General features: G+C 47.9%; 2 protein-coding genes across 2 annotated transcripts; one reads left to right on the plus strand and one right to left on the minus strand.

Annotated features, from left to right (window-relative positions):
• Positions 1–5,177: 5,177 nt before the first annotated feature.
• Positions 5,178–62,490, minus strand: Trap1 (TNF receptor associated protein 1). Its single transcript, XM_077664729.1, has 7 exons — positions 62,075–62,490; positions 58,769–59,059; positions 41,646–42,032; positions 28,111–28,326; positions 15,078–15,341; positions 9,547–9,927; positions 5,178–5,885 (listed from the first exon to the last, which is right to left on the minus strand). The coding sequence occupies exons 1-7, from the start codon at positions 62,291–62,293 to the stop codon at positions 5,559–5,561; spliced, it is 2,085 nt and encodes a 694-aa protein (XP_077520855.1). The 5' UTR covers positions 62,294–62,490; the 3' UTR covers positions 5,178–5,558.
• A 604-nt stretch (positions 62,491–63,094) lies between these two features.
• On the plus strand, positions 63,095–111,571 carry LOC144132375 (G2/mitotic-specific cyclin-B2-like). The gene is made up of 8 exons (XM_077664730.1): positions 63,095–63,240; positions 78,841–79,002; positions 84,574–84,792; positions 95,142–95,303; positions 97,865–98,101; positions 102,164–102,303; positions 103,788–103,896; positions 111,060–111,571. The coding sequence occupies exons 1-8, from the start codon at positions 63,211–63,213 to the stop codon at positions 111,156–111,158; spliced, it is 1,158 nt and encodes a 385-aa protein (XP_077520856.1). The 5' UTR covers positions 63,095–63,210; the 3' UTR covers positions 111,159–111,571.
• Positions 111,572–118,742: the final 7,171 nt, after the last annotated feature.

The following is a 118,742-nucleotide window of genomic DNA, read 5'->3' on the forward strand; positions in this document are numbered from 1 at the left end:
CTTCTGCTATATATAGAACAGCAGCAGCGACCGACTCAGCGTACCACACGCGTGGGGTTCTGCTCAAGGAGATATATATAGAACAGCAGCAGCGACCGACTCAGCGTACCACACGCGTGGGGGGAGGTGCGTGCACTATTCCCGCCAAAAGGTGAGTCAACTTCAGAATCAGAAAAAATTTTAAAAAAAACGGCACAGTAACTGTCTCGGTGGGCTCATCAACAATGCTGTGAGAGAAGGAAGGTACGTTAAAGAAAAAAAACTGGTGGTGATTTAGCTCTGGTTAAACCAGGAGTGACGCGATAGCTACAGCTGGCCGAGTGGAACTTGCTCAGTTGAATTGCAGTCAGTCTTTCACCGCTCCATTTCGCTGGGCGTTCCTTCTTCATCTTCGTCCCAATTGAAACGGTGCACAGCTGTGGCACCTCGGTTTCTCCGCGCCACCAGCAGCAGCAGCTATGCTGCACCACGTGGCTGGTCACATGACCACCCACATGACGAACCACGTGATTTATTTATTTATTTATTTATTTTATTTAGGACATACTGCAGGCCCAGTGAAGGGCCCTGGCAGGAGGGGCACAATAAACACAATACAAAAAAGCACAAAACAAAAATCAATGAACGGCCTGTTCAATGGCATCAACGTCAACTGTTGATGATGGTGGTAACTGATTCCACTCGGTAATGGATCAGCCAGAGCATCATGCCGCCGGTAGCTGCTCCACACCACGTGACCAACCACATGATGGCGTGGCAACACAGCCACAGGTTGATGGCGCTGCCACGCTGAAGACTCAAAATGCTACAGTAATGTAGCTATCGCTATAAAGAGAAAGAGGTGCTGTAGTCTAGGGCTCCGGAATAAGTGTCATACCACATGACTGGAAAGTGCGCAAAGTCATTCTAGTTGCAAAAAAGGGCCCATCGTCTTCTCGTCATAATTAGCGACCCATATCCATCACTAGCATTTCTTCAAAGTTAACGGAGCATGTAATATACTCAGATTTTATGAAATTCCTAGTTTCAGTTAATTTTTTTCAGCCTGCTCAACATGGTTTTCTAAAAGGTTTATCGTGCGACACTCAATTGCATTGTTTGTTAATGACTTAAGCTCCAACCTCGACCTTAACATTCCAGTTGACGCCCTGATCCTTGATTTTGAAAAGGCCTTCGACAAAGTTTCTCATAAGCGGCTTTTTCTAAAATTTTCACGCCTAAATATTAATTGCTTTGTTTTGGAATGGATTCGGAACTTCCTTACTAACAGACAGCAGTTTGTTTTAGCTAATAAGAATACATCTTCTTATGTTTCTGTTCTGTCTCGGGTGCCCCAAGGCACCGTCCTGGGGCCCCTTCTCTTCCTTATTTATATTAATGACTTACCAGCTAACTTATGTTCTGACGTGCGCATGTTTGCAGATGACTGCGTTATTTACCGCCCAATAACCAAAAGTAGTGACATCCAACTCCTACAATCTGACATTGACTGCATAAGAACCTGGTGTAACAAATGGCTAATGTCTTTAAACGAGAAGAAAACATCTCTCCTATCCTTTCATCAACGTCACTGCCAACCTGCTTCAAACTACTCAATCTCCAATTCTGAAATCACTGAATGGAGTATAAATACTTGGGTGTTCATTTAACCTGCGATCTCAATGGGTCACATCACATAACGCAGATTATTAACGATGCTAATATGTTCTCGGTTATTTTTGCCAAACCTTTCGCCTAGCTCCTCCATCAGTAAAGTTGTTAGCTTATTTAACCTTCGTTCGTCCCAAACTGGAATATGCATGCGCGGTTTGGGACCCCTATCGAAGTAACCTTTCTAACTTACTGGAAGCAATACAAAACCGCGCAGCAAGATTCATCCACTCGGCCTATTCCTATCATGTAAGTGTCACTGAACTAAAACGTAATGCTCATCTTACAAACTTAACAGTCCGCCATACTACTGCAAGACTCTGCCTTTTTCATAAATTTTACTATCACCCCATGACCAAGTCTATTATCAGCCCTGCCCAACGTATCTCCAGCCGCACGAGCCACCAGAAGACCATTTACCCTCCCCCTACCCGGAGTAGTGCTCATCTGTCATCATTTTTTGTCCGCACTGCAAAGGACTGGAATGACTTGCCCAACGCCGTCATACTTCACTCCGACCCATCATCATCCAAACAATCCATTGAATCAACCATGTGCCCTGAATTCCACTCCTATATATATATATATATATATATATATATATATATATATATATATATATATATATATATATATATATATATATATATATTAGCAGACAAGGTAAAGGAAATGAGGGGCTCGTTTGACAAACATATTAAGGAAGCCAACAGTCACCGAAACCAAGGTGCATACGGGAATGTTTTTAATTTTTTTTTTAATTTGTAGGGCCAATCAATCGGTTTTAAAGAAAATTACTTATAAAGCAGCAGAAAAAACAAGCATGCCGCCGGTGGGATACGAACCCACGACCTCCGAATATCGCGTCCAGTGCTCTTACCAACTGAGCTACGGCGACGGCTGTCCAATCTGCTGCTTTCGTGGGTATTTATGTTTACTGGGTGTAAGCGAACCTTGAGAGTGTTCACCAGCGCCACCCTCGACCATAGCGGTGGACGTAGCACGTCCTGTAATACCGCGAGTGTGACGTAGAACGTCATCTAACGGCGAGGGCGGAAACTGTGCGAGAGCCCTCTTATGCTACCTATGGCAATAAGACTGCCAGAACCGAGACCCCCGTTAAGCTATTAGCAGACAAGGTAAAGGAAATGAGGGGCTCGTTTGACAAACATATTAAGGAAGCCAACAGTCACCGAAACCAAGGTGCATACGGGAATGTTAATTTTTTTTTAATTTGTAGGGCCAATCAATCGGTTTTAAAGAAAATTACTTATAAAGCAGCAGAAAAAACAACCATGCCGCCGGTGGGATCTGAACCCACGACCTCCGAATATCGCGTCCGGTGCTCTTACCAACTGAGCTACGGCGACGGCTGTCGAATCTGCTGCTTTCGTGGGTATTTATGTTTACTGGGTGTAAGCGAACCTTGAGAGTGTTCACCAGCGCCACCCTCGACCATAGCGGTGGACGTAGCACGTCCTGTAATACCGCGAGTGTGACGTAGAACGTCATCTAACGGCGAGGGCGGAAACTGTGCGAGAGCCCTCTTATGCTACCTATGGCAATAAGACTGCCAGAACCGAGACCCCCGTTAAGCTATTAGCAGACAAGGTAAAGGAAATGAGGGGCTCGTTTGACAAACATATTAAGGAAGCCAACAGTCACCGAAACCAAGGTGCATACGGGAATGTTTTTAATTTTTTTTTAATTTGTAGGGCCAATCAATCGGTTTTAAAGAAAATTACTTTCGAAGGTCGTGGGTTCGGATCCCACCGGCGGCATTGTTGTTTTTTCTGCTGCTTTATAAGTAATTTTCTTTAAAACCGATTGATTGGCCCTACAAATTAAAAAAAAAAAATTAAAAACATTCCCGTATGCACCTTGGTTTCGGTGACTGTTGGCTTCCTTAATATGTTTGTCGAACGAGCCCCTCATTTCCTTTACCTTGTCTGCTAATAGCTTAACGGGGGTCTCGGTTCTGGCAGTCTTATTGCCATAGGTAGCATAAGAGGGCTCTCGCACAGTTTCCGCCCTCGCCGTTAGATGACGTTCTACGTCACACTCGCGGTATTACAGGACGTGCTATGTCCACCGCTGTGGTCGAGGGTGGCGCTGGTGAACACACTCAAGGTTCGCTTACACCCAGTAAACATAAATACCCACGAAAGCAGCAGATTGGACAGCCGTCGCCGTAGCTCAGTTGGTAAGAGCACCGGACGCGATATTCGGAGGTTGTGGGTTCAGATCCCACCGGCGGCATGGTTGTTTTTTCTGCTGCTTTATAAGTAATTTTCTTTAAAACCGATTGATTGGCCCTACAAATTAAAAAAAAAATTAAAAACATTCCCGTATGCACCTTGGTTTCGGTGACTGTTGGCTTCCTTAATATATATATATATATATATACACACACACACACACCCACACACACACACACACACACACACACACATATATATGGGGCCATCACCCCCCCTCTTATCCTATCATCTAATTCCATCCCGCGTGCGCAGCACTGTGACGTTACAGCACTGCATCAGCCCCTTATATCATGGAGCACATTGGCACATTTTGGGCTTCGCCTCTATCGAAATGCGGCCGCTGTGGCTTGAGCCCGCTGCAGTGACCGAGTGGTTGGGGCGCTCGGCTAATGAGCCGGAGGACCTAGGTTCAATCCGGGCCGCGGCACCCACGAAAGGTGTGTGTGCCCTTTTCCCGCAAACATCTCAGACAGCGCACACATAACGTATCGTGATAATTACGCTGTGGCCGTGACTATGGGTAGAGGGTACACGTCTCAAGCAACCGAAGGCAAACATGGTGCATTGTGATTTCTGTAAACAAAGAAACACAAACAGCCACGACGACTTTGATAACATCGCCCTCCTTCCCATGAGTGTGGATGGCTTTGGAAGCGAATGGGTTAATGCAGCCGCCGTTGCTGTCGGGTGTTTCAGGAGTCCTATAAACATGGTTAAATGCACTGACACCTCCAGAATTAAGGTACCTTTGCTGGAAGTGTAACTAGATGTCTCTTGACACTGTGCAACTTAGAATGCATGTACAAATATCGTTAACTGTTCATAAAATAAAAAATAATTAATGAACTGTAACTAAACATACACAGTACCGGTGGACGTCATCACCAGCAACCTGTAACTATGTCCATTGTAGGAGAGACCTGTTCTAGTATCCTCCCATTAACTCTGACCAGAAGGCTCAGCTGGTCACAAAGAACACTCCTTTTGTAATAGGAATTGGCATATCCATTTTAAACCTGGATTCATGTCTGGTATTTGGTATTAGGGCACTCCTGTATTAGGGCACTCGCATTCCAATCTATTCTCACAGCTGTTTTTCTAAATACCAAAGCCCGCTATTGTATGGCCATTTCCTAGCCAAGGCAAGAATGTGTGAGATGCCAACTTCTGTGGGCAATTCCACAAAAGTAAAAATTAAAAAAACAGCCATGCCTGCACAGCCAAGGCAACCTACTATATCCACGCTCTGAACTGGTTACACTCAAATGGAGGAATCACAATGGCATGAACTTTATTACACTTAGCACCTTGGCCCCCTTTTCACAGGTGAAAGAAATTCAAAGAGAAAACACAGTCCCTAAAGGTGCTTGAAAAGAAAGTGTAAAATATTTGTTGCAATTACTGTACTGTTATGCAACATTTTTCATGTGTTATTGCATGGTGGGAGACAAAAACCATATACCATGTGAGTTTCCAACAGCAGCAATCTATCTTTTTTAAACTTGTACGCAATACTAATTACTCTAAGCCCCTTGCAACGATGATAAGTGAACACTTGTTACACTGGCCAGCCATGAGTACCACATTTCATCACCACTAAAACGAGTTCATCCACTTTCGCTTTCAAACCAGGCACGCTATGCCAGCTCAAAGTCTTTCTAGCAGGGCAGTGAGGAGGTCGTTGAGCTCCGAAGTGACCTTCCGGGGATCGTCCACAAGGCCTGCGGTGACCATGGCATTTCCGAAAATCTGCAGAGCAAGTTTCTTGGCGAGCTCGGGTTCTGATGAGCGAAGCCCAGAAAGCTTTGCAATGATGGGATGGTCGGGGTTGATTTCCAGTGTGGGCTCAAGCAGCCGATACCGTTCTTCTTCCGAGAAGCTCTGGAGCGACGTCTTCACAAAATGCCGCGCAGCCGCCATCTCCTCAACAGACACCAGGCAGGGGTGCTTCTGCAATCGCCGAGTCACTTTGACCTGCATGGCAATCAGCACAGATATGCATTGCGCCACAGCTGGCTGCAATTGAAAATCTAAAAATGCAGGATTGCAAAAAAAAGCATGATGAAAAAAACCCCAAGACTTATACAGCGCAAGCTGTATTGGCCTAGTTCACGCTGTCCTCATCCTGTCCGCGTGCCCTTGAGCATAGGAATGCACCAGCGTAGGAATGCTTGGAGTTAAACAACTACAGCATCATCATCAACAACCTGACTACGCCCACTGCAGGGCAAAGGCCTCTCTCTCCAGTTAACCCTGTCCTTTGTAAACTGCAGCCAACATATGTATCCCGGCAAACTTTTTAATCACATCCGCCCACCTAACCTCCTGCCACCCCTGCTAGGTTAGCCTTCTCTTGTAATCCACTCAGTTACCCTTAGGAACCAGCGGTTATCTTGCCTTTGCATTACATACCCTGCCCAAGCCCATTTCTTCCTCTTGATTTCAGCTGGGATGTCATTAACCCGTGTTTGTTCCCTGTTCCCCCACCCACTCTGCCCGCTTCCGGTGCACATGTGTACAAAGCTGTCGGCTCGAAGGCACGGCCACTCTACTGTGGTCTCCATCATTCGGCACAGGAAAATGTGGACAACTGAATTCGAACCAGAGGCCCCAACGCAGACAATGATGCAGAGTACACTTCCTTCAGCTGCAAATTAACGCAGATATTCACAGGCTCCTTTTTTTGCTTTTTGATATATTTTTTTGCTTGTTCGTTCAGGAGCAGTGCCAGTCATGCATGGAACCATCCATGGCACTGCCAGCTAGTGCTGATCGCTCGTCACACCCTGAGGGTAAGCAGCTTAATTTTTTACCCTGCTCCCCAGGGACTTCCGCAGAAATTTTTGCAGAAAAGACGGTGGGGGGGGGGGGGGGGGGGGGGGGGGGGGGAGAGAGACAGATTGTAGGCAACCACCAAAAAGGCACTATTTGTAGTCTAAACTATACAGATAAAAAAAATTAGAAACAGCAAATTAGTGCTGGGCTTAGAGACGACACACTGGATTTATTAATGAACTTGATAAGCAAAATGCAAAAAGTTATTTACAATTGCTTCGTGAACAAGAGTGGACAGTCTTGCTGCATGCGAGTTTGTATGTACATACCGTTCCATGCTGCACACACTGCACTAGTGTTGACGACAGCTTGGCTTCCTAGGTATTTACATTATTTACATTCGTCTGAAGCACTTAACACTCATTATTATGCACAGAAAACGAAGGAAAGCATACAATGTTTATTTAGTTATCATCACACCCACAGCGCCATTGTCTGGCATTACAGCTGGGGGGGAGGGGGGGGGGGGGAAGAAAAAGTACACAAATACCACTGCGTGCAGGTGGGTACAAAAAAAAGATAACATTGAGATAGAAAGAACACGGAATTATTATACATAAAAAAATAAAGAAAAAACTGTCACAGCATGGAACAAAATGAATCATTGGATGGTATGGACACTACTTCCTCGGACAGGTTGTTCCATTTCAATATTGTTTTGGGGAAAAATGACATTTTAAAAAGGTCAGTCCGGCACCTGTATTCTTTAAGTGAATGATCTATCTGTAAAGACACATAATCAGGGTTGACTATATATTTTGTTCTGTTTATTCCGGTTCATGAATGAAATATAGTATGAAACAATTTTAAACACAGAACTTTCCTACGCTGTTGAAGAGTGTCCCAACCCAAAGGTTTTTTAGCGCTCCTTACACTGAAATATTGCCCATAGTTATTAAAAACAAAATGAACGGCCAAATTCTGAAATCTTTCTAGCTTTTGAATGTCAAGCAAGGATTTCAAGTCCCAGACTGTGCAAGCGTATTGAAATATGCTTCTAACATTTGTATTATACAGCTGTTCTTTAGTCTTTAAAAGAAAGAGTTTTGCGTTACGTCGCAGGAAGCCCAAAACGCGGCAGGCTTTGGCAGTAACAAAATCCACGTGACGGCGCCAAGACATCGCACTGGTTAAATATACACCAAGGTATTTAAATTCCCAACACTGAAAGCAGTCTACTATTATTAATATTATAAGTGAAATTGTGGGGAAACTTCTTTTTAGTGAAACACATATGTACAGATTTTTGTAAATTAACATGCATTCCCCAATTCTCACACCACTGGGCTACTTTACACTCTTTTTGAGTAATAAAAATCATAATCATTTAATTAAAATATCCTATTTAGTTGGATAACCATGCTAAAAATTTGGTTTCAGTTTCATACAAAACAACTTTGGTATGCTAGCTTACTCCCACTGAAATGGCTGGCATAATAATGATACTGCTGACCTCTCTGACTTTCAATGCAACACAAGCTTAAAAGCTTTTTGAGGGCAGATTTCTGGGTCAGGTATAGGAGCTTGGGGTGATCGAAGTTTTGTAAGGGAACGGGGCATAGAGGGTCTACAAATAGGCGTGATGCCACAGAAGAGTGCTACATTCTCCCTATCAAGTGCAGCGGCTAAGCAATTTTTACCAAAACTCAACTAACTTCTCGCGATAGACAGAATAAATCCCTTTGAATTAAAAAAAAAAGAAAGACTTTTCTATCAGAATCGCTTGCTATTTTCAATAAGCAGCTCAGCCAGTCTTTCTTTCATTGCAGTGACATGACCGGCAAGGTCAGTCAAGTGTGAAATGTGTTGGGTCGCAATCGTGAAAGGCGTTTCGTACAATATGCGGGACTTGAGCATGCTGATTGAACCTGTGTAGCTTCTGTAGTGATAGCTACATTACGGCAGCATTTCAAGCCTTCAGCGTGGCTGCGCTGCCACGCTGCCATGTGGTTGGCCACGTGGTGCGGAGGAGCTGCCGGCGACGCGGCGCTGTGGCTGATCACGTGGCTCAACACATGGTTGGTCACGTGACCAGCCACGTGGTGCAGAGCAGCTGTTGCTGCCGGCAGCGTGGCGGCGAAACCAAGCTGCCACAGCTGTGCACATGCGCCGTGTCAAGCGGGACGAAGATGAAGAAGGAATGCCCAGTGAAACGGTTTGGTTTGGTTTACGGGTGTTTAACATCCCAAAGCGACTCAGGCTATGAGAGACGCTGTAGTGAAGGGCTCCGGAAATTTCAACCGCCTGAGGTTCTTTGACGTGAACTGACATCGCACAGTACACGGGCCTTTAGAATTTCGCCTCCATCGAAATTCGACCACCGCGGCCAGGATCGAACCTGTGTCTTTCGGGCCGGCAGCCGAGCGCCGTAACTACTGAGCCACCGCGGCGGCTCCCAGTGAAACGGAGCGGCGAAAGACTGACTTTGCAATTCAACTGAGCAAGTTCCACTCGGCCAGCTATAGTTATCACGTCACTCCAGGTTTAACCAGAGCTAAACCACAGCCAATTTTTTTTTTGCTAGTGCATACAAAAAGAAATGTATATATACATTATCCGAAATTCTGGGAGTGGGGGGAGTGGAACCGGAACTACGCAGCCGGACCATTTTTGAACCTAGTGAGAGGGACCTTCCAATCACTGTCACATCTACTGCTGCAGGCACTTTAAAGGGACGCAATGTTACCAGTTGTAGTCCGTGGAATGGCTGGTGATTACAACTACGACTATGGCAACAGCAGCGAACAGCACAGCGAATATGTGCCACCTCTACAAAGAAACCAAGCTTGTCCCAACCCACCTTGTGCACCATGGGTCCCAGCTCCGCCTTGAGCCATTCGGCCAAGCCGCGCACCTCCTCGGGCTCCTCGTGGGCCTCCTCGGCGTCTCTGCGCATCTCCTTCTCAACGGAGGTGATGCTCTTGCGGCCGAACTGGCGCAGCTGTGCCAGCACCAGCTCGTCATACGGCTCCAGGCAGAAGAGCACCTCCACGTCCCGCGAACGCACCGCCTCGAAGTACGGGGACGCCTCGGCCAGCTGCCGGCTGGGCGCAGCCAGGTAGTAGATGTCACGCTGGCCCTCCTTCATGCGGCTACAGTACTCGGTCAGGGTCACAGTGTTGCCAACTGGCTGCTGGGACGACTGGAAGCGCAGCAGCTGCGCAATCTCCTCCTTCTCGGCCTGCAACCGGATGCCCCATTGAGATTGCACTGACGGCCATGATGCTGTACTTGTGCATGCTTGTTATACATTGTGTTAGATTGCGCCACAATTCATTATCAGTGTTATGATGCATCATCGCAAAGAAGGTAGAGATTGTTCTTTATCGTGCATCATACTGAGTACACATACGTTCTCAGCATCATCGATGCCTAGTGAACCAACATCGACATGATACAACACATGGATCTACCAGGACATGCAAAGCACGCATGTTGTGTGTGCTTGAACACTGACACCTATAAGGCGTGCCCTTGGACTCTGCCCTAAGGGTGGGCTGATCGAATGTCATGGTGCTACACACATCACGAAAAGACAAAAGGAAATCAATGCGATCATGACAGTCTCAGCTGGCTTTTTACTGATGCAAACACTGCAATTTTAAAGCATACCATATTTCACATCCTCTTCCATATGAGTCCTGCTCGTGTTCCAGCAATCTCTTATTGATACAATGTTCGGTTTAGCCCACACAATCTTCCGCAAGTCAATGTCTACTGATAAACAACAGCGGCCTTGTTAGGAAAACACTGGAGGACTCCAATGCTGCGCTTATGAGTTGATGCAATAGCGTGCCCCGTTTGGTGTGACATCTGATGATGATGTGACTCTTTAGGTTCTGTTCTTTGACTAGTCATCATCTGCTTTCCATTCTGAGCAGTTTGACACTTCTGAATGCACTTTTGATTTTTTTCTTCAATTGTTTCAAATAATCAATAAATTAAAACACTCTAAATTTTCTTAATTAGCATCATCAAGAATTGCCTTGTAAATTGTAAATTGGGTGTTGGGGAAAGAAAATGGCACAGTATCTGCCTCACATCTCGGTGGACACCTGAACCGCGCCGTAAGGGAAGGGATAAAGGAGGGACTGAGAGAAGAAAGAAAGAAAGAGGTGCCGTAGTGGAGGGCACAATAATTTTGACTGCCTGGGGATCTTTACGGTGCACTGACATCGGACAGCACAGGGGCGCCTTTGCGTTTCGCCTCCATCAAAATGTGGCCGCCGCGGTTGGGTTCGAACATGGGTACTCCGGATCAGTAGTTGAGTGCCCTAACCAATGAACCACCATGGCGGGTCATTGGCCTTTCATTCTGAACATTCTGACACCTTTGAGCCCCCTTTTTCCAATTTTTCATTTCTTTAATTAATAAATTAATTACAATGATTTCATTAACTTGCCATCACCTATCATGCAGCAATCAATAATCAATCACTAGAACCACAAATTACAGTGATATGACTTTTTTTACGCAGCCCCCGATTATTTCCCACATGCAGTACTGACTACCGCTACTCTGACGGCTTTTCGACCGAACAAGCTGTATATGCTATCGCACAATATAGTGTTTCCTGTACTTAACCTATCATAAACTCACAGGAGCCAAACCTGCCTCTTATTTATAATGATGGTGACACCTCAGAAAGTCCCATTATAAATGAAAGATGAAAAGATGAAAAATATAGTGAATCCCTGGTAATTTGAACTCACTCATCTTGAAATATCAGTTTATAGAATGTTTTTCACAATGCACAATACAGTCCAGTTAGCACCTTATTCAGCCAGGGTAGTGTTTGGGATAGTTGTATGCGCATTATAGGGTCGTAGAAGCGCTCAGAAGACGAAGACATAAAAATCGCAGAGTGTGTCCGTCTTTGTGTGCCTGTCTTTAGAGCATTTTTACGATCCTATAACAACGTCTTACTGCCACTTATCACGAAATGTTTTCGTGATCAACTTTGAATATATCTAAACTTCTGGCCTCTGAAAACTTGAAGAAATGGTGATCAGCTAGTGGTCTGCGGAGTCTGCAGGTAACACCACACACTGTGCCAGAAGCCAACAATAAAGTCTGAGCTAGCACACCACAAATCACACCAACACGATTCTGTTCGACTTCTAGGCATGCCAACAGCCAACATGTGCCGTGTTGGAACCCCTGAGGCAATGATGCAAGGCCGGACAGACTGAGGGAGAGAACATTTGTTAAGGAGTGGATGCCTGTGAGCTCCCTACCCCAACACCATTTAACAGGCAGCCATGCTGTCCCTGCCACAGAGGATATGGCAGCCAGCACACCCGACATTTCATTTCCGACACAATTGCAAGCTTCAAGCTCATGCACTCTTCTCTGTCGGCTATGTTTCTGGTACAGCTCAGCCACTGGACAAGCTCTTTCAGTACTAGTTCTATAGTCTATACATAAGCAGCTGGTTTGCCAAGACTGAAGGCTAAGATTTGGATGCACTATTAGTGCGCCGAAATTGTTGGCGCTTTGCCTATTTCAAAATTCCAATCACCTTGAAATTTTTTACCATTTTTATGACCGACTCAAAAAAGGTTGAGTGTACAAGGAGACGAGCAAAGTATCAAAAGACCACTTCCTAGCAAAAGTGGAAGTTTATTACCTTCCTACCACGTGCATGTGCTGACTGCGGGAGAGCTGGAGGGCTCAAGCCATCTGCCCCCCACAAATTGAGCGATGGGGTCAGGAGGCAGCAGGTCTTCTTTCACATGGTTTAGGAAAAATCGACTAAAGAACTACAGCTGCCTAAAAGCTGGAAGAACAGCACATCTTAAACTGCTGCAGGTAGTACACACATTTGTCTCCCACCAACAAAGGAGAAAGATGACAATACTAAGAATTTTAGTCCACTTCACAGTACAGGCAACAGGGAATCCAACTGGCAACAGGAGCTTTCCGAACGCCTCCTGTTTCAAGTCTCCATGCAGAATCAAATAAATGGCCACCTGATAAGCACAGGTTTTTCTTTGGTGCACAGTCTTTCCTAAAACTCCAAACCCTCTCCGAACACTGAAATCATGTCTTGAACCAAGCCACCAACTATGAACACACCTTTAAAATTCAATTCAGAGATAAACTACGTGAAGAAACACATTCTTGATTGTGCGGTGGCCTTTATATAAAATGAAGGTCAGTGAAAATAAGCCAGCTTTCTTCGCACTGTCAAAGCCCTGAGCCCATCCCCTCCGATAAATCGGCATTCAATTCTCTGCGTTGCTGCTTGTTTACTACAGTCTTTCATAACATTTGGCTCCGGTTTTTGTCTTTTTGTTTGTACCGAGTCTCCAAATTCATTTACATTTTTGAAAGATGAGTTTATAATTTGTCTTTAAAATTTGAATTGTTTGCTTGTTTAAATATTTGCACTGCCCAGTGTTTTCTAGACATGAAGAGTTTAAAATCCCTTTTTAATTTTTGACCAGTTAGCTTATCGTGCAAATGTTTGTATTATCCAATCGTTTTTACAAATTAAGAGTTTGTAATGAGTTTATCATATTTGAATTGTTAGCTTGCTGCGGAAATGTTTGCGTTACCCAGTGTTTTATCTCACTTCGTCTTAGGAAGTTATGAATGTCTACGAAGAGTTTACGTATTTTTTCAGTTTTGCTTTTTCATTTATTTATCTTACAGACCACAAGGCCATCCCTTATTTGCTCGACTAGAGACAGATAAAACTGATGTTTACATATATAGCCTCTCCGCCTGCATATATCTCTTGCCAAGGACTTTAAGTGGGGGAGAAAGAGGAACGAATGAAAAAGAGAAAGGGTGCTAATTTGGGCCCAAGCCTCCGCACCCCAGCAGACTGAGAACTCACCATCTATGCTACCACATCACGCAACATGCAGCTATGTACATAAGAATGTGCTTCACCAAAGCCCACTAAAATTCATCACCATCAGCAGCCTAAGTATACCGTAAAAACCCACGTATATTACAAGGTTTTCCCGTAATTTTAGCATGTCAAACTTCCACCTCACATTATATGCGGATCCGAACAATTCTTGGCCACCATCCGCAGTTCCAGTTTCGTTATTGTCGAGTGCCATCCCGCTTCGAGCGAAAGGAGGCGCTATTTAGCGGTGGCGTAGGTCGGTAGTTTCGATTTCGACACATGGTCACTACGCTGATCTGACCTCGTGACACCCAGCACTATCGCGCCTCCCATGGTATCGGGAGCACAAAAGCAGTCCTTGGCTGTTTTAAAAGAAAAGTAATCGTAGCTGCCGAAAGCATCGGTACCGCATCAAGCACTGCTGCATGGTCTGGATGAGGTAGGGAGAGCCTGCGGTTACTTCCGCCGGACACTAGCTTCTCTAGCCACGCTGTGCAGTTGGACGGTGCATGCTTGGGCTAGCATTCCTGAGGAGCTCACCGGTTGTAATTTCAAGAAATACGGGATATAAAACGCGCTCGTCAGTAGCGAAGACGTGTTTTTGTAGAAAGATATCTGACAAGGGCTTTTCTCGAGACGATTCACCCAGCAACATCAACATTAAAGCACCGACTACACACTTCCAAAGCATGCGCGCCTGCACATGCTCGCGGAGCGGGACATGAATAGGCGCAAGCGCGGTGCCCAATATGTATCTTCCAGATATCTGGCACCCTCGCTACACGCGTGTCGTATCTGGCGCGCCGGCGTACATAAATAATCAGAGTATGTTTGGCTTTCGCGACTTCTGGAACGTTCTCAAGCTGACTGCCTTACTCGCACTATACGCGGATGAAAACTTTTTTCTGTTTTTGCTATCCCCAAATTACACCTCGTATTATACACAGGTCTGTATTACTATACGCGGTTTTTACGGTACGTCTACCGGAGGACAAAGGCCTCTCCTCAACAACAATGCCAGCAAAATCAGACAGTTTTGGCAAATCAGGTTCTCTCCTCCTACCCTCTCTCACGCCACTCCCCCCCCTTCGCAAGCCTTCATGCCTCCTCCCCACATGCAGCAAGCGGGAGAGGGCTACCACATCAATAGCAACACACCTCAAGCAATGGACACACAAATTTTTGTCCTTTCTTCACAAAGTTCCGGTTTTTAGAGGAGTACTTCTGTGGGCCATTGCTCACCGTTTCTGCTGCCACACTGTAAGGAGTGAACAAACAGAAGTTCCAAAGAAGCTCCACCGTGGAGTGAACAATATGGTTGTGGTTTAAATAAAAAAGGCACTGAGCACATACAGACTGAGTGCATTGGGTTGGTCTTGCATTCCTCTGCTCATGACTGCGAAGGTTAGGCTGACTAGTGCTGCCAGCCCGTGGCTATAGCGCCTACTACATAAGCAGCAACGCTTACCTGCTCGTGAGCGGCCAAGATGCCCTCCTTGAGGAAGACGCCATAGTCTTGGTAGAAGCGACCGTAGCTTTCGGGCTCCCGCTCGGCACTGCGTGCCAGATGCCGGATGAGCCGACTCACAATGACCGTGCGGATCTTGCGAATGAGCGCGCTGTCCTGCAGCAGCTCGCGGCTCAGGTTGAGCGGGATGTCTTCACTCTCAACCACACCTTTGACAAAGCGCAACCACTTGGGCAGGATCTCTGCCCGGGGCTTGATCAGCACCTGGACACAGCAGCAGGTGAACACGAGTGCACTGTTAGAGTTGTGCTGCAGCAAAGATGTCTGCTACAACACAGAGTTGCAGGCAGTGCCATGGCAGGGCGTTAACACTTTCCTGCCCATGAGAAAAGTAGTGGTTTTTGGGTGGCATAGGAAATATTTTTGTTCCTTTAACAAACATGCTTCATACTCCAGTAAATAGTACCATTGTTGCAAGGAAGAAATTCTCTTTTCATTGGTATTAGTCTCAATGAACATGTTTATTGGAAAAAATATAGACAAAAAAATTTACACAAAAATTTTCAACACTGGGCAAAATATACAAAAACATCTACATTTCTTCATACACACAAAATATAAAAATTTTCAGTATATACATTTTGTTCAGGAGAGATCTGTGCAACGTTTCACAAAATTGCAGCTTTCTATGTACAGAACTTATTGAGGCGCAAAAAAAAAATTAGGTATGGTGTGTATCATGCCAACGGGCAAAAGAGTTTCTCGATGTAGTGAAACACAAATTGGTAGCACAGGTCTCGCAGAAGACATTTGTTTTTTGTTCAAGACGTTGACACCCTGCAGATAAGAAATCTGACCTTCAGCACACGGAGGATATCTACAGATCAGCGTGCAAGCACAGCAAAACGATTCACAATTTCACCAGCGCTGCGACTAGGAACAAGAACAGAGAAGGAAGACAAGGACAAGCGCTACTAACAACTGAAAGTTTATTTGAAAAAAACACAGATTATATGCACACAACTGACAACCCAAAGCGCCTGCGCTTCCCCCACCTGGCACGCAAAAGAGAGTTAAAAATCTAGATACAAAATTTCACACTCATGTAAGTTTACAGATGGTGTGCTAACGCACGTGTCGATGTTCTTGTGAATGTGATAGGCTTCACACAACTCCCTAGTTAACTGATCTGGATGACTGAATTTAATCTTAGCCCTGTTAAGCAGAGGAAAGCATGCTTTTTTGTTAGACACACCGGGTTTGTTTAGAAGACAATCTCTGTAATGAAGGGACAGATTTGATGAAGGAGCACCATTCAAAGAGGTTCTATGCTGACGTAAGCGTGTATTTATGCATTTACCGGTTTGCCCAATGTAACTCTTGCCGCATTTAAAAGGTATGTCATAAACCACTCCCTCAGCACATGGCACAAAGGTTGACTCATGATCCACCTGGCATGCATTTTTTCTTTTGCCTCTTATTTGCTTCTGTTCCCGGGCTCTTTTGTCAACAATAGCACAAACCTTGCCTAGTTTATTAGGGACCGAAAAGAGCACATTTACCCCATATCTAGTGCCAACCTGCTTAAGCCTATGGGATAACTGATGAATGTAGGGTATTACCGCATACTTCGTTCTGTCATTGCCGGAATTTTCCTGTGCTTCATGTCTACCAAACGACTTCATCTTCTTCAGGATCTTGTTGCTAGCAAGCGCCATCACATCTTTGGGGAAGCCCGCTGACCTTAGCCTTTGAACTTGCTTATCGAAACTGCTGCCTAAAGTATGAATACATGACTTAGTAAGTGCAGATCCTAAACAAGACACTGCTATGCCACATTTAACTATTTTCGAGTGCCCAGACTGATAATTTAGCAAGGGCTTTTCCGACCGCTGTAGGAAGGACCAACAAACATGATTCACCTTTTTCTCCAATCTAATATCCAAGAATTGCAGCTGATTATCTTCCGGTAATTCAAAGGTAAATTTCAGACCAAACCCGCAGTTTTCAAAAGTCTTTAAAATGTCATCCACATGTGCCTTGAAGTCATGGGATTCAACAAAAACAAGATAATCGTCTACATACCGGAAGATTTGTTTTACACGGTTGTCTAAGTTAACTTTAATGCTCCTATCTGCATAGGAAAGAAAGATATTACTAAGTACCGGAGCCACTTTTGAGCCAATGCACACTCCTGTTTTTTGAACATATAGCCTGCCTTCCCAATCAACAAATGTGGATTTGAGATAAAATGACACAAGCTCCAAAAACGAGCCCACAGAAACGCCACACTTTGAAATGAATGCTTCTTCATCATTATCCTCTACTATACATTTCTTAACACACTGGAGGAGCCTATCATGTGGCAATGAATAGAATAAATCCTGCACATCAATACTAAACATATCACACCCACCAGGATTATTTAGTTTCAGATATTGCACAACCGCCTCGGAATTAGATACAAGAAACGGGTCTTCTACTGTCAGTGAACACAATTTACTTTGCAAAAAACTTGAAACGGCATGTTGCCAAGTTCCCCGTTCAGTAACAATGCAACGGAAGGGGATGTCAGTTTTATGAGTTTTGGCAGCAAAAAACACTTCTAAAAAGTTGCCTTTCGCCTTCTTAATGGATGCTTGCAGGCCAACTAAATTCATATCACCTACCAGCCTTAACGCCTCGCTTTTTTGTTTAAGGGCACTGGAACGCACAGGCTTAAAGTTTTTGGCAACTGAATTCCTAGCCTTCTCACGGAAAAGTTTCTCTGGCAGCGTAACGAAATAACCTTCTTTATCCGAGACAACCACGCGAAGTTTTTCGGACGTCAAGAAATCGGTCAAGTGCGCAAAGTCCCACCTTTTGGCCGGCCCTCCGCCACTCTTCTTGAGGGCCTCAACACATTCCACAACGCACCTAGGCTGCTCCTCTTTCCGTGCTTGGCGCGCGATTGACCTTCCAAGAGCCAACTTTTCTTCTTTTCCCAAAGAAGGCTGGACACCGAATTTTGGACCCAACTTTAGAATCTTCTGGAACTTCTCTGGCACCGGCTGATCACCCAGGACCAAGAGCTTTCCTTCGGAGCACGGAGACGCTGTACTGGAGGGAAACCACGGGCGGGCGGTGTACCAAAGGAACTCGGTATGTTTTTTCGCTTGTTCGCACCACTCATGGAAGTGCCGCACACGATTTTTGTCCTTCCCACACACCACCCAAAGGCAATCCTTGTAGTATCGATGTTGACGCCACCACTCTGAAGATGCAATCCGGCAAATCCTGCGGCTGTGCCCTTTAGATGGGAGGAGGCCACCGCACATAACTTGGACCTCAACTGGGCAAAGAGCACGTCTGGCATGCCACGAAGCTACCCTTGCTTTGAAGGCACAAACTGCAATTAGGGAAGCCAGGGCTGCCTGGTTGTCAAAAGGAGCGGGATTAGGACATAGAAAAGAGCTCAATGTACTAGAAATGAACTGTAGCAAAATGGTGGTTTGAGCTAGTTGGTACATATTCACAATTTCACCAGCGCTGCGACTAGGAACAAGAACAGAGAAGGAAGACAAGGACAAGCGCTACTAACAACTGAAAGTTTATTTGAAAAAAACACAGATTATATGCACACAACTGACAACCCAAAGCGCCTGCGCTTCCCCCACCTGGCACGCAAAAGAGAGTTAAAAATCTAGATACAAAATTTCACACTCATGTAAGTTTACAGATGGTGTGCTAACGCACGTGTCGATGTTCTTGTGAATGTGATAGGCTTCACACAACTCCCTAGTTAACTGATCTGGATGACTGAATTTAATCTTAGCCCTGTTAAGCAGAGGAAAGCATGCTTTTTTGTTAGACACACCGGGTTTGTTTAGAAGACAATCTCTGTAATGAAGGGACAGATTTGATGAAGGAGCACCATTCAAAGAGGTTCTATGCTGACGTAAGCGTGTATTTATGCATTTACCGGTTTGCCCAATGTAACTCTTGCCGCATTTAAAAGGTATGTCATAAACCACTCCCTCTGCACATGGCACAAAGGTTGACTCATGATCCACCTGGCATGCATTTTTTCTTTTGCCTCTTATTTGCTTCTGTTCCCGGGCTCTTTTGTCAACAATAGCACAAACCTTGCCTAGTTTATTAGGGACCGAAAAGAGCACATTTACCCCATATCTAGTGCCAACCTGCTTAAGCCTATGGGATAACTGATGAATGTAGGGTATTACCGCATACTTCGTTCTGTCATTGCCGGAATTTTCCTGTGCTTCATGTCTACCAAACGACTTCATCTTCTTCAGGATCTTGTTGCTAGCAAGCGCCATCACATCTTTGGGGAAGCCCGCTGACCTTAGCCTTAGCCTGGGCTTCCCCAAAGATGTGATGGCGCTTGCTAGCAACAAGATCCTGAAGAAGATGAAGTCGTTTGGTAGACATGAAGCACAGGAAAATTCCGGCAATGACAGAACGAAGTATGCGGTAATACCCTACATTCATCAGTTATCCCATAGGCTTAAGCAGGTTGGCACTAGATATGGGGTAAATGTGCTCTTTTCGGTCCCTAATAAACTAGGCAAGGTTTGTGCTATTGTTGACAAAAGAGCCCGGGAACAGAAGCAAATAAGAGGCAAAAGAAAAAATGCATGCCAGGTGGATCATGAGTCAACCTTTGTGCCATGTGCAGAGGGAGTGGTTTATGACATACCTTTTAAATGCGGCAAGAGTTACATTGGGCAAACCGGTAAATGCATAAATACACGCTTACGTCAGCATAGAACCTCTTTGAATGGTGCTCCTTCATCAAATCTGTCCCTTCATTACAGAGATTGTCTTCTAAACAAACCCGGTGTGTCTAACAAAAAAGCATGCTTTCCTCTGCTTAACAGGGCTAAGATTAAATTCAGTCATCCAGATCAGTTAACTAGGGAGTTGTGTGAAGCCTATCACATTCACAAGAACATCGACACGTGCGTTAGCACACCATCTGTAAACTTACATGAGTGTGAAATTTTGTATCTAGATTTTTAACTCTCTTTTGCGTGCCAGGTGGGGGAAGCGCAGGCGCTTTGGGTTGTCAGTTGTGTGCATATAATCTGTGTTTTTTTCAAATAAACTTTCAGTTGTTAGTAGCGCTTGTCCTTGTCTTCCTTCTCTGTTCTTGTTCCTAGTCGCAGCGCTGGTGAAATTGTGAATATGTACCAACTAGCTCAAACCACCATTTTGCTACAGCAAAACGATTCGGAGAAAGCGAAAGTCACCGATGGATGGCTGTTGACGTTCCGGGCTGGATCGACGCACTTTCACTTTCCGTGCTAAAATCTGACGAACCGAAGTTGTCCTCTGAGTCGCTGCTGCTATCCGTCAAAAACGTCTCTCGCAAATGTATCTGGATCAATGGAAGCGCGACGTTCGCACGGAGCAGAGGAGCGTGATGTCGACACCATCATGGACATGAGAGAGGATCACCCAACTTCGAGCATCGTTTAAAACCACCACACAGCGAAAACGCGAAACAACAAACCGAAACTGAAAGAACAATTGTCATATTGCTTACTAGATGACGCTGGCTGTCCACAAACGCTCGGAAAGCGCGTAAATACGGACTTGCAACCATCGATGGCGGGGTATCAATGGGAATAGGTGTGGGCAGGAAAGTGTTAATGTATGTTGCAGTTGCTAGAATACATACTGGAGGGCACTAGGTGCAGGATGGAATGGAAAAGAACGAACAGGATGGATGGGAAGTCGGATAGAGGCTGTCGGCCTAGGAGCCACTTGTGAAGTTGTGTGCTGTGTCAGCGACAAAGCGTGACAACACAAACCCCCCAATCATGGCACTGGCACCACTCGGGAAACAGCCCCACTGAGTTGAAAGAATCACTGACTCCAGTCATGCTAGGCATGCACGAAAGAGTTAACATGCACCTTTTAACAAGTTGCAGTTTTTGGGTGCTTAAAGTGATACTGCATTAAATTTTAGGCGATCTAATTGTGTACTGGAATGAGAGCTGGCATTCATAAGTCAACTGAAACCACATCGGCTTATGCATGATGCCAGGAGAAAGGATTTTTCCTCTTAATTTCTACTTAAACTGGTGCACCTGTCGGCAGCGCCCCAAACCGCTGCTCCTTGGAAGCTCCCTGCCTCCGTACCCCGCCGGTCGGCCATATCAGCATCATGGCGTGTGCCTGCAGCAGCTGCGTGGACTCTAGGCGCAACGCAAGGGATGCGCTGCAAGTGCCATCACTTGTGTCCGGAGTCCATACAGCTCGAATTTTATCCACGCGGCTGCCAGGCCAGCGAAGGGTGGGCATTGTAACAGTAGCATGGCGAGGGAAGGGACACGCCATGTCATGCCTTTCTAAAAGATGCTAAGCTCTGAAGAATGAATCTGTGTGGTGCAGCTAGCCTTCGTAACAAACCTTCTAGGTCCGAATTTTTATCGCGGCAATTTAACTGACAGAGACTGCAACATAAATCTTTCTCTGAAGAGACAGTTCGGAAAGATTTTCACTGGTTCCAGTTTTCTCGCTTATTCAAATAACCTCCCATGAAAAATCACCTCGGAAGCTACGCGAGACAGAAATACACATTATAAACCCTCTCGTCTCCCGTAGTCTGAATTTTCAGTACGTTCACCAAACGAACCTCCTTGAATGGGTACAAAAATAAATATATCATGTAATAGTGTTTTCATGCGAGCATGCGGAAATAAAGAAAAATTGAGCACAAAGGTTGTTCACTCATGGCCGAGACCATCAGAAAGTAACAACGTTGAAACTTTACTAACAGGCCAACGCCACAAGACTCGTGCGCCAAATCTTCTTCATTTGAGTTACGCATGCAAGTCTGGCAGCGTAGTTACAATGCTCGAGTCACAAAAACTATGTGCTGCATACTTTTTTGCTACACAGATGCAATTAAGTTGGTTGCTTTTATATGTTGAGCACTTACTCTGCTGTTCACGTTGCTTACGTGATGTATAAATCTCATCGCAAACCTTCCCTTAGCCCCATCCCAGTGCTGCGGCTGCTCTTTTTGTGTGGCTGCAGCAATGAATGAAAGTGATGCCTTGATTTACCTTCGGCAAAGGAAATATTTTAACACCTAATGCAGAAAAACTTGTCCGGCACATATCAAATTAGATTATAACATGACAGCTACCACTGCGAGGCGCACGCCTGGGCAATATGTCATCCTCCAGGCTCATTTTACTCATCGTCACTTGATGAGGCATCGGGGTCGTAGCAGTCTCTTCTCTAGTCCATGGTCATTTCAAAATCTGAAGGATATAATCGTTACTTCCACTGCCACTTTCGAGGCTATAACTTTCAATCTGTTTCACATTTCCATGCCACCAACTCTGAGCTTCCAGGCGTGACAGCTGAACCGATGCCAGCACGGTGCGGCATTGACAGATTTGACAGAAAGTCGCAATTTAATGCAGCATCCCTTTAACAACAACCCAGCAATACTCACCACATAAAGAGTCAGCACTGCTAAATTTGCATCCTTAGAACTACCATATATATACTAGTTTAGGGGCCGCACATTTTTTCTGTGGTTTTGACGGGGTGTGGCCCTTACACGGAAGCGGCATTTTTCCACAAAATTCTTCGAACTACAGCGAAACCCCAATTATGAGTTCCTTTTTTATGCTGCGACATGCATTTCTATGACGAACCAGCACAATCCCAGTGAATCCTTCAATACATAATGCATTGAAAGTATGGATGATAGGACATGCGCCCGACGACTGGCACGAATTAACCACAAAAAGTAAAACAGGTTGCTAGAACAGTTTACTGGCAAACGATGAGTGATTTTAAGTTAAGATCAAGATCCTCCATAGATCTGGTGCTTGATTGACCGACAGTGCGGAGCGGTGCGCTGCGCATGCGACCCGCGGCCGTCAATGTGAGGTGGTGTTCGCCTGGCCTGCTTTTCCGTGCGTTTCATTGTCGAAGGCCTTCCAAAAATCAATTATAAGTTCATTTTAATGTGAGGTTATTGCGTGATAGTCAACTGGTAACAACGGTAGACCTTTTATATTAAACCGTGACTAGATTCAGAGCACTTTCGCTGCGACTTCGATACGAAGCACGCTAGGCCTAGCCACACCGGGCGCACAACATGCTGCTACTGTGCCCGAGCCTGGCAGGTGGCGCGTCTCCACAAAGAAACATGGCACTAGCATGGGTGCACCCCGTTCTAGGTTCTAGTTTTTTGAGCAGGGTAATGTTTTGTTCTTTCTGGTGTGGCCACCGAGCACACAAGACGAGTTAGCAGCGCTGCAGCACCGCATGTTTGTGGTTACAGGCAGAGTCAAGCTCGCGGGATGACTTGTGCGTGGTCATGCAGGCACTTTCGTCTATCAGCTCCCAGCGTGAGGTACCACACAGGCAAAATTATGTACACATGAAGCAATTCTCATCAACCCGCACTCATACCCGACCCCTCAATGCCCGGCATGCCCAGCCAGAGGCACAGCCGAACACCTTTTGTGGCGCTGCCCTGCTTTTGACGTGGTGCGGGAGCGAGTACTTCAGTCCCTGGGCGGGCACCGACCTGGCACCTTGCAGGAATGGGTTGATCCACCATTACACATCGGATCATCGGACGCACTCCGGCTCTGGCGGGCATTTCTCCTATACTTCAAGGAAGAAGAAGGGCCTGGCCGTTTCTTCGCAGAGCCGACCACAGGACCACCCCACTTCGAAGAAGTGGAGACCGGCCCTCCTCCCCCTCCCCCACCTCCACCCCCATGAAGCCCCTCATTTCTGCCGCAAGGCTAGGCCTATTTTATGCAGAAATAAAGACGTATAAAAAAAAGCAATTCTTTTGGCTGACTTTCTTTTTTTTTCAAATTACAGGCTGCCAATTTGGGGGCGTGGCGCATGCAGGGGGGGCGTCAATACTACAGTATGCAGAAGCATTTCAAATGGCTTTGAAACAAACATTATTCAACTGAACTGCCACGCTTGTGCTGCCACACAGAATTTCTCAACGGAATTCAGGTTTAAAGGGACACTGAGGAGAAATTGAAGTTGGCTTGTATCGATAGAATACCAGCTCCTGATCACAAAAACGCCGCTCTTACTGAAAACAAAGCTCTTGTAAGGTAGAAAATAACAAGAACCAAAATACAGGTATCGCCACCACAGGCCAATCTTGCAAGTACAAGCGTGGTGACGCCATAGGACAAGAGACGCCACCTTGGAGGAATTTTCCATCCTACATGGGTTCGCGAATCTCTGAGGCTGACAAATGTTGGTTGCGCAGATCAATATTGAAGTAAGTTTTGTTTTAAAACCAATAGTGCACTTTTATCACACAAGGAAGGCAGGCAAAAGACAACCTGAATGTTGGAAGCAAAGAAAACGGATGCTTGTCGGCGCCACAGGCGGCCAGGAGAGTTTCGATTTGTTATGGCGCTTCGCGTCTATGTGCTTTGCGTGCCCCGTGGTTTTGTTTTTGACGCGCCTCGATTTACAAGAGCCGAACAGCAGAAAACTCCAAGTGCCGCTTCAAGTGCTAGTTAACCTTTGAAGGAGCCTGTTAAGGCTTGCCAGATGATCACTACGGTCGATGAAAAGCTATGATGGCACGATGGTCGGTGATCATACAAGGCAGCAATTGTGTATTTGCCCGCTTGCCCGGCGAAACATTCCCGGCTGTGCCAGTCAACTTCAAACTACTGAACGGAAATCGCTTATTAGGGACGGGGGACAAGGTACAAGGCAGTTCAGAAAAATTGCTGATGGCCTAGCTCTGTTAGGCCAGGATATACCTAGCGAAAGCGCGGAGATTTCGCATCAGAAGAGTGCATTCACTAGATGCGCCTTTATTGACGGCTGTAACTTGAGCCGTCGCGGCGGAGTGGTAGCGTGTCCGCCTGGAACGCCGAAGGCCCTGGTTCGATTCCGAACATCGGCGCAGGACTTCTTTTCTTTTATTCAGTGAGTGGGCAGGAGGTTTCAATGGCTCCCATGGATGCCGCTGCCGAATACGTTCGTTAGTGGTTAAGCGCAGGCTCTGTTAAGGCGCGTTTATGCTGCGGTGAGGCGCGCGCGCGCTGCACGGCGAAGTTACGTTGATCAAAGCGAGACCCTCTATACTCCAACTGCGCGTGACCGCCGATGCGTTCGGCGGCTTCGGCGCACTCTGACCGCACTGGCGGGGAGACTTGGAGCATGTCTCTCTTTCGCGCCGAGTGCGCCAGCCGCCGCCAGCCCAGCCAGACTGATTTGGCTCCGCGGCGAGGTGCGCGTTGTATTCAATAGCTGCGGCAGTTGGCCGAAGCTGTTCTTTTCGAGCTCAGCTAATTTAATCCATTCACAGCACATATCTGAAGGTACATGCAAGTGGGCGAGAGAGCCAGATCCAGTGGACCCGTTGGATCTAGCGGAAGCCGTTGAAGCGTCGAGCGCCGGCTTTAATTTCAAGCCGCCGACTTTAAACGCGATCGCCCTTGAGCACCCATTTTTTTTTGTGGCAAAAAATAAATAACTTGGCCCTTGCAACCGTGGGAGACCTCGACGCCGCCTGCTGCGCTGTGCAACCGCGCCGTTCAAGGAATCACAATCCGTTGGCCCCAAAGCCCCGGCCAACCTCCGATGGGCGCAAGGCGCCGACCTTGTCCTGGTGCCTCGCGACTCCCCGCACTGGGGTTATGATATTTAGTTTGCAACGGCTGCTCTCTGAGGAAGGGGGAAACCACCTGCCGGCGCCTAACCTAACCGTGCTCCTTCAAAAACATCGCACGCTCTGTGGGGCTGAGGTGGCTGAAATGCAGGCCAGAGCTTTTGCGAGAACTACGTCGTCGGGTTCGGGAACGGGATCCATCGTAACGCTGGCAAGACGCCGGTGCAAACGTAAACGAAGCAACAGTAGCGACCCCTGATAGATGCCTTCAACGTGCGGCGGCGGTAGCTTTCATGTCGGCAGCTGCTAGACCGCACCGCTAGCCGTCAGAAATCACGGAGTCTCCGTTTACGTCACGTTTCACGTCACTCCATTCTGTGGCGTCATAAGAGTTCTCCGTGTCGTCATAAGAGTTCTCAAGTTTGAATCAGAGCGGCGGGAAAAAATTTTCCAACTTCGAATCCAAATTTCTTTGAAATAAATGCATCTTTCGCTCCCGGACAAGCGGCAACAAAGCCATGAAATGCCGAACTATCAGATATTGCTCACAAAAAAAATTTGATAGGGTTCTCCTCAGTGTCCCTTTAAGGGGAGACACTGATCTTCAAGCAAATTTTGTAAATATTTAACTTACAGGGATTAAATTTCCTTGTACACTATTTTGGCATCCTAAAAACAAATATGCAATTGATTTTTCTCTATTCCTCACGGTTTTCAAGATTTTAATTATTTTATAGCCAGCTACTGTGCCCATGCTTGTTGCAATTTCCACATCAAAGCCTGCCAAAAATTTTATGTCTATACAGTGATTTGATTGGCTGAGCTCACTTTGGAGCAGCTTTTGGAGCAGCCAAAAGTGCCTTTGGCACAGAAAAGTGAGCATTTGGCACAGATATATACCATATTTTCCGGTATATAAGTCGCACTTGCTGGTGAGTAGGATGACCTCGACTTCTTACCGTTGTTTGTTGCTAGCTGGAGTTATTAGACAGTTTTAGCTGTGCGTACGCAAGTGCTAGCGTACCCAAAGAGCTACGGCGCTGCGTGCGTTACGCTGTCCGCTCCGAAGTATAGTTTTAGCTAACCGTGCCGTAGCGTCCCTCAGGCGCACGTGGCGCCATCTAGTGACAAGAAGTCAAACCACATCAACGCTCGGTTGAAGAAAATTTCATCCGTGATTACTGATAACTACTGTGAGTGCATTGGGAGCCTTTTTTGTTCAAAAGAAGAAAAACTATGCAAACCGAAGAAAATGCAAGATCTGGCTAAAAGTTAGAAAACTGCTTCGCCAGGTGTCGTTGCTACGAGGAAAACACACTGGATATAATTAGGCCTAGGAGCTTGAAGATCGCCAAATTATCTGAAAAACAGGGGCTAGTTATCGCTTATACCACTACGTGTGGGCAAGATTAGGCGAAATAAAAGCGAACCGCTACCATTTGAGCGAGCTATTGCGTCGAAGAATGCAGCGGCGACATGTATTTATTCCGAAGCGGGCGAGCAGGGCGCCGCCATCTTGTCAAAGTTAGCGTACGCAAGCCACGCAAGCGCCGCAACGCAAACTCCGCTGGCTACCGTACGCAAGGCTACCGTACGCAAGACGCAAGGCTTGCGCTTGCGTTCTGCGCATGCGCACTACCGTCCCCGCAAACTCCTCGCGTACGCTAACTCTTTGCGTACGCACAGCTAAAACTGTCTATTGTTATTGCAGCAACAAATGCCTTGTCTGTGCCAGCCAGAGTGTCGTTCCTTTCTTATCCCTCAGAAGAAGGCCCGGCGCATTTATTTCCCCCAATAAAACCTCATAGTTTTTACAGTGTCGGCCATTACCATGATGTGTCGGCTGTCAGTGAGATGTTGGGCTGGTTTATGCCGACTGTATTGATGTTGTCTGCACTTCACCTCTGCCGTTACATGACTACCAATGTGCTGCACTGGCATACAGATGATGGAAGTGTATTGGGGAGGGTAGGCAAGAGAGATGAAGATGGAATGTCCTTTGAGCCACATCAATAAAAGCTGCACTGGCGAGCAGAGCAGAAAGACCTTTGATAGCCGACCCTAATCTCTACTCAGACGAAGAACTTTGAGGATATTGTCATGAGTGTGCCGACAGGTTCATGCTTTAATGGCAGGAAGAGCCCGATATATGTGGCCATGACACAAATCTGCAGCATCAGTGAGCAAACAATCCTGATATGCTATCGCGTGAAACTGCCAAGAAGAGCGACCACAAAAAACAACATAGAGTGTTGTTGCTAGCGCCTGTAACACATGCTCATTGCTGCATGTGTGCTATGTATGACAAGGATGAGATTCAGAGGCGAGCACTGCTGATAGAGCGTTGTGCCCGGCCCTCATGTCCAACCTAAGGTAGAGGGAGCCACTACTGACCTTGCGTGAGTAGAGGGACACGCCGGAGCCGTCACGGCCCATGTCGAAGAGGCCAGGCTTTCCCTCGGGCACATACAGCAGGCAACGGATGGATAGGGGCACGTCCGTGCAGAAGTGCACTGTGAAGCGAGGCACATCAAATGCCCCCGACAGGTACCGGTAGAACTCATCGTGCTGCGCCTGCGTCACGTCCCGGGGCTCCAGAAGCCACAGCGCCTGCGAAGTGGGGAGGGTTCACAGTCACAGTACAGAATTTGCCTTTTTTCGCAAGATGTGGCGCCCTCTTGGGACCGCGTAAAAATTTGTCAGCTACACATAAAACAGGTTGAAAACTGACACACAGGAATGCCACAGGTGCGATTTGGTTTCACAAGGCACCAATTATGCACGCAAAGTGGCAGGCGTGTGCTTCCAGCGCTGGCGGCCGCCAACTGAGCCTGCCTCCAACACGAACTATGCATGCGTGGTGGACGCTGGTGGTTTGTTTCCAACCAGCGGAGTGTGGAAGAGGGCCACAGAGGAGGGGCACATGCACAACAGCCGCGTGAAGAAAGCCAATAACCTAGCCAATACAAATGCTCAAAGTAACGCCTTCACGCAACAGCCTCAGCACATACTTGCCTCTATCCTGAGTGCCTTTGATAGGCCACAACACTAGGAAATTTTTTTTTGTGATAGCACTGCACTTCAGCAACGCCAGCTGCCAACAATTTTGCAACCTATGATAGGATTTGAAGACAGAAATAATGAATTGCATTGCATTTTGCACAGCTTTCAGTACTGCTGAAACACGCCATTTTAACTCAAGTCCGTAGCTGCCAACAGAGGACAGAGCATATATGGATGAAACTTGACAGGCATGACAGAAAAAATTTGCCCCAGTCCAGCCATTTCAAGTTCTGGAGAAATTTTTGGAGCACCTTTGTATCAGAACAACAATTCTGGAGAACTCGGGAGCAGCCCGAATGGAATAAAGGTGTCACCCAGAAGAGTTTGTTACTAATGAGATCAGGTTCAGCCATGTGTAGTTAAGGAAGAAAAATAAACAGAAGAAAGGTGCTCACAAAAAAGTGACAAAACAATTTATTAATGCTGGCACTGACTTGCACACAAGTTCAGCCAAACATGTTTGACTAGAAGTCCAAAGTACACATTCACTTGAACCATTCTTTTTTTCATATTGGCACTATCTCAACGCTTCTTGGAATTTTTTACAAATTCATCAAGCTCGCAAAGTGAATCAGCAAGGCTGAAATTCCCTTGTTCCAACAATGCTTGACCTCGCTGGACCTGCTCCAAGTTTTTGTTCAACCCAAAAGATATGACTTCAGCCCGCTTCAGGGTTGACTGACATGATGCAACCTTTTGATGCAACTGACATGATGCGCAAACATGGAGGAAGGAAAACTCAGGAGAGGCCCTTGCTATCTAAGCTGCACGCCAAAAAGTGTGCCGAAAATCACGCACTTTCACAAGGACCACTGGGCACTGCGTCGTCTGCTGCAATGCCTGCTGGGGAGCAGGGGGGAGCCAGCTTCAAAAAAAGTGACTTAGCCGCCTTTCCCGAGTTCTTTTCTTCCTGCATGTGTGCGAATGCTGCTAAATTCTATCACAAACCAGCCCAGCAACACCTTGGGTAGCCAACTGCGGAGGTGTTTTAGTAGGTGGCCAACTGAAAGCCTGAATGGTTCCAAAAATAGTTGTTTTCCTGTGACCGCGTCTTCTTTCTGGTGCAGCTAAGGTGCACACGAGGTCACAATACGCGCCTCGCCGCGGAGCCGAACCGGTCTGGCCGGGCCGGCGGCGGCTGGCGCACTCGGTGCGAAATAGAGACGTGCTCCAAGTCTCCACAGTCAGAGTACGCCAAAGCCGCCGACCTCATCGGCGGTCAAGCGCAGTTGGAGTATAGAGGGTCTCGCTTTGGCCGACATGACGTCGCCGTGCAGCGCGCGCGCGCGCGTTACGCCGGAGTATAAATGCGCCTTAACAGAGCCTACGCTTAACCACTAACCAACGTATTCGGTGGCGGCATCTATGGGAATCGAACCAGGGCCTTTGGCATTTGAGGCGAAGACGCTACCACTCTGCCACGACGGCTCAAGCTTTAACCATGAATAAAGGTGCATCTAGTGAAGGCACTCTTCCGATGCAGAAGTCTCCGCGTTTTCGCTACGCATATCCTGGCCTAACAGAGCTAGGCCATCAGCAATTTTTGGAGCAGAATGGTGCAGCAAAATGTATATGTACCAGAATGGTGCAAATGGAGCAGCTGGAGCATCACTGATTCTACCATGGCTCTTTCACATTTACATGTAAACCTTGCCATTTTACACTCGAAAGGTATATTTCTTATGCACTATATGCTCATGCTTAATTCTCTGTCCTGACTAATACCCCTGCCACACGGCAAATTTAATGTCATTTCCATCGAATGACATTAGTTCAAAACGACATTAGTTTGCTGCCACACGAGAAAATATAATGACATTCGATGAAAACGACATTAGGTATCGAATGAGTTTGGGGAACTCATTCGCCAGCAAACTCCGAGCTAATGTGTTCCCTCGACACCAGAGACTTGGTGAGAATATGCACCGAACATAAATTTCAAACGCGACACAAGCATTATAATATTTCAATGCCCGTATAATTCTGTGGTCGTTCATTTATTTATATAATAATAACGAATAGCACCAGAAAAAATAAAACTGTCACTCTCGCTACCAGCTAACCGGAATGGACGAGCAGGCATGTTTTTTGGCTTTTTTGTGTAGCGTGGCCCAAAGCCAGCCGTAGCCAGCCCATGAGCCAGCGGCAGGCGCGTGCGTTGTGTTGCCGGAGTCTGGAGTGCTGGCTGTGTCAATTGCTGCGGTAGTTGTGTGCTCGGAGTTGTTTGTTATTTATTCTTGCTGGATCCGCGATGGCCGAGGGCGGAGCAAAAAACCGAGCGCATTACGCTGCCGCGAATCCATTGCACAAAGCGACGTAGTGACGTCCGCCATTTGTCTGCCGCCGCTGGCTGAACTTTGGCTTGGCTTGGGCTCCTGGTGGATAGCAGTGATCAACGCGTTATTGAAACGAGGATTAAAATTTTGAAATCGGTTTCCATTCGCAAAACAATACTTTTCGAAACATATTGAAGCATAGATCGAAATGTTTTTATGCTGCACTTTTTCTTCATCGCAATCGCCATCATTTGCAAATGGCATTACTTTTGGCCGTGTAGCAGCATGCAGAATAAATGACATTAAGTCGAACAAATGTCATTCGATGGGAATGACATTAGATTTGCCGTGTGGCAGGGGTATAAGTCCCTCTGTGCCAGAACCCTAGAACACAAGAGGAAACGTTGGTTTACAACTACAGTTTGGACTACCAGATAGCAGAAGTCATCAGGGTAGCAACATCACAGGAATGGACGGCAAAGTGAAAGCGACGTGAAGAACATACTGGCAGTTTTCTTTGCTCCTCCACGACATCACATAAAGATTAGCAATAAACTGCAGGCCTTTGCCATTTGAGGTACATCATGAGAAAAAAACAGTGGAAATGTAGCAGCTGGGAGTTCCATCAAGAAAATACTGCTGCTCATTCATCTTATCTCGCATTATTTTGCTGCAGAATTGGGATAGCCGAAATCTGGTAGCACGCCACAGCTGTTATATGAATCTATGCAATTCTGGCTATTTCACAAGCTGAAACAACTGCTGTGCAGAGATCTGAGCCAAAAGATAGACCAGAGACGCAGCAGTTGGTTACTACAATTAAACCTTGATTTAATGATGCCGGTAAAATACTCAGTTTACTTCGTAATACTCGAATTTCACTACACTGAAATTCGCCTCCTAGAATGCTAAGAATCTACCAAAAACGCACTGCAGATAACTGGCAAGAAAAACTTTTATTTACGATCAAAGTGGTCCTCCTGCCCTTTCTTTTCCAGCAGCAACAGCATTACGTGCATCTTGCTTATGTTGCGAGCTGACGAGCCGCCTCAGCAACGTGCCTTGCGGGTGACAGGAACAATGTACTCGTCTTGAGTTTTGATTTTGCTGTCATCATAATCCTCTTGTAAGTGCCCTGAGCACACCACCAACATGTCGACGTGCTCAGGCGCTGCCACCACTGCGAGCTCGTGGCCATCGGTGGCAGCCTCACGGCAGGCCCCACCATCTGCCTCTCTCCCTCCCCTTACACTCCTTTCTTTCTCCATGTCGGCGAGAGCAAAAAGTGTCCTCCAATCGCAAGTGAGTGAAATGAAATCAGGCCTACTCCGCTCCTCGTTTTGTCCACTATAAGCGCGAGTGTGTCTGTACATACGCGCATCGTCTCAGTGAGAAGCGAGGTTGTCACGTTTGAAGCGCGTGAAGGGCTCCACAGCTGACAAGTGTGCCAATGGCACTGACCTTTCCAGTCCTCTTGCAAAGCTTTGGGATCTGTAAATGCAATAGAGCACAGTTTTTGGGCGAGATAAAGTGCGCCGCTGGCTGGCCTGGCAGGGGCTGCCAAGGCTACGCAGACGCTTATGCCAGCCTTGCCCGTACTACTTCTGACGGCGCGGCCGGCGGCATGCTCGACACTATGATCATCGTCGTAATTGCATCTGCCTATGCGTCCTGTATGTGAAAGCCAGGCGGCGCCTACGTTACATATGCGCTCCACTGAACCACTCGCACCCACTATACAATTTTTCCTCGTTTGTTTCCAGCCAGCAATGAAATTTTGTTATATTGAAGCTAAAAATACATGGTGTTCTATGGACGTGAAGTTATAAAAACTAGAATACTTTGTTACATCGAGGATTTCATTGCGTTTAAGTTCATTACATCGAGGTTTAACTGTATTCCAAGAGAAGACTGCAGCATGTTTTGAGGGCAGGGACAAACACCGGGATATGTGTGCAAGTTCCCAAGGAGCATACCTTCAAGGGAAGTAAGGCACCACCACCCCAGGCTATCAAGCTGTGATAATGAGAAAGGCTGTATGCAATCCAGGCAGGCCCTGTCAAGATAATGCAGAATTCAATGGGTTCTTTCAATTTTTATTATAATAAACTAAGCCAGGATCTTATGCTGAATTTTCAATACAGTTAAATCTGGATATAACGAAGTTGAAAATAGTCCGGGATTTTTCGTTACATCCAGTTTTTGCAAGAAGACCCGAAAAGACAATGCAGAACGGAAACCAAAATAAGAAATGAATGTAGGTGAAATCACCTTCAAAATGTTTACAGAAAAACCCATTACTTGAAGTCATAAACACCGAAAAACGTTCCACGATCGCGCTGATAGCGCGACTGCCGCAGCTGCCGCCGCCACATCCGCCACGGCGGCCGCAGCTTGCGCAACGCAGCTACGAGTGGGGCTGGGAGAGTGAGAGAGGGGGGGCATGGTCGAGCCAGAGGAGAGTGAGGAGAGCGCGCGGTCACGCCGTGCCGCCACCGTAGACCCGTCACGGAGGCACATGCTTCTTCACGTATGTTCCCTCTCTGTCTGCCCTCCACTGTTGCCCCAGGAAACGGACACTTCGCCTTGCATCGCTGGTGCTCTCAACCATCCCTGCTCCCGACACGCGAGAGTTATCGGCACCAGAATCACGCGAGCAATGTACGACGCGGCAGCAATGGCCGCGCACTGCTCGTGCCATTTCATTTTTGTTATGCCCTATCATTTTTCGTTGCTTTTGGGCATGAACTGCTGTAGTGCCACGTGGTACGGCGTTCCAAAAGCAAAAGCAAGGGAGATGGGCTAGCGCTGGAGCACAGCGCGATGAGTCATCTGTGGTCGCTAGTTGCAATCATTGGAGTTCCTCTCATGTCACTTCATGCTTTATCGTCGTGAAACTTTTCTCCCAAATTTTGTAATTCAGCACAGGCTAACAGATGGTCGGCTTAGCGAGTCTGTTATATCAAGGTCAACCGCCGTTGCACGTTCGTTACATGGAGGTCTCAAACACAAGCACTTCAATGGGGGCGGCAATGGGGAGTTAAAAAACTTCATTACATCGAGGAATTCACTATATGGAGGTTCATTACATCCGGGTTTAACTATATATTGTTACGAGCAATTCGAAGGAGAACCTCCAGAGAAGACAAGTAAAACTGCGGCGGTTCCTAAGTGGCCCAAGCGCGCGAGCGAGAGAGAACCATCTTCTTTCTCTACAAATGCAGGCGCTTCTAGTTCTACAGTGGCACGTATCACTGCCCCCTCTTCTGCAGCATCGCCACGATGCAGCAAGGAGGGAAATGTCAGCGAAAACACAGCTGCGGTGAACCGCTGTACAGTCAGGTAGTCTGTCATGGTAAGGCTTCATGCGAACAATGTGCACGACTTCAGTACGGTGCGACCAGCGCGATGAGCAAGCGGTTTGGGCGGGAGCAACTGCATAAGTCACATCACTGATGCGGCGCACTACTTCGTAAGGGCCGAAGTATCTGCGCAGCAACTTTTCAGAAAGATGGCGGCGGCGAACAGGTGTCCAAACCGACACCAAGTCGCCATGCGCGTAACTGGAGAAGTGGCGTCCAAGATTGTAACTAGCAGCGTCAGTCTTGTTGACGGTTAATTCACAGGCATGCCAACTGCCGCGCTTCCTTAGCATGCTGAACGAAGGTGTCTGCGTCGAGGTCAGCGTAAGAGTCACAGTAGGGGTCAACGGGCAACATAGCATCCAACGGAGTGGTCACTTGCCGACCGAAGACAAGCTGAAAGGGGGTCAGTCAGGTTGACTCCTGCAGGGCGGTATTGTACGCAAACGTTACGTACGGCAGAATGGTGTCCCAAGTTCGATGCTCGACGTCAACATACATAGAAAGCATGTCGGCTAGTGTGCGGTTGAGTTGCTCTACTAACCCGTTTGTCTGTGGGTGATAGGCCGTAGCGCGTCGATGGCTGCTGTGTGTCAGAGTCATCACGGGCTGGATTAAGCGGGCAGTGAAAGCAGTTCCCCGGTCAGTAACAACAACGGCGGAGTCTCCATGACACAGGACAATGTTGTGGATGAAGAACTGCGCCACTTCAGCAGCAGTGCCTTTAACAAGGGACGTGGTCTCAGCGTACCGTGTCAGGTAGCCGGTGGCAACGAAAATCCAATGCTTTCCAGACAAAGACTTCAGAAAAGGGCCAAGGAGGTCCATGCCCACTTGGTGAAAAGGGGTCCTCGGTGGATCGATGGGGTGAAGAAATCTGGCTGGTTTCAACGGAGGAGACTTCCGACGTTGGCAGTCACGGCAAGTTTTCACGTAGGCCCGCACCGATGGGAGTAGCCTGGGCCAATAATACTTTTGTTTAATCCGCGCGAGTGTACGACTTACTCCGAGATGGCCGGCGGAGGGTACATCATGACAGACACTCAAAATCTCTGGCCTCAACTGAAATGGTACGACAAGCAGGAACGCTTCTTTGTTGCTGGCAAAGTTGCGCTTGTAGAGAACACCAGATTGTAAAGTGAAGGCCTTCAAGGTAATTGATGAGGGGTGCGAACTCTGAGTCCGCCTGCTGAAGCTGCGCGCCATTTGGGTCGTACTAACAGCGCCCAGGAAAGGAAAACCATCAGCGGGTTCTTCGGGACCGATTGTGATAGGCGCACGCGACAAACAGTCCGCGTCCTGATGCTTACGGCCCGACTTGTAGACGACTGTTGTCATATTCTTGCAAGCATAAGCTCCATCTAGCCAAGCATCCTGAGGAGTCTTTGAGGGTCACCAGCCAGCCATCATAAGGAGTGGTGGTCGCTTACCACATGGAAGGGTCGGCCGCTGAGGTATAGCCGGAACTTGCTGATGGCCCATATCACTGCAAGGCACTCTTTCTCTGTCGTAGAATAATTGGTCTCGGAGTGCGTAAGTGTTCGGCTGGCATAACTGATGACCCGTTCGGCACCGCCTTGCCACTGGATCAGTACCGCACCAAGGCCAACATTGCTAGCATCAGTGTGGATGTCTGTGGCAATGTGTTCGTCGAAATGGGCGAGTATCGGAGTACGTTGTAGACGGCTGCGAAGCTCGACAAATGCAGTCTCTTGCTTGCTTCCCCAAACGAGGGGCGTGTCGTCACGAGTCAGTGAATTCAACGGTTCGGCAACTCGCAAGAAATTTTGAACAAACCGACGATAATACGAGCACTGACCCAAAAACTGGCGAACGGCTTTCTTGTCAGTTGAGTGTGGAAAACCTGAGACGGCAGCGGCCTTGTCAGGGTCCAGGCGAACACCTTGTGCACTGACAATGTGACCAAGAAAGCGAAATTCCTCAAAGCCAAAATTGAATTTCTCAGCTTTGATGGTGAGTTGTGTGGATTTGAGTGCTTGTAGCACAATGCGCAACCGCTCCAAGTGTTGGTCAAACGTGGTCGAAAATATAACGACATGGACCAGGTACACCAGGCAGAACTGCCACTTCAAGCCGGAGAGAATGGTGTCCATCATGCGTTGAAACGTGGCTGGTGCTGAGCACAGACCAAACGGGAGCACCTTAAACTCATAGAGGCCGTCGGGCGTCACGAAAGCAGTCTTCTCTTGGGTCTCTCTCGTCCACTTCGATTTGACAGCACTCGCTTTTAAGATCTAATGACGAGAAGTATCGGGCGTCCCGCAATCGGTCGAGCGCGTTGTCGATCCTGGGCAGTCGGTAAATGTCATTTTTGGTCACGTTATTAAGTTTTCTATAGTTAACACAGAAAGGGAGAGTTTTGTCTTTTTTTTTTTACAAGAAGAACAGGCAATGCCCATGGGCCGGTGGACGGCTGAATGACATTGTCCGCAAGCATTTCGGCAACCTGATTCTGAATGGCTTCTCGCTCCATCAGGGAAACACGGTAGGGGCGCTGGTAGATGGGTCGCGTAGTCTCACCAGTGATGATACGGTGCTTGGCGAGTGGAATGTGGCCGACCTTCGAGCACGTAGCGAAACAGTCTGCAAAGTCTGCCAAGAGGCCCGACAGATGATCCTTCTGAACAGATGGCAGGGCCGCATTTATTTTGACTAAAGTGCGTGGTGTGGGCCAGCATCGTCTGGAGTGGGTCCTCCCACGGTGCACAAACCTGGGACCCCAGCAACGTCGTGGAGGAAGGCAATAGCCGTGCCTCTGACGAGGTGCTGATATTCGTTAGAAAAGTTGGTCAGGAGGACGTGGGTACGGCTGTCACGCAGTCAGACGAGACCTCGGGCAATGACAAGGCCCCGCTCAAGCAGCTGTGGAGTATGGCCGTCCGCCAGGCCCTCGTAGTTGTGAAACAGGTCGTTCCGCACAAGAACCAAGACACCGCACTGCGGCGGCACCGTGATGTCATTCTCAACAATGCGCAGAGCGTTGCTGCAAGGATCTCGGGAGCCAGAGCGGGCCACGGCTGTTTGGTCAAGAACGTGACACGTGCGTCCTTAAAGTCAATCGCTGCGCCGCACGCCTGCAGGCAGACGGTCCCCAGAATCAAGTCTCTGGAACACTCGGAGAGCACGAGAAATTCACCAACGTACGTGAAACCATGAATTCCAACTCTAGCCGTGCACTAGCCAACAGGGGAAATTAAGTGGCCACCAGCGGTGCGCATGGGGGCCCCTGTCCACAGTGTCAAAACCCTTTTAAGGTCTCAAGCCAAGGCACGGCTCATAACCGAATAATCACCACCGGTATCGAGCAGCACGATAACCTCAGTGCCATCTATTGTCACCCGCAAATCGGATGCAGCGTATTGGGTACTGTCACTGCCGCTCTCTGTCCAGGTATCGTCGGCTCGATGGTTTCGCGATGCAGGAACTTGACACGCCTAGACATCAGCGGCCTTGCCTGCAGAGGTCGCTGGTGTTAGTTTTCCCGATGCGTACTGGGAGAGCGACGGCCAGCAGAGCTATTCTGGCGGTCGTTCACCGTTCTAAGGAGAAGGAGCGTCGGGACGGAAACCGCAAAGTCCCACTTGGTGGTACGGACAGGCTCGGTAGAGATGACCGGGCTCCCCACCGTGGTAGCACAGAGGCCTATGGTCCGGTGTACGCCACAAATCCGACTTCTGAGGACGTGGCTCAGCTGTAGCAGGTGCAGTTGCATAATATGGGGCAGTGCTACTGACGGGAGACGTTGAGGAGATACAGTAGCCAGGTGCGGTTGCGTGACAAGTGCGGATGCTGCCCATGGCAGGCGTCGGAGTAGCGGGACCGTAGCCAGCCGTGCGACGTACAACGGATGCGTATGTGGGTCTCGAATCGAACTGGGGTGGCACTTCAGGAACAGGAGGTGCCTGCGCAACCTGCCACACTTCGTCCCTGACGACTTCTGTCAGCGCTGCCAGTGGCGCAGGTGCAACCTGGGGCAGACCGAATCGTTGGAGTTGCTCCCGGACAACTGACCGAATCAGTTCACGCAAGGTGTCTGCACTGCCGCCGAGGCACGACGAAAAGGTTTCGGGCACAATGCTGTTGATGTCCCAATTGTACTGGCGGGCCCGTTGTTGGAGTGTCGTCTCCATGGTGGTCGCCTCAGAGAGAAATTCCGCTAGAGTGCGGGGTGGGCTGCATACGAGGCCTGCGAAGACCTCCTGCTTAACCGCTCGCATGAGATGGCGAAGCTTGTTCTCCTCTGTCATGTTGGGGTCGACACGCTTGAATAGACGGGCCATGTTCTCGATGTACGTGTTCGTGGGCTGATTTCGGGAGTGCAGCGCAGCTTCGGCTCTTCCGGCGGTCCGCGTCGGAGAATGCAGCCAGGAGATTCCGGCAAAACGTCTCTCCCAGGTGGGAAGGGTAGTCTCGTGGTTTTCAAACCACGTATGGGCAGACTCCTCCAGAGCAAAATACAGTGGAACCCCGTTCATACGTTTTTCACCGGACCGCGAAAAAAAAACGTAACAGCCGGGAAAACGCAACAGTGAGGAAAGGTCCGAAAATTAATGAAAACAGTGCAGCTTTGCCTTGAAACAATTTATTTCGACATCAAGTGAGCTTAGGTCTTAAAAAAATCGAGAATGGTCAATTGCGGTTTTTTCCGCTCGCTGGAAAACACCACGCGTTTCTCGATAGCCTGGAAAGCCGCATTGCTCTCAGCGTTGCTTTGAGGTGCGACGTAACTGCGGAGGAGGTCCAGAGCCGCGACGACTTCTCCGAAGCTCGTGTCCGCCAACTCCCCGGAATCATGCGGCTCGTGCTCCTCGTCGTCACCACAGTCTGAGGCGATGTCGACTCTTTTCCGCGCTGGCTGCCTGTCGACTGCGTTGAGAACATCCAGCATTTCCTCGAGGGAAAGCGCCTTGCGCTTGCGCGACGCCATCAAAGGACGACAAATCGCTCGCGGTGTTAGCGAGGCCCGACGAGGCGTAGGCAGCGTAGGTGTTGACGGGAGGACACGGACGACTCGGATGGGTTGAACCGCACAAACAAGAAAGACTGGATTAGCGAGGCCTGACGAGGCGTAGGCAGCGTAGCTGTTGACGGAAGGACACGGACGACTCGGATGGGTTGAACCGCACAAACAAGAAAGACTGGATTGCTGCGGGCCCGCGGGTTTTACTCGCTACGGCTGACGAGGCAGTGGCCATCTAGTGGCAATCTCTTCAACTCGCGTGCGGCTTTTTATGGCCTCCGAGATTACCCACGCGCGTGCAAGGGGGTGATCTCGGAGGCCATGGTCTTGTAGCCAATTCCGTAGCCAAGCCTGGCCAAGACTCGTCAAAATAGCGGTTGGCGCGCGTTGCCCGGCAGGATTCGGGGTGCCAGGTTGCGACGTATCATGCGGGAACGTTTTCGCAGCTACAACGTAACAGCGGGGTACCCAATACATTGGATCCTATGGGAGCTATGCCGGGACCGGACGAAAACGACGTAACAGCCGGGAAAACGCAGCAGTGAGGAACGTAACAGCGGGGTTCTACTGTATACATTGTGGAGCTTGCGCTCGTCGTTCCAGCTGTTGTAGCGGGTGACCCGCTCGAAGGTCTCCAACCAATTCTCAGTGTCTTCGAACACGTCACCGTGAAAAGATGGCGGGGTTCGCAGTGGGTGGCAAAGGATCGGCACCAGGGGCCAGGTGTCAGTGGCTATGGCAGTTGGACTCAACAGGCTAGGCTGGGTCGGCGCCGGGGACCTGGTGTCAGTGGCAATGTCAGTTGGACTCGGTGGCCGAGGCTGCGTTGTTCTTGTGAGCGGGAGAAGAGGCCCAAATTCAGGCGACTCTCTGCGGATACAGCGGCTGGGTCACTGGTGGACAGGTGTGAGGTCCGTAGTGATGCTGTGCAGAGTGCGGTAGTCGGGAAGCGTAGCCAGCACTGCTCCACCAAATGTTACGAGCAATTCGAAGGAGAACCTCCGGAGAAGACACGTAAAACTGCAGCAATTCCTAAGTGGTCCGAGCGCGCGAGCAAGAGAGAATCATCTTCTTTCTCTACAAATGCGGGCGCTTCTACTTCTTCTACAGTGGCACGTATCAATATCTTATGTAGATTGGCACACTGAAAAAAAAAATAATTTTCAATATATATCTTAGGTATATTGTTTTTTTATGTATGCCAAGCACACTGTAAAAGCACATACCCACATCTCCAGCAAGCAGAAAATAAATGTGAAGGTGAGACTTGCATCAGCATGTGCTGCCAGTTCCCACATTGCAGCGAGATGTAAATCTTCTTTAAAAAGCAGCTGTGCTTGCCAAGAAAGATCTCTGCTACAACCGTGCTAGTCTTGCCATACCATGCACAGGCATTTTACATCTTAGAATACCGTATTTATTCGAATTGAGGCAGATAGTTTTTTGTGATTCACTGGTGTGTGATAGGTGATGACAAGTTAATGAAATCATTGTATTAATTAAAGGAATGGCAAAATGAAAAAATTGAAAAAAGGAGGTTCAAAAGTGTCAAAATGCTCAGAATGAAAAGCCAATGCTTGATGATGCTAAATAAGAAAATTTAGAGTGTGTAACTGATCAAATAATCAATTGAAACAATTGAAAATAGCAGCAGATGATGAGTCAAAGAAGAGTCGCATCAGCATCAGATGACGCACCAAATGGCGTATGCTGTCGCATCAATTCATAAGTGCAGCACAGGAGTCCTCCAACCGTTTTTTTTACCTTGTTTTCTTTATGTGTGGTGGTGTGGGAGCCAGCCAGCCAGCCAGCCAGCCAGCCAGCCAGCCAGCAGCAGCAGCAGCAGCAGCAGCATATTATGCCCATTACAGAGCAAACGTCTCTCCCATGTCTCTCCAATTAACACTGTCCTAGATACAGTAAATTTCAGGAGTTGATGCTAGCCAGTCTGGTTATTTTTTTTTTTATCCCTTATGCACTCCAAAAGCTAAGACTTTTTAACATCCTACCGCAGCTCAGCAACCCTGACACAGTCCTGGATTTAAAAATTTCAGTGCAAAAGACAGGGACGGAGAACACATGAGTGGCACTGGTGTTGTGTGTTATAATGACCCTGTACTTTTTACTAAAACTTTAAAATTCAGAACATGTACCAACTAGCCAAAACCAACAAGCTAGTATTACCGACATGGTGTCTCAGGTGCTGCAACAAACAACCCAGAAACACAGATGTATGCCAGCCCTTACCTGCAGCGTGTTGGCCCGCTGCCCGTTGAGGTAGATGGGGCTGCCCACGAAGTTACTGTACTTCTCAATCACCTTGCGCACAAATTTGGCGTCTGCAAAGTCAGCACAGTCCGGCTTGAGTGTCAGCACAATCTTGGTCCCCTCCTGGACACCTTCAGCCTCGGACAGCTCATACTGGCCCGAACCGTCCGAGCTCCAGCGCACTGCCTTCGCACCCGTGCGGCGCGACTGTGTGAACACCTCCACCCGGTCGGCCACCATGAAGGCCGAGTAGAAGCCAACACCAAACTGGCCAATGATGGAGCCGGCAGCTCCATCGTTGGCGGCAAGCTTCTGGAGAAACTCCTTCGAGCCCGACCGGGCTATGGTGCCCAGGCTCTCCACCACCTGCAGCATCCAACCGGAGAATTGTCAGACTGGTGAAAACAGGGACTAACCTTCGTTCTCAGACCATCGACAATCTCCTCCTAAGTTGTGAGAGAAAAGTCTCCACATGTGCGTGACCCGTTCAGGCACTTCATTTTTATTTCCTCACCTCTGTACACATAAGGTGTTTAGAGAACTTGGTTTTTAAAATGGGCAAAAGATTCTCTCCACACAGAATAGCATGGCATAATGAAAGGATGAAGGAAGTCTCATGTTCGACACACCAGGAATGCAACGGTAAATGCTAGACATGCGCGAATATTCGATAATTTCAAATATTCGGTCGAATAGTAAAGTATTCGATATTCAATTCGATCTGAATGTTTGGTATTTGAAATTTCGAGGTATTCACCTCAGGTGAATAAGGTTTCTGGAACTCTTGCTATGTGTGGTTTCAGTTCAACGTACCTCCTCCGGGACACCACCGCGGCGCGTGAGCAACCAAAGCCTCGACTCCACACTGCATGCCTGCGTTCTCCCTTGACTTCCACGTAATGAGTCTGGACTGACTGCAGTTGCTGCAGGCACTACTCTCTGTGTGAAATTTGCTATACAAGCTCGATGGCATCAGCACGAAGTGGAGCCAGCACAAGACACATGGTGATGGGTGCCCCTTTCTGTCGCCTGATGTGGGGTGGCGTGGGTGCATACACCTAACAGGTGTCGTCCCCGCTTAAAGGGACCCAGAAAGGGGGTCTCAATAAAGGTGCGATATGTTGGGGATGTTAAAAGAAGACGTTTCATAATTATCCCCCAGCAAGAACTATTTTAATGCGTTTTGTGGAAGCTGAGTTATGCGCAGACAAAATTTGAACTTTCGCATCTTCGCGCCTTTCCCTATCCTCTCGCACACCAAAATGGCAGCGCTCCTCCGTCGGTCCCCCTCACTCAGCCCCTCCCCTACCTCCGCCGGCTGCGAAGCGCGCGGAGAGGCCGCGGCTGCGGTAGCGCGTGACGTCCAAAGGAATTTGGCACTGTGAACCAATGATTACCCCCGGCTGCTGACGTCTTTTGCAAGACGTGACGTCGTCTGTCAGGTTTTCGTGCAAAAGCCCGGCACCGCGCGTCGCCGCGAGGTGCGAAAGCGGGAATTTTTAATAATTTATTGTAAATTTCCCACTCGCTTTTGAGGTCTCGTACGCGGCATGGACGCTCGGTGGCCTGTACTCTACATAGTGCAAACATTTTAAAGCCAAGCTCAAACACCCCTTTCTGTGGTCCTTTAATAGCAACAGCTCCGCAATGACACAATCGCAATTAAGAGCAGCAGTTGGGAGCCCTACATATAGGTCTCAACCCTAACGCACATCCTCATGGAGTGCCCGGCTGATCCTACCCCACGGGGCTGGGATCCTACCCACGGGGCTGCACGCGACAGACCCACAATGGCAGAAGACCACCCCCATGCGGGCCATGGATGTGCTGCTGCAACATGGACTAACAGACATCTGGTGCAATAGGGCTGTGCCTGTTGGCAATAAAAGTTTAATCTCTCTCTCTCACACCCCACAGATATGTCAGCATCTCATGTAGGTCGGCTCCCCCAATTTCTGATGGCCATTTTTGCAGAAAGTCACCACAGCTTAACGAGTGTGACAAATCTTCAATGCTTCCTCCCTTTTAATCATGCAAAGGCCTTGTGCGTTCAAAAAATAGCTGGTATTGAAAATGCCTACGCCATTCAACCTTTTTGTATGTCAGAACTTTTTTTGTACCGTGGCAGTCCAGCGGCACACGGCAGTATGATACAACGTGTTTTTTTTTCGTCTTTCCGCTAGGACGAGATAGGAGGAAGGAACCTGCAGAGCAGACGCAGTGCCAGCAGAGGCGGTCAAAAACAGCAGCTGAAAGATGTGACCAGTCATTGCGGGGCTGCGAGTACACGTCCTCCTTCAATGGAAGCATACAGCCAGTCAACGCCAGGCATACCGATTACGTCATGGACTTGGAACGCTCATAAGCAGCGGGCCACGACAGCAGGGCGCAGTCCAGCAACGCACGGCTGCACGATACAGCAAGTTTTTTTGTCTTTCTGGTAGGTAAGAGGCAAACTAGCTGAAGTTTGCTTTCCTACCTTGCATGCCTTCTCAGTACCACTGGGCTGCCATTCCTATATGACGATGGACTGTTTATCGTGTATGAAGACTGCTGCGAACGAGCAGCGGGCTTAAAATGTGCCGCATGTGATAATCGGTATCACTTTGGGTAGTGTTCCAGGATAACAAAGAATGCTTTTAAGACGATGACGTCACCAGAAATCGATGAATGGGAGTGCGTGACCTGCTGCGCGGCCAAAGAAAAAAAACGAGAATAAGATAACGAAAGTGTGCCGGGAAACTGGTAGTTTCCACCATGCATCCCAGGGGCATATCTGCAGCGAAGGCTTGATTGAGATAAGAAAGCTTGGTGAAGCTGTTTCTTTTATAAAAACAAAAATGGAAGTGGTTCTGAACCAAGAAATTATGAAAGCGGAAACACTAGAAGCCAAGCTAGATGTCTCAATCAGGACATCAAAAAGTCAATTACGCTTCTCTCAGAAAAGTATGAGGAGCTCTTGCTAAATGTTTAGGAGCACAGGCAGTCAGCTGAAGAGCAGCAAAAACAAGTTGCCTCACTTGAGTCAAGGCTAACTGATACAAAGAAAGAAATCGGGGAGCTTCAAATGGCTGTCAACAGTGCTGAACGGTACTCAAAAATAAACGACACCAGAATGCGTGGCATTAATGAGAAGAGCAATGAGGACTTATTTGAAGTTGTGCAGGGCTTGGCTAAATGGTTGGAGCTTGCAGTTCCCTCAAAAGAAGACATTGAAGCAGTTCATAGACTGAAGGCAGGAGAAGAAAAAGCAGCAACAATCATTGCCAAATTCACACACTAGAGACCAGTGGGTAGAGAAGAGGTAAACCTGATATCACAGGACCTTTATATCAATGAGAACCAAACAAAAATGCTAAAAAATATCTTTTGGAGAATAAAGTCCGTAGTCAAGGAAAAGGCTTTCAAGTTCATCTGGACAAGAAATGGCAATGTTTTAGTCAGGAAAGTGATCGGAGCAACAGTGATTAAAGTGGAGAGCGAGGCGGACCTCGTTAGGTTGACACAATGTCAAAAACATTTAATTCTTTGAGTGACTAAAAAGCATATATTCACAACGAACTGAGTAATGATCAAAGCATAAGCAGAGAATTTGCGGCAATACACATTAACATAAGAAGCGTCAAGAAACATTGGAACCAGTTCAAGTCTTATGTGGGAACACTGTCAATTGCCCCAGACGTAATAGTATTGAGTGAAACAAAACTTACAGATTCAGAACGTGACCTATATAATCTAAATGAGTATGAATGCATACACTATGTAGATTAGATAAAAGAAGGTGGTGGAATAATGGTCTTCGCCATAAGTGAGCACCTCAGTGAACCTTTAGGACACGAGCTGATATCCACTGAGTTACCAGCTGTGGTGGTCAATACCCAAATAGCTATGTTATCACAGGAATATATAGGCCTCTCCATAACAATGTAGACGATTTTATGGAAGAGTTAAGTGTAACGCTGGAGGAAGTACAAAATAAGAATCCCATAATATTAGACAACTTCAGTCCCGCCGCGGTGGCTCAGTGGTTAGGGCGCTCGGCTACTGATCCAAAGTTCCCGGGTTCAAACCCGACCACGGCGGCTGCGCTTTTATGGAGTTAAAACGCTAAGGCACCCGTGTGTTGTGCGATGTCAGTGCACATTAAAGATCCCCAGGTGGTCGAAATTATTCCCCAGCCCTCCACTACGGCACCTATTTCTTCCTTTCTCCTTTCACTCCCTCCTTTATCCCTTCCCTTGCTGCACAGTTCACGTGTCCATTTCCTTTCCCCAAAAGCCAATGATTATTATTAGGCAACTTCAATACTGATACCACAAGAATTAGCAAACCAAGCGTACAAAAACATCATGACTTACTGGCTGGGTATGGACTATGCAATGTAATTGAAAGGTATACAAGAGAGGAATGGAGAGGTTCAAAATTCGCACAGACTTGCATAGATCGCATAGTAGTACCAATGTGAAAACAAAATTCATCCGCTGTTATTCAGCAGAAAATGGCTGACCGCTAGTTTACTTTTAACACACATGCAAAGAAATGAGAGCAGCCAGAGACAAGAAGAAATAGTGGAAAAAAAAAAACAGTGCAATGGTAGATACAATAATTCATGATCATAACTGGAGTCTAATAATGCATTTTGAGCACATTGAACTTTATGAAAGATTTGTGGACACAATGAGCACAATTTATTTGAAGGCCTCAAAAAACGTTTCCTTAAAACAAAGTAATGCTAATAATAAATTGATAACTATGGAAATAATTAAACTCTGTGATTAAAAAGATGATCTTTGGAAACAGTGCAAGAAAAACCTTAAAAACATGGATTTAAAGAATAAATACAAGAACATAGGAACCGGGTAACTGCCAAACTACGAATGGCAAGAAAACGATACTTCTCACAGAAATTTTCAGACAGCAGAGGAAGCGTTAAATGCTCTTGGGAACATTTGAATGAAATTATTTTAAAATATGATCGCTCTGCTGTTCCTGATGTATTTCATAGTCACTTCATAGAGTGCGTGGAGCAGTTGAGAAATGCAATGCCAAGATTGACAAGTGGCGGGTATAGCTTACCTGCCACCTATGACCGCTGACGAAATATGGTGTATAGTTAGCTGAATAAATTTTAGAAAACCACCCGGAACAGATGGTAATAAGAATAAGAGATATTGTTATGAATCTTAATCATTTAAAAGATCTACTTCTCGCAAGCATAAAGGGAACATTTAGCATGGGAATAACACCTAACAAGCTGAAAATATCAATTATTAGACCAATTTACAATAGCAGCAAGAAAGACGCGGTCAATAATTATAGGCCTATTGCAATTGTCCCTCTGCTTTCACACATTATGGAGAAATTTATTCATGCGGCGATGACCACTTTTTGTGAAAAAATTCCTTATTCTCAAAGAACCAATATAGACTCAAGAAAGAATGCACCATTACGCTGTTAGAGGATTTTTGTGAATGTAGTACTATTACACTGTTAGAAAATTTTTGTGACTTCATATACTCAAAAATTGATCAAAATGAAATTGCAATAACCCTGATCTTGGACCTCACTAAAGCATTTGAAACCACAGACCAAGACAAGTTATTACTTAAGCTTGAAAAGATGGGATTCTGAGGGCCATTTAATTCGTGGCTCAGTAATTACTCACCAACTGCCAACAACTAGTAAAAATAGATAGCAAATATAGCGAATTGCAGTCAACCAGGTATGAAGTCCCCCAAGGATCCTTCCTGGGAGCACTGTTATTCAACTTGTATACTAACGACGTAGGTATGGTCAACTTGTCTTCAGAAATGTTTCGGTTTGCCGATGACACCGCACTCGTCTTGACACATGCAAGTTTTGATGGTGCAGTGAAAAACATGCAGCTTGATATATACAAAATTATGAAAAGGTTTGAAGAAAATTTTATCTTTGTTAACAGTTCTAAAACAAAACTGTGTTTTCAGAATCCGCACAAGAGGCTGGATCTGTCGGGACCAGTATAGCTATACACAGAGTGCTGCACAAACTGCTCATGCTTTCCGCTTCAATACAGCGCATCTGTCAAATATTTAGGAATTGAATCCAATGCCACACTTTCTTGGCACAAGCATGTTGAAACTATAAATATAAAGTTAAGGTCTGTAGCTACACAACTGTATCACATTAAATCATGCCCGAATGTTAACCTGAGACAAACAGTGTATAGACCAGTTGGAGAATCAATATTAAAGTATGGCATTGCATTGTTTGGGCTTTGTTCCGAGACCACAAGGCGACAGATTATTAGAGTAACAATGCAATGTGCGGAAAACATAAGTTACGGTGTACTCAAGCCTTACATTACTACAAACGGTCCAAGAGGGGAACCAGCCGGGCCAGTTGGTGCATGACAAGAATTCAAAGCGCTAAGGACAGGACAAGTGAAGGAGACACACACACCAGCGCTACTAACAACTAAAAGAATTTTATTGCGCCAAGAGCCACATATACCCAAGGGCAATGCCCACTGCATAGAAACATAAAAAAGATAAAAAGATAAAAACAGTAGCAAGGTTCTGCGCATGCTCAGCCATCGAGGAAACTAATCTCTTTTCAGCGTTAAGGAGGGCACGCTGACACAGGTTTTTCCTCAGCAGTGAATAAGATAGGCTTCATACATTACGCGCACAAGCTGATGCTGGTACTTTCTTAGAATAGTGACGCCCTCCTTAACGCTAAAAAGTAAGAGATTAGTTTCCTCGATGGCTGAGCATGCGCAGAACCTTGCTACTGTTTTTATCTTTTTTATGTTTCTATGCAGTGGGCATTGCCCTTGGGTATATATTGCTCTTGGCGCAATAAAATTCTTTCAGTTGTTAGTAGCACTGGTGTGTGTGTCTCCTTCACTTGTCCTGTCCTTAGCGCTTTGAATTCTTGTACTAAAAACAATCTAGAAATTATGAGTATTAAGGACAGAGACCAATTACGAGATTATGTGATATATATTAAACATTATCATAACTCTCGCTTCAGGACAATCAGACCTAAAAGTAAGTTCGATCTAAGAAAATTACCAATTTATTGTACCTCATATTTACACTAGTTACAGGAAGAGATGCCGTGTGTGCTATGTGCTATGTACAGGGCCGTCTAATCTTAGAATGTCGCACCGTGCTGCCGGCGCTCCACGGAGCGCCTCTGGCGAACGCCGTAGAAACTATTGCGCAGAAGCAGTGAAAACCATAGGTGGCGCTTCGCACGTCGTCTATTACAGAGCAGGCATTTCGCCTTGTTTTCAGCATGCACGAGCGGCTTCAATGCAGGAGTTCTGCTCTTTAAGCCAGCTTCGCAAAGGCGGCGCTTGATTGTAATGGCAGAAACATGATCCAAACATAGATCCACTTGCAGCGGCCATACAGAGGTCATTGGGTTGTCCGCCACAGCAGCTACTACCTCTTCTTCTTCTTAATCTGTTGTTAACCAGTGACGAGGCTGCAGTGGGCCATCCTGAAGCCTGCCTTAATTTCAATATGCATTGATTATTCTGTTCACTGTTTGAATTGCACAATCAGTTTGCACTGCAATTCGTTGCTGCGAGTATCCCCTCAGACATAAATCCACAATTAACCACCTTTCGTCCTCCGGCATTCTCGACATTTCAGTTTGGAGTAGCCCACGAGCAGAAAACATTGAAGTGACCAACGCACCCGTGCTCTCGGTCTAGACAGGCGGGAATCACATTTCAGGTCAAAGTTGTGGTGAGCAAAAGTTCTTGTAGTCTTAGTCGTCAAATGACACGAGAAAGCAGTTGCGCTCGCCGGTAGACAGCGGGGTGACCTGATCATTTACGTCTAAAGGTAAAGTTCGTCGTGGAAATTTCGCAACCGGGAAGTTGAAATGTCACAGTACACCTGACAAAAAGATTAGACATTTAGCGCTCATCCGAAAGCCTTGATGAAACGATATGTGGTAGATTGAAGGGCGGCTGACTAAAATATCCACATACCCGATTCAAGAGGTTCTGCTTCGATATGCCAGCCACACTTGCAATTTAGCGGGAGCACACTACGACAATGATAGGGTGATCTGTAAACTGTAATAAATACCCGCTTAGAAACTACTTAAAACCATGCGAAGATGAAGACTGTGCCCCTGGTAAACCTTAGGGATTGTTTTTAAATGATGATGAGTCTACCCGGCCATCCACCTCAATTTGTACGAAGCTAAAATAGAAGACTGAAAAATGTAGCTTCACCTCTACTAGCCAGCTCCCGTTATTTTCATTGTGCAGCGATTTTAGCAGATAAAAGCAGTTGTTTGCTAGCGTTTATTACCAGTTGCTCAACAGGACGACAAAGATTTAAACTATTTGCTGATCATAGAGCTGCTGCAGTAGTACAAAGCTCCAATTGTTATATGGCCCACTTCCTCATGATTTCAACTAGGATGTCATTAACCCGCACTTGTTCCCTCACCCACTCTGCCGGTTTCTGGTCTCTTAACGTTACACCTATCATTTTTCCTTCCATGGCTCGCTGCGTTGTCCTTAACTTGAGCTCAACCCTTTTCGTTAGCCTCCACATTTCTGCCCCGTCGGTGAGTACCGGTAAGATACAGCTGTTGTAAACTTTTCTCTTGACGGATATTGATAAACTGCCATTCATGATCTGAGAGAACCTGCCATATGATCTCAACCCCATTCTTATCCTTCTAGTTATTTCCCTCTCATGATCCGGATCAGCTGTCACTACCTGCCCTAAGTAGATATTCCTTTACCACTTCCAGTGCCTCGCTGCCAATTGTGAACTGCTGTTCCCTTGGTAGACTGTTGAACATTACTTTGGTTTTCTGCATGTTAATTTTTAGACCCAGCGTTCTACTCTGCCTATCTAACTCATTGATCATGATTTGCAGTTCACCTCCTGAGTGACTCAGCAAGGCAATGCCCTGAGCGAGTCGCTGATTACATCGGTAATCTCCGTTAACTCTTATCCCCAACTGTTCCCAATTCAGGCCTCGGAATACCTCCTGTAAACAGGCGGTGAATAGCATTGGCGAGATCGTGTCTCCTTGCCTGACGCCCTTCCTTATTGGAATTTTATTGCTGACTTTATGGAGGACAATGGTAGCTGTGCAATTCCCATATATATCTTCCAGTATTTTGACAAAAGGCTCATCTACACACTGATTGCACAATGCCTGTATGGCTGCTGAGGTTTCCACTGTGTCGAATGCCTTTTTGTAATCAATGAAGGCTATATATAGCGGTTGGTTATATTATGCGCACTTCTCGATCACCTGACTGATAGTGTGAATATGATCTATTGTGGAATATCCCTTAAGAAAGCCTGCCAGATCACTTGGTTGATTGAAGTCTAAGGTTGGCCGGACTCTACTAGCGATAATCTTCCGGATCACTTGGTTGATTGAAGTCTAATGTTGGCCTGACTCTACTAGCGATAATCTTAGTAAATAATACCTTGTAGGCAACGGATAGTAAGCTGATCGGTCTGTAACTTTTCCAGTCCTTGTCGTCTCCTTTCTTATGAATTAAGGTACTGTTTGCATTTTTCCAAGCTTCTGGTACAGTCGAGGTCGTAAGGCATTGCGTATATAGGCTGACTATTAATTTTTCTAGCACGATGTCCCCTCCATCTTTCAACAGATCTGCTGTTACCTGATCCTCACCAGCTGCTTTTCCCCTTTTCATTGCTCCTACTGCTTTCTTTAGTTCCTCTTTCGTTACTGATGGGATGACGCATTGCTGTGCACTGCAGTCTCTCTCATTAACGCTATGATTACATTGGCTACTGTACAGATTTGTGCAGAACTGTTTGGCTACTTTAACTATCTTATCCATATTGCTAATGACATTTCCCTCCTCTTCTCTTAACGCATACATCTGCTTTTTACCACTGCCTAGTTTCCTCTTCACTGCTTTCAGGCTACCTCCATTCTTTAGAGCATGCTCAATTCTCTCCATATTAAACTTCCTTATGTCGGCTGCCTTGCGCTTATTTATTAACTTCGATAGCTCTGCCAGTTCTATTCTGTCGGTAGGGTCAGATGCCCTCATGCTTTGGCGTTTCTTATTCAGATCTTTTGTCTCCTGAGATAGCTTGCCGGTATCAACTGTCCTACCGCCTACTTCTACTGCGCACTCCGTAATGATAGCTGTCAGATTATCGTTCATTGTATGAACATCAAGATCGTCTTCCTCAGCTAAGGCCGAATATCTGTTTTGCAGCGATATCAAGAATTCCTGTATTTTCCCTCTTAGCGCTAACTCATTAATGGATTTACTCTTCACTAACTTCTTCCATTCCTCCTTCAAGTCTAAGCTAATTCGACGCCTTGCCATTCTGTGGTCACTACAGCGCACCTTTCCGAAGACTGCCACATCCTGAAGGCTGCCAGGTTGAGCGCATAGTACGAAGTCGATTTCATTTTTAGTCTCAACATTGGGGCTCTTCCAGGTCCACTTCCTGTTCTCTCGTTCGCGGAAGAAAGTAGTCATGATCCGTAAATTATTTCTATCTGCGAATTCGACTAATAACTCTCCCCTGCTATTTCTAGAGCATATCCCCTAGTCGCCTACCGCGTGTTCGCCAGCATGCTTCTTGCCCACCTTCGCATTGAAGTCGCCCATCAATGTACAGTGTAGTGTGATTTTACTTTATTCATTGCCGATTCCACGTCTTCATAGAAACTTTCAACGGTCTCGTCATCATGGCTGGAGGTACGCGCGTAGGCCTGCACCACCTTCAGCTTGTACCTTCTATTCAGCCTAATCACAATAGCTGCTACCCTCTCGTTGGTTCTATAGAACTCCTCTACGTTGCCAGCTATATCCTGATTAATGAGGAATCCCACACCTAGTTCTCGTCTATCCGCTAATCCGCGAGGGCCGAGGGTTAATTGGTTTGTTCATAGAAGGTTGTGGCCAAGTACTACACCAGGGTGGCCAAATCCTGCTCTGGTAAGAGAGTGCGTTGTCGGTTCTGGTCACCGAGATAAGGCCGCACCCCAGGCGTGGTTATGCAATTCCATCGACACGCGGATTTTTTTTTTAACCCGGTGGAGAATCACGCGGCACCAGGATTCGAACTCCGGTCCTCTTGCAGGCGGGGCGGACACTCTACTTCTACACCATCGCTGCATCTGCATCGCTGCATTCTGAGAGAAAATAAGCGTAGCAGAGGGCGGCAGAAGGTTAGATAGGCGGATGAGATTAAGAAGTTAGCAGGCATAGGGTGGATGCAGCTGGCAAAGGACAGGGTCAATTAAAGAGACATAGGAGAGGCCTTTGCCCTGCAGGGGGCATAGTCAGGCCGATGATGATGGTGGTGATTACGTGGCGCGTATTTTCTCCCCAGTGTTTTTATTTGTATGTTTCAACTTCACCAGGCAAGCAGAAGACTTTGCTACTGTTGCTGCAACGGGATAAAAGCCGCTGATAGGCTTCTCAGCAGTCTTTTGTTTAGTCAGAAACATTTCTCCAATCGGCATTATGCACACACAGTGCAAAATTGAAGCCCACTTCACCGCAATACAAGGCGCGTAGCAGATGATGCACGAAGCCTCACCTACGGCTTCACTGCTCCTGCGCAATAGCTTGTACGGCACCTGCCAGAGGCGCCGGAGCGCCGGTAGCACGGAGCGACATTCTAACTAAGAGTGGACAATCCTGTACCTTCTTTAGTTAATGAATTAACCAAAGATAAGCAGAAAATAAACTTGCTCAAAAAAGTCAACGAGGAAATAAAAAGGAGTGTATGGGGAAAGTACAGCAATTATGATTTGGAATATTTCACTGAAATTCACCTCGTCATTTCGCGGTTCCTTTGTTCAAATGTGTATTACTCACTTGTATTTCACCGGGCAGACATGTTCTTTTTTTGAGTGTACGTTTTCACCTTTTTTTTCTAAATCAGTTGACTTGATTTTCTACATGTCAGGGTTTTTATATTATCATAATGCCGCGAATCTTTGCAGTTCAGTAAGGCATGTTGCTGGGCAAGTTGGTTAAGCATTTTTGAAACTTGGAAAGAATCCACCTTGGAGCAAGTAAAACCACACACACAAAGGAAAGACAAGGAGACAACGGACAGGCGCCAACAGACAGGCGCCAACATGGCGCCTGTCCGTTGTCTCCTTGTCTTTCCTTTGTGTGTGTGGTTTTACTTGCGCCAAGGTGGATTCTTTCCAAGTTTCAAAAAGAATCTTTGCAGTGTTTGTTTGTTCATTCTTCAAAGCTGCCGCCACACCGCTTTATCGCTTCGTTTGTTTATCGCATCCAGGTAGAACTGATTCTATGTTGTTCCAGAATGTTCTAGTTACTTTGCGCGTTATCTCGAAAGTTCGCTATCAGTTTTAAATTGAGTACGGCTAACAGCGGCAGGCATTCTGTTCGACGACTGCCAGGCACACTTGTTGCTATGCCGCCACCGAGTGATTCAGTCCATTGTGGGTGCAAGTCAGCCCAAATAAAGAGTTTTGTTTAGACACCATTTTTGCAGCCTTTTTGCTCTCCGGACTGTGGGTCACCACTGCGTGACAGTAGTGCTATGTTAGCCACTGGGCGCCTGTGCCGCACTCAAGCATGATTTGCTTAAGCAGCGTAGAATTCTACCTTGAGCACGAAATGGAAATAAAGCTTTATTACTATTATTATTAACAATTCGCAATATGCGCCTCAAAATTATTTGAAGAAAATTACTAGTCACTTCGAACCAAGACACCACTATCTGCACTATTTGCCAGTTTGAGAAATGCACCAGTTTTCTCAAACTGGTACATTTTTTTCAGTTCACTGTACAGCATACATACTATATAACTCTCCTACAGATCCTTTCATTAAGCACGCTTCTACACATGAACACAAAAAAAAACACTGAAATGCCAAAAATGCGAACTCAAGACCCAAAACACTAGTCATTGAACAAAAAACAAAAGTGTTTCCCTGAAGTAGGATTCCTATAAAAGTAAAAAGAAAGCTAGCCAGAATTGAGAACATCATTAAAATTTAAAAATGCACAATGTATTTGACACCCAAACTAACTGTCACCTATTTGTGTGCTTTCTTTGCAAAAGGAAATACCTGATCAGACATGCTTATAGCCACCGCGGTCTCTGCTGCTCACCCAAAAGATGCAAGTTCAATCCCAGCTACGGCAGTTGCATTTTGATGGAGGCAAAATCTAGAGGCCTGCATACTGTGCAATGCCAATGCACATTAAAGAACCCGAAGTGATCGAAATTACTTCGAGCCCTCCACTACGGTGTCCCTCATAGCCTGAGTCACCTTAGGACTTTAAACCCCATAAACCAACCAGTCAGCCATGTTTATCTGGCAGTATCATTTAAAGTGCCCTCAAAAGGTCCATTACGACGGTCATGACATGGTTGTCTAGTTCTGTACTCGACTAAGTAGTGCAAGAGCTTGCTATTCCATTTCCAAAGTCTGAGTTCCCTGGATGAGCTGTACATCCATAAACGAGTGATTGACATTGCAACCATAAGACTCCACCCACCGGCAGTGACTGCCACATAGAACTGCATCAGTGAAGCCACAGGGGAATACATGTCTGTAATGCAGGTTAAGAGGACACAGAACACTGTTCTTATTCGTTCGATGGAGTGATTGAAGTAGCGGTCGTTTTTCATCTGAGTAATTTCTGAACATGTTACTCCGCAGAATTAAAAACAACACAGGTTTTTCATCAGTAAAGTTGAAAATGCGCTTGGGGATACCCTGATACTGCGATGAAGAGCGAGATATGCACAGTTCAGCTATTTGGAGGCTATGTAATGGACAAAGGGATAGCTTAAGTGTGCTATAAGCTGCATTCGATTCAGCTGTGGCTCACTGCACCTCCTACACCGGTGCATGGTGCGTAGCACCAAAGCCCTTGATTCACAGCACCCTTTGCACCACCATCTGCGATTGATTTGGCGCAGCCGTGGTGCCACTTTGGCGCAAGGATCCACGGCACCAGCCACCAAGGAGGTGTACAAAAGTTGTGCACATGCAGACAGGTTTCAGCAAATGACGCTAACATGCTTATCAATATTGGAGGTGAATTTAGGGAGGTCTTCGCGGTCATCAATGGGTCCAACGTCATTTTGAGAGAAAATGGCACTGAAATCTACATGACACCAGGTAACTTTGTGTTTTGTGTTGCAGCTGCCATGTTGTGACAGGCCATCTCTGTGCATAGAAGTTCACACGAAATTTTTTTTCTTTTTTCAGACGGCACAAAAACAGTGTATGGGCTGTTGGCAAACTGCAGACAGAGCGAGTTCGAGCATGTTTTGCTACTACCGGCGCCAGTACCTTAGCCTGCTGCGCTAAGCATGCAGGCAGATGTTGCTGGTTCGCCACTGCCTGGCCATTCTGCTTCGGCTACGGGGTTGCTGGGACTGGTGCTAAGCAGTGAGGAGGAACCCCTCTGGTGCTGCCGAAGGACAGTTTTTTTTGTTTGTTTTAGTGGAAAATATGCAGAGGCCTTGAAGTGCGCCGAAAGTTCTTCAAACATCTCTCTAGAGAGTCTGAAGAGCTTGTGAATTCAACTGCGGTCGGTCCAAACAAGTGAGTAGCAGCAAGAGACAGCATGGAGTCGAATTCTTTGCATTCACTGCTGGAAGAAGTCAAGTCTGCACAACTCAAGTCTCGTTAGGCCCGAAACCGACCACATAAAAAAACACGTGAGAACTGAACACCTCCACAGCGAGCAGACACCTGCACGCGCTTGGTTGAAAACTGTCGCACCTATGAGATGTGGCGCTGTTGAGGCGCTGCACCTGCACACTGGTTCTGCACCATGCTGGCACCAGCAGCATTTTTTCAGGATTGGCACCATGAATCAGCTCTGAATTGAATGCAGCTATATTCGCACACTACCAAAGTGCGAGTGAAAGTGCAAAAGAAATAAAACAAGGAAGATGGCACCAAGAAGCGACAACCAGTGTGCGATAAAAAAAAATGAACAAAATGCCTCTCACAGAATTTGATCCGCATTTCCTCACATAGGTAATCCTGCAATTCTAAAATGTTTCCTTGGAAGTGAACTGTGAGTTGCTGCATTGCTGGCCACAGGTGAAGCTGTCTGGTTTATTATGCCAGAAATTTAAGGGCAAAGCATGTAGCAAGAATTATGTGCATTATGAGAGCAGGACCTTCAAACCAACACCATGATGTTACAGCATCGCTAGGCATTGAACAGTTATTACACAGCGCATAAATATTCAGAGCCACTGGCAAGTGCCCCACAAACAGAACGAAAGCTGCGCAGAAAGTGCCGCTGAGGTACGAGAATGTGAACCATCGCTCGCTTCGCAATCTGCCCAGTTGGCCTGTGTGAAGCCATTATGTCCAGCAACCTTGAAACAGCACGCCAAGCACAAGTGTTCAGGGAAATCTGTGCTCTTTTTCAAATGGTGAGACCACCATGTCTTAACAGGACAGTTTCAAAGCATGAAGGGTCGTCTATGACATTAACGGTGTGCTTGCAAAAGTACCGTGGCACCATCTTTGACGAAGACCGTAACAAAATGCCATTCTAGCTGGTACGTAAAGCAATTTCATTTTGGTTGTCCACATCCTAAAGATGCACAGCGCTCCCTTCCAACCACTGCATGGGAATGTAGATGGAGGAAATCAGGAACTTCACGATTTTCTGAGCAATGCAGTCATCTTTTCATACAGCAAAATGCTGGTACTGTTTGCAAAAGAGTAATTTATCACTTCACCTTGACTACTTAAGTTTGTTAATATTTCTCTTCAGTGTGCTTTTAATGGAGACAGTAGCAAGACACACCTTTGTCCAAACCTTGGTTATGAAAGAGAAGATTCAGTTTAAGACAAACCCTGCTGAGCCGAGTTCTCTGATAAGCTGAATATTTTCAGGGCCTTCGTTTTGCAGCTTGCAAACTTGGTTAACACAAACCCTAGGAGAGCGGTTAGAGTGAAATCTTGCCATGCTACATGAATTACCCTTACCAACGCCAAGAGCACAATCAAAGTACCAACTTGTGTGTGCAGATATTGTTCAAGCTTGGCCCGGCAACAGTGAGTTTAGAGCAGCCTTGCACATGACAAGAAGTACCTGGGCACCATTTGCTCAGCTGCTCCACAGTAACAGGTTTACAGAAACATTGTAAGCAGTATTCGACAAAGAAGGACGATATTCTCTTGTGTGTAAAAATTGAGGCACCTCTCTTGGAAGAGACCGAAACCAACAAGTTAGATGGTAGCCTGCATATGTTGTGCAAGATATATCTGAAAATATATTTCTTTAACACTCTCCACAAATGTTTCCTTGCAAACATGCCTTCACTTTTGGTTGCCTCATTCCCTGTTTGGTAATTCATACTGCCCATATGCTCCCACAAAACCTGCCATCTGGTTCACTTATGCTGAGTTGAATATCTGATGTGCTGAACTGTCATGCAAAGTCCTGCCTAGTTTTTTTATAAAAAGAGCCTACTGCAATAGTGTAAGAATTATTGCATGAAATTTACATATCAGCTCATTGCAGAGCAGCTGCATGATACACTGTATTCTTCACCGTATTCACTAAATAAAAATTTCACAAACTGTTGGGTTTAACAGCCCAATGAAATAGGTGGACCATGAGGAAAGCTGCAGCGGAAGGGCTCTGGATTAATTTAACGTGCGCCGATGTCATGCAGTCATCACCATCATCACATCAGACTGACCACGCCCACTGCAGGGCAAAGGTCTCTGCCACGTCTATCCAATTAGTCCTTTGTGCCAGCTGCGGCAACCGTATCCCCACAGACTTCTTGACCTCAGCCACCCAACTTTCCACTGCCCCTGGTACGCTTGCCTTCTCTTAGAATCCACTACACAGGTGCTTTTGTATTTCACCTCTATCAAAATATGGCCGCCTCAGCCAGGACTGAGCCTGGGACATTGGAATTAGCAGCTGAACGGCAACGCCACTGAGCCACCAAAGCTGGTCCCCTCTTCACACTGGCAGTTCCCAAATTATGGTTGTTCATGCAGTAAAAGCACCACAGAAAACTACCTGCAGCACTTATGAGGCACTGCAAAAAGCTTCAGGACTCCACTCAAGGTACAAAGAGCACATACGCACCTCCTTGCGGGTCATGCCGACCCCCGTGTCCTGTATGGTAAAGGTGTTGGCCAGCTTGTCCGTGCCAATGTGGATCTCGAGGGGAGCCTCGGCCGAGCCCGAAGACATGGCCTCGGCCTCAGTGAGCCGCAGGTAGCGCAGTTTCTCCAGCGCGTCACTCGCATTGGAAACCAGTTCACGCACAAACACCTCCTTCTCTGAGTACAGGGAGCAGGCCACTATGTCCAGCAGCATGCGCGTTTCCGCCTGAAACTCACGGGTCTCGCTCGGCCCACTGCCACGCTCCGCATTCTGAAAGGCAAAGAAGGCACCAACGTGAATGCCTTTACGTCAGCCAACACGTCACCATGCTCTGCAGAAATGACCACTCTCATAAAGTTGGTATTTTGTCATGCTCTTTGGTTTTATGGCACATAAGTGACTCAGGCAGTCAGATACCAAACACAGGGTTAGAAAAATTTGAATTTTGTGCTAATGTACTGCTAGTTTTTAAAATGAGAGTTTGTTTATAATGTTCCTTTACTTAAGGAACCTAACAACTCGTGACAAGTCCAACTTTCCCTCTCCCAAGACCAGGTTAGGGTGGAAAGGAATGTATTTGTTGCAATACCCAATGAAATGCTAAATGGGATGTTTCCGGGCTAGTGGATGCGAGTGCATTTAGGTAGGTCAGCTTGAATGATGTGTCGCGTTTGTCTCTCTACATCAATAATCCATCATTCAACCTGGCCAGCCAAAAGTGCAATGCTTTTTTTCTTAGTTCCTCGAACACTGAGCATAAAAATAAAATATGCTTTACTGTGACCAGACAGTTCACAAAGGGGCTTCTCTCGTTTCACAAATACAAAGCTAAGTGTAAGGTGCGTATGTCCAATGCGAAAGCAGCTTATAATCACTTCAATAAAACATTCTTCGTGTTTACATGACTTCCATATGTCCAGGTGCAGTTTGTTACAGATTACACTATCCCACTTGTGCTGTCATCTGTTTGCCACTTGGCTGCAAACTCTTAGACATCTCATAATGCAAATGCATTAGGAAACAACAGGGGCAGACAGTTCAGGAAATATGATTTAGTAAAACTTGCTTCCAGGCTAGCTGGTTTATGTCGAAGACCATACAACTCTCCAAAAAGACAGGAACAAAATTCAGTTCAAGAGAGACAGCACTACCAGTGAGGATGTCACACCTGCAGCGTCACTTCTATGCATCCCTTTCGTGCAGTTTTACTTCGACTATGATGGTACAGTAGCCACAGTTAACATTCCAGTGTTGGATGTGCGCTACGAGGGATGTCATAGTCAGTATACCAACTGATGACCAGAGGATGGTTAACAGACATCCTCACGAGAATCACTTTGCTTGAACGGACAGCCCATTGCGACGTTGTAGAAAGAAGTTCAGTATTGTTTAGTCTGACACTTTAAGAACAGATGTGCAACTTTTAGCTTTAATATTTTGACAGTTAATTATCTAGATGTTCTGAAAGCTGTATCAACAATTACCTCATATACCACACGATAAAGCCCTAAAAATTAGGACAACTGCAAAGATGAAAAAATTTGAGCAGCTGGGAATAACCGAAATTCCTTCCTGTGGATTGAAAAAGATCGTTATTTGCATTGTACCATCAATTTTCGCACAAATGGAGCAGTGTTATGAAATACATTCCAGGCTTGTGACTAATGAAGTGTCCATACAGTACTCTGCACTCTGCATTGATTTACACGCATTAAAGTAAACCTATAGGTTGAAGAAATGAGAGGAAATGCTAGTGAAAGCATATCAAAACAGCATTTAGGCTCGTTCATAAAGAAAGGACTCGGTCTGTGCGCACGACGTCGTGATCTTGAACCGGAAAAGGTATGCACACGACGCGACCTTTGCGCCCTCAGCGGCGGTGGCGGCGCGTGCTCGACGAAGGCTGTTCGGCTCGGTCGCCGGCCGCCGCGACTACTCGATTAAAATCGGCGGCCGGACGTACTACTGCTTGGCGCGCCGTCGTGAGCTGCTGCTGGCGTTGCAATCTGTAAATAAAGCGATGTGCGGTGGCAATTCTTTTCCGCTTTTACGGGTGTACCCGAATTGCTGGCAGCGAGAATCGTGACAGTTGCGCTGAAAAGCACAACGCCGTGCTCGTGCCGTATTGCCCGAATCAGAATTAACTGACATCCCTTTGCTGTTGAAGAATGTTTGGCTCGGCCGCCGCAACGCCGTGCTCGTGCCGTATTGCTCAGAGTCAGAACTGACACGCCTTACAACAGTAATATACCCCGACCCTAATCGTCGTCGGGCTGACTCGCGCGCGGAACTCGATCTTAGGTTGGTGCTCCTTATCACGTTTAACAGCAGTCATAGACTGTACGACAGCAGCTTATAACTTTTTCTAGCAGTGCTACATTCTCTGTTCGGTGAAGTGGCTGCCTGCCTGGAATCGTGGAGCCGTGTGAAGTACTGCTAAGTTTTGAAGACTGTCACATAAGTTCTAGTAGTTCGCAATGAAAAAGCATAGGCATGCGAGGAAACAGTGGTAAAGTATAGCTACAATTTTCCGGAAAATTATCAGAAGGAACAGTAATAATTATTTCTTTCCATTAAGTAAAAGTGCAGTGTGTGGCATAATAAGTCGTACCCCAAACTCCTGTACGTGCCCGGGGGGGTCCAAACTCAATTTGCATGTATCCGGCTTTCGTAAGTCCGCTGCTGCTGCGGCCGATTATGTTTGCAAAGGAAAATTCGATGTGCACAAGGAAGCGGGCGACCATCACGGCGCTGACCGCACCCGCGATCGATCAGTATATATCGCCAGCATGGGCAGCGGTAGAGGCACACAACGCCGAGCCGTCCGGCCGCCGATTTGAGTAAACGTGACTGCGACGAGAAAGCGGTCTTCGCGACCGTCCGTGAGCCATGTTTGGCGCCGGAGTAGGGGGCACGGGCTCCACAGCCGGCAGCCGAACCCGAACAGCCTTCGTCGAGCACGCGCCGCCACCGCCGCTGATGGCACTAAGGTCGCATCGTGCGCATACCTTTTCCGGATCAAGATCACGACGTCGTGCGCACAGACCGAGTCTAAAGAAATTCCTCATCAAGCAACTGAGCACTTGGAAACATTTGAAGGGAGCCAGGAAAGCTATGCTGATGTTCTCTCCCTAGCACAACCAGCTTTTCAATCCACCTGCATTTACTTGACCCAGTGGTCTCAGCTGGAGCAATCGATTTGCTCTGCACGCGTTCCACTGAGCATCCTTGCCCCCCTCCCCCGAGTTGGACACGGACTGTTCCCAGGACAGCTGGGCCCCTTGCCTTGATGATGGTGTGCAGATCTTCCTTGGACTCCGGCTGCGTGGAGTACGGCCGCGCAGCGCACACGGCGCTTCGCCTGCCCGTCGCGGGCAGACGAGCCAAGGGGCGCCGGAGCAGCGGCGCGCTGCCGAGCATCCGCCGAGCCGGCCGGGCGCCGCCGGGCCAGCGTCCGGCCGCCGCTACAAGCGCACGCGAGCACAGCACGCGGCCGGCCATCATAGCGGGTCTGCGACAATGTAGATCACTCGGTAAATAGGCCGGCCACCGCTGGAAGCGTGTGCCGGCAGCAGAGCACTATGGTCGTCGAGCACGTGGTAATAGAGCAGCTAGAAGCCACATAGAGAGACTTGTCTAGTGCGCTCGAGTGGATTGCTCTGAAGTGCGTTGTGCGTCGGGGCACCAAACGCCTATGAATTGGCGATATGTTTCTTCCTTTTTCTTTCTTAACCTAGACCTAGCTATAGGTCAACGTTAGTGCGCTTTATTTTAATTTTTCTTGATGCTGTTTCAGTCAACATTTTACTAGAGCAAGCCATATAGGAACGTTGATTTCGGTTTCATCAAACGAACGGTGACTGCGACGTGTGTTCTTCACTTTGGATAGCGCATCGGGCGCCCGATCCTTCCAAAAAGAAGGTATTGCATGGTAGGACGTCGCTACCCACAATGCCACTGCACTCGCTCTGATGCAAGAAACACGGTGGCGAGAACTGAACTCTGCTACATGCTACATCCACTTGCGTTGCAGTGGTTGCAGCTCTATGGTGTCTGGTCTGATCGCAGCACCTCGATCGAGCTGCCCTAGCGTAGGTGCTGAGTTGAGCACGTAAATTATATCGGTGAATCTGTAATAAATGTAGCAAGCTTCCCTTTATCTACATGTGTGAATAGTAGTAGCTCTATGTGTGTGAATCATGCATACGTTTTGTACCGCCGCTTGGTTAATTGTTCCTCATTGTCATCATCATCAACATTGTCGCAATAAATGTCACGTGACACGAACATTGCCTTCTGGGAAGGCAGCATCAGGAGCGTCAGCGGCACTTTCGAAGAGTGCACGAGCAGTCCGAGAGCGTGAGAGGATCACGGCTGCGGGCGCTGGACGTTAGACCGAAACATTACGACAAGACACGGACATGGCGACTTTTGGACGCTCGGCACGATGGGTGAGTGACCTGTACAGCAGCGCATAAGGCGAATTCAGAGCCTGCCGCCGAAGGGAAACGGTAACCCTTGTTCGTCGAGGGCCGTTGCGCCGTCATTTTCGTCCGTTGTGAACGCGACGCCGGCTTTGAGAAGCGCCGGTCATAGATTCCGCTGGCCGTGGCAATAACGCTGTTTTTTCTCTTGCGGTGTGAACACTGCGAATGCAGTATCGGACGTGGGACTCCAGACAAGTGACGTCTGACGGAGGCGTTACTGAACACCGGCTGGGCCGCGTCAGTGTTCGCTACCGTCGACTACCCTTTTGTCGGCTCAAACACCTTCAGCTCACTCGTCGCTACTAATGGAACGCGGGTACTTTCGTTTTGTTTTGCCTGGAAGGCCAACACTAGCGCCGAGCGTCAGTAGTTGACGTTCTGCCGCCCAAGCTGACTGGCTCGTTGTAGTTTAAATACTGCGTTGTCACGTGCAAGTGATTTTGCGTTTGTCGAAGCACGCGTGTTGCTTGGTTGTTCATTCGGTTCCACCCTGTGCCGTTGACGGTTGCCGAATCGCCGTTCGTTGGCTGCGCCTGCGTAGGCCTCGTGAATGCGTTCGGACTGCACGCGCCCTGGGCCCGTGCTTGGCGGTGGTCAGCTGCAGCAGCCGTTTCATTTCTAATGCAGTTATCGTATTTAGATGACTGTAAAGACAGGAGCCTGCTGGATTTCTGCATAAAATGGCGCTCAACTGTGCAGCTGCAATGTTGGTGACTCTAGTACTACCCCAGGTGGACGTGGCAGGTACCCGTCGTGTCAAAACGGCTTTGCCAGTTTGTTGGCTGCCGTGTGTTGATAATTAGGATTCCCTTTAAATCTTGGTGATGGTGGTTGTCAGCTGAGTATCAATTTCTTCGGTGCTCTCGGGCTTGCTGTGTCAATTTGTTTGTACTTGGCCAGTGAAACTGATCACTCGCACTTTTACGCCACTGTTGCGCCGTTTTGTTTCCACCTTCTGAAAATTCGTGCCCAGCCGAAGGTCACTGGAAATTTATTCAGCCCATCCCAATCACGGGCGCGACAGGTGGCACACCTGGAGGAACTGGTGAAACAAGGCTTCACTGGTACTTGTGTCCGTGAAAACAAATAAGTAGTTCTTCGTGAACTTGTTTGCACAAGCATATGACATGTCATGTGTGCAGTTGCAGATCGTACCACAGGGCTTTGGTTCGCTAGTGCATGCAGCTAGGTGGGAGGCGCTCAGAGAAGAATGTGTGCAAAATGAAATTCTTACACCAAAAACTGAATTTGGCTGCATAGCTGTGGCATGAGGAAAGTGGTGAAAAAAATAGGGGGAGTATAAAAAGTACACCAACGGAAGTGCTGAATTTGTTTTCGGTGACTTTTAAGCTATGGTCCTGCTATGTTCTTGTCAAGGCAATTAAAATTAAAAATGAACTCAACTCCAGGTGGTCTAAATTAATCTGGAGCCTTCCACTATGGCATCCCTCATAGCCCGTGTGACACTGCACTGTGTTCAATCCCCCTCAATTAAAAATTTTTTTTAATTGAAAGCTGCCAGAAGCAGCTGCAACATTACTTTCTGTCAGTGCAAGTCTGCCGCCTGTCTGTGCATCCAGCTGCAGTTGGGGTCTGTAAAGCTCTTAGCTTAACTATAGTTTTAGCGTGGACCTGTTGGTGTTTGCATAGCTGGGGAAAGCTGCGCGAATTTTCGCATTCTTCCTAATCTTTTAGTGTGGCCTCCCCTTGCTATGTAAAGCTCTTGCGTGGTGAGCCTTCCTTTCTCTGCACACAGTCAGGTTTAAATTTTGCCCTCGTACCTTTTCCATCATCTTGGCTTGCTTCTCTGAGCTGTGTAGTATGGGCTATTGCTAGCATGTGCTGCTAGAGAGCCAGACGTGTATTCATTGCATCAAGCAGCCAGAAGTGGATGCAGGACACTGTCGCTACGTCCCTTCGCTTGACCCTGTTGTCGCTTGACCCTGTTGTCGCTTGCCTTGCCTAGGCATCTTCTTGTGTGCTGGTTTTTGTCCACAAATATTGCTGGGTGGCTGCACCTCTGTTTTGGCATAACCTTGTGCGTTTTGTGTGGCCCTTGTGCTCTGCACAGCGTAACTCTGGTACCATGGCAGATGCCTGTGCACACATCACAAACTGGCAACAGCAGTTCTGGGCACGTGATGGAAAACGTCGAAGTGAATTCTCGTTGTAGAGTTCTGTTCTCTTTTAGGTACTTAAGCACCTGTTTTGAGATTTTTGGGGGGCCCTGAATGACTGTCTATTTTTAGGTTCGTCGTGTTAAGATTTCTGGGTCTTTGTTAAATCATTGTTCTGGGTATGTAACCATGTCAAGCAATTCCACTCCAGTTGTCATGGATACCTGGTACATAGGTCTCTTGTGGAGCTAGCATCATTTCATATTAACTGTATAGTTATGCTTCCTACTGTCCAGTAGTGTAGTGAAGTGTGGCCCTATAGTGTTCATTTAGACCTAGCTACTCAAAGCGTCGAACTTTTGTGTGCAATCCTCTTCCATTCAGGGAATATAAGCCTGTCTTCGTGTTGATCTTGGAGGTGTGGCTATTAGGAATGGCTCTGCTACCTGATATGAATGGGAAAATCACTGATGTTGCCGAAGAGGTTACACCTGTATACATTTATGGACCGTTGTGACCCACACTATGTGCCTGTGCATTCCATACCACTTACCTGGGAAACAGTAAAATTTTCACAGGCGCTTCGTGGCCTTTTGCATTTCGTAAACAGTAGTAGCTCTCTGCACACAAACTCGGTACTGCTTTCCACAAAGACAAAGTTGACACCATCCCAAAATAAGTAGCACAAGGCACACCTAAATGAGTCTCGATTGAGTCAGCCTGTGACAGATGATCTCACTTCTCACCATCAAGGGAGCCACACGATACTATTGTTGTGCCCCCTAACTGGGGCTGGAAATTTGCTGTCAGTAAAGCGAGCATTTTTTTAAAACAAATCTGTTGACATGAATGATAATTTTTTTGGGAGTGGGCCTATCTTTGTTTACTTTTGGACCACATCTACGTGTTTGTAAAGTGTAACAAGATTAAATTTACTGATTGAGCTGGTTTCTACAGCAAAATCTGAGACACGAAATGGTGGTTTAAGTTGACAAAATATTTGGCAATCGATGACTGTTCCTAATGTCATTTAGGTAAGTTGATGCTACAAACTGCTGACTGGCACGAAAAGTTGCATGCCTGGTGCTAGGGCTGAAACCTAGTTTCCGGTTTTAGCCGCTTTGTGGGCCCATTACATCGTAGCCATGAGATCTCTTGACTCCGGCAACATGCAGACTGAACAAACTGGAGGGTGAGGACTTAGCTGCCGAATCTGGAAGGTGGCTTCTAATGTTGCACCATTGGTTCCATTCATCCCTTTGCATTACACTGCCGGTACACTCTCAGTGTAAGCTGCACTCATGTTGCTAGAAAGGAAAATGACTTGCTGGGGTTACAAGCTATAGGCAATGGGAACTAGTATGTGCAGCAGTAGCAACAGCAGAAGCACATGTTTCAATGGGATGGACACAGCAACAAGGTCGTCATGGAAATTCTCAACTTTGATTCATCACCTGGTGTATCCTTATTAATATAAGAGCATCAGAAGCCCAGTACAGCTGCAAACCTGGCATGGACACAAAAGCCTCATGACATCGCAGGGTCAGCCAATAGTCATAGTTGAGGGTAGTCAGTAGCGGAGTTAGCACAGCAGCCGCCCGGCTTTTCGGTCTCCAATAATTCAGACTTGCACGGTATTTCAGACCGCTCTGAGGAACAGTCACACCTCTCATAGTGACGTGTACTTTTTCACATCTAATATTTTGGACTCTGTGGAGTCTAGAAGTTCTATTTTGGACAGAAATATATGCCAGCAATACTGTAGAGATTGTGTTTTGACCGAAAATTCGTTTTTTCGGCTTGATATAGATGCGAATTGGCATCTCTGTCTCAACCAACCGATCCTTCGCCACTGTGAAAGGCGCAATCTTAGATTTAAATGGAGTCAATCGGACGGGCTCTTCATGGCTGCCACTTGAGCTCATCTTTGTCATCATGGGCCTACAAAGCGCGCGGTCGCATTGAGCGGGCAGGTTCACTGTCCGCTGCGGCTTAGACAGTACAACCCGCGGTGTGAGGGAGTTAAGGGGGGTGCATTCAGAGGTGCAAGCGGTCTTCTCATGGCTTACCTCTCTCGGTCTTCACGAGCGTTGTTGCTCATGAAAACAGGCTGTTCATGCTTCGCGTGGCGCGTGCAATCGTTCGTGGCATGACTTGTGGCAGCGGTGCTCTGTCTGGTATTCACAAGTTTCTGTCCTATAGGGGATGCCACTGATAATCTGTTAAAACGGATGCTTGGGCGAGTCGGTAAGTCATTTTAAAACAGAACAGCGCGCACTTTGACAGGGACTACGAGGAAGACACGACACAGACGAGCGCTGACTTGCAACTGATGTTCATTGCTTGGAATGAGGCATATATAAAGTTCCAACAAAAAGAAGAAAACACAACCATTCATAGATTCAAGTCATTCAAACATACTGCACAGAACAGGGACGATAACCGAGATCATCATTCCCCCCCCCCCCCCCCCCCCCCCCTGCTAAAAATGCCAGTTCTTTGGGACCAATCGATAAAGAGGGGGAGTTTTGCTGTCAGTCCCTACAGTGGATGCCGAGATGCCTTTTTACAGTGTTATAGCACGTTGTTGTGCTCCTTCAGGTGTTCATTGAGGCATCTCCCCATCTGACCTACATAAAGCTTGCCACATGACAAGGGAATGGCATAAACTACACCTTCTTCACAGGAGACGAATTGATTTTCATGGTTGATGTCGCACACTCTAGGAACGAAATCGGTAACTACTGAAATGCCAAAGAATCGTATCATCCGATTTTTAGATATCAAACTCAGATTAATGCACCTTCACACGTGTAGGTCTTACGAGCCACAAAGCAGCAAGCCATTGCTCCCCTTTACGTCATCTCATTCTAAGCTGGTTAAAAGTGCCGTGGCGAAATCATGCTTTCACAATGCGCTTAACAAATCTTGCATGCACTCCATGCAAGATAGCTTCTTTCACAAAACTGATCGGCTCATAAAGGTGTGTTATCCCAAGCAGTTGCTAGTGTCAGCGTCAGAATCTATTCTTAGTAGTTTGAGCAAAAACAGAAAAGGGGAACGGGTGGACTCGTTGACGCGAAAGGAAAAATAAAAAACCACTGTTGTGCCTTACATTCATCATTTCTCCCACAGACTAAAAAAGATAGCAAATAGAGCACGTGTCAGTCATTTTTTCGGCTCCGGATAAGCTTGGAAAGATGTGCAAAATGGTTAATACCGATTTCGTTCCTAGAGAACATCAATCATGAAAATCAATTCGTCTCCTGTGAAGAAGGTGGTGTTGTCATGTGGCATGCTTTATGTAGGTCAGAAGGGGAGATGCCTCAATGAACGCCTGAAGGAGCACAACAATGTGCATAACAATGTAAAAGGGCATCTCGGCATCCACTGTAGAGACTGTGACAGCAAAGCTTGCCGCCCTGACTTCACTCGCACACAAGTTTTATGCAAGCACAGTAACCAACTAACACATTAAATAATTGAAGCAGCGCACATCGCCTGGTCAAAAGACTCCTACGTCAGCAGCCCCTCTTCATCGATTGGTCCCAAAGAACTGGTATTTTTAGCGGGGTGGAAATGATCTCAGTTATCGTCCCTGTTTTGTGCAGCATGTTTGAATGACTTGAATCTATGAATGGCTGTGTTTTCTTCTTTTTGTTGGAACTGTATATATGCCTCGTTCCAAGCAATAAACATCAGTTGCAAATCAGCGCCCGTCTGTGTCGTGGCTTCCTCGTAGTCCCTGTCAAAGTGCACGCTGTTCTGTTTTAAAAAAACTGATAATCCAACATGGCTGCCCAAGAGATGATCTGGGGGCCACGCTAGCCTTGTGCTGTGCTGCGCTACCTGAGGCTGCATTAAAATGTTCGTGCCAATGTGGTGCTTATAGGTGAAGGAGCTCTCAATGCAGGTCCTGTCTTGTGCTGTGGCTCGAAGATGTACATGATATCAGTCAGCGTAGAAGCTTTCTGTGCGTAGGCACCACACGGGCGATAGAAACTGCCCGACGTAATTGTGGCTGGTCTTGTGGGCAAAATATTCTGCTGCTGACAACATGAAGGGGGCAGGTGCGACACGTACCGCGATGACTCTAATCAAGGGAAGAAAGGCGGCGAGGACGTGTGCGCCAAGAGAAAACACTGATACCCAGAAAATTTCTGGCTTTTATTCTATCCATGCTACTCGCAGACTCCAGTGTTCCAAGATATTCGCAATCAGTGGCCCAGTTTTTTATCCAATTTCAGCGCATATGCAGTCTCATTTAGTTGCTTAGACAAGCATAACATAAAAAATCGTGCTCTAGGCACAAGAAAGCAATACAAAGTAGCAATGACTGTCTGCAGTGTGCATTTGACTCCTGCTCATTTATTTTGGAGCATTTCAGGCAGGCAACTATTTTTACTGACGTCAGTCATGCATGAGCAAGCCTTGATACATATATTATTCAACAGCGATCGCTTGACATGCGAAGTAGATAGCACCAGATTTAAAGAGGAACCATGCTACTGCTTCCTCGGTGCCACAAATTTCCCTGTTGTAGCTCCACTTTGCCTTGAAGTTAAACAAAATCCATATTTAGTGCGCTTCAACTACTGATTGCAAGCATTGCATAAACTGAATTGTGCAGGAAACATGCTTTATTTCTCAAAAATATACCTGTACAGTCAAGTGGTCGCTGCTGAAAAATCCTTCACGAGCAGTTCACAATATACATCAGCCGAGATCATTGCTCACCAGTGGTACACGAGAAAATAATTGGGGCAGAAATGCGCACTAAAAGCAGCCACAGACTTGGAGGTTTTCCAGTGCAAAGCTTGATTATGCAGCAAATTTAAAGCCACGTGCAAGAACAAGGACGATTGAAAGAACATATCCAACTGGACAGCTACAACGCTTGTGCTGACGTTTGAGTGTTTCTTCGTCTTCCCTGTTTAAACGCGCTGCTTTAAATTTCATGATTAACCGGCTTGCCCACATTGACATTTTAATTAAATTGATTATCCAGTCCTTCCTGAGCTTACAATTCGAGAGAAGTATGCAGCTTTCTTTCTCCTTTGACCGGACGAGTGGAGTGCCTTTGGGCCAGTCCCGTGGCGGCTTGCCGCTCTGCCAGCGGCGGAGTGATACATAAATCAGAGTCCACACGTATTTTTATTTCTGCGGGCCTAATTTGCAGCTATGTTGTCTACAAGTGAAATTATTTATTCAAAGAAACCTAAAAAATAAGTGAAGCCGCCACCGGACTGGCTGAAAGGCACTCCACGCGTTGGTTAACTCCTCCTACCTTTAGCGTTGAGTTCAAAAAAAGGTGGGAGCCGAGACGTTTAACCAGATTTAAATTAGGGAAATTGGCCGCACAGGACAATAATTCGAAGTTTCTAAGAATGCTCGGAACATGTGGGCAGAGTTCCCGCGATAAAAAAAATTTCAGATTCCTCTTTAGTGCACCTTTAGCATATTGCCATTGCTGTGTGAAAACAGCGTTCAAAACACAGTAACACACTAAAAGCGTTACGCGACACAAATAACAGTACAGAAGTTAGGCGGGAGACATCAGTCCAAGCTGTACGCCTTCCGCCGGTACCAGCTCTCCGGCAGTTCTGGAGGCGGCCGTGTGGCAGCGACATTGTGCGTGAAACTTGCGAGTCATGACAGAGATTGCTGACATGACAAAAGCATGACAGTGGTTTAGATAATCTAATATTATCACTTGCAAAATTTGCCATTTTTAAAGATGGTTTTCCGAGAAAAATTTACCGAACACTGGAAAATCCCAAAATTCTTGATGAATTATGGCAGACAGGCGCTCCAAAGTATTTACAAAGGGTTCTAAAAGATTACACAGTAGGTTAGGCATCGTTCTTCCGACATTAACCTTGTCCGAGTGTAACCCTTTCATTGCCAACCCCAAGGTGTACTAGTCGTGGGAGATTGTACCAAGATCACCAATGACGAGACGCTTGACCGGCCCGATGATACATTGCTCCCACTGTCAAATTACAGCTTGCAATTGCATCACCTGGAATTTTCAGCACTAGAAGGTGGCAGATTTCTGTGAAAAAATGCGTTTCGAATCTTTAGCTTGCGTTTTAAACATAAGTCATTGCATAATGGCATTGCACATGAATGCTGGTGACGGTGATGTCCGAGGATAAAGCTTCTTCTCTGAGCAGTTCTGTCATCAGCGTTGCTGACAATCTAGAATAAGCTTTCGACAGTGACTAACTTCGTTTGTGCGACGACTGACGTGCTGGTTAGTGCACGTTACAGCTACTAATGATAAAACCTTTGTGTTACGACGAAGCAGCGTCTATGCACGTTACAGTGTTGCATTGTATCAGATCAAATGCAGTGAATTTTAGTATGTTGTAAACCATTACTATGGCATGCACCGAGGGAAAGCCACTGTCAAGAGCAGTTTTGAAGCGAACAGCTTCGCTAAGCCAGCTTTTCGAGCCATCAGTGGGGCTGCAAGTTTAACCTTGAATGTAGCTAGAGGTCAGTGGGGCCACTAGTTTAACCTTGAATGTAGCTAGAGGTCAGTGGGGCCACTAGTTTAACCTTGAATGTAGCTAGAGGTCACTGGGGCCGCAAGTTTGACCTTGAATGTACCTAGAGGGCAAACCATAAGCATAGCTGGTGGTAGTCAGGTTCGACACATGTCAACTACAGCAGCAACACCAGCTAGTTACACCAACTATCTCGACTTCGACATTGACCTTGGCTTTTAAACTTGACCTTCGGTCAAGCAGAAAGCATCTGCTAGCATTGCATGTTCAGGACATCAAAGTGGGTTCTGCGTAAAACACCGGCATACTTTGATGCATTCAGCCTAATGTTGGGTGTGTTCGATGCGACGCCTGCCGTGGAGACCGCCAGTCGCGCGACCAAAACATAACCAGGCAGGTGCAGCTTTTGGCTTTCGGCCAAGGTTAACCAGAGCTAAACCACCAGCAATTTTTTTTAAATTTTGACCACAAATGAATAATTCAGTCAGAATTGCACGGAAAATATTACTAAAAAAATTTGGGGATTTGGGTACATTTTGTGGGCATTGATTTGGTGGTTAAGGGGTTATAGATATGTTCAAAATCTGATTTGTGTAACTCTCCTCCCCCATGGCACAGTAGCAGAGGTGGGCAAATTCCCTCATTTTTACTTTTCCTCCCTCACCCTCATTTTTGGAACCATGGCCCTCTCACCCAAGCCCTCATTTTTGAAAAGTTATCCGGCCCTCCTTCACCCTCATCCTCACTTTGGAAAATTTGCTGGCCCTCCCTCGCCCTCGTCCTCACATCATCGCCTCACACTCATGGACAGTCGTTTTAAAACTCGAGTTTTTTTTTTGCAGTCGGCAGCTTCTGCCAATACTACTGAGTAATAAGCATATAAGACAAGCCCTCAAGTCACTATCGGGCGAGAGGCTAGATCCTTATATTGTGCGTGTCCATGCACATGTGTGTTTATTGTTAGAGCTAATACGTGAGACAAAACAGAGACAGTTACGAGTTGAGCTACAAAATATCACTCTGCCTTTCCTTCTGGCGCGCACTGCGTGCATACATAAGCGCTGCACTTGTAGCATTTTATTGTTATCTATATGCATTGCTAAAATGAGTCAGCACGTTGTGGTATTTGTACAGAAACTAATGCATGCCAAGAATATTTAGAAAACAATGCAGTAACATTTACCACAACAATTACAATAAGTGCTGAGCGCAGAATAGACTCTGAACAAGGAAAGTTTGTAGGCCTCTTAGTCTGCCTTTTTCATTTTCCTGTGCTGCCACCTCGCGTACAACGTTGGAAGCTCACTGGTAGGGTACTGCGCGCCCAACCCGGCCGGACTGAGTGCCGCTGCGGAGCACGTTTTGTTGGAATCTGTCAACGATGGCGTGTCCTGGGCAGCACCTGGTACCTGGAGGATTTCTAGGGTTGACTGATGGCTTGGTGCGAAGTCCGAGGCAGGCTGTAGTGCCCACTGAAAAGCAAATTCTTCAGTATCTCCGATCATCCGGCATGCGATGCGAACACCAGCTAGCAAGGGCCGCCGCTTCAGAGATGAAGGCTACATTCGGAACATAATGTTCAATGAAATATCCCCGATCAGTGAGGTTGGCGTTTTCCGCTGTATATGCTTGCCATTCATGAAAGGTGGATACTACATCGTGCACGCTGTAGTACAGAAAACGACTGGGGCCAACAGTTTTCACAAGAAATCGTTGTGCTCAAGCGCTACAGAATAGCTACACGAGCTATAAAAGCACAAGCGTACTCGCAACAAAGCAGCTCTGCTAGAATTTCACTGTATTTTCCCACAACACACCGCTGCATAGGTTAAACAAGCATGCGCGTCCATTAAGACAAGCGCGAGAGGCGCACATTAATCCATTCCGGCGATACCACGCAGAGCTCTTCATCATGTATATGATTCGAACACACGCATAACGCACCTTCTTCTGCTTCTTAATACATGGCACATACCCACACGGGGGGATTGGCCAGGGTGTATGGCATAAACAAGGAAATTTCTATAGGAGATTATGACAAAATTTTAGCACCATGCATGAATGCTCTCGTAGCTTCTTTTTCGTTGCCCGCTCCATCGCACGTTGAAAACGGCTCACAGCACTTGCCCATTGGGCCTTCTTGCTTGAGAAAGCAAAAACCGTCGGAACGAAGTCTGGATGCCTCGGTGACATTCGAGGCCTTCCTGCCCATGAATAAAACACTTCGTGATAGACTGCACACGCATTTAAACACAGTACCTCGTCCGTACCTGTCACAAAGTGATTCCCGCACAGTCTTGACGTGCTTGACGGTGCCCAAGGGCGGCACGATCGCCGAGCCGGCGAACTGCTTTTAGCCACGCTTCGCGTCGAAGGCTGTCCCGGGAAGCGCTCGGAAAGCGAAAAAAATCCGAGTTTACTTCCCTTTACATATTGGGCATTGCTGCCGTATGCAACACATTTCGTAGGTATCACCAAATGCGTCGCGCTGAACGCCCGACGGCTGCAGCAACGCACCCCGCGTAGGAAGCCGGTTTATTTACACTTCCACGACCGGTCTCGAGTGGAGCGAGCGACCCTTCCAATATGTTTCGCGACACCGCCGCCAGGGGATGGGCGCATGCGCAGTTGCGTCGTGAAAAAGGCGGATTACCATTACCCGATGACATTGCGATAGCACAGGGTATTCTGAATTTCACTGCTTCTAATCTCCCGCCATTTCGTGCGATTTGCTGCACGATCGTCTGATGACGCTTCCACGCGCTCGCACGGAAGATGATAAAGACCACGCTTTCAACCTACAGCGTGAAAGACTGGCAGTTTAGCACACGTGAACACGGGTACGTGACAGACGACAACATTGCAAGCACAGCTCAAGAGCTTGGCAGTTCATACAGGCAGGATGTGAAGATTTCTCCCAGCTGATCGTTCATCTCAGTGAAAGTACTATATGAACAGACTCACTTTAAATCTGAGTGGCATTGCCTCTTGGTGACGTGCTCAGCCTTACCTACCATCTAGTACTCTGCTGCTTTGTGTTTTTGCGATGTGTTTCGTGGCATTTCCTAAAAGATTTGTAAATAATTTAGTTAATGTAAATAGAATATATTTTCAATGTAATAAACAGATGATTAATAGAAGCTGTGGCGATGGCATAGTAGTCCAAAGCAGCGGCTAGCGGAACTGATTTTCAGCACTTCTACGGGTTCGGATCCCGCTCACCCAGCTATGAAGTTTTTTTATTTCTTTAGTGTCTTCCCCCAGTGCGATGTCGGCTTTCCGCTGCAGTGCAGCTCATATGCTGTCGCTTTAAATAAAAATTGGCAGTGGCTTAGCTCTGCTATGTCAGAGTGTACGCAGCAAAAGCTAAGGCATAGCTTGGTTATCCTTGGTTAATCATGATTGCAATTCCAGGTTAGTCTGGTTGTCTGGCTAGTTGTCACGTGGTGCGGTGCGACCACGGTGGGAATGCAAGCATGGCAAAACTGCGAGTTCGTGGCTAACGTAGCTTTCGCTACAAAACATTATTCATGCCACTTGAAAATCAAACGGGTCGCTATAATGCAGCATTTGGGCTCAATAACGGTATAATTACTACATGCTTTTCTCTGCACTCTGATGATCCGACAGACTCTGGGCTGATAATGAAAATGCTGACTGCGGTACCACTGTTCTCGTTGGACCGGCAGCTACCTGCACGGCCCGACCAGTCCCTACTTGTTAGCGCACTATACAGAGTGTTTCATCTAAATCTTTACATAATTTATAAAAATGGCCTTTTTTAGAAGGGTGCTTTTTACGACATAGCATTGTCAGTACATCCCTGCGACGTTCTCGAGATGTTCGGCTCCCCGCCTTTCTTGTTCGCCTCGATCGTGTACCTCCAGACTGCAGAAACTACGTCTTCCCCGGGAACCTTCACCCTAAGAACTAACGCTTTAAAACGTGAATTCATAACAGGCTGCACAATCGAAATACGGTAGTCTGGAGTCCGGTTCGAGCCATCAACCTCACCCTCAGACCGTGCATCTTGCCCTCCCTCACCTCATCATGTCTTTCCTCCCTCACCCTCGTCCTCACGAATTTTCTTGTGCCAATCCTCCCCTCACAGAGTGAAATCCCCATGAGGTGAGGGTGAGGACGCCCTCATGAGGGCTTGCCCTCGTGAGGATGCCCACCTCTGCACAGTAGAGCCCCAACCTGGTAATGCGGCCCTGGATGTTCTAGTTGTATGCGTGGCCGTGCAGTAGGGCATTGCAAGGAGAAACAGCTGCCAGTGGTGGCGCTGTATTTGTGACTGTGTTCTTGCCACGCAACTAGTGTTGGCAGTAACACTTTACAAGTAATGGCGGTTGCCGGTAGCGCGTTACTTTTTGCGGTAATTAACATACTCATTACTAGCTACTTTTTATTCCAGTTGTCCCCCCCTTCCACACCCTTTTTTTTAAAAATAAAGCGCAGCACACCTAAAATGATGTTCCAAATAAACAGTGTGTAGGTGCTCTCGACGACCCTTACTGCATGCCAGAAAACGCCTGCCCTTGACGACGCGCTTAATTACAAAAGGCAAATAACCATTAAGCACGAAACACATGAACGAGCACGCATTCACACACTTGCCTTCATCTAGCTCCCCTTCCAAGACCACTCGCACACACAACTCTCTAAAGAGTGGAAGTATGCCGAGCATTTTGGAACATCATTTTTCAGAATTACTGTAAACTTGTTGAGAGTTCGGCGATGTTTTTGTGTGTGAAGTTAGAATTGATGATGAACGTGTCATTTTGTGTTTAATGTCACATTCAGAAAATGGAGTCACCATTTGCCACAGGGTTTAGGCCACTATGCGTACCGTGCACCGTCCAGGCACCTCCACCAGCGGCGCTGCGTTCGGCGCCACCAACAGCCAGTTTGGCGTCCCGAGTGAGATGGCTCCGTGCCGTAGCAGACGGGTTTCTGTGATTGTATGGCAACAGGCACTTGCGCGCCGCTGCTTATAGAAGTCTGGTTCCGTTTGCCTTTGTGCTGACAAGTTTTTTCGGGGAGGAAGCTTGGCAAAAGGCAAGCTTTTTTAATCCTGCCACGTTCAAGACGTGAAAGAAATTTTGGCAGTAGATGGGCGTAAAGTGTCGGCCCGGTGCATCGTGCAGACATGCTTCTGTGCGTCCTCGAAATGGATCAGCTTGAAGGAATACTAGTTTGTCCGCTTGTTCAAGTTTTCACGGTTCCTCTTTCTTGCATAGCTGTGACCGACCAGGCACCTGGTTGAAGCAAACTGCATCTGCAGGGCAGGCGTTGTAGGAAAATGCAAACATGACTCTGCTGAGGCAGCTTTTTGGAGCTGAGCAACACACTGTCAAAAGCTAGTAACCCTCTAGTGTGGGGAATAGAGCTGCAGAAAAGTGTACCCAAAATTTTTAAAGGTGGCCAAATCAAGCTAGCTAGAACGTATTAAAAGTCCTCATGAAATCCTTTTCTCGCGAACAGAGAAAGCCTTTTACATTTCATGTGTGTGAGGTTAATTTATCTCATGGCATCCTACATTGCGTGTTTAGATAAATGGCAAATCGCGATGGAGAAAGCGAAGACTTCCCTACTAGCAAAAACTATCAAAAGGGCACAACAGAACTGTTTGAATTGGACAAGCAACCATGGCCCTATGGCCACGGCTGTGAGACACTGCTGAACGACTCAACTTTGAGACGGAAGAAACGTAATTTTTATGAGAGCTTTGTGTACTTTGTGTAAGGTTGTAAAACGTATGTCTGCTGAATACATCTGTCTGTCAGATGCAGCAGCAGAAATTATCAAAAACATGTCATAGTAGCTCCAGAGAACCTGGCAGAGCGCTCCATAAGCGCCAAGAACAAAGTTCATTGGAAAGAAGATTCAGCGCATAGCTACAACTAAGGTGGGCAGTCTTAAACTAATAATTACACAGATTACAGTTGTTTGACGTGACATAATGGCCGGTAGCATGCCGCGTGACAACTACAAACATCCTGCATTGCCCTTTTCGCTATTATCCGAAAGCCAAAAATGTAAAGTACATTCATGAAAGTACGCACTGCTTAGAAAAAAAAGCAAAAAGAAAAAGTGTTTTTCAGCAGCCGCATGGCAAGGCACACATATTGTGCTTGGTAGAAGTGCTTGCGTATGATTTATGACCGAGCGCAGTAGACTTTTTTTTTTTTTTTCCAGGCACACTTTTCTGCTGACCCCAAAATTTAGAAGACAGAGAAAGCTGTTATCTTTGCGAGATATTTCACAGGGCCAGATGTGCAATACGGAACCGTAATGGAAGTAAAAGCGAGACTTGCGTTCTAGAATGAAAACGATGTTTCCGTGCGAGCTTTTGGTCGGGAAGATGCATGTAAAACTGGGTCCCATGTGAACTGTGGTAAGTGCTGTTGCAGCCAACAGGAGAACAATTTCTTGCACTCTTTAAAACGTCCATTAGTGCTATAACCTCAACTGGCGTACCGCAGAATTCTGCTTTGCTCACTGCCGCATGCGCCGCCGCTAGTGGTGCGTGTGTCGCTCCTGAGTTAGATGCGCACTGTGCCTATATCATTGCTAAGCTCCTGCACATTTTGCAAAGTATTCTGGTTAAATCAAGATTTCGGCTAAAATCGTTATTTGGCCTAGAAGTTTTATGTCAAATGTGAGGTTTATAATATTATCGTGAGTGCTTGCAGCAAAAACTCGCCAATTAAAATTTATCGCCTTGGAGTAATGGCAAAGTAACATGCAGTACTTTTTTTGGTAATGGTAACGAGTTACCTTTTTTTAGGTAATGTAGGGCAGTAACTCGTTCCTTTTTTTAGCTTAACGCGTAGCATATTTAGTTACCTTTTTTGGGGCTGCCTACAACATTGCACATAACCAGCAGCCCCAGTTGATGCCTTCTTTAATTGGTCATTGCTGTTGTGCAGAATGGATCGGAGAACCTAGTGGCCACCAAGAATCCAGCTGCGATCCAGAAGTCGGAGAACCAGGTGGCTGCCAAGAAGCCGGCCGCTAGCCAGAAGTCCACGGTGGGCCAGCTATTCCAGAGGCCACCACTCCGGCAGCCAAACAGGGCTCTCGCTCCAAAGGTGGGACTAATCTTCTTGGTTGTGGCGTGACGACCACACATTTTTTATTTTGGCATAATATTGATCAACACCTTGCCCTACCATCCGATTGGTGCCCTAGATCACTAAGTTGGTAGAGCCCAGACAGGCGGTGGTCCTGGGTACGATCCCTGAACCAGGATGAATTTTTCTAACTACAAACTACTACCTGTTTTCATCATGAAAATGAGCTCCATGAAGCAGATATTCTCAATTGCAGGTTTTTATTATTTCAATTTAACAAATTGTATAATTTGGACCTAGTTCACTTACAGGATACGATACTATGAGACTAAAAATGAAGGGCCTGCGCCAGGGTCCTCTACCATAGGTAATTGCAGGTAGCACACTTCTTTTCTACCTCTCTCAACACTTCAGCTTTTTAAGTTTCGTTTGGGAATGTTTGAGAATAGTGTTGAGATAAATGAGAAAGTAGTCGGGATAGATTTATTGTACAATCCTGTTGTGTGGTATGCTATCTAGTCTGGTTAAAAAGGCTCTCATTAGTAAACAGGGGGTGCATACTAAAGAGAACAATTTTAAAATGCAATTAGTACGTAAATCTGCTGGTTCTTGCACGTCCAGAGGACCTGATTCTTTGATAAAGTGTGATCGTAATAAGGGATTTGGGTTGAAGGCAGAATAAATTTCTTAAAAATCTTTGGCACCTGTTGAAGCAGGTTGGTAACTGACTGGTTTACAGATTTGCTCTCGAGTGACCCAGGAGAATTGCAAATTAGGATGGGTCATGCAACCCCACGGTTTTTTCTGCCACAGATGATTTTGTTGCATTTTACAGTGATATGATTGCTGCACCAAAAGGCAAATCCTGTTAAGAGCTGCTACATTATGACAAAATGCGAGCAATCTGCGCCTAAACTCCGTATTTACTTAAGAACAAAATTCTAAGGCAATGCGTGTTATCCTTCGTGAATGCATTCATGTTGCATATCATGCTGGCTGGCCCGTTGTAAGCCCACATAATGAAAACACGAGCGAAATAGGCCCGCAGCACACAGGAATTTACTATGGTCATCCTGTGGTGTGGAGGGCACGCTGGAAATGCGCACGGCAAGGACACATTTTGGAGACGCTACAATGCTTAGGTAAATTAGAGCCCTCCCCCTTCAATTAGGATAGTTCATACTTCCATGCATGATCATTCACGCAGTGTCCAGTCTGGCCTCCATACTTTCCCACAAGTTGTTGTGTCTGGTAGACCACTTTGGCAGTGCATTCCACAAAAGGTCTGGTGTGCTTTTTTTTTATCCACCACTTTTCTTGGCTCTTTGTTTTGTGTGTGATGCCGGGGTATAGTTTTGCCAGTTTGAACAGTGCTGTAAACACAATGGGCACATTGTACTTGTCGGCCACATTCATGTTGTGAAACACCTTATGGACATGCGGCATCATCGCTGGTATCACTTTGGGCTGGTTTCAACCCTTTGTCGCACTTTGCCTTTTATCGTTTGCAGCAGCGTTTCAACCACCGCAGCTACAGTGACGCGGAGGAAGCCAGCAGAGATAAAATTGCACAACTGGTCATTAAAGCTTTCCTGCATTGACACAACTTCAGGAGAGTGGCTATACTGTGAACGATTTTCAAGTGTGCTGAATCTTGTAGTGAACAGATCTGTCTTAACTGTGGGGTGATCCAGCTGACAAACTCTTGTTCAGGAAAACCACGCGCTTGTCCCGTGTCATTTCTGGTGTGCATTCTCCTTGCCCAACTTTGCCGTGCTTGTGGAGAAGTGTTTGCATAGTCAACAGTGGACAATGTATGAGCACTGCCTCCTTTCACTGTTGTCCCAAGAGGTGTATCCTCACCTGAATAAGAGCCTGATGCATGCACCTACATTGTTTTATGCATAGCCTGCAATGCTGCCAAGGCTATCCACTTCTTGTTGCCTATGTCTGTGCCCAGAAAGTACCCATTTATTCGTGCAGTTTGTGCACTCCTAATTACGTGGGTTGAGAAGAAAAAAGACCTTTGCTGTCATATTTTGAGTGCTGTGCTGTGCCAGACCACCAGCATGCACATGGGTGCATGCAATGGGCAGGCTTGGGAAGATTGGTGCGGCAGAGCCACCACTTGGAAAGATGCAAGTGGCAAGGGAATGAATCACTTACTTTACCCAGCTCGTTCACACTAGCGGTCAGTTTCCCCGATGAACAGTTGCGGGCATCAGAATTTGAAACTATCGATGATGATAATGCTAGGTTTTTTTTGGTGTAAGGGCATCTAAGGCCAAAGAGTGCCAAACACAAGGTAATAATAGGTTCGAGAGACTATCGAACAGTTTGCTGTTCGGTTTGCCACTTGTTGGCCGGGCTGCATGCAGAGGCAGTGTTTTACTGCTTTTGCCTTAATTTGGACTGCTGGCTTTGCAATGGTATCAATGCACATTTATTGCTTTCAGCTGCATACGCACTGTCATTCCATCCTCTTGCGGGGAACTACACAACGTAAGGGCAGGACAGGAGGGACTCTATTTGGAGTCTGCTTTCTTTGGGCAGCAAGGGGTGAAAGTTGGGAGGTCGACATATAGGCGGCAATATACAGTACATATTGCACATTAGGGCCTTGTTTGCAGAGTTTTTTAAAGGGACACTGAGGAGAACCCTATCAAATTTTTTTTGTGAGCAAAATCTAATAGTTCGGCATTTCATGGCTTTGTTGCCGCTTGTCCGGGAGCGAAAGATGCATTTATTTCAAAGAAATTTGGATTCCAAGTTTAAAAAGTTTTTCCCGCTGCTCCGATTCAAACTCGAGAACTCTTATGACGACACGGAGAACTCCTATGACGCCACAGAACAGTGACGTGAAACGTGACGTAAACGGAGACTCCGTGATTTCTGGCCGCTAGCGGTGTGGTATAGCGGCTGCTGAAATGAAAGCTACCGCCGCCGCACGTTGAAGGCATCTATCGGGGGTCACTACCGTCGCTCTGTTCACATTTGCACCAGCGTCTTGCCAGCGTTGCGATGGAACCCGTTCCCGAACCAGATGACGTAGTTCTCGCAAAAATTCCGGACTGCATTTCAGCGACCTCCGCCCCACAGAGCGCGCGATGCTTTTGAGGGAGCACGGTTAGGTTAGGCGCCGGCGGGTCGTTTCCCCCTTCCTCAGAGAGCAGCCGTTGCAAACTAAATATCATAACCCCAGTGCGGGGAGTCGCAAGGGGCCAGGCCAGCGGATTATGATTCCTTGAGCGGTGCAGTTGCACGGCGCAGCAGGCGGCGTCGAGGTCTCCCACGGTTGCAAGGGCCAAGTTATTTTTTGCCACAAAAAAACGGATGGGTGCTCAAGGGCGGTCGGGTTTAAAGTCGGCGGCTTGAAACTAAAGCCGGCGCACGACTTTTCAACGGTTTCTGCTAGATCCAACGGGTCCACTGGATCGGGCTCTCTCGCCCACTTGCATGTACCTTCAGATATGTACTGTGAATGGATTAAATTAGCCGAGCTCGAAAAGAACAGCTCCGCCAAACTGCCGAAACTATTGAATTACGTCACAACGCGCACCTCGCCGCAGAGCCAAATCAGTCTGGCCGGGCCGGCTGCGGCTGGCGCACTCGGCGCGAAATAGAGATATGCTCGAAGTCTCCCCGCCAGTGCGGTCAGAGTGCGCCGAAGCCGCCGAACGCTTTGGCGGTCAAGCGCAGTTTGAGTATAGAGGGTCTCGCTTTAACCGACGTGACTTCACCGTGCAGCGCGCGCGCGCGTGCCTCGCCGCAGCATAAATGCGCCTTAACAGCGCCTGCGCTTAACCGCTAACCAACGTATTCGGCGGCGGCATCTATGGGAGCCACTGGAACCCCCCCCGCCCACTCAATGAATAAAAGAAAAGAAATCCTATGCCGAGGTTTGGAATCAAACCAGGGCCTTCGGCGTTTGAGGCGGAGACGCTACCACTCCGTCACGACTGCTCAAGTTACAGCCATCACTGAAGGCGCATCTAGTGAATGCACTCTTCTTATGCAGAAATCTCCGCGCTTTCGCTAGGTATATCCTGGCCTAACAGAGCTAGGCCATCAGCAATTTTTCTTAACTGCTTTGTACCTTGTCTCCCGTCCCTAATAAACGATTTCCGTTAAGTAGTTTAAAGCTGACTGGCAGAGCCGGGAATGTTTCGCCGGGCGAGCGTGCGAATACACAAGTGATGCCTTGTACGATCACCGACCATCGTGCCATCAGAGCTTTTCATCGACCGTGGCGATCATCTGACAAGCCTTATCAGGCTCCTTCAAAGGTTAACTATACCACCTGAAGCGGCACTTGGAGTTCCTCTGCTGTTCGGCACTTGTAAATCGAGGCGAGTCAAAAACAAAACCACGGGGCACGCAAAGCTCATAGACGCGAAGCGCCATAACAAATCGAAACTCTCCTGGCCACCTGTGGCGCCGCCAAGCATCGGTTTTCTTTGCTTCCAACATTCAGGTTGTTTTTTGCCTGCCTTCCTTGTGTGATAAAAGTGCACTATTGGTTTTAAAACAAAACTTACTTCAATATTGATCTGCGCAGCCTACCTTTGTCGGCCTCAGAGATTCGCGAAACCAAGTAGGATGGAAAATTCCTCCAAGGTGGTGTCTCTTTCCTTATGGCGTCACCACGCTTGTACTTGCGAGATTGGCCTGTGGTGGCGATACCTGTATTTTGGTTCTTGCTGTTTTCTACCTTACAAGAGCTTTGTTTTCAGTAAGAGTGGCGTTTTTGTGATCAGGAGCTGGTATTCTATCGATACAAGCCAACTTCAATTTCTCCTCAGTGTCCCTTTAAGGCTTTCACAAAATTTTTGAGTGATTTGTGCATCCCCTCTTTGAAGCCTTAATTTAAAGGAAAAATAGTGTGCAAATTACTTAGATATGGTACAAAGTGCAACTACCGTGACTGGCAACAGCCTGCTCTTAGTTTTACTTATCAGATTTCTCTCCAGCCCGTCAAGACCTTCAGAAGCAGGAGTGACATGCCACGGAGAGGGAGACACACGGCTGTCACACCTAGTCACTGACTACATCCATGCCCCAAAAGTAGTTCACTGTGAATAAGTTGTAACAAGAGCATTCAGTAACTCAATGCCTGCCTGCCTCATCCATGATATGCAATGCCAAGTTTGTCATCTTGCACGTTCCATGTTTTTGTCTAAGCCTTCGCAGAGGCTTCGAAGAGAGTGATAAGTGGCTGAGTGATGTGATTTTGCATGTCACGTCCGCAACGTTACTTTAAGTGTGAAACGATTAAAGGAGACGGTTAGTAAAGCTCCTTTGTGCTGTTTTGTAAAAGGGACGAAGGCTTGCGAAGATCAGCATGCGAACATGTGATTAAGTGGTCGAAAGGTTCGAACAGCCCGAGAATGAGTGGTCCATGCGGGGCTTTACAAACGTGGACTGTTTTAATGGTTGTGCTACTTGGTGCCGTCGTATGCTCACTGCACGATTCTTCCTGGTCTTGCTGGTTAGTGTCGTTGTTGAAGTGTGTATTCTTTGTCCCAGTGTTTAGTTAGTCTTGTATGCAGTGTTTCAGCAGCGTTTGAAGGCCACCTGAAATGTGTGCAGGTGTCTTCCAAGACAGATGATGTGGCCACCCTCTCCCAGAGCTTTCAGAAGGCGAGCATCAGCGATGAGAAAGCAAAGGTGCAGCCTGCCATTACGACCTCTTACTCGGCTTCTCTGCTGCCGCCTGGTGTGCCGGACATTGATGCCGCAGACAGCCACGAGCCCCAGCTGTGCTCGGAGTATGCGCAGGACATCTTTGACTACATGGCCTCGCTCGAGGTGTGCACTTTGCTCCTGCCTTGGGGCCTCTCTTTCTGTGGGGAGCAGTGTGCTGCTGTTCAATCTTGTTGGCTAGTTTGTTTGCGCAAGGTCTGCCTACATAGGCGGATTTGTCTGTAGATGAAGGCCATGATGTTGGTTACTTGCAGTCAAACCTCACTACAACGAAACTGATGGGATTCACAAAAAATTTCGTTGTGGCGAAACCTGCCCCGAAACAGTCGGATTTGACTACACACTTCACAAACATCATATATTAGAGATACCTCTGCTCAATGCAAAACTAGTTTCAGGACATTGAAGTGGGTTTCTGACTTGGCAATTTCATAGCAACAGGTTTGTCAGATGCTGAAGCATACTTTACTATGGCCAATGCAGTAGTGTCTCTAAATTTGGCCTGAATCTTTCCCAAAATTTGACCTACCCCTGAAATTTGACCTCCTTCGATTTGGACAAAAATCATGTCCAACATAATTTGACTATGATATTGTCGCCGACAAACGTAGGGCGGCACGAAAGAAAGGGCTTTTGTTAATCCGAAGGCCAGAAAACCCCAGCAGCGCGCGTTCGAACGGGAACGTCCTCTTCTTCGCTCCCACACGAGCCCAGACATGCCGCTCGGCCGCATGGCGGCGCTCGCAGTGTGGCATTGCCCCCCTCCTTTCAAGAGGCATCGCCTCGATGCCTCCGGCAAGGGGGATAAAGAGTGTGGAGACACCGAAAGTGCGATGGCGTGTGGCGGCAGCACTGAATGTGAACTCCGGGAGGGGCTAACGGGCGTAATACGGTTTCATGCGGGACACGTGGACGACTTCAGACTTGGGCGGGCGAGAAGACCGGACAACTCCTTGCGGGTACACTTCATAGTTCACATCGCTGAGTTGACGTAGCACCTCGTAGGGACCGAAGTAGCGCCGCAGAAGCTTTTCAGAGCGACCGCGCACACGTATAGGGCTCCATACCCAGACGTGCTCGCCGGGTTGGTAAATCACCTCCCTGTGGCGGAGGTTGTAACGCCGGGCGTCAGTTGTCTGCTGGTGGCGAATGCGTTGTCGAGCAAGGTGGCGAGCGGCTTCTGCATCGCGAACGAATTGGTCAGCGCCTGGGGCAGACGAGGGGGTACAATCCGGGAGCAGCATGGCGTCAAGCATGGTCAGGGCATCTCGGCCATACACCAAACGGAAGGGGGTGAAGCGCGTCGTTTCTTGGAGGGCGGTGTTGTACGCAAACGTGACGTAGGGGAGTATTTCGTCCCAGTTGCGATGGTCAGCGTCGACATACATAGACATCATATCTGTGATGGTCTTGTTCAGCCTCTCAGTAAGTCCATTCGTTTGAGGATGGTAAGCAGTAGTTTTTCTATGACTGGTGCCACTAAGACGGAGGACCTCGTGTGTAAGAGCCGACGTAAACGCGGTTCCCCGGTCAGTTAATACAACCACGGGGGCGCCGTGGCGAAGCACGATGTGGTGAACAAAGAACTGTGCAATTTCAGCCGCGGTGCCACGGGGAAGAGCCTTGGTTTCACAATAGCGGCTTAGGTAGTCCGTGGCAACAACAATATACCGGTTTCCCATGGAGGACACCGGGAATGGGCCCAGTAAGTCCATGCCGACTTGTTGGAATGGGATTTGCGGTGGATCAATTGGCTTCAGAAGGCCGGCCGGTTTTGTCGGTGGTACCTTCCGTCGTTGACACTCACGGCAGGTTCGAACGTAGCGTTGGACGACCGCAGCAAGCCGTGGCCAGTAGTACTTGTGGCGGAGGCGTCCCAATGTTCTGGAAAAACCGAGGTGGCCAGAAGAAATGTCGTCGTGGCATGCAGCGAGAACTTCCTGACGAAGTGCGGTTGGGACAACGAGGAGATACGCAGTTTCGGTCGGGCCGTAGTTTTTCTTGTAGAGGACTCCATCTATTAAGCAATACGACGAAAGTCCGCGAGAGAAGAGTCTGGGCGGAGACGGAGCGGTTCCTTCGAGGTACTCGATTAGAGGCAGCAGTTCGCAGTCGGCCCTCTGGTGGTGGGCAAGGTCGGATGTGGTGACAGCGCCGAGGAAAGCAGAATCGTCGTCGGACTCATCTGGTGGGCACGGAAGAGGAGCTCGGGAGAGACAGTCTGCATCGCTATGTTGCCGACCCGACTTATACACGATGGTGACGTCGAACTCTTGCAACCGAAGGCTCCACCGTGCAAGTCGCCCCGATGGATCTTTGAGGTTCGCAAGCCAGCACAAGGAGTGATGATCGCTGACGACTCGAAACGGGCGGCCGTACAGGTATGGGCGAAATTTTGTGATTGCCCACACAACAGCGAGACACTCCTTTTCCGTTGTGGAATAATTCACTTCGGAACGGGACAAAGTGCGACTTGCGTATGCGATCACGCGTTCCACACCGTCTTGCCACTGCACAATCACCGCACCGAGGCCCACATTGCTGGCATCTGTGTGCAGTTCCGTGTCGGCCTGCTCGTCGAAGTGGGCAAGGATAGGCGTAGATTGGAGGCGGGCCTTAAGCTCTATGAAAGCTTTTTCCTGATCTTGGCCCCAGAAAAAGGGTTCAGAGTCTTTTGTCAGGCGAGTCAGCGGCTCTGCGAGCTTGGAGAAGTTTTGAACGAACCTCCGATAATAGGCGCAAAGCCCCAGGAAACGCCGCAAGCTTCGTTTATCTGTTGGCTGGGGAAATGCAGCAACAGCGGCGGTCTTTTCTGGGTCGGGGCTAACGCCCTGAGCGCTCACAATGTGGCCAAGAAACTTGAGCTCCCGAAATGCGAAGTGGCACTTTTCAGGCTTGAGAGACAGACCCGCAGAACGAATTGCTTCGAAGACGGCACGCAAACGTTTCAGGTGCTCCTCGAACGTGTCGGAGAAAATCACGACGTCGTCGAGATAGACAAGGCAGGACTGCCACTTCAGGTCAGTTAATACGGTGTCCATCATACGTTGGAACGTCGCAGGGGCTGAACACAAGCCGAAAGGAAGCACCTTAAATTCGTACAGCCCGTCAGGAGTAACGAAGGCGGTCTTTTCTCGGTCACGTTCGTCGACCTCGATTTGCCAATAACCGCTACGAAGGTCGAGTGACGAAAAGTAGGTAGCATGGCGGAGGCGGTCTAATGAGTCATCAATGCGCGGCAGTGGATAGACATCTTTTTTGGTAACGTTATTGAGGCGTCTATAATCTACACAGAACCGTAGGCTGCCGTCCTTCTTTGCGACGAGGACAACAGGTGACGCCCAGGGGCTCGTCGATGGTTGTATGACGTCGTCATGGAGCATTTCGGCAACTTGGCGGCGGATAGCATCGCGCTCCTTCGACGAAACACGATAAGGACGCTGACATAGCGGTCTCTGGTCACTGTCGACGATAATACGGTGCTTAGTTATTGGCGTCTGGCGAACCTTGGATGTTGATGCAAAACAGTCGCGGAAAGAGTCAATAAGGCTTTCCACGCGGCGTTTCTGATTGGTCAGAAGGTCAGGGTTCACGTCGGTCCTAATGGCTGTTGCAGTGTCCTGTTCGGCTATTTCGGGAGCCGTTGTTGATAAGGCACATTGGCCGGCATGTTCGCCAAGTTCTTCAAAATGGGCAATCACCGTGTTTTTCGTCAAATGTTGGGGTTCACAACTAAAGTTTGTCACTAAGAGCGTGGTACGCGCGTGAACAAGGTCGACAAGGGCGCGAGCAACGCAAACTTGCCGAGACAGTAGCAGCGACATATTCGCTTCGGCAATGCCCCGAGTACCGGAGCTGGTATCACACTGGACTGTGACAAACTTGCTTGCTCTCGGCGGTATCGTTGTGTGGTCATCAGAGATGCGTAATGGTGCTCTGTGCGGCTCGGGGTCGGTATCAATGGCTCGCTGTGTCGAAAACGATACCAATTGCTCATGCAGGTTGATGACCGCCCCATACTCTTTAAGGAAGTCCATGCCGAGAATCAGTTCTTTAGAGCACTCTCGTAGCACGGCGAAGGAGCCTGTGAAAGTTGCACCGCGGATCTTTATACGGCTGGTGCAGACGCCAACCGGCGTTACCACATGGCAACCAGCTGTGCGTATCTGCGGCCCATGCCAAGGTGTTAGAACCTTTCTGAGGGTCGCGGCTAGGTTACTACTCATGACAGAAAAGTCGGCTCCGGTATCGACGAGTGCAGATACGTCATAGCCATCGGCGGCAACAAGAATTTCGGCGGCGGAAACAATTGTTTGACAATTTGTCGGCGAGGTTTTTGGTGCCGTCGTCGATGGGGTCGTCGCTGAGGTTGTCGGTGAGGTCGGCGGTGGGATCGTCTTTAAGGTCGGCGGGTGGGGTCGTCGCATAAAATCGTCGGATGGAGGCTGTTCACTGTCTGCGGCAGCGGCGGTCCTACCCCCAGAGGACGCCGTCTTCAGTTTTCCCGGCGTGGGGACGTACCTCTGAACTGGCCAGAGGATGACGGGCGGCCGGGCGAAGAGAACCGCCTTGGGGATGGCGATCGGGACTGGCGTCGCTGCGAGGTCGAAGATTGCACGTTTTCAGCCAAGTACTGTTCGATATCCCGTGGTCTTTCACCGTAGCGTGGTCGAGGTGAGTCACGTGAAAACCCCCTTAAACCCATCCTGCGGTAGGGGCAGTGGCGAAGGATATGGCCAGGCTCTCCGCAGTGGTAACAGAGCGGCCGATTGTTTGGCGTACGCCAAACGTGCGCTTTGCTCACGGGGGGCCTGAACTCCTGCCGCACGGAGGGTGCTGTTGCGATTGGCTCCTGCAGGTATTGCACAGGAGCGATGGGGGAAAAGGCTCGCATCGCTGGCCCGGGACTTCGTAGCGCCTCGCTGTACGTCATAACGGAGGGCGCCGGGTGTGGAGCTGGGGGTGGCTGCACAACTCGTCGGATTTCTTCGCGGACCACGTCCGTAATGGCAGCGACGCTGACCTGTGGAGCTTCAAAGCGAAGTTTAGCCAGTTCCTCGCGCACCAGGCTTCTTACAAGTTCCCGAAGGTCCTCGGCGGGCAGCGACGTAGGCGTGTACTGGGACTGGGAAGAGGCTGCTACAGTAGCCTGACGTCCGAAGTGGGCGCCCCGTTCCTGTAAAGAGCGCTCGATACCCATTGCCTCCTTGGTGAAGTCGGACACTGTTCGTGGCGGGTCACGGACCAGTCCGGCAAACAGCTGCTCTTTTACGCCACGCATTAAGTGTCGTACCTTCTGGGCTTCGGGCATAGCAGGGTCGGCCCGGTTGAACAGTTGCGTCATGTCCTCGATGAACATCGCGACGCCCTCGTTCGGCTGCTGTGATCTCGAGCGCAGGGCGATTTCCGCTTTCTCTTTCCTTTCGCTGCTGGTAAATGTCGCTAGCAGCTCTCGACGAAAAGCCTCCCAGGTGGTAAAGGAAGCTTCGTGGTTCTCAAACCACGTTTTGGCCGAGTCCTGCAGCGCAAAGTAGACGTTGCGCAGCTTGCGCTCGCCGTCCCACTCATTGAAACTCGCCACTCGGTCAAAGCTGGCCAACCAGTCTTCGACGTCCTCGAACCTGTCCCCGTGGAACGGTGGCGGCGATCGAGGTGCGTGAAGGACAAATGGCGGGGCACTCCCGGAGTGCTGACTTGTCTGGCTAGCCGCGGTGGATGTCATGGCCCTTACCGGCGCTGTCAGTTGGCCGAACTCGGGTTGTAGGCCTCGCAGGCGGCGGCTCGCTTTATGAACGGGTGTTGAGTCCAAGCGTCGCTGATCAGCGTCAGAGTTGCCCTCGGGGTGAGCGTTCATGGAACGATACCCAGCGGCTCCACCAAAATGTCGCCGACAAACGTAGGGCGGCACGAAAGAAAGGGCTTTTGTTAATCCGAAGGCCAGAAAACCCCAGCAGCGCGCGTTCGAACGGGAACGTCCTCTTCTTCGCTCCCACACGAGCCCAGACATGCCGCTCGGCCGCATGGCGGCGCTCGCAGTGTGGCAATATTGACTTCAGTCATTCCGTTGGTTTGACCTTTGAGTTGCCTTGACATTTAAATGGAATCCAAAGCATGCTGTTTAACAATAGTCGCGAGATGTCAATGTTCATGCGACGTATTATACAGTTAAACCTGCTACAACAAATGCCGCAACAGCAAAACTTCTGCCTAAACGAAGTATTTCAGATTCCCTTGTCGGCAAACCATCCAAGACAATGCAGTAAATTCTCCCCATAGCAAACAATTTTTGAAACGGCGCTCTGCTTAAACAAGATTTTTCTGAGTAAGTGGCAGTTTTTTTTTTCGCATCCACATATGCTTGTATATCTCACTCGGTTTCACAAAAAACTGCTGCCGAAGACTCTCTGCACTTTCAGTGCCGTAGCTGACATTCCTTGTGGAGTCGCAATTAATACGCAGGCATATGCGCATTAAGATGCTATGCAATAACACCTCTTTTTCGGCTAGTTAGTGCATACTTGATTTAGAGAAAACGTAGCGCCAAAACCATGCAAACCACAAGGACGACGACGACGAGACACAAGCGCTAAAGTGCTATGCGGCGCACAACTTCACGCGACTGTTTTGCCGACGATTCAGATTAATATTTTGCACTTTAAAAGTCCAAAAGTGCTATTTTTTCCTAATTTCAGTCGCGAGCGGGCCAGAATTGGTCGCCCTATCAACTTTTTGCCGGCACAAAAGGCGCCTTCTTGTATAGAGGTGGATTCAGTCCGCAGTTGGTTTGGCTTGGCATACTATTAGGTACCTCACTATTGGCACTCGATGTCACTTCAACCTCTGCCTCGTCCTTGGAGGTGGCAGTCTAATTATCATCGCCATCGATTTGCTGATTTGCTTCTTGTTGGTGACCAAAAGTCGGCAACATTTGGTCAGACACATTTTCACCGTTTGACCTCTGCAACTGCATTGAGAGTGCATCATCTCCACAAAGCCTCGCAAGTCACATCCATTTACCATTTTGTGATTGCATCCAGCGGTTCCACTAGTGTGACCCAAAAGCACACTGTCTTCACATGCGGTTTGACGTGCGATGTGGTGCACACACGGGTTGTGGACATTGCCCCGCCGGTGCTGCCGGTTCAGTCAAAGAAGCGCGGGAAATATTAGACTATCACGCTTGCAAAGAAGGCGGCGATCATCAAGCTAGTGCAGTGTGGATGAACGCAAGCTGACGGGGCCAAGGAGTTCACTTTGTCGAAACAAACTGTTTCGGACTACGAGAAGAATATGATTTTTTCCTCCCTTGAGGCATCCCACTGTAGCACCCAGAAAAATGACTGGAACGGCGATGGAGAAGGCCTTGTTACTTGGGTGTCGATTGACACACTGAAGGAAAAAGCAGTCACTGGAGCAATTTGTATACGGGCGGATGGCTCCACGGGTTCAGGAAGAGGAACGGCGCATATTTCAAGATGTGTGGGGAGAGCGGAGCCGCCAACCCAGCCATTGTCTCAGACTACCGTCAAAATAAGTTGGTCTTTGATGGGCTAGTACAGCCTGCAGGAAGTTTTCAATTGCGATTAGACGGGCCTCTTTTTTTCAGAAGGCTACCTGACCACACCGAGTAAGAAAAGGATTTAAAGGGGCTCTGAAAGGGGCTCCAAATACAGTTGCAGTATATGCCTGCGATGTTAAAGGACGCCGCTTCATAAATATCCTCCAGCAAGAATTTTTTTAATGCGTTTTGTGAAAGCTGAGTTATCTGTAGTCAAAATTCGAATTTACGAGTCATCGTGCCTATCTCTCTCCTCTCGTTGCTTTTTTGCACGCTGAAATGTCCATGCTCCTGTGCCCGCCCCACCCACTCAGTTCCTCCGGCTTCTGACGCGCGGGAGGGGGGGGGAGCTTCCGGCCATGGGAGGTGCGTGACATCGGAGAGCGGCGTCACGATGAACCAATGAAAGCTCTTCACTGCTGACGTAACGAGCGCGGATTTCGGGCACTCTCGTCACCCCAGGTCACCACGAGGTGCGGAAGCGCAAATTTTTAAAAATGTATTGTAAATGATCGGTTCGCTTTCGAAGTACTGCATGCGCATGAACACTTGGCGGCAGGTACTCTACATAATGCAAGGCAATTATAAGCACACTCAAACGCCCTTTTCAGGGACTCTTTAAGGGCGCCGAGAACATTCCCGTGTGGTATTGCCACAATTCCAAGGCATGGATTATGCATTCACTGTTCGAAGATCACGTGCGCCAACTGGACCGAAGTTTCGAGCAGAGGGTGACACTTATGTTTGTTAACTGTGTAGCTCAAGACACCATAGACAACCTGAAAGCCATTCAGCTCGAACACCTGCCACCGAACACAACTAGCATGCTCCAAGCCAATGGACCAGCTGGTCATTGAAAACCTGAAGGTTCACTGTGAGACCCATCTTCTACGGCACACAAACCATTGTTTCGACAATGGAAAAACATATGCTACAAACCTTCTTGCGGTGGTCAGCATGCTGGCTGACGCCTGGAAGGCAGTCGGAGCTGAAGCTATGGCCAATTGCTTTAGGCAAGCTGGGTTCTCCTCCGATGAAGGCACTGCCGATGTCGTTGACCTCATCGCTGACCTTCGCGGGAACGGAATGGGCATTCCAACGAACACCACGTTTCGAGAGTTTGTTGAGGTGGACTACGGCCTTGAAATGTGCGTGGATTAAATGGACGACGAACTTGTGCACCAGGTTCTTCAGCCTGAAAGAGTGACTCCAACAGCTCGGGTGGCCTACTACAACCATCAGTTGCGCAAATTGCGAACACCATGGCCTTGCTGTCAAGCGTGTACAGCAAAAGCACAACTTTGGCGCAAATACAGGCTAATATTATCTTCAGCAAGAGGAATTTTTCCGCAAAGTACAAATCATAGAAGCAAGAAAGGCTGTCGCTCGACCATTCGGTGTTGCATAGGGAAACTGCTGCTAATTTTCTTTCAAAAAAAGGTGTCATCTTCATTTCTCAGTCCTTTGGACATCGGCACCGTGGTGCCACGCTTTTTGTTGTGCTTCCATCTGCTGCATGGTTGGTCCTTTGTGTCCAGTGTCTGTGGACAGGAGTTCATAAAAATGTCCTGTCTCGTTCGCATTATAAATGTCGGATGGGGCATACTCTTTCATTATACAGTAAACGCTTGTTAATTCGAACTCAAAGGGGACCAGAAAATTGTTCGAATTATCGAATGGGTGCTAGAATGAGCGGTTATAGTGCCCCGCCGCGCGTCAGTACCCGAAGCAGTCATTTCTCGACTCGTTAGCGAGCTAGGAGCTACTATATATTTGTGGCGGGGATATTCTGAGAATTGAATATATGCGGTCCTAATGGCAAATGAAATAAATTGATCAGCCCGTTATGCTCCAGAAACAAGTACTGGAATGCATTCACGTGAGCAGCGAGCTTTAGTGCTGGAACATGTGACGCTGTTTATGCTCCAAAATGTTTATTTACTAGGAAGGGTTGTCAGAATTAAAGGCGAAGTGCATTTTCTTGCGTTTCTTCTGCCGAGACTCCATCAGCATCATCTGCAGCTTGCACAAAGCTCCTGCGCAAGGTCAGAGTTCTCAGTGACAGAGAAGTGGCGTGCTGCAGCATCGAGTGCAGGCACTACTTCATGTGCACTTGGCGGTGGCATAGTCTCATCACCGCCGACAGACTCATCACTGGAGAGTGTTCTCACCGCACGTGAGCCCTACGACATCTGCTGGGAGCATACAGTCTCAATTATATCGGCATCACTCAAGGGCTCAGTCTCCACGCTGCTGTTCACGTAGCTCACGCTCGCGGCACCAACAAAAGCAGTCATCGCCCGAACCGCCATACTACGTTGTTTACACCAAGCGATCGCGACCCAGCGACCGTGGCACACCGAAAACCTGGAACGGCTCGCGCCGAAGCATCAGCAGCGCGGGTGGGTGCTCCAGCTGCGAAAACCTGCTACGGCATGCAGCGGAACGCAGGCTCCATGAGCCTCGTGCACTCTGCTTTTTTTTTTTTTTCCCCTGGTAAATTTGGAGCGTATTTTACTCGCTATGGGTCAGTCTATCTACAAGGAGTGGAGTCAGCCAGTTGCTCTTAGTTCGAATTAACCGTAGTGGATGCAGACTTGTTCGAATTATCGGGAGTTTTCCCCCATTGAAATACACAGGGTTTTGCCGGGACCTGGGCGTCGGTTCGAATTAACGAGCTTCTACTTTATAAATATACTAAGACCATCTGCCCCTCCCCTCCTTAAAGAGGATGTGGTCATGTTTATTTGGTGCTGTCGCTTTTGATATTTGTTGGTAGTGTGTGTCTAATGTGGGCAGAGTAAAATGCACAAGCTGCAAGTCAATGCAGATGGTGTCTTATCAAGAATGTTTGTGGTCTGCCTTGTCTTGGAGTCCCTGGTTTCCCCTGTTGCAGGTTCGATGGCCTGTGCAGCCCAACTTCCTGCGCCTGCAGCCCTCTGTGACGCCCGAGATGCGCTCCATCCTCGTCAACTGGCTCATGCAGGTGCACTCGCGCTTCCAGTTGCTCCCCGAGACCCTCTTCCTCACGGTCTCTCTCGTCGACCGCTTCCTGCAGGTGATGTGCTCGTCAAAATTGCTAACCCTGTGTCATCCCCAGGCTCCGCTAGGACCTGGAACTTCCAGGATTTCAGAACTAATGGCCACTTTATTGCAGTGACTCCATAGTTGTGCCAAATCTCTCCAAATTGTGTCGAGCCAGATAAGCTGCACCACTCTGATAAAAATCGAGGGAAATTGCGCCAAATGGCTCCAAATTCACCGCTTTCAAACTGTACGCTGGACGCAGTAAAGGCAGACATAACCTTGGCTGTCAACGCCACTTCAAAAGGTTGTCATTGAAGCGAGCTTATAACCAACATTACATTAATTTTCTGTGCCTCATAGTTTCCAGTAAATGGACAAAAACTACCATCGCAATGCGGACTTCCATGTTGCACTTTGTATGCATGTGCGAGCAGTCTTTGGACCGGCGAAGTTGTAGCACTCGTTTTCAAGCCGCTGCGCATTTCTCTTACAAAACACGAGCGCCACACGCGTCATGTGAAGGCTGGCAGACATCCTCAGGTTTGTGTGTCTTTAGGAACTACCTTTCATCGACACAATTTCAACTAGTCGGCCGATTAGGCCTAGTGTGAGTCAAATGATCGAAGGTTGCGGTTGATTGTGGTGCAGGTATATCTGCTGGTATAATTCACATCTACAGTGTACCGTAAAAACCCGCATAGGCTTTTTTCCCCATAATTAGCATCCTAAATTTCCGCCTCTTACTATTTGCGGATCCGAACAAAAGTTTTCGGAGTTGCTCAGTTTTGGTTTCGTTGTTGCGGCGTAGCTACAGCTTGGCTTTGCTATTGGCGCGTGGTTACGGCTTGGCTTCGTTACTCTCGACAAACGACTTCACGATGTCGTTTCTTTGTTGTTGATTTGTTGGGTGTGCCGAAGGGGGGGGGGGGGGGGGGGGGGGGGGGGGGGGGGGTCGTGGTGTGCAGTGTGCCTGTTGACAACACACGTGCTCGCATGTAAGCCACGCTTCATGAAGTGGATGTTTTTTTGGGAGCAAGATGTCAGGGTCTCGAAAACAGTACCCGAATGCTTTTAAGCAAAAAGTGATTTTAGCTGTGGAGAACATCTGCTACAGTGAGGCCGGGAGGCAGTTTGGTGCCGTCAAGGGAAGCATTTGTGGATGGCGGGGAGGTGAGCCCTGCGGTGACGTCAAACGGGCAGCTGAAGCGGGTTTCGTGGACGCATGGCCGACCATTCTAAAAGATCTTGTGCGTCGTTCTTTTAAGAAGTGCGTCATCTCAAGCGCCCTCGATGGCATGGAAGATGAGTACATTTGGGGTGATTTTTCGGACAAAGAAATGTCCAGGACAAGAAAGTGCTGCTGAAGAGTGATTGAAGTGAAGTGCGGGATGCGATTTGAATAAATGTCTTCTCTCAGCTTTCGTTGCTCGTATTATACGGGGGCAAAACTTTTTTTTTTTCCATTTCGCGTCTCTAAAACTTCACCTCTTATTATATTCGAGTTCGTATTATACGCGGGTTTTTACGGTAATCCACTTATAACTGTACCAGATATAGCAATATATCACTTATAACGTTCCAGTTCTTTAGATTTATCAATTCTCCCATTGCCCCTATGTAAAAATAAACTGTATATAATGATACAATTATCGGCGAAATAATGGATATGATAGGATTCTGGCCACGCGGATGGTGTTTACCAACAAAATTTCTCAGAAAGTTTGATAAGAAAAATACTTCGAAAAGAATGACTTAAAAACTCTGCGAACGGACCAGCGGGGCTAAATCCGTAAGGGAGCATTGCCTACGGCCTTGGGAACCAAGCGCTATCATCCTCACAATCGCTGGCCGCTGCTGTGCAACGCTGTCTCGCACAAGAGATGATTGGGAATTTACTTTTTTTTTTTAAGCGGTCCCCCGTTTCGAGTCTTTGACGGAGCACCGGTGCTGGTGGTTACATGCACGGGGGAATACGTAGATTTGTTTTTTTTTTTGCTGGTCCAGATGTAACAATGATCAGTTATAATGGTCAGATTTTCTGGTTTTCTCACGATACTTATAAGTGGATTGCACTGTAACTTAATTCTGTGTAAAACAAGTACTTGCGCACTTACATAGTTCTGCAACTTTTTGCCGAGAGCTTTAAAGAAATTTCGCTGTGGGGAACTTGCTAGAATGCATGCCATTGGTTTCTCTTAACATGAAGCTTTACAATAAGGTAAAACTATTTATCCTCCCTATCATAAAAGTTGAGTTACAGGATTTTGAAGTTGCCACTCCACAACCTCGAAGAAAATTTTTATTGCTTTTTCTGAAGTGATCACTCAAACATCCTATAACCCAACTTCTCTGACAGGCAGGATGATAACTTTATGGTTATTGTATAGCTTCATGTCAAGAGAAACCAATGGCATGCATTGTAGCAAGTTCCCCACAGCGAAATTCTTTTAAAGCTCATGGCAAAAAGTTGCAGAACATGTTGCATAAATGCACTAGGACTTGTTTTCTTGATCATCAGCCTGACTATGCTAACTGCAGGGGAAAGGTGTCTCGCATAGTATCTCTCCAGTGAACCCTGTCCTGTATGTGCAGGAGCAAAGTGTGAGCAGGTCCAAGCTGCAGCTAGTGGGCGTCTCTGCCCTCTTCACGGCTGGCAAGTACGAGGAGATGATGGCCCCTACGCTGGGCGATGTGGTGTACGTGACCGATGGGGCGTACCAGGGGCGTGAGGTGATGCGCATGGAGCAGCAGATCCTGCGTGCGCTGGACTGGTCCCTGGGCCGGCCCCTGCCCCTGCACTTCTTACGGCGCAACTCCAAGGCCGCCCAGGTAGGTGGAGGAGGGACGCTGCTCCGCACTGAACATACTGGCCTGCCCTGGATAAGAGAGGTGGCTGGCAGTGCGCAAAAGCAGGTGGACACCACCACCACATACGACTGATGTGTCCACTGACCCAGGGAGCCAGTTATGCGCCTTTCCTTTTCTCAATCCGTAAAGTCTACACCTTTGCCTGGACATAACTGGGTCACTTTGTAGGTGGACGCCACCACTTACAAAGCAATTGAGGTTTCCACTCACCCAATGAGCCAGTTACACTAGCTATTCAGAGGTTTCACAAAGACTGACTCTGTCTGGGCAGGCTGGCTTGAGGCAAGGGTGTTTCCCATCGTGAGCTCTTGTTTTAATCTTTGGCTCGGATATTGCCTAACTAGGAGCAATAGGTTAATGAAGAGCATAGGAATGTACCCTTCCCTAAGATGCCAGTCGTGAAGTCTCATCATTGTTGGGAGTGCGGCGAGCGCCTACTCTCCCAACTCCCGGCGGCATGTGCGTGTGGTCTTGACTCTGGTGCTCTTGCCGCTGGCGTTGGGGGAGGGTGCGGGGTACTCTTGTATCCCACAGAATGGCCTTGCATGGCGCGTTGACAAAGATTGCACACACTGCAGCATTTGTGAAAAGTACAGGTCCATGGGCAGTTGGAACTTCCACAGGTGCTCCGAGAGCCCCTCTATGAAACGCAACACCAAACCCACCTGAAGTGATCTGTAAACATTCAACAAAAGCTTTGCATGGCAGTGGCGAGGGGTTGCTGGCACACAATTGCATTGTGGCTTCACCTGCGGTCCCACACATTGCGGGCTGCTGGCCCTTTCTCAGGTTTCCATGGGCCAGATTTTGGAATTTTATTAACGAAGAATGCAGGGATAAGCTGCAAAGAATGCACACGCATACCAATCATGTGTGTTTCGGCGTCACGTGTCCATCTTCCCTTCCATGCTTGCTGTCTGTCAGCACTTTCCACAATTTCATTGGATTAGATTGCACTTTAGACCACTCTTGCGTACTGGAGTTTGCCATGCAGTATAGGTGGTGTGCACAGCCACACCACAGCGCTACAGTGTGAAGCTGCCGGCCACCATGCTTGGGACGCTCGTAGAACTGCTGCTCCACGAGCATGTTTTCATCACATGGTGCATTCAGATTTTGCTGGCAGTTGCAAATAGACTCGTGAAACTGCGTCGTAAACAAATGCCCCTGCGGGTTGTCAGTGTTGTGATCGGAGGCCCCGACAGCGGGAACAGACGAGCCCGGCAGGCGCCATCGAACTATGTTTGACCCAAAGGTGCTGTCGTCCTGAGAAGAGGATTAGGAACGGCTCCTGGCGACGGTGAGCTGTGACGAAAGGCCTCTCATCCCTTCGTCCGGAGTATGGAATGCGGCATTGCTCCCGAACTGCGCCCTCACGTGGACCGGCAGAAAGACTCGGAACAAAGGCGCCGGACCCGCCTCGCTCGCTTGCACGTGCGGCCAGACAAAGCGGGCGTGGACACGGCTGATTCATCTTACCCTCTGGAATGCCCGGGGCCGTCAGGACGCCTCTTTCCCACGGAGGGCATCACCGCCTGCTAAGCCAACGACCTTATGCACATGATCAACCCGTCGGGAAACACATTCCAGGGCGCCTCTTTCCCTCGGAGGGGGTCACCGCCTGCTAAGCCAACGACCTTATGCACCTGCTCAACCGGTCGGACACCGCATTCCAGGACCTCGAGGCGCCAGGATTCCTTAGGGAAGAGACTATGAAGAGTGTCTGCCCATTGGACGCTTGATCAGCCACCGGTTTCCCTAGCTAGGTGCCTAGGGAATATCCACTGTATTTAAGCCGCGATTTAGCTGGTTTCACGGCACTTCATCTCTGACTTTTGGGTCTCCCTGCTTCTGTTGTAAATATGTAGCACTTCATCTCGTGACTTTTGGTCTCCCTGCTTCTCTTGTAAATATGTAAATAAACCTTCAAGTTTACCAACCCTCCTGAAGGCTTCCCTCCGTCGTCTGCAGAGTTCATCGTCATGCGGTGAAGACCTCGGTCCCGATACCCAAGCATATCAGCAGCTGCTCTGGTTAGCACTCCTTCGCAGCGTTTACACGACAGGGCTGAGTTGAGTTGAAAACCGGTTACTGAGTTCATGTAAACGCCGCAGAGTCGAGGGAGCAGAGTCCAGTCAACTCTGCTGCAGGTGGTGGGTTGACTCGCTCGACCCCAACAGCAGATAGCGCGTAAATGGGATCGAGAGTCTGGTTAGTGGGAGAGGAGGTGATGAATGCGAACCTGTTCTGCGCTTGCGCCTTCACGCCTCCAAGACAGCGGTGCTGTGCCGCATTATTGGAGGCTGCCACTGCCCTCTCTCGCTGCGCTGCTCAACGCTTGGTGTCTCCGCAGTTCAACCGGTCTCCACTCGCTGAAAGAGTTCATGTAAACACGCAGTCGTTGAGTTGAGCTGACCTTGCTCAGCTCGTTCCCCTGACTGGACCCTGCTTTCAGTTTCATGTAAACGAGACTTTTGAGCCAGTCAAGAAGTGGGTGTGCAGAGACGAAAATTGGTCATGTGTTGAATACCCCTCGATAATGGAATCTAAGCTTGGGCAGTAGTTAGTGACTGCAGCGCTTCTGTGAAACCGGACTGCCTTGCATGAATCAAGCACATTCACAGGGAAAAGAACAGTTCACAGGGAAAAGATTGGTGGCTCAGGTTTTCGATTGTTATGGCAAGTCTGAAGAGTTCCTTGTATGACTGTGGGCGGCGTATCTGCAAAGGACCCTTTATTCCTTAGCTTCATTGCATGTGCTACCTAGATGTGGTTCTTCACATTTTAATCTCAGGGTTATGTGCAAACTTTTGGGATGAGATGCATCCTGAAAAAGCACAAGGACAGCCACCAGAGGAGTGCCGGCCTGGTGACAGGAAAGGCAAGGTGCAAAGATGCAGAAATTAAAATTTTGACTGCAGAAAACTAAGCTTCTAGAAAGTGCTTCAAAAAAATTGGCAGTGGGTTAGCTTGGCTATGCTAGGATATAAGTAGCGAGAGGTACATTTCCTCGGCTGAGCTTTATTTTTTTTTTTCGGAAACTCGAACTGTGTGATCAGTCACACGAAGTGCCTTCACATCCTCTTCAGTTGGTTCCCGTTGACTGACGCCTTCCATAGGCTCCATCTCGGCGGCTATGCGCAGTTTTATTACGCTCCGCAGTCTAGAATCTCTGTTTGGCAAGCCGTTCCTCTCTGTTTGGGCGTCTCCGCTGCTCTATTCGCCTTCTCACGCTCATTCTCTCTTCGGTGAGTAGCCAACTGCCAGTCGGCAACCTCGGGATCGGAAGAGTTAATCTTCTCTTGTCTGTACCGCCGTTTAGCAGTGGCTGGACTCTCCTTCCCTGCATGCATGTCAAACGTTCTGATACAGGCGCCCATTACATCTCCGCCTTTCATACACAATGCTGCGCATGCGACGCTCAGTTCGGGTGATAAGAGCGGCGTGCAGCAAGGTGGTGACTTAGAATGCGGCGCAGCTGTGGCGTCTCTCTGGTTACTATGGTACCGGCGCATGCGCACAACTGCTCATCCGCGTGATGTCACGCTTGGCTCAGGCAATGGAGCGGGCGTGCGCCCGCGGCGAATGCGAAGCGCATGCCGCACTTTGCTCCTCTTGGGTTGCAGTGGTAACGGCGCATGCGCACAACTGGCCTCTCCCAGGCACCGCAAAATGCTCGACTGGTAGCCCAGTGTAGCTCTCGCTACAAAATTCTTGCTGGAGGATATTCGTGAAGCGGCATCCTTTAGTACCACAGGCACACTGCAATTTTATTACAGACTCTTTCAGAGCCTCTTTAACAGCCCTGCAAGGTTAGTGATTAATGGATGTTTTGGTGTGTTCCACAAGGGTGATGCTTGTCATTTGCATTTGTCTGCGGCGCCTGTGAAGCTTTCCATCCCAACTTGGCACGCTCGGAACAATCACGGTGCTCAGAAATTTTTCAGCGACCCTAGTTCTTGGTCATGTGTTGCACCATCTTGTCCTCCTTGGATGTGGGGTGACGGAGTGTGTGCTATGCAGGCGGACGTGCAGGAGCACAGCGTGGCCAAGTATGCCCTGGAGCTGAGTCTGCTGGACTACTCTATGTCGTGGGTGCGGCCCTCGGAGCAGGCTGCCGCTGCCCTCTGCCTGGCCCTGAACCTGCTGGGCAAGAACAAGAAGTGGGTGCTTCCTCGGGGAGAAACTGTTTTTGGCTCTGTCTCTCTGGCAACCACCAGCGGTTTTTTAGTGCGCTAGCACTTATATATAGTGGCCATTTTTAGCATTTAGCCATTGTCTGTCTGTCGAAGCCGGTTTTGTGGCAGGCTGCTGACCTGCCCACCGTGGCAGGTGGCAGCTCATTTAATTTTAAGAGGCTGTTCAGGAAAGGCAACCTGGGTCGCAACCAAAGTCCCACCGATGGCAGCACCTGCGATAGAAGGGCAGTTGCGCATCGCTTGACCGCAGCACCACTGCACCAGGATTGCTTGGAAGAATTCCAGGGATCTACGAGTGTAGTGAATGACCAATTCCGCATATGTGGACATTACCCTATTATTACTGTCTGAACTGCCATCCTGAACACTGGATAAGAACACTGAAACCAAAGGGAAGCCCGAAATGCTAGCGCACCTAATTCGCATTTCTCCTAACAATGCAAATCGACCATCAGTTTTTTTTATGCCACAGTGTAATCAACATGGAGTAAGAAAGAAAGACAACCCAAGCAGCAATATCTGTTTCGCAGGAGTGAAGTATGAAAGAAGTATTGATTGCCTTCACTAGCAAACTCCTTTACAGTGCATTAAGTATGTCTACCAAAGTGCCGAAATTCAGCCAGCAATGTTCAAATGCAGTATTTTGCTGCTCTCTTTCATGTCTTAAGGGAGGAAGAGGGTCTTCGAAAAAGTTATTAATGTAGTCACAAAACGAAATTTTCAGGGAACGTCTATCTTTGCGTGCTGATTTGGAATGCATTGTTTAATTTTAAAGTACAACAAATAGTTGTGCAATACATTGTGCAAGTTTTTGTTGAGTTTTCAAGAAATTTTGCTGCAGGGAGTTTGCTAGATGGCATGCCATTGGTTTTTCTTGGCACCGAGCTACGCAATAAGGGGAAAATTATCCTGCCTGTCATAGGTGTTGAGTAATGGTATCTAAGTTGTCTCTTCAGAAACAGGAATACAAGTTTTTCTTCTCGTTTATGAAGTGGAAACTTCAAAACCCTGCAACTCAACTTATGTGATAGACAGGATAATTTCACCCTTACTGCATAGCTTGATGTCAAGAGAAGCCAGTGACATGCATCCTAGCAAGTTCTATGTAGCGAGCAAAAAGTTGCATAACATTGTATAACTGTGCAAGGTCTTGTTTAGCATGAAATTAATTTACATATTTGGAATTGGAACTCAAACATATTCCCTGATGTTTTCATAAATGTAACCTGATTAATAATTTTTTTTTTTCTGAGACCAGCTTCCCCCAATTATTGAGCTAATGAGTGTTTCCTGTCAGGACCCTTGTTTGCAAGTGGGGCAGCGGAGGTGGTCACACTATGAAGATCGCTAGGAAGCGCGCCCTGTGGCCATTTTGTTGAGGCACCTTCTGCTCAGGCGAATACTTGTGCTGGAGCGAGTCTTACGGTATCCCCCCCCCACGCTCACAGGTGGGGCACCCTGATGACTCACTACGGGCGGTACTCGGAGCAGGACCTTCAGCCCACCATGCAGCGCATGGCTGCCCTCCTGCTGGATGCACCCAAGAGCGCCCACAAGGCAAGAGCACCTTCTCCGCCAGTGATTGGAACCCAGAGGGCACCAAAAGCTGGCTTCCATTAGAGTTTGAATTCAACAACGCGTTTTTATGCTCAATTTCGGCTGCCCAAGACAGCTGCTGAAATAAGCAGCAAGTTCAAACTTAAGATTTTGTTGTGCATTTCACTCTGCGAAGCTAGATCAGATCAAAGCATACCTTTTCCCTACATGAGCATGTGTAAGTCTATGCTGCCCCGCCACCAGTGTGGCCAGAGTGGGAAGATGCACATCTAAGCATTTCCCAGAGTATGTCATTGCTGGGCATGTGCAGCTCAAAGCAACTCTTATGGGGGAGAGAGAGAGAGGTCAGAAAATCCAGGGTGTCTACCAGCCGGGAAAATTGTGAAAACCGGTAATACTTGGGGGAATTAAAATTAGCTGCAGTTATGAAATCTTCGGTGAACATGTATTTTTGCGCTCTGAATCCAAACATGCATTCCATTGGTTTCTCTTGACTCCATTGGTTTCGGTATTGCAATAAGAATAAAATTATGATCCTGCCTGTTGCAGAAGGCAAGTTATAGGATTTTGAAATAATCGCAAATAGTACAAGTTTTTCTTTCCGTTTGTGAAGTGGCAAATTCAAAACCCTGTAACTCAACTTCTATGATAGGCAGGATAATAATTTTGCCCTTATTGCATAGCTCGATGTCAAGACAATACGATGGCGTGTGTTCTAGCAAGTTTCCTGCAGCAAAATTTATTGACAGCTCTCGGCAAAAAGTTATATAACATATAATATATAAGTGCACAAGGACTTGTTTTACATAAACTTGAATTGCATATTTGGAATCAGCACGCAAAAATGCGTTTCTTGAAGATTTCGTTAATGTGTCTTCACTAACAATTTTTTTAAGACCAGCTTCCCCCCATAAATGGAACTAAAGTCGCGATAATGCTGACTGGTGTAAACAAAACGGACTGGCATTGCATGGATCATATGATAAGGCATTACGCGGCCTTTCCTCAGCGACTGCCGTCCTTCCACATTATGCTGTCAAGTGGACCATTCCACCACGGCGGCAAAAACCGTTGCAGTGCCAACGGCGCTTCGAATTTTGAAGCAAAAGCAGTCACTTCCCCGGCGCTGTGGCCGACAGCAGAGCACGCGCTTCCTACGGTTCGCACGTGCGCTGTTCAACAGCCAGCGGCCTCCTCTTGTTTTCCAGTAAACAGCTCCAACAAGGTGGCAGAAAACGTCGCGAGACCTTGGTGTGCTTTAGATTTCCAGTGGGAGCAATGAAAGTCCCAAATGAACTCTTCCTCTCTGCGCACTACGTTGATAGAAGCGGCCATTTCTGCCGCAGTGGGCGCACGCACGCATTGTAGGCGGCGCAACTTTTAGGGAAGGGGATATACTACCTTTGTCCATAAAGTTTCGAGACTGTTTAGGGAAATTATTTCTAGAGTAGAAAATAAATCAAATGTTGGTGCGTATGTGTAGGGCCATCTGTTTGGTCTAACCTGAGCTGTTTATGTTAATTGCTGTGGCAGCTGCTAGATGGCACTACATGTAGAAAAATACGTTGTCACTAGTCGTCTGCGCATTCTACTGTGAGTGAATGTGGAGAGATGGATGTCCACCTGAAACAGCGTGTAGACATAAAATTCTGTGTGAAGCTTAGCAAGACGGCCACACAGACGTACGAGCTCCTTCGTGACACTTACGGCAACGAGACATTATCGCTGGTGCGAGTTCTCAAGTGACACAAGAGGTTCGTTTCGGGGAGAATGTCTGTGGAAGACTACACAAGGCAGGGGCGCCCTTAAACCTCAACGGAATGAAAACGCGGCTCGGATCAGGGAAATCGTACAGCAAGACCGCACCATTACAGTCCGCATGCTATCACATGCTCTCGACATTAGTAAGACAACATGCCACCAAATTTTGCGTGAGAATTTGGGGAAACGAAGGCTGAATGCCAGACATAGGCCGTACTCTCGCACACAGGACCAGAAGGACACGCGGACATCAGTGAGCGCTGATTTGCTCTCCTAGACAGAGAAGGCAGCTGCATTTGTCGACAGCATCGTTGCTGAAGACGAAACAAGGTGTTTTCAATACGATCCTCAGAGGCAGAGCGCCGAATGGTGATCCACAAGCTCTCCTGCGTCAAGAAAGGTGCAGAGACAGAAGACCAAAACAAAGACGATGCTGATAGTTTTTTTCGATACCAGAGGTGTCATACACCACGAGTTCGTCCCACAAGGGCAGACAGTGAATCGGGAGTTTTATATCGTGCTCCAACACATGCGTGATGCACTGCGCCGCCGTCGCCCTGACTTGTGGTCATCTGGACAAAGGCTGTAGTTTCGCGCCTTATCGCGAGCTGCCAACGCTGGTAAAGCAACGAATTCTGTCGGTAGTTAGCTGCGCCGCTCTCAACCGACTAAGTTTTAATGGCTGCTGTAGTACCGCAAGCAAGCTTTGTGTGACATATCAAGCACGGCAGCCTTCAAGTGCACTTTCGTCCAGGACTGGACGAATCCGAAATATTGAGTTTGCAGCCTGGATTAGGCCAGTCGAAAGTAACCCGAACGCTGTGTACTCTGTGCTATGTGGAAAGCAGTTTTTGCTCCCCAACATGGGAACAAGAGCAGTGACAAGTCACGCTGAAAGTAAGCACCGACTGGCCATGACCGTAGCCGGGACACCATCTATAGCTTCATTTTTTACTCCACCGGCCACCGTTGTGACCAATGCTAGGCCAGTGCCTTCAGTTTCAGCGCAGCCTTAAAGTGGAACTACAGAGACGGATGTCCAACCCAAGCTTGCAGCAAAGGATATCTTTAAACTTGGCTTAGGGGTCATAAAGGCTGAAGTGATGTGGTGCCTCAATGCTGTTATGACACACACATCACTCTGTGCTGCCTCGGCATCTGCTTCTGTGTTCCCTTTGATGTTCCTCGCAGCTACAGCCAAGGAAGTGCAGCTTTGCAAAGACAAGGCAGGATATACTATTGGCTATGGCCTCGCACGTTTCATCAAGGAGAACCTGGTGTCTGAAGTGAGCCAAGCCTTGCACCTTGTCGTGGCATTTGACAAATCGTTAAACAAAGCTGCACGGAAAGAGCAAATGGACGCGTTGGTTTGCTTTTGGTCGGATGAAGAGCAGGGCGTGAAAACGCGCTACCTGACGGCATGCTTTCTGGGGCGCATGCGAGCTGAAGAATCGGTAGACGTCTGCTTTTAAAACTGTCAGATGACCTCTATCACAAAATCTTCAGATCAATGAATGGGCTAAACATAAACATGAAATTTCTTCGCGAGACCAAACAAGAACATTGTGAATCCAGCGACGGCCATCGTATTCTCGAAGTTAAAAGCCGCGGCCTTCATGTTGTGAACGGTGCTTTCAAAACCAGACGCGTGGTAACAGGGTGAAAACTCGTGGAATTTCTTCAGGCTTTGTGCAACTTGTTCAGGTATGTACCGGCCCAATGCGCTGAATACGCACGCATAACCGGAAGCAACATTTACCCTTTGAAGTTATGCGCTGTGCGGTGCTGCCTTGAAAATGCTGGTATAATTTTACGAGCTATTGAGATACTGCCATACCTAAAAGTGTATGTTGAGTTGTCGAAACGAGGACAACTGACCGACCAGTGCCAGTTACTGCGTGGTCGAAACAGCCAATTGCGATCCTCTGGTGTCTGCAAAGCTAATCTTTATGCTTTGCATCTCAGAGGAGCTGCAGCCGTTCCTGGCTCAGTGACAGATAGATTCACCTATGCTTCCATTTCTTGCGCAGCATTAGATAACCTTCTTCGATCACTAATGAGTAGAATAGTAAAGAAAGTAGTAATGGCGGCGGACAGTCCGTTGATGAAGGTGGACATGGACCTGACTGCGAACTTTGTTGCGACGCTCAATGTTGACCTTTGATTTGTTGCAACGAATGCGCTCCGAAAGGCCCCAAAGCTTTCAGACTTGGCTGTCCTTTGGTTCAGAAGGGACTGTGCCACCTTCGTGAAGAACTGCGCCAAAAAGATCTATGAGAGGTCGGTGTTGAAGTTCAAGCTGGCAAGAGGATCGTCATGTCTGGACCCCGTGTGCACTCAGATTCTCGATCTCAGGGGAACAGAGTCTAAATGATGCACTCGAAGCTTTAACGAAGCACCAATGGTTAACTGGAACAGGAGCTGATCGGGCTATCCGGTTCTACAAGCGTTTGTGCTCCCTAGCCTCGACGCAAGCGGTGTTGACATATTTCGACAGGAGCACGCATTGGCTGGATGCCCTTTGGGCAGGCATCTGTGGTTCATACAAGGAACTGCTCACATTTGTAAAGGTGATTCTCTCTTCCGCATGGGAATGCGTCTGTCGAGAGGAGATTTTGTTAACTAGGAAAGTCTTGCTGAAAATCGGGAGGAGCAATCTTTGGTCGCCCAACGAATCGTCTGACTCGGTGTTGTCTCGCCTGGACGATTTGCCAGTGTACAGCTGACCAAGAGGATGCTTCAAATGGTCCATGTAGCGAGCACACTGTAGGAAGAGGAGCTGGAGAGGATGAGAACAGAAAGGCCAATGCACTGAGGAAGGAATGGGAAAGGAAGCGCGCCACCGCTTCTGTGAAGGAGCCCGAGCTCAAAAAAGTGCCGGCTGACGCCGAGATCCAAATGCCCCTCATCCAAATGAAAAGCTCTCTAAAGCAGTGAATCAACACTGAAGTGTTGTGCACAAACTGAAAGTGTCTCAGAATGGTTGAGGTTGACTTTTCAATGTTCTGTTGTGGTTTGTTATTCTTTCAGTTCTACAAACTAACTTAATTTCTATAATCTGCAGTTCGTCTGAATAGGCTATCTATGATTGCTGAGAGAGAATCTCGCTTCTGACGCTCCCATACGAGATCCCATACCAGTGCGGTTACTATCAGTGCATAGAAATACGTACCTCGCTTTCTGAAATTTTTCACATGAATCTTTTCATTTCGCATTTGAATGTTTGATTCGATTTGCAGTTGTTTTTAACTTTTTTTTCGAAGATATTCGATTTGTTATGCATTTTACTAAACTCTTCTTTCTGTCTTTAAAGGAAATAAACACTACTCCTTACTATTCAGATAGGATTAAATCGTTGTTTCTTAACATGCTTACTGGAGAGTGTCAGCATCTGTCTATGCAAAAAAAGAGAAGGGGGCAAACTTGCCCGCTCATTGCATTTCATGTCTTAGTTGTGAGACGCAGCTCAGACATAAAATTCTGTGTGAAGCTTTGCAAGACAGCCACACAGACGTACGAGCTCCTTCGTGACGCTTACGGCAACGAAACATTATCGCGGGCGCGAGTTTTCGAGTGGCACAAGAGGTTTGTTCCGGGGAGAACGTCGGTGGAAGACGACACAAGGCAGGGGCGCCCTTCAACCTCACGGAATGAAAACAACGTAGCTCTGATCGGGGAAATCATACAGCAAGACCGCACCATTACAGTCCGCATGCTATCAGATGCTCTCGACATTAGTAAGACAACATGCCACCAAATGATTCTGGGCAAGAGTAAAAACAAAATAGCCCGCGAACTTTTAGAAGCAACCCACATCAAAGAAAAAGGCGATAATTGTGTTAGTGATACCTCGGTCACCTTATATGATAGGGAAAAGAAATTTCTCCGCTGCTTTTGCTGGCTTGGCACGTATAAAACAAGTGCTAAATTACTCTTCGGGATTTTACAAATGCACTCATGGAAAAGCTGGGAACTCTGGGAATTTGGAAATGTGAACTTAGTAGACATGGAAATGTGAACTTAGTAGACACCCTGAAATCGATCAATTCTTTCTTTTAAAAAAGTTTCCAAATTTTTTGGTTAATCCGCCAGTCTGCAAAATTTTGTACTCTAGGTTCAGTAATTTATGTGCAAAACCAATTTATATTGTTGATATTGACCAAATCAGAACAAATCTGAACCAAAACGGCACTTTTTCCATGATATATATTCCGTCACTGACGTCTCCATCCATTCATTTGTCATTGATATTTCTAGAGCATAGCTCATGAGCACCCGTTCCAGCGTTATGCATCGCAGTTGACAGGTAGCGGCAGAGCGCAACGCCACCTGCCACGGCGAGAGCGGAGGAATGGACAACCGGAAGGTGGCTGCCAGGGGAAGATCCCAAAGGGCGGCTAGCAGCATTACATGCCACCTTCCAGCTGTGGCAGTAGCATGTAAAGTGCTGCGCTCAACTACTGTAATCGTCTGTCAATTTTCTTTCAGTGTGGTCTTTATTTACTTCCTTTATTTATTTTTTCAAATGTGCAATAACTACTTGGGGCACATGGCACGTGGGTGCTATGCAGTCGATCAATTTCTTCTCGGTCGTCTGCAGTGGGCAAAGTGCTGTTTTATTTTGTGTTGTCGCCAGTGCTGTACATGAAAAGACAATGAAATTCCACACCAGACATCAGTTTTGGAAGAAGGTCAAGCTTTCGTTGAGTCGGAACTTAAATAATTGCACCACAACACCTTTTGGGTGGCTCGGCGCCTGTGCGTTAATGCTTCGCATAGGAGCAAAATAAAATTTAAAAAAGCAAACCGCTACAACACTTCACAGAGCCTCTACCAGGCACAGTTGAAAGCAGGCAGGCATTAGTACATTTGAACCGCTTTCAAAGGAACAGAGGGAAGTGCCCGACCAACTCTCTCCTCCCCTTGCACCGTAACTGATATAGACTCTCTAGTGGATACCAGAAGTTTTCTCTCGCTCTATTGCTGCTGCGGTGATAACTGTTGGCTGTTGACCCGAAAGACGCAGGCTCGATCCCGGCTGCGGCAATTGCATTTCAATGGAGGCAAAATTCCAGAGGCCCCGTTTATTGTGCGATGTCTGTGCACGTTAAAGAACCTCAGGTGGTCGAAATTATTCCGGAGCCCTCCACTACGGCGTGCTTGATAACCTGAGTCGATTTGGGATGCTAGACCCCCATAAACCATACTGAGGCTTTCAGCAGAGTTGATTTCAACTACTGTACTACACCCAACGTGCAAAGATACTCATTTCGTGTCGAAACGAATTTCTAGTGAAATTGGCTTTTCCTTCCTTTTGAAGGGGACCTGCACATCCCGTAGTTTTTTTGTTGTCGTGAATTAGTCTGTCAGCTTTAGCCTTTTTTTCTTTTCTCCATTTCCAGGCCCCCTATGAGAAATACAAGAGCAGCCGACTGGAGAGCGTCAGCACCCTGATGGCAACCCACACCACCAAGTTGCGCAAGATGGCCGGACGGACGTAGACGGACCCCCACAAGAAGCGCACTGTGTCAGTGGTGGACAGTGCTTGGAACAAGTGTGTGAAAACAGTGCAGGACCATGACACTAAAGTGGGCAGAGGTCTTCGCGCTTCCTAGTGCATGCCACTAGAATGACCTTCTGCTCGATGACAACAGCAGACTGCTGTAGTGCTTGAAATGACATGCCAGCTTTTTTTTTTTTAGCTTTTAGAATCTTTGCTTTAAGGTGGACAACGCAGAGTGTGCAGTGCCTGAAGGGGTGAGATTTAACGATTCTACTGAGTGTAAGCAACGCGGTTTCCCTTTCACTTGCCATTGACAGTGGATGCTTTAAAATCGTGGCCCATCTGGGTACACCTCCTCTGGGAGATGACATTGGATGAATGGCAGAGCTGTCAATAAAGTTTGTCCTACAATCTTGCCTCATGCATCAGCTGAAGGTTCTAGCGACCTGTTTCACCAGGCAACCAAAACAGCTCAAGTGATTTAGGTGCGGTTGCAGCTAGCTGACAGTGCAGTACACTTCTTGATTGCAATGTTCTAAATGTACAAGCTAGAGAGGGAGAGCAAATTATTTTTCATTACTGATGTGTGAAGCCTGGCTGCACTGGTGAGCATAAGGTCTTATCTGTGGAGAGTTTGAATAGTGGGGAGAAAAAAAAAACGAAGGGCACTTAAGCCCCCTCTTTAAGGGTATGCCACGATAGTGTTGATGGGTTATTGCCTATATGTGAAATGTCATTCTCTACAATAGACTTTAGATCGTGGATTGTCCTCTTACCACTCCTGGTGCAGCGGTTAAGAGGTTCACCACTGCCTTGGCAGGTGGCTGCTTCAAATTGCCACTGGTTGTGCTTGAGAGACCCATGTTTCTCTCTCCAAGCAACCTCTAGAGACCAACTGTCCCTTGCCACGGTGGGCAGGTTGCACCTACAAGGTCTGGTGACTACCTGCCACCTGCTTTTTCACTGTAGCCACTGCAGACTCCAGATTTTCTGCAGAATGAGAGCCTTAATTCTATCGCGTTAAAAAGATGCTGTTGAAATTGGCTTATGGGAAAGGAAATGGCACAGTATCTGTCTCTCATGTCTGCATACACCTTGCGCTGTAAGGGAAGGGATGAAGGAGTAAGTGAATGATGAAAGGTGCCATCGAAACGCGGCCGCCGCGGTCGGGTTCGAGCCCAGGTACTCCGGATCAGTAGCCGGGCGCCCTAACCACTCGGCTACCGCGGAAGGTAAAAAAAAAGATGCTGTTAAATAGAACTATCTGCAATAAAGCCTTCTGTTGGCAAACGAACATCAACATTGATACAAAGATATACAAAGATCCAAACCATTTTTACTAGTTATGCAGTGCCCTCTGAAGGGGCAGTGAGGACAAGTTTTTTTTGTAATTGTCTAACCTGCGGCTCGATCTGTGTACATTGGTTATCTGCCAGCAAGAGTTGAAATTATTGCTGCTAAAACGGCTTCTGGATATTCCCGCTACTGTATTCAAGCTTGCAACATCTCTACAGGAAGAGACAGCTGTGTTCAGTTTTGAAGTGAAAGGCATTGTACTCTCATCTGCAGTCAGCCCAATCACCTTTACAAAAAATTTTCGCCTTCCCCACCGGCGTCATATTTCATTTCTCGGATGTTTCAAGCTTTCAACAGCTGTTTTCAGTGAAAGCAGCGTCTGTCCTCGGAATGCGGTCATCTGTCTGTGCAGGTGGACTTTAAATTGACATCAGTGGCCTTTTGAAAGGCTTGGGAGTGATGGAATTGTGTTATTGACATGAAGATCGAGCAGCAGAAATTGAGCTTGCTTTTATGGGACCCAGCTAAAATTGCAAGAAACGCAAAATAAGCAGTAAATTCTACTGTGCATATACATATATGTGGTTCTTGACTGCTGAAGTGGGATCAAATTACAGCCACGGCGTGGAAGGCGAAATTTATGCACAAATGGCCAGCCACTTTCTTGGAAATGTCAAGGTGGTCATGATTAATCCGCAGCCCAACCATCTCTCCCCGCCAATACGGAGCTTTCTCCCGCGATCCTTTTCATATCCCTAGCTACCCTCAAAACTATTAAAGCTGGCAGGGTGGTAAAGTTGTAGGTCGGTGGCTTGTCGGACCACGGCCAGTTGATTCTAGGTGCTGAAGGCCGCAGCTGTTGTTGTTGTTGCCTGAAAGATGATGGCACTTACCCATGGTGGGGGATTGGCCAGGGTTTGGTGCGGAACCAAACAGGGAAGTTCTAATCCAAGTGAATCTCAAATGGCTTATCAATTAAGATTATGAATGAAAAGGAAATCCTTAATTAGATTGAGCATGAAGAAATAGAATTGAAAATCAAGGAAATAAGCGGTGCGAGTAGAATTATTGAATTTTGAGGTTTGATAAGAAAGCAAATAATTTTGAGAGAAGAAAAGGTAACGAGAGGTTTACACAAAAATCTCCCGGTTGCAATGATATACTTGTGGAGTATCTGGCACGCCTGCAAAATGGCATGCCCTTTGACGGTTGCACCGAATGAGAGGAGGACGGGAAGAGTAAACGGCAGTCCTAATTGAGTGAATTCTCTGCCGTGCAAACCTCCGGCAGTAGAAAATGAAATGATCTTGTAGCACCCTCTCTTGGGCGGCGCCGACAACCCGGCTAGCGCGCCACCCTGCGAAGAGAATAAAGTCGGCACCTGGTCGTGGCTCGTGCAGCCACGGCTGGCAGTTCTGGTCTAACATCGGCGGATTATGAGCACCTTAAATATTATTGGAACAGGAAAATTTGTTGCTCTCGGCAGCTTGAAGTATCACTGACGAGGCTGCGCTGCCGCATCCCCCCTCTAAATTTCTATTTACACAAGTCGGGTTTGGCGCTCTCTCCCCTTTGTGCATTTTGCCGTGAGCCAGAATCTATTGAACATTTTTGGCTGTATTGTCGCCGATTCAACTCACTGAGAAAAAGGTTGCTGGAGGAGCCCTTACAGCATCTTGGCCTTAGTTTGAGCAGCCCGCTCTTGCTATCATTTGGCGCCACCACATTTGGGTTCAGCCACAGATCTGTTTGCACCGCTGTTCAAAATTTTCTGATAGAATCTCACCGACTGCCTTGTTAAGTGTTCCAACCTTTTCTTTTCTATCAGTTATTACATTTTGACTAAATCATTAATATTTAATCCCTCTCTTTATTATTATTCTTAAAATTTTAAAATCAAAACACTCATCCCTTTTCTGTTCATGACGAAAAATTCACCGGTGTTACGCTCCCACGTGCTTTTCCTTTTTGTTAACTGCGTTCAGGTTAATAGCCACCCGATTCTTGGCCGATCCCCCAGTGTGGGTATGTGCCATCTTTTGATAGGCTAATAACAACTTCTGTTCTGGTGTCGGCTCGTAGCAGTGGTCTCGTTTCCTTCGCTCCTGAGGCGTTAAGCCTACATTGGTGACCAAGGACGAGCAATGACCGATCCCGCAACATCCACGCAGCAGGATTCGCGTCCGCAGGACGTCTCGTCGCTGCAGGTTCTCCTTCCACCTTTCTGGCCCCAGAACCCGCAAGTTTGGTTCCACCAGGTTGAGGCGCAATTTTGCCTAGCCCGATCACGTCGGAGACGACGCGCTATTACCATGTTGCCTCAAGCCTGCCTCCTGACGTTGCCGGTGAGCTCTCAGACGTTCTCTCCGCCCCCATGGTTGCTACACTATATCAGCACCTGAAAACCAAGGTGCTGGAGAGATCTATGCCATCGGACCGCACCCGCCTCCAGCAGCTCCTTACCGGGGAAGACCTTGGCGACCGGCGCCCCTCCCAGCTTCTGCGCCGCATGCAACAGCTTCTCGGGGAGCACGACATCCCCAACCACTCAGCGTTGCTTCGAGAGCTTTTCCTCCAACGCCTTCCCCAGCCCATCTGCCTCGTCCTTGCGGCGGCCGGTGACGTCACCCTCGACCGCCTGGCTGAGCTCGCAGATAACGTTCATGAGGCCACCTCCCCGTCCGTCACTACTATTTTGCCGCCAAGAGACCCAGCGATTTCGCGCCTTGAGGCCCGTCTCGAGGAGCTTGCCGCCTCAGTCGCCGCACTCCGGAGCCGACCTCTGGAGACCCGTCCGTCTCGTCTTGATCATCGCGCTCACGTCAAGCTCGGAGTCCCAACCCTACATCTCTCTGCTGGTACCACAGGCGTTTTCGCCACCGGGCCACGAAGTGTACACCGCCCTGTTCGTGGCCGGGAAACGCCCGCCGGGATCATTAACAGCGGCGTGTGGTTCCCCCAGACATTCGAGCCGCCTGTTCATGGTCACTGACAAGTTCTCCGGCACCCGGTTTCTTATTGACACGGGCGCGGAAATCAGCGTTGTTCCACCGACTAAGGCAGATCGTTCCAAGCAATCAGGACTGTCGCTCCGTGCTGCCAACGCCTTGTCTATACCCATGTATGGGCTACGATCTCTAACCCTCGACTTCGGCCTACACCGCACTTTTCGATGGGTCTTCGTCATCGCAGATGTGGTTCGCCCGATCATCGGCTCAGACTTCCTCTCCTACTTCGACTTAGACGTCAGCCTGCGGCATCGTTGCCTTACCGACGGTCTGACTCATCTCCATCTCGGGAGTCTCGTGCGACCTTCCTCCCATGGGCATTCGCACGCTGATACCTTCCACTCAGTTCGAAAAGATGTTGGCGGATTTCCCGGAGCTCACTAAGCCATGCAACCTCACTCAGGCGCCTAAACATATTGTGACACACCACATCGTCACCCGGGCTCCACCCGCAGCTGCTCGACCGCGCCGCTTGTTTGGAGACAGTCTAGCTATCGCCAAACGTGAGTTTGACCACATGCTGGAGCTCGGCATTATACGCCCGTCGTCCAGCGCGTAGGCGTCTCCGCTGCATCTAGTGTCCAAGCGTGATCCCGGTGACTGGCATCCCTGCGGCGACTATCGGGTGTTGAATGCCAACACTGTCCACGAGAGCTATCCGCTGCCCCACATCCAGGACTTTACATCACGCCTCGCCGGCTGCGCCATTTTTAGCAAAGTTGACCTGGTTAAGGCGTATCACCAAATTCCGCTTGAACCCGCCGACATACCTAAGACCGCCATCATGACGCCCTTTGGTTTGTTTGAGTACGTCCGGATGCCTTTTGGACTACGCAATTCGGCTCAAACCTTCCAGCGGTTCATGGCTGAGGTCACGCGGGGCCTACCGAGTGTATTCGCGTACCTTGACGATGTCCTCATCGCCAGCCCTACACCTCATGATCATGAGCAAGACCTACGTGCTTTGTTCAAGCGTCTACAGCACTACGGACTGGTTGTGAATGATAATAATAATTGGTTTTTGAGGAAAGGAAATGGCGCAGTATGTCTTATATATCGTTGGACACCTGAACCGCGCCGTGAGGGAAGGGATAAAGGAGGGAGTGAAAGAAGAAAGGAGAGAGGTGCCGTAGTGGAAGGCTCCGGAATAATTTCGACTACCTGGGGATCTTTAACGTGCACTGACATCGCACAGCACACGGGCGCCTTAGCGTTTTTCCTCCATAAAAACGCAGCCGCCGCGGTCGGGTTCGAACCCGGGAACTCCAAGTGTGTTTTCGGTGCTTCTGAGCTCGAGTTTTTGGGTCATCACATATCCTCAGTGGGTATCCGCCCTCTCGCGTCCCACGTCCAGACCATCGAGAATTTTCTCCCGCCGCTTTATCCCGCACTGTGCAGAGCTACTTCGCCCGCTCACCGACCTCCTCCGGTCAACCGCTGGCCCGTCCTCCGCAATCTCTTGGTCATCAGAAGCCCAGGCCGCCTTTACTGCCGCGAAGCAAGCAGTCGCTAACGCCTTGCTTCTAGTCCATCCGCGCAACGACGCCCCTACGAGAGTGATGGTGGATGCCTCCAGCGTGGCCATCGGAGCCGTCTTACAGCAGTACATTAGCTCCGAGTGGAGACCATTGTCTTTTTACTCTCGGAAGCTACTTCCTGCTGAGACCCGCTACAGCGTCTTCGGTCGAGAGCTCCTAGCCATCTACTCCGCTATCCAGCACTTTCGGCATTTTGTAGAAGGATGCAAGTTTCACGTGCTAACCGATCATAAACCGCTGGCATATGTGTTCCGTACCAATTCATCGAAGTACGTGTCACGTGAACTCCGTCAGCTCGCTTATATCTCGGAGTTTACTACCGACATCCGGCATGTGAAAGGTGCAGCCAACACCGCCGCTGACGCCCTCTCTCATATAGTCGCGGTAGACCTTCCATCTTCCACCGTCGACTGGGCCGCATTCTCTTCTGCCCAGCAGAATGACGATGAGCTCGCCGCTTTTCGAGCGAACCCGCGTTCTCTCCGATTACGGCTTGTGCCCCATCCTTGCTCGCCTGAGCCCTTGTGGTGCGATGTTTCAACGGACTTTCCTCGCCCTTTTGTTCCGGCTTCACTACGTCGCCCTATCTTCCATTCTCTCCATGACATATGCCATCCAGGCATTCGGGCTACTCAGCGCCTTCTCACCCAGCGCTATGTTTGGCCCGGAATGAACACTGATGTGCATGCTTGGACGCGCCGGTGCCTACCCTGTCAGTCGACCAAGATCTGTCGACATACCAAGACACCTTCCCAAGCCTTTCTACCCCCTGGCCGTCGTTTCGACCATGTTCATCTCGACATCGTGGGCCCTCTACCCATCTCTCAAGGCTACCGCTATATCTTGACCATAGTCGACCGCTTCACTCGCTGGCCGGAGGCAGTCCCCATTCCTGACATCACCGCAGAGACTGTTTAGCACGCCTTCATTTCTGCGTGGTTATCTCGATTTGGTTGTCCTGGCACTGTGACAACCGACCGTGGACGCCAGTTTGAGTCCTCCCTGTTTGCTTCCCTTAATAATATTCTCGGTGTCAGGCAATGCCGTACCACCGCATATCACCCGTGTGCTAACGGCATGGTGGAACGCCTTCACCGCCAAAGAAGGCCGCCCTCGCTGCCCGCCTCAATTGCGTCTCCTGGGTCGACTCCTTGCCCCTTGTGCTGCTTGGTCTAAGGGCCGTCATCCGAGAAGACTTACAGTGCTCAGCTGCAGAGCTCGTGTATGGAAGTGCTTTGCGTCTTCCAGGCGACTTTTTTACATCCCAGCAGCTTCCAGCCCAGCCCCAAGAATTCCTCCAACGCCTGCTGGACTGCGTTAAAGACCTCCGGCCTACTTCCCCACGTCCGTCCCGCCACCATACCATTTTCGTACACCCGGACCTGGCCACTTCGACCCACGTTTTTGTGCGCCGCGACGCTGTCCGAGCTCCACTCACACCGGCTTACGACGGACCTTTCCGCGTTCTCCGCCGCACCCCGAAAACCGCCACCATCCTCCAAAACGGCCGCGAAGAGACCGTCAGTCTAGACCGCCTTAAACCGGCTTACATGGAGACCGCCCTGGAACGACTCCCAGCGCCGCCTGACCCAGTGCTCGAGTGCCATCGCCGGCCCTCCGTCCGTTTCGACTTCCAGTCTAGGCGGGGGGCCCTGTAGCACCCTCTCTTGGGCGGCGCCGACAACCCGGCTAGCGCGCGCCACCCTGCGAAGAGAATAAAGACGGCGCCTGGTCGTGGCT

The sequence above is a fragment of the Amblyomma americanum genome, chromosome 5, assembly GCF_052857255.1.
Source record: "Amblyomma americanum isolate KBUSLIRL-KWMA chromosome 5, ASM5285725v1, whole genome shotgun sequence".
Taxonomy (NCBI): domain Eukaryota; kingdom Metazoa; phylum Arthropoda; class Arachnida; order Ixodida; family Ixodidae; genus Amblyomma; species Amblyomma americanum.

What these genes read in the sequence shown, in the direction of transcription:
- Trap1 (XM_077664729.1), bottom strand. Translation starts at nt 62,293, where the DNA reads ATGATGGCCGGCCGCGTGCTGTGCTCGCGTGCGCTTGTAGCGGCGGCC. An exon ending in ATCTGCACACCATCATCAAG is followed by an intron (nt 59,060 to 62,074) that starts GCAAGGGGCCCA and finishes TTTGCCTTTCAG; the next exon opens with AATGCGGAGCGTGGCAGTGG. An exon ending in TCTTGGCCGCTCACGAGCAG is followed by an intron (nt 9,928 to 15,077) that starts GTAAGCGTTGCT and finishes ATCCGGTTGCAG; the next exon opens with GCCGAGAAGGAGGAGATTGC.
- LOC144132375 (XM_077664730.1), top strand. Translation starts at nt 63,211, where the DNA reads ATGGCGACTTTTGGACGCTCGGCACGATGG. An exon ending in ACTACATGGCCTCGCTCGAG is followed by an intron (nt 84,793 to 95,141) that starts GTGTGCACTTTG and finishes CCCCTGTTGCAG; the next exon opens with GTTCGATGGCCTGTGCAGCC. An exon ending in GCAACTCCAAGGCCGCCCAG is followed by an intron (nt 98,102 to 102,163) that starts GTAGGTGGAGGA and finishes TGTGCTATGCAG; the next exon opens with GCGGACGTGCAGGAGCACAG.